The 144179-nt window shown below is 43.2% G+C and overlaps 3 protein-coding genes across 4 annotated transcripts; 2 read left to right on the top strand and 1 right to left on the bottom strand.

The window, feature by feature from the left end:
* Positions 1-17769: 17769 nt before the first annotated feature.
* Positions 17770-41900, bottom strand: emc2 (ER membrane protein complex subunit 2). Its single transcript, XM_069143373.1, has 11 exons — positions 41839-41900; positions 41253-41366; positions 37551-37615; positions 36500-36585; positions 34720-34777; positions 29445-29530; positions 29090-29149; positions 25702-25783; positions 25344-25454; positions 23392-23496; positions 17770-18353 (listed from the first exon to the last, which is right to left on the bottom strand). Exons 1-11 carry the CDS (start codon positions 41876-41878, stop codon positions 18267-18269), a joined length of 894 nt encoding a protein of 297 aa, XP_068999474.1. The 5' UTR covers positions 41879-41900; the 3' UTR covers positions 17770-18266.
* A 7952-nt stretch (positions 41901-49852) lies between these two features.
* Positions 49853-76940, top strand: eif3ea (eukaryotic translation initiation factor 3, subunit E, a). Its single transcript, XM_069143372.1, has 13 exons — positions 49853-49968; positions 51034-51151; positions 51410-51527; positions 54146-54188; positions 55215-55319; positions 60577-60702; positions 60959-61083; positions 63401-63527; positions 64249-64350; positions 68707-68816; positions 74194-74296; positions 74752-74886; positions 76775-76940. Exons 1-13 carry the CDS (start codon positions 49879-49881, stop codon positions 76808-76810), a joined length of 1338 nt encoding a protein of 445 aa, XP_068999473.1. The 5' UTR covers positions 49853-49878; the 3' UTR covers positions 76811-76940.
* Positions 76941-80639: 3699 nt separating this feature from the next.
* rspo2 (R-spondin 2) lies at positions 80640-140564 on the top strand. Of its 2 annotated transcripts, none has more exons than XM_069143371.1 (7): positions 80640-80716; positions 81674-81861; positions 82126-82441; positions 105882-106070; positions 115525-115668; positions 115934-116122; positions 139068-140564. In XM_069143371.1, the coding sequence occupies exons 3-7, from the start codon at positions 82342-82344 to the stop codon at positions 139181-139183; spliced, it is 738 nt and encodes a 245-aa protein (XP_068999472.1). In that variant the 5' UTR covers positions 80640-80716; positions 81674-81861; positions 82126-82341; the 3' UTR covers positions 139184-140564. The 2 variants fall into 2 exon arrangements, with proteins under 2 accessions (XP_068999472.1, XP_068999471.1); XM_069143370.1 differs by lacking the exon at positions 80640-80716 and adding an exon at positions 81383-81574.
* Positions 140565-144179: the final 3615 nt, after the last annotated feature.

The following is a 144179-nucleotide window of genomic DNA, read 5'->3' as shown; positions in this document are numbered from 1 at the left end:
TGGCTGAAATGAGCCACAGGGTGATGAGGACAGTCTGGCTCACCCTTACCTCAAAGAAACCCCTCACCCAGCAGGTGCCAGAAGCTCCCCAAACACAGATCACATGAAAGGGAGTGCAGCTGTTGAAAGTAAACAAATTAGCAGCTGGCTTTTTATGTTGCCCTTAGGTTTCTGTGATTTTATTAGACCTGGAAGTACATGCAACCACAGGTAAAAACTCTCCTGGATGCAGAAATATGTGGTATGTGTTTGAAGTGATAACCACCGGGCCTCTCCAAACCAGCACAGATTCTGTCCAGACCCACAACTTACACATATGAGGAGAAGGTCTATTGTAAAGCATATCAGAGAAACTCCTCCATGTCAATAACCTTTTCTCAATACAGACTACAAGAAGGTCAAACTTGCATTTTTTTTTTGGAGTTTAATTGCGAAAGGTTGTAGTTGGGTATCTGAACTCCTGAGAGTTCATGTACGCTTAGTTTCCTACTGGGACAACAGTATTCCTGCTACCCTGAAAGCTCGGCGTTGTTGCCATTGCATATTAAAATGGGCAAAGTGTCCAGGCCTGAAAAGTATCTTAAAGCGAAATACCACTGATGGTCACTAGGAGGCACCAGAAAAACTCGGGCTACAGTACAAAGCGTCAACTTCTCTCATCCCAAAATTAATTAGATAACAGGCCTCAAAGAGAGGTTTGTTTGGGGGCATGCCTCGTTTGAGTGACATGCCTGGGTTGCAGCCTGGGTTGCAGTCAGGTTTCCCGTTTAGGTGGTTGAGATCTTAGTCACATCCACCCCTTACTTCTACCCGGTTCATTCAAATAAGGTCACTTCTGGCTACAGAAAAACAAGATGGAGACCGCCTAAATGCCAGACTCGAGGTTTCAAAAGGGCACTTCACAAACCAATGGGTTCCACTTGTTGCTTTGATAAGCAGAGTGACAAGGCCAGAACCTATACACCGAATATCAGCCCTGGACATTAGACATTAGATTCCAATTAAAACACAAAAGTGCCACCAGTAAATTACACAAAATTTAAGCTACTTGTAAAGATGGTACGGTTCATGGATTTCTGTCCAGTCTTGTGCAACTTCTGTCTCTTAAAAGTTAGGGCAAATTTTCAAGAAATAATTTTTTGTTGATTAGTTTGATGAAATGATGACATTACGTTTTACATTTAAATGTGCAGGTGAAAAAAAAGGGAAAATTTCGAGTAGAGATTGGATTGGATAGGATTTTATTACATACAAGTAAATCTTTAAAGCAAAAACATTTTATTTAAAAAAAAATATTTTTTTTTTTTTTTTTGTTAGTAATGAATAGCCTCATTCCCAATTGACCACAGCAATGAGACAATAACAACTAGAAAATACTTGGATCCGACAAAAAAAATAATATATGAAAAAAATATTCTTGTCCTCTTTGTCGAGCCAAAATCAATGGTCAAGAGTTCACCAAGTCTGAGACACAAAACATTGATGAAATAAAGTTTCGACATTCAATAGCAGCCAAGCCACTTTCAGAGGAGGCTTCATTAGGTTGTCACAATGAGATCAGCAGGAAATGAAGGCGGACCTGCTCTGTTCTGGGCCGATACTATGTGGGGTTTATAAATATAATTCAGAAATGACACGGTGATACTCGCATATCCTGATGGATGATACACAGTACCTTCATTACAAATCTATCCTTCCCATTTCTCTCCTCCATGGAAAACAGTCGGAGAGAAATCAAAAAGAAGAGGATGAAATAACATTTGCATACTGTACGAAAGCAATTCCCTGGTTATGCTTGTCAGGAGACTGCTGGAGGAAGACAGATAGTGAGATTCAGTGTCCTCTGTGGTCTCCAAATGTGATGAATCCAAAATATCCAGATATTTTCCCAGACACCCTATCGCTTTCGTACTCCAGTCCAGCCAGCAGGCCATGTGTATTGGGCTTCACGCTTCCCAAGCCCCTTGCCTGCCTTCTACAGACCACGACTTCCTACCACAGGACCCCTGCCGCTCAGCAAGGCCCTCAGGCCAGACCACGAGTCTACCCAACACTAATGGCTCTGTTTAGTAACTCAGAGCCTTTTGCAGTTGAGCCAAGCACTCTCCAGCAGTCAAATTTGACTTGGAGACCCGGAGCACATTCTCACAGATTTCCCAACTCGAGGTCAAATCACACCAGCATGTCTCTCATTCACTAGCTAATTGTTATGTAGGACTTTCAGCATGCATTGTCCACTTAGGAAGCCTCCCTAATTAATTAAAGCCTAATTAGCTTTGGGGGACCCTCATCACACAGATGAATAGCAAAGTGTGCCTCAAAAGTTCCCTTTCGGTTCTCAGCGAGAAATGTCTGTAATCAGTTGATTGCACTACAAAAAGTTTATATTTTTACCCATGCTAGCAGCATGGTTCTAAGGATGGCAGTGTTGGCCTGTCAGTTGGTCACTTAGTCCACCACTTTGGCCTTTGGTTTCACTAAAATAGCCCAGCTACTATTGAATGAATTGCAATGAAATTTTGTCTGGTCACTCATCTGTTGATTTTTCCTCTACCGTTACCAGCAGGTCAAAGTCATTGCTTAGTCACTGAAATATCTCAACACACACAATACAAACCTTTTTTTCTCAATGCTTGGTGCAAGTTGACTTTGGTTTCACATGAAAGGTCTAAACAGCTGGGTGGATTGATTTTTGGTACAGAAATTCATGTTCCCCACAGGATCATATGTAAAAACTGCAGCTATTCTTGATCTTTGCTTCTGGATCCATCACCACCTCAAACTTTCATTTTGCCCAGTTCTTTGTCTTCAAATACCAGCAAAACTCATTACATTCCCAACATCGTTAGATGTTCTTTGGTTTAAACTAAGAAAGGGACCATGGTAAACATTACTCAGCATCAGTCAACTAGCATTGGCACCACTGTTTCTGAGTCTTATACGTAAATGACCAAGCAGCAACCCACCCATGGATTTGTTAACTGCCGTTTTGAAGCCTCAAGTCAGGCATTTTGGTTGTTGCCATCTTGGCCAATAGTGACCATATTTGGACAAGCTGAGGAGCAAGTGGTGGATCTGACTTAAAGTCCACTGACACTAGATCTACCCACTTATTCCCGTAACTTCATGGCACTCCAGGCATGTCAGTCAAACCAGGCACGCCTCCAAACATACCTCTCTTTGAGACCAGATATCTAAGTAATTATAGAATCATTTTCAGAAGGACAACAAGAACACTGAGCAGACGAGTGAATTTAGTGAATGACACCATAATGAGCTGTGAAAAAATGCATTGACTTTTTAACTATTAACGAGAGAAGTAGACACATTTTGAGTCAGAGTCTATGGTTTGCACTTTAAGGCACATTGACTTTACTTTTCAGACCCAGAGACTGTGTCCATTTTTTGTTATTTTTATATGCAGTTTATATTGTGACACAAAATATACAGCACAACTTCACCAATGTTTCTTTTGTTTCTTTTTGTCAACTGTTTGTCTGCCTCTTAAGTAACTAAGCATTTTATAGTCAACTAAACTGTTCACCTGCTGCTGTCTGTTTTTTTTTATTTCACTTGATGTCACCCTGAGAATCCTACCTAGTACCATCCAATAGCCAGTAAGACGAGGTTGCTCTTAAAAACTGGACCCAGCATCACACCACCACTCTCACCTCACTCTTTACCCAGCTCAGATGATTAATCATTGTCACTGAAAGGACAGCCTGTTCATAAAACCACCATTATCATGCTGTGTTCAGTACATGTGTGACACGACAGCCAAGCCTCACTAAAGAAAGCATGATGGAAGTAACTGGACGCAAGAGTGCATAAGATTAATGGCCGACTATGGTTTTGTCACGCGAACAGCGCTTGATCTTGCATTCTAGGAAGAAGGAGAAACAAACATTGTTCTCATATGGTCAAGAAATATTAAATGCTTTTCTGAGAATCTGTGAGTACAATATCCTCAGGTTGGCCGGGTGCTGACTCAAAGTGCTCGCAGAGACTGTCGAGAACAGTGGGAAAAAAACATGTTGGAGCCTCAGACAGCACTTCGGCACTTCCTGTATTGAGCCGTCAGATTTATTGAAGGGCCCTGACAGCCGTTGAATTGATTTCTCTTTGTGGTCAGGAAATTACTCGGCCTTGTCTCAGACCTGCTCACCAAACATGCCTATTCTGCCATGTGATAGCTTCAAACATACACAGTTCCACTTCACATGAAAGTGTTAATCTCAAACAGAGTTTCAGTGTGTAGGATTTGGAGGGATCTATTCACAGAAGTGGAATATAATATTCAAAATTATGTTTTTATTGCTATGTAATCACCTCAAACTAAGAATCGTTGTAATTTGGTTACCTCAGAATGAGCCCTTCAAAGGGAGTGGGTCCTATTCCACAGAGCCCGCCATGTTGCACCGCCATGTTTCCAAGGTTTCCAATGGACAAACCAAACACTAGCTTGAAAAGGGATTTTCTTTTTTTTTACGAGTTTCACAACCACCATAGATTCTCCTGCACACATGGAAGGTGAAGGTGAGGTGAGGGGTGTTTAGTTGGTTGCAATCTGTAACCTCACCACTAGATGCCAATACATCCTACACACTTCCTCTTTAAAGAGAGCTGAACTGAACACCTCTAGTCACATTTTGACAACAAACACACTTTGTCCATGCACCTTTTGATCCAGAATCAACATGTATTGATATATTGATTGATATGGCTGTTGTGTCTTGATTATAATTTCTGCACTTTCCCCATGCCTGTTGTGCAACTAGGCATCTCAAATGAAGAGCAGGAATCAATGAATGTTAAATCAAGAAACTTTATCTTTAAATTTATCTGAACGGGAGATCAAAAACTACACAGATGTTTCGAAATATAAGTTTTCCCATACTACTCTAAAAGAACAATTTATACAGCTAGTCTAAATGATGCCAATCCAGTATTTATTATTATGTTGAGTTTTTGTCAATAAGCAACATTGAATTTTAGTTTAGAATTAGTTTCAGTAATTATGCACAATCCTCAAGTATATATAAGTATAAAAGAATATGAAGATTAGGTCAGTAATGCCAGTTTGATGCTTTGATCAGTTAAGTATTACTCATTGACATTATTTCTCAGAAAATGCAGACGCAACTACTTCCATTACTAGTACAGTGCACTTTTTGCTGCTTCTAAAAATAACTCGACCAGCAGCTGGGGATTCAGCCACTGGCTTGTTGTCAGCTTAACCCTCTCCACTTCGGTATCCATATAAAGCTCTGGCTTCCCACTTGACTGGCTGATGATGAGTGACAGCATCCCTGATTCCCAGACACCAGAGCTGGCCAGCAAGGAGGGAGGAGGGTTCAGGTGGAGATGCCAGGGAGCTGGATCAGGGCATCTGTTCTGGATGATTTGACTGGACTGGGCAGCCACGAATAAATCATTGCTTCTCTACTTCTTGATGATGGACCATTTGCTTTTTAAATTTTTTTTACTATTAACAGACGAGGGACGTTCGATCCAACCTTAAAACGGTACTATTTAACCTCTGTAGCTATTATTCGAGCTGCAGGAGTGGCTGATGGTGACGATGACGTCAATAGTAGCAGAGAGGATGGGTAATGAGATGGAATGTATCACCAAAGAGAGTTATTTATTCAAATAAAATGTGCCAACCCTTGATCTGTCAGCTTGAATGATGGTGGTGTCTGTGGTTTAGTGTGTTGTATTGAGCCAGGCTCATTAATCTCCAGGGACAAGCTCTAGCCCTGAGGGACCAGCATGGGTGTCTTCACCCATTTATTCTATATGAGTTCAGTTCATCTGTGGGAGAAGGGGATCAAGCATACTCTTACTCATTCCTCTCTGCACCAATTAAGTTTAACCAATTTCCTCTTTTCTTCTGAATGAGTCAAACTCAGCTTTTCTAATGAGGATAAACCACAATCCAAGCTTATGCTATCATCGGGTCTAATTAGAATTCCGGAGTAGGAAAAGGCCTTTTTGTGATCCCTGGTTCAAGTATACCCATGAAGCATTCAGGTAGACTTGCAGACTCTACTCCTTTAAGAACTTGATAACACTCCAACAATGCATCAACAGAAAATAAGAACCATAAGAGTGTTGACGCACGAGGGCAAAACAGTAATGCTCTCAGTCAAGAAACTTAATAGTTTGGTTTTTTTTAATCCCACTCACTGAGACCTCTCAGAGGAAAAATAGCCCAATTTGGGCTGCAAGGAAACCGGACCGTTCTCGATCTTGGACTGAATCATAGCCTCCACAACAAAACAAATTTGCATCAATGATTATTTTCCAAGAGGTAGAGGGGGAGGTGGGGGTGAGGGTGGTGGTGGGGGGGTTCTTGCAGAAAGTTTCCAGAGGTATAAAGAGTGCAATTATTGACAAACAGTCACCACAAAGGTAACCTTACCCTTCTGAAGAGTATGCATCGTTCAGCATGTGATATGTATTACTTATCCAGATCTTTACAAGTGTTGCGCTGCTGCATGATACAGTGGCCTTAATGTGAGCGGGCAGTGGCAATTGAGATTATTGAGCTGGACTAAAGTGTCTCGGTAGCCCAAGAGAAGGTAAACTTTATTGGATCTTGCAGAATATGATAGCTTAAAGAAGAACTTGATCTCCTCTCTCTGTCCGCTGTGGTGTTGTTGATGCTCCTCTGGAAATGCTGATACATAGCTACAATATCTAGACTGGTGTCATTTAGGTAATTCTACCTAAAGCTGTGGCATTATGTTTGAAAAGACGGCTTTTCATCGTTTTACTGTGTTATTCGGTGATGGATGAAGATTTAATACTTAGAGTACCAGTACAACAGTTAAAAGCTATAATCAGCAAAATTGTTCTCAAAAGAAAAAAGCCCCTGTCACTTCTGTGTTCCACTTTACATGTTTAGATTGTTAATACAAAGGCATCAATTCATTAGCAGCATTTAAATGTTGTAGAAGGTCAAGGTGAAGGTAGTTCATCTAGTTGATATACAGTTAGATGGTTTAGTTCATGGGTCCCCAAAAAGGAGTCTTTAGAGAAATTGGAGGGTCGTAGGATGATTAATCGAATATGAAAAACAAAAATCTAAGTTGTACCACACAAATTAAATCTTGTGCACATAATTCTTCGGGCCTCACTTACTTGAATTAAACCATCTCACAAGTTTAGAGGGAAAATCAACTTTGGGAAGCCATCATCACAGCCACTAATTTGTATAACTTTACAAAACCGACTCAAACAGTTGATTGGTTGTGTCTGTGCGGCTGAGAGTTGTCTCAATATTACAATTCACGTCAGTGTCTTACCCCTGTCTGTGACCAGTTGTTTTCTTCAAGAGGTCATTAGAAAAAGCTATCAACCGTTCTGCTGTGAGACATTGCCACTTCTCTTCTGGCATAGCCTGACCTGAAGAGCCGAGGAGTGGGACGGGCTTCAAGGGTGGATATATACTTGCTTTTAAACCTCGGGAACATGTTGTCAACCATTCGTTAACCGTGCTGTTAATGTTATTGTTCACGTTCATGTTTATGTGGTATTTACCTAAATCACAGACTTTCACCATTTGTTTTTTTCCTAACTATAACAATGTGTTTTTTCCTGAGCCCTGACCAAGGTTGGTTCTTCCTTCTAACCACGTAGGTTTTCACTTGGTTAAGTTTTTCCAAAGCGTGTGTGCCCCCGTGACGAGGAAAAGATGTGACATTGATATCTCTCCTGTGGACGAGTGTATTTCACATGCTTTGCCGTGACATTGGAACAGGTGGTTTGTTTCTCTTGTTCCGCTAGTGCGAGAAATGGATAATAAGGAACTCCATAACATACCATAACGCAATATGCAACCATAGAAATTGTTCCGTAAATCAGACATGGAGCCTTTCTATCGTTTGGGCCTATAAGAAACTCTTCCCATTCAATCATCTGTCCAATGGTTTTGATTGGGTCCTTTTCCATAGCAACAGCGCCAGAGGATGATCGGCAAAGGAGCACTAACACCTGTCCACCATTCCAAAAACACAATTTCTCAGGATATTTAAAACCTGCTGTTATAACATATATCTATAGGTTGATTACATCATCTGTAAGAATTCCCTCCACTATCATTAAGATTATATAATGTGTAATCTTAAAACTATAGTAGATAAATGTAATAGAATGCAATGGACTATTAGTACAAAGTGGGATGAACAGGAAACACTCAAGTTTACATTGTGAATACATTGGTGGTATTTAGTGTAACATACTTCATAACATCATTAAAAGGCCATCTTACCTGTGGAAGCATTCTCAATCACAGACAGCTGAGAAGTATGTTTGTTTGTTGCCTCCTTGGCATATTCATCTATTCAATTATTCCTTCTCTCTGTTTTTGATACATAACAGATGAATAATTAAAATTGGATAAAGTGGATCGCTTCCAATATTGATTGTAATGCATTATGCTTGTTGCACAGAGCAATACAATCTGCAATGTCAAATGTGTTACAATTAAGTCCAACAAGAAGGAGTCTGGAAATCCTCCCTGCAGCACCTACATAGTGGGTTTTCATGTGAAAGATCCCACTTTGACCTAAGAGGAGTCGGCTATGTGGTGAAATTAGACCCTCTGGTTTGGCTCTGTCTGAAACCGGAGAAAAACCTGCAAATTTTAGCCAACACTAATACTGAGGGGGAGGTCACAGGGGCAACCGCAATGTAGCTGATCAGCTGTATCGCTTAATATAGGAAATGTAATGATTTATATGTGAGAATTTACACCTACTGTTTATTAGATTGAAGAAACATGAGGTTGGACGACTGCCTATGACTTTAATGTGATCACTGGAAACCAGACTTAACAAGTATTGTTAGTGGCTGCATGAATATCTGGATGCTTTCGTGTTACTGAAATAGAGAAATCCACAATTAAAGGTTTTTGCCATTCACAGTCCAGATGAACAAAGTGTCCATTAAAACGCTGCCATAGGTAATGGATTTGTAGCCTAAGCTCTTTATACTCTGGCAGGGATTGGAGCTATTCATTTGGTTGAGGACCCAGCTCATAAACCGAGTTCTTTTATTTTGTTTTTCTACCCTTCTGTTAGTCCGTTGGCTGTTCTTCAGTTTCAAGCTTTCTCTCCATGTCTCTGTTTCTTACTTAATGCTTCTCCGAGAACAAAGAATCCTCCACAAGCACAACTCTCCCCACAATTAGCAGGGCTGCAAGAAGCATTGAGATCCTTTACTTAAGTAAAAGTAATGATGCTACACTGTAAAAATACACGACTACGAGTACAATTCCATCATTCAAAACCTTCTTAACAAAAAGCATGTAAGTATTGTAAGAAAAATCTACTAAAGTATCAAAAGTATTCATTGTGTAGTAAAATGCTTCCATTATACAGTATATGATGTTTTTGGATTGATATTACTGCTGCATTAAAGTGTGTTTTACTGCCGTAGTTAACTTTAACAGCTTCATAAACTGCTGGTTAGTTTAATCTACAGCAGTCCATCATATTCACTTCGAGCATCAGATCTTTGTAACATCGCTGTCCTGTCACAACCACGTATCTCTAAAGAGTACATTTTTCAGCTCAAAAAAACAGGCCTGTTTTCTGTTTTGTGACATCTTCAAGAGGGTTCCATGAAGTTTAATTTCCTCAACCCATAAAGGAATATTTAGTTATTCCATTGATCAGAAACATTCAAATTCAAAATCACCAAATTTTAGAGATACGTGGTTTTCACTGGACAGGAAGCGTATGAAGAATTGTAATCTTAAAAGTGACGAAAGCTGTCAGGCAAAGTTCAATATTTGCTTCTAAAATGTAGTGAAGTATAAAGTTGCTAAATGGATAGACCATAGTAAAGTACAAGTAGCTTGAATTTCTACTGAAGTATAGTACTTCACTAAATGTACTTTGCCAATTAGTATTTATAAATAAAACCTTTTACGGAAGTATCAGAAGAAACTGGTTGGGTAAGAAGTGCCTGAATAAGAGATTCTGTCAAGTTTACACAAAACTACATAAAAGTCTGAGAAATGCTCCAATAGCTGCCAGTGAGCTGGAGAAGCATTTTGTCGCTGTGCCGCGGTCCGTCCTGTACGAAGTCCAAACGCTGCGGAGTGAAGAGTCTAGTGCTGTCTGGGAGATAGAGACTGAGTGGAACCCATCACTATTACCTTGGCTGTTTGTGGTCGTCCGCCTGCCATATCCCTCTCGCCACAAGCAGATGGTAGCTTCGCTAGTCTGCCAAGTTTACACTGACGAGGATGTGCGTGTGACACAAGTATCCACTGGCGTACGTGTGCGTGACCGCATGGGAAATTGTACGTGGCAATAACATGGTAGAGTTCATTCCCATCCATTGCGAAAAGCTGCTCCAATATCCCCCCTTATCTTCCACAAAAGAGAGAGCACTATGTTTTTGTGTCTATTACAGATCGTGTCACGGAGGAAGAGTGATTGGTCCTGACTGGATATATGTGCGAGGAGGATGTAATACCGTAACCCTACTGTGCGGAAAAATGAGACGGCAGGCGAACGGTGGGCCGCGAGTGATCAAAGCCACACCGCATGTCAGTGTGTCATACAGATGGAGGCCTGAATCTCCCACTGATGCCAGAATTTACCCATTACAAACAACAGCAGGCTGAGTCAGGCCCTTTCACTGCACATCCTGCTGTTTTTTTTTTTTTTTTTTTTTTTTAAAGCCCTCCATGTTTGCCAGTTATCAAAGTTGGGGAAATTAAAAGTGACCAGCCACCCCAGAGACAGTGGAGGACACAAATGGATGCCATGAGGATTAAAGCAGCAGCCAACTGGTAAATTAAACCATGCATAGACGCAGTTCTTATGAGCACGTATGGCTGTAATTCATAACAATATTGTTGGCGATTACGAACAACATGCCGTTGAAATTAGAGCAAAATGCTTTGGAATCAAGCTGAGGACCTCAGCCTGGCGCCTTACAGCACAACAGGAAGAGGAGGGTGGCTGGGAAACAGACTTATTTGCTTTCTGATGGAGAGTTAGATGAGAAGATCGATTCCACTTTTGTAGTCTAACTGAACAGATAAGCCGACCATTGTCTGAAAAGTTGTTTGCAATCTCCGCCCCGTCCACTGTCTGCGTGTTACCGTTTTCAAAATCCGTGTCACTACAGGAAACAACAGCTACATCCGCACTAGCAACCTACATGTTGAAAAGTTTTGACTAATATTTAGATCATGCAATTGCAGGCATTGGCCTCATGTCATGTCTGTTGCAACCCTTTCCTGTCACTAAATTCTGTTGTCATTTTATCACCTTTTCAGTGTTCCACTTCCTGTTTATTTTAATTACTCACTCTTCCTCTAGTTTCAGATGTCTTGACTTCCTGTCCATGTGTGCTCCCCACCTGTGTAACTACCTGCCCCACCCTGATTGTGTTCACCTGTGTTCAATTGCCTTACAGCCCTCGTGTATGAAGTCTGTGTTTAACCTCCCACTGGCACTTTGTTGTCGTGCCTGGTGCTTCTGGTTTTGCTGTTTATCTCCCAAGTGTTCCTAGTTACTTTGTAGAAGTCTTCCTGTTTTTTGTTTTTTTTTATTCTGCCTTGCCCCACCCTTGTACCTCAGTAAAAGACTTTGCTTTTACTCTTTGAGTCTGTGAGCTCTGCATCTGAGTCCTGTCAATTCTTGCCACCATGTTACAATGCCATGGTTTTGGTAGTATCCACTTGGTTGCTATAATGAAGGACCAGGTGAAAACCTAGCAGTCAAGGTGGATAGCTGCAGCACACGCCTGTTGAGATCTAGATGAACATAGCAGCTAGTCTAGTCTTTAAATAAAGACAACAAAATGGAGACAGCAGCAGCAGCTCTAAAGCTCATAATTAACGTATCTTGTTAGTCAAATTCACGTAAAATCTAAAATAAAGTCATCTTCACACTGTTGTTCTTTCTTTTCATATAAAAGATGTAGTTAAAAAATGTTGAGTAGCAGTGTCACAGCATTATAAATTAGACAGGCTCCCTCATCAAAATGTACTTCAAGTAAAAGTACTCATAATAAACAGAACGATAATCAGCCAGTGTTATTTTTATTAGTAACATTAGCATAGACTATATATAAAATGGGTATAACTTCCAGGTCTGAAAAGTGAAGCCGATGCCTTAAAGTGCAGCACCACACACGGCCACTAGGGGCTGGCTCCAAAAAAAACATCTGGATCCACAGACTCGCATTCAGCAACTCTCATGAACTTACAAAGTCAATCAATATGTCAATATGGTGTTATTTTCTGAGTTCACTCTGTCGTATTAGTTTTCTGGGGGTGCATCTGAAAATGATTCGATAATGAATTAGATTTAGGCCTTAAAGCGAGCTACGTTTGGGGGCGTGCCTGGTTTGATTGACAGGCCTGGCTACACTCAGGCTTCCACTGTACATGGGCACACGTAGTGTCCTCGGGTTCTCGGTCAGATCCACCACTCTCTCTTCCCCAGTTTTTCCAAATATGGTTACTTCTGGCTCAAAAAAAAAAAACAAGATGGCATCGCCAAAAACTGCTAAACTCAATGCTTCAAAACAGCAGTTTATATACCAATGGGTGATGTCATGGTTGGTTGCCGCTTGAGTGTTATATATTATTGGATTATCATTATGCCTTTATGTGCAAGCATACGTCCTTAACAAGAAGCTTATTTTAAAGGAATAATTCAAAAATTTGGGAAATACACTTATTTACTTTATTATCAAGCGATGATTGGATCGTATTTGTCAGTCCAACATGAAGCCATGGAGGGAACTACCTCAATTGGTTGTTTTTGATGCAACTCAGCATCAGCTCTGACGCTAATAAAAAGAACATGGGATGATTTCACTGGACACAGCCGGCGTAGCTGAAGTACAGGACCGGCGTGACTATACATTCCCCTGTTGACACCATATGTGGGTAATCAAACTTAAGGAAGTGCTCTAACACCATCAAAGCTGCAGTGAGGAGCAATATGTGTCCCATTGTTCCCAGTTGGAATGAGGTTTGGCACGTTGCCTTGGACCTTCTCTGACCCCATAGTAAACTAGTGTTTACCATTCCTGGATGGTATTATGTCAGTGTAGACGCAGATGACAGGTCTCACAAAGCCTATGGAATAAAAGAACATGTTATAGCTTGTTTGTATTCACAAACCCATGTAAAGCTCTGTCTGCACAACCCCGAGCCTCCCCTAATTCCACATTCTCCCAGTCCCTGCTGCATCCCTCTGAGGGTATAAAATATCCTTCTGTGGTTGCCATTAACATTCACCCAGGAAGCTCAATCAGTAGCCAATTCAGTTTTTTCCTCCTTTTTGTAATTAGGCCCCAGGCCTTGTGTGGGGTGAGCCTGTGCATTCTGGCTGAGAAGACGCTCTGAGAGGGGATTTGCGGTTTGGGAAGCCTGGCCTGGAAAGAACAACTGTCTGCCGGAGCCAGCGACTTGCCCCTCTCTGATTTGACACATGCCCTGCACTGTGACAGAGCCTGCAGACTGGATGCAGCCTCGACATGTGCACGGCCTAGCCCTCTGCCAGAGAGCCTGGAGCTGAGAAGCTGGAGCAACAAGCAGGGGACAAGAGAGGCCTGTGGAGGCCGCAGAATCTCCTCTGGAAAAAGATGGCAGCAGTCTGGAGCCTCCTGGTCAAGAGGCTTTTGCAGTACAAGCACCGCCTGAGGCCATTAGTTTTAAGTCCACGGGCAAAAGTTCTTCATATGGTTGAAATTACCACATCGCCTCACTCACGTGCGCACAAACTCAACTTGACACAAAGGCATGTCTGCACATTGTCTGCACAATCATAATCACACTTTCATAACCACACATTCTCTCCTACTCTCTCACTCACTCCCGTGCTTTTTTCAGGGATGTTCTCTTGCCGTGAGAGGAAATTATTTCCCAGCATCGGTGCCCTTGGAGAAAAAATGAAGTTTGCATTCATGCTGGTGCAACTGTGTGGAGAAAAAATAACACAGAATCAACAATAGGACATTGTGCAATACGCAGAAAATAAATATTACTTTGCCAGCTGACCTTACTGCTTCATATGCAATGCTTGCATTATAATATGTATAAATTCCCCCCTTTAACCATCCCACCTCTTTATCAGTATGTAGTGAAGCAATGCGTTGACTATGCTGCGTATGGATGAATGAATGAGATGCGATCAGCTCTTTGTGCTGTATCCAAAGCAAAAAAACCTAAAAGCCTGCTTTGATGAATCCATGTGTGCCAAACATATTTTCCACGAAATGAATTTCGTCACAAAAACAAGCGTTAATTTGACACGATAATCCGAGCAAATCCATGCAAATACCCCGCAGTTAATGATTGTGCATTCGTTGTGGTGTACATGTGTTAATATTCAAGGCTAATTGAAACGGATCAAAAGATTGGAAACGCTCAGAGTTTCCGATTATTGCGAATTTGTTAAGTGAGTCCCGGATGGTGCGTTGGATGGTGAGTGTGGTTATCTCCCTCTACATGTCAGGTGTTATTTAATGGATCCATCCTCACCGGTCCAACTCTGCTTCTCCCGCATCCCCGTTCTCAGAAAAAAGGGAGTGGGTCGGGCCGTCCCTGCTCGATGCCAAAACACTATTTCATCACCAGGCCTGGTTGTGTGACTGCACAGGGCAGGATTTAGCGCTGCATGCCTCATCCATCTTTAGCGCTCTCAGCCTCTCCCACTAAAACAGACAGAGATGGATGAGTTCGCCGGAGCCCTCTTTCCATTCACTCCCTCACCTTGGGGCCTGAGCATCACGGAGGAGTTTGCTCCACCCTCCGTCTCGCAGCCCCTCCGCTTTCTTGTTCCTTCACTGTTTGTCTGACTCTCACCTTCACTACATAAACACTATTATTGTGTCATTTCAAGATGGAGTGATAAAACAAAAACGATGTCTGATCACACAAGTGGTTTAGTTTCAGAAATAACCTCTGTTCATACTAACATGGCTGAAAACGTACATCATTTGACTGCACCGTCTTATGTTTGCACGGTCAATTGTCCAGGAGGTTCCCTGGTGGAGGGTTTGACTATGAGGTGCTAGTAAATAGTAGAAACAATAGCAGATTTGCCATCAATGTAGTTCTTGTTATGCAAAAGGGTGAGGTCATCAAATATACTTTTCTCATACATACGTTGATAAATGCTGTACTGATGTATTTCTTATGCAGTTCTAACTTAATTGCTATTTAACCAGATAATGTGTCTGTTGAATTTGCTAAATAGCATTAAACACAAAGTGCAGTCAAGGTTTTTGGGAATGTCATTAGTTTCCGTTCAACCAAAGTATGGGACAGTTTGGAATAACGTCTTTACCCAATTTCATCCGAGTGGTAAAGTCAAGCTGCAACACCAAAAAAGTCAACCTCATAATGGTATTATCACTCAAGAGATCACCAACATCATTTAGCTTTCAACGTCTGGGAACTGTGAAGGTATGTACAAAGGTTTATGCCAGTCCATTGAGTAAATGCTGAGACATTTCACTGCTGCTGGTGCTACAGAAAAGGCCAGGGATCATCAACATTTTATCCTCTGGGGACCATGAAAATCTTGGGGGGAAAAAAGATTCAGTGGAAACCCACCAAACACTTGTTACTTGTAACAAAAAAATACTAAAACGTTAACCTGGTTGTGGTAAAAAAGAAAATGTTGGGGCATCTTCTATAAACTGTCAATGTCTGAATCCGATTTAATAGCAATCCAGTCAAGAGTTAATGAACTATGTTGACCAAAGCGGTGGATCAACTAGTGTATCTGACCAACATTGCCATCTGCAGAGTCACGCAGTTAGTTTCATAGATTTGTATTTTAACCTTTCAGGACCAGTGCAACAACAAGCTTTTTGCGTCTTGCTCCAGCACTTGGTGCACATCACAAGTCTGTGACGAAAAAGTGAACATGTGTCCTTTCATTGTCTTAAAATAAAAAGATGAATCACATTACTGGAGAGGTATTTTAATTTGTCAGTCAGGGCGAGCCTTGGACGTTTGTAAATCACCGTCATCACCCCTGCCTTTGATGAATAGGCTGATCAGGCGCGGCTCTATCCCGGTGTAAGCTCATCATCCCGGGGCTCACCCTGTTCAGCTAACCTGGCCACTGCTGGGCCGCCAAGGACAAGCAAACCCTCTCCAGGGGCTAATCTCCCGGGGAATCCAGGATTACGGGTGGCACTAATAGTCAATCCCCGACACACACCGATCTGAACCAGCGACTTATTGGGGTTAGAAGGTTCTCTCCTCGCCTTCCTGTCTTTTGGTCTGGCGCTGATGTCCAGGTATGGACCGAATCATACGTTCCTGGGCTCTGTACTGTTGGGACAAAGGTTGAAAAGGCTGTCAGGATCGGGATGTGTTATAAACAGTGAGGTGAGAAGTGATGATAAGTTTTAGTCTGAGGGGCCAGGATGCTATTATTCTTGACTGTACGAAGGTATTTTTGGAAAGCATAGCTGGACGCAAGGAAGAGATTTATCAGATTCATGACTGATAAATGGTCCAGAACCTTTTTTTTTTCCCCTCCTCAGCAAATCAGAGTTGCAGACAGGCTAGAAATAACATTACATGCAGGTTAAGCTCAGTGCACGACAGCTGCAGCCGACTTCCAGGTGCATCCTGTCACTCACTGCTGCATAGAGTTCTTCTTCCAGACTACAGATGGCACTATTGCCTCAGTATGGCTGACACTGGATACCAATAAGTCATAATGATGATAATTACTCCCATCAAAGTGATTGACAACCTTTATTCCTCGCTTACAAGTTCATAAATGACCTTTGCGAGTGCAGCAATATGTACATGGGAGCTACAACAAAAAAAAAGGGTCACTCTGCTTCGAGTCGAACAGCTTCCACCCTGTAACTCTTCAAAAAGGGCTTTGTTTAGCCTCAGCCCTTCTCCTGTAAAAATAACTCGAGTCAGTTTATGCTCAAATGTCCCCTGGCTTTCATTGGTTCCGCCAGATTGGTGAGGCAAATCAAATGCAGACACATTCATGCACTGACCACGGCCAGAGAGTATTAAAACCTCGAGAAAATGGCTTTCCACACTCCCAGCTCTGGACTAGTGACCTCTCTCAATTTAAAAGCCGTCCAAAAAAGACCATAAACTCAACGCTCAAGTTTTCCGTCGGCCGAAGAGTGAAATTATGAGACAATTACCATGACTTAATAAACAAAAGAGATGGAAGTAACAGCTGACCCTGCACGGGTGAGCGGCAACTTAAGATGATCGTTTGGATCAGTTCAGATTCAACAATTACAGAACCAAGAGAACCGAGTATTCGGAGGAAACCGGGCCTTCCCCTCATACCACTAACATGTCCTCCCTGCCTGTCTGTCTGTCATGAAGGTTCCCAGATTCATGAGTAGAAAATTTGTTTTCTGTCCAACTTGCGGCGTGTAAACCGCTGGTGGTGTTTTCAGAGGCTCTCTAAACTGACATAAGTTGTTTTTTAGTGTGCTGAAGTTGGTTCAGCTGCTGTCCAGGGGTAAATGGAGTTCAGAATTTCCCAGCTGGGATCACCGGGACAAAAAAAAAAGGTCCCGTTTAATGTCCCTATCGTTGTTGCTTCATAATGACAAACGTCTTTCTTCTTTCTCCAGGACAGTTACTGCAGATTCAAGTCGGACAATAAGTAGAAATCCAAAACGCAACTTCCAAACTGTGCTGCTGCAAACACCCAAGAAGGAAACATGTACTCAACCCCGCAATTAATCCAACGTTTATAAAGACATTTTGACAGATTTGACCCAAAAAAAAAAATCTGAGTTTATTAGATGAGAAAGTTTCATTTACAGACAATATGGAAACAGACAGGACAAGATGTCAGTGCAGACAGGTGGGGTCTCCACCACGTCTTCATAAATAGCATTAACTGTACAGCTTGTTATCTTTCCTGGTCACATGGTCACAGCGTTGATGTGGGAGTTAGTGATATTAGCTCAAGCTGAACCTAATAAAACCCTGGGATGGTATCGTCTAGTGTGATGGTAATCACAGCTGGGTTAATAAACTGTAGAGATCGTTAGAAGTACGTATAGTTTGATGCTGATCCAGGTGGGAGGCAAAATCTTTGCATTTTCCATGTTAAACTCGGTCAATTACAGAACCAAACTTAAAAGGAATAAAAAATTTAAAAAAAAAACCTAAATCAAAGACCCAGCTCTGGTCACATTGAAAGGCTATTCGAGCTGCCACGTTGCTCCGAGCGCACAGGAGGGAAGAAGAAAGGTGTGGACGAGGGCGTCTAGGACATGGTGATCTGCATGGACTCCAGCATCTCCTCCACCGCCTTCATGGAGCATTTGTTCTCCTTGGTCCCGCGACCGGCAAGCTGCACGTCACGGAGGGAAGGTGAGAAGGCAGAAGGAAAAAGAGGAGAAGAGAGAACATCAGCTCGTTAGATCTCTCTGCCAACGAAAGTAACGGAGTCGCGCGCGCACACTTAAACTTAACCTCATCCACCCCGCAGCACGCTTCACCGACCGAGCAAAAACATCCGTGTTTGAAATCTGGAAGGCTGGGAGGACAAATAATCAGGGAGACAACAGCGGCCATTAGACCCAATTGGTAAATAGGTCATGCAAAGTAAAATAATACCTCTAATCAAGAGGGTTTTTCCTCAACTGCTGCGTAAGTGCCATTTTTCGTGTGCTCGGAGACAGGACGCCCACATTAGTCCACTTCCATGGCCTCTAGTACAGCAGTACATAACACCCCGCTCTAATTTCTGCCCCGTGTCCACGGGCTTTCACAGGAAGTGCAGCAAATTATAATCCTCAAAACAAGTGCGTGATTACTCGTGCGTCCGCGTACACGCTTTTTCTACCCAATCTGACTTCACGACAGACAGAGCGTCCCCTCGCACAGCACCACAGGGACAGATGGCTTCCTTTACATCAGGCATGGCACCAGGAACAACAAACATCTCAAAGGCTCGGTCCCATTAACCTCACCTGTCCCACAATTATACGCAAAAATACATCTTCATGAAATCTTGTCCTGCACGGTAAATGGTATCAAACAGGTGCAAGTTGCGATTTGAGACGACGTGGCCTGCATTTTCATCAGATGCTCATTTTCTATTGTGGGCACTGTATGTTATGACAACACTTTCACCAAACTCTGTCTGTACAGTGACATATTAGATCAAAAATAAAGTCTGCAGGCACGCAAACACCCCTGTGAGGCTGTACTTTCAGCTACATGCTCATAGCATGCTAACAGCATGCTAACACGTTGATCAGGGTTTTCCCTCCCACTATAACACGTAGCTGCAGCAACTAAGTGTTGTTGTTGTTTTTTCACAACACCGAAGCCACTGTAGCTTCACTACAAGCTTTGTTCACCAATGTTTGGTGATTATTATTTTCATGGATTATTATTAATGGTCCAAAATTATGCGAAAATGCGTGTTTGTTGGTGAAATAACTGCCCACCTCTGCTACAACAGAACCTAAGCCCCTGAAGAAACCAGGAACAACCCTGCTGATGTTCAGCAGCTGTATGTCTGTCGTGTCCACCTTTTTTAGTTTAGCGTCTTACCATGCGAATATTTACTTATTAGCGGCAAACACAAATGTGATGTCATCAAGTGGACAAACAGTCGCGTTGAAAAGACAAATTCAAACCCACTATTGATTTGAAAGCTGTTCAGACTTTTCAGATGGTTCGTGGGTTTATCCCGGAGACAGTCAGAAAGAGGCAGCACTGCGTATCAGTCAGCGTGCACAACTTTGAACAGTGTTTGTTGAATCACTGCGGATGTGTCATCGCCATCGACAACACAGACAAAGAACAAGCGGGCGGCAGCAGCACTGCGAGCTCCTTTCAATTAAATCATTATGAATACAGCATTACCTCCAGTCAAACACAGGAGGGGATCCTGTTTCAACCACATGGCACATCGTGCTGCCTCTGGACAACAGAGCGAACTCTGCATGTCCTCCAAGGTGAGAGAGAGAGACAGAGAGAGCACACACACACACTGTACCAACTTCAATATTTGAAAAAAGACACACACACACACACACACACACACACACACACACACACACACACACACACACACACACTTGGCTGCAGAGGTTGAAGTTAGGCTTGTTCCATTTCCAAAACTACCCACAGTCCATCTCCACTCTATTAGTGGAATAACACAGCAGCACAGACAATACAGCGTCCTGTATTCAACACAAAGCGCTGCTTTTTATTGCTGTGACACATTCCAGCTTTGGTCCTGCTCCGGCCTCCACAAACAGGAACTAACTGCAGCCTTAACCCATCCTGTATTTCCATGGCAAAACTTTTTTCCCTCTTCTTTTTCCAAACTCCAACTTCAAGAGGGCAGTTGGCTAAGGTGTACAATTGGCTATGTAATTTCCAAGGGTGACTCATTCTTCTAGATTTAGGTTGCGTGTGTGCGTGTGTGCGTGTGTGTGTGTGTGTGTGTGTGTGTGTGTGTGTGCGCGCGTGTGGTGGGGTCGCTATAATGATCAGTGCATTTCATTGCTTTGCTGCCTGATGCGCCATTACCCCGGGCCCGGCAGTCAATTATCTCCTCAGCCTGAGGTGAGACCACCACATTAACTCCTGCCCTGCTCTACAGCAGGAGGAGCAGACCAGACAGCTCCACATCTATTTCCAGCATCTGATAATAGAGTCATGACGCAGTGGGAGCCCGGGTCCGTGACAGTGGAGCTAATCAGAGAATTTGTTTAGAGAGTTGGGGCAGCAGGGCCGGCCGTGCAGCGCTGCTTTAAACACATCTCCAGGTTTTTCACACGTCAGCCGACCCAACCTTGGTAATTACATTTTTTTTTTTTTTTTTAATTAAACGGGCCCCCAGTCAGTCGTGACCTCTCGCTGACGTCTGCTCCCACTTGCGCTCACCTGTGCTTACACTGAGGTATGACAATCACCAGGTACCGGGGGCCTAATAAAAGTGGACGACTGACACGAGCAACGCTTTAAAGCGGCCATCAATCAGCCGGCACGAACCCAAAGCAGCCTGCAGCTGTCTGACGGAGGCCCTCGCCGCCGCTCCCCTTTTTTTTTTTTTTTAAAGATCTCAGAAGTCATTTAACTGGAGGTGGGAGAGAAGAAATAAAGTAGGCAACCTCACACCTTGTCATTTAACGTGTCTCACACAGAAACCCCCTCAAAGAAATATCTAAGGTGCATCTGTGCAGGTTGCCAAGCACTCGTACTGTACACACAGGTGAGCTGAAATCACAGTGCAAACTCAAACAAAGACACAAGTTTATAAAGCAGAGCCGGAGCAGAGGGGCGGGTGAAGCTCACATCGGGTTCCCTGGAGGACAAAGGTGTGACTGACTGAGGTGTCTCATTATCGTCATCACGGGGTCAAAGCCACATTTCGTCCAGCTTTTTCACGCTTGTAAGAGCAGCCAAGACTTAAGACTGATTTAACGACACAGCACCTTTCCTCTCAGCCACAAGTTTTCATTTAACTATTTAAAGCTATGATTTTTTTTTTTTTTTTTTTTTTTTAATTAGTAAATAAACTGTATAATCAGAAAAAGGTTGTTTCTTTTTGTTGGTTAAACAATCTTTTCTATAAAACTGATTATTAAAAATCAATTGGCAGAAACAGGAATATACAGATTTACAATGTTTGGTACCAACCAGCTATCTCTTCAATTCATTACAGCCACCATCACAAAACACAGCTGTGCCCCCTGTCTGTGGGTAAACTCTCTCCCACTCCCACTTGGCAATGAAGAAAATATCTAAGCAAGAAAAACATGTGCTTCATGACTGGTTCTGCTACTGTCTAACTCCTGTAACAACTTTCAGATGGACTCCCACAGCCATGTTATTTTTCTGCAGATATTTGGACACAGTTCTTTCCAAATCTGATTTTTTTTTTTTTTTTTTTAATTTCTTAATATTCTTTACACAGTCTCTCCCTTTTTTTGAGCCTCTGATTTATGATTTCAAGTTAGCGGTTTGTGATATTCATTTCGTGTCCTGCTGGGAACAAAGCCGCTCCCAGACCGTAAGGTGAGGTCAGCGGGCAGACTGATCAAAGTGATGAGTCGTGTGGACTCGACATCAATGGCGACATCTGACTAATTCTGTTGATCAAACCACCTCAACATTTTTCTACTTATCGAGAAGATCTGTATCTGCAAACATACGAGGTGCAAAACAAGCTGCACCTCTTCAGTGACGACAGTTTAACTCGAATCGACAGGAACGAGCTTCGAGCTCCTCCAAGACTCTTCCGCAGGATCTCGGGGCGTTTGCCGTAATGTTACTTGCATGCACACTTTTTTTTCCGGCCGAGCCGTCAAGACTCGACATGTGAAATGTGTCTTTGGAGGCGGCGGCGGCGGCGGGTGGGGGGGGGGGCGCCGTCTTTAGAGGCTCAGCGGGGAGCCCCTCTCCCTCAGCAGGACCCAAACACGCTTATTACAGGTTTAATTGTTGATGCCCGAGTACGCGACACATATGGCCCGTGTGGCACATGAGATTTATTTTCAATATGCGTTAACACTTGGGCTGCCATGACAACAGCATAAACCATTTTAGTGATGCCATCTGACTCGCTGCTCACTTTTTCCCCTCCGTGCTTCATGTGTGGATTTTAATGTGTGAACACACGTACATATCCATCCGTTACTTCCCTTGTTTGCCCGCTTTCTCGTTCTCTTTTTGACCGGTCAAAACATATTCTTCAAGTGTCCTCGAAACGTTTCCTCTCACAGACACAAACTGTTTCACAGGAAATGAGTTTAATTGAAGGGATCCAGAGGGATTGAATTGGTTGATTTAATATTAAATGTATAACTATTTAACAGACGATAATTGAAGAAATAAAGACTAAACTGTATAACTAGGCTGAGGAGTTAGCTGAGGAGCTCCAACAGTCTTTGGATCAGTCCATCCCTCTCTGAGAAGGACTGAACGAGACAACTCTCTGCTTTAGTTTAGCATGATTGTTGTCATCTGAGAATCAGCTTGTGGCTCTGCGAAGAAGCTCATCTGTGAAGCCCGTTTGTGGGATAAAGTCAGACGTTGTGGCCTTAAGTCAACACATTAACAGTAAATGTAGCCAGACACACTGAAAGACACTACGGTTGTTATTACAGCACCGCGAGTCGAAGGCTTCCTACAGGCCTGCTGTGCACTCATGGGGTCACATTCTATGCAAATGAGGGGGGATTTCAGGGTGTCTGGATATTGTGTGCAAATACCCACTGAGAGCTAAAACACAACAGAAGAGTCTGATTGGTGGTTTTCAGTGTCTGCTGGAGTGATGTGGGGAAAAGGAAGACAGAGACACCAATGAGAAAGAAAGATGGAGTCAAAGCTCCATCAAGTCTTATTACAGTCTATTTGCGACTCACCTTATAGGCTTTATTTATCTGAGTGGCAGCCCAAGCGGCATACTTCATGTTGTCCTTCTTCACCTTGGCACTAACTTTAGGACTGGCAGCGATGTGACTTGCAGACTAGAGGAAAAATAGAAAAAAACGGAGAGGAAGAAGCAGAGGAGAGAACAGGGGAAGGGGTGTTCTTATATCAAAACTTGGTGAAACAGCAATAAAAGCGTAATTGAGATGAATGTGCAACCACTCTTACCATCTCCCACTCCACTAGTCATTGTGGCAGAATGAAGAGAAAAAACAGACCTTGGCCTGATGACACAGGGGAAATCATTTATGGGGAGGAAAAAGTGAGTGTTTTAATGCTTCATACGTAAATTGTCACTTAACGGGGCCTAATTTCTCCAACACCATCGATTCCCGGCGATGAAAGGACCTTGTATGTTTAAAAAAAAAAGCAAAAAAAAAGAGCCCAATGCACAGCGAGAGGAGCGCCGTGTGAATCACCGGTCTCGGCCTGCCCCGACAGCTCCGCTCCGAACCACAAATCCCATGACTTTCCCATGTTCCTGCCATCATCTCCGCACAGCTAACCCCAGAAGGCTTACCCTGCTTGCACATCAAAGCCCTCCCTACCAGTGTGCTGAAACTTTAACTACACACCAATCAACCTGGCCCTGCTTTTTCTATAACATGGTTTGGCTTCTGTATTTTATTAGTAAGCATTTTCTATATTTCTTCTTTCTTTTTTTTTTAACTCAGGAGAAACCAATTTAGATGATGTCAACTTAGACAGGCTATCCCCGAATAACAGTGTGCACGGTTATGGAGGGGAATCCCCGTGCAAGTGTTGTCAGTGACTAACCCACAACCCCAACTGTGGTCAGTGCTACCAGGACTTCTGTCACACTGACTCAGATGCTGAGAGATGGTGAAAGTTTTCTGTCCTTTCGCTGAACTTCTTGCACCTGTCAGCATTTGGACCACCGAGACGCGCTGACGAACTGCAAAACACACTCCTCAGACGGATCTGGGGCTGATAAAGAAAAAAACTCCCACCTGTAGGATCCATTAAAGACCCGAGTGTCGGTGGACGACTTGTCAAAAAAAAAAAAAAACAGGCCTGCTCTGTATCGACATGAGCTTGAGAGTTAACAGGAGCGAGTGTGACTCTGACCCGCTCCTCCTGTACTCGCTGCTGGGAGCTTTCAGGTATGAGCTGTTTGGGCGACCTTGAAGGATCCCAGTGCAGGACGGAGGAAAACACTGGGTCTCTGTGTAAGACCTGCTTCCCCTCTCCACGTTTTATTCCGACCGCCGCTCCGTTTGTGTTTTTATGTCAGGTCTCCCTTACATATGATGCACTGGCGCTAGCAGACAACATCTTGTTTAAACAAATATGGAGATGAAGGAGCTTTTTTCGGCCGAGACTACAATCAAACCGGCACCTTGTTGGATAATTTGCCAGTGGCAAAATGCTTGCAGTGCATGTCCTGCTCTCCGTCTTGAGCTTCTCTCTTTTTTGAAATCCGGGACTACTTTATTTATGTAAGTCATAAACATTAAAAAAAAAAAAAAAAAAAAAAGTCTCACCAAAGGGTTATTATTACAAAAATAAAGAGCATCAGAGGGGCAAAGTTTTCCAATGCTGGAGTTCACCGTCTGAGTCAGCAGTGAGCTGACCTGTCTGAAGCCCCCCCCAAAAACACACACACACACACACACACACACACACACACACACACACACACACACACACACACACACACACACACACACACACACACACACACACACACACACACACACACACACACACCGTAGTCGTACTGGACACACTCTGTGGCCGGCCTCAACCTTGACAAACCACAGGGTTACAAAAGAGGTTCTACTGTTTTTTTTTTTTTTTTTTTCTTTCTCTCCTTCTCTTTCTATCTCACTCTCACTCTTTCTTCATGCAAAGCAGTACTCACCATGTACAGACCAAACAAAGCCCTCATGTTTCGGTTGTTCAGCCGCAGCGCCTGGGCAAAATACTTTCTGGACAGCTCCAGGTTTTCCAGCCCCCCCTGAGTGTACTTCACCTGTGTGAGGAGGCATTAAACACGGCCAATAAGCAGCGCTGAAGGGCAGCTCGGGCAACGACACCTGAATAAGCAACACATGACCGCCCCGTGTAAACACATCTTTTTTCATGGGGCTATATTCCCGGTGACGTTAAGTGTGTGTCGGTGTCTCTCGGTGTAAGAAAGAGGCGTCATTCACAGACAGCTTCCATTTATTCCAGTTTGCCCCCCCTGCTTGATGACGGACGTCCCGGCGGGTACCTACCTCAGCGTACTGCTCACAGTACAAGTGATTGTGAGGGTTGGTCATCATCAGCTCCTCCAGACAAAACGCAGCTTTTCCATAGCTGTGGACATGACAAGGAAAACAGTCAGCCGATTGATACAGCTGTGGATGTGTCATCCTGCAGCTTGCTCAACTGTGAAGCACAACATCCATGCCCAATAAATTCACAGGTATAAATCTGAATTGAAACTACACGGCACACGGGTCAGTTTACAAGTGACAGACTTATAACGTAGAGATGTGTAAGGATCCTTCAGATGACATAAGGTTTATTTACCTCCCAGATGGCTGGCAAAGGTAAACGCCTATCTCATGTGGTGATTCTCCTCCTTTGGGGACACTGAGAATCAATCTTGTCCGTCTGTGTGTTTTTTCTTCCTTTAATGTGTAGTTAACTACCTTCATGAGGTCAGCACTACAGTAAGAGCTGGCACACTGTGCCTATACTCAGATGAGATCACTTCTCAGCAGCAGACTGCTGAGCTGTTGACCTCACACTAATCTGCTGCCACTCCACTTCTAAAACACAGTTTTCCCCCCTCACAGGACCAGGCCAAGACGAGCCGAGATACAGTATATCACTGGACACCAAGCCGTAAAACGTCTGTGCACCAAACAAAATGCAAGCAAGCACACACAGACCGAGGCAGAGGCAGACCTACCGACACAAAACTGGAGCGATGCCATTTTTTTTTTTATTTGCTTCGCAACATTTTAAAAGTATCTGAACAAACCTTGTCAGTCAAAACAAGACCGGAAACACCCAACGGGCTTCTACACAAGCATAGATACATACATTTTCAATGCGTGGGAGAAAAAAAAGGGATTTTTATTTTTTTTTGCAGGACAGAAAATGGTCCAAATGTTGCCTGATACAATGTGAGGAACTTATCAGTCGACTAAAAGTCCACCATGGTAACTATCTGAAAGATTAACAGCATAGGAGGGAAACAAAGGTGGGGACACAGAAAGAAAGAAATAAACAGTGGGAAGGGGTTGAGTAGAAAGGGGGGGGGAGGAGGGGTTCAGAGAGCTTGAAAGGTTGGGGGGCGGGGGTGCTTACAATTACCACTTCCTTTCCATAAAGACTTTCAGATGTGCTCGTGCAGTGGCCACGGCCTGCATCAGAGCCAACCAGGGTCTTGTACCAGAGCCAGAACGTTACCTCTGCTGCTCTTCCTCAAAGCCGTCTAACCCTCCACCCCCAAACTGCTCCTGCTGCTCCTCTCCATGGCAGCTCCTAAGCTCCCTCTTCACCACAGCGCTCCAGCAAGGTTGTAGTCACCATCATGTGCGAGACTGCGAGAGTCATATTTGTTTCTCTTGGAGGTTAGTAAAACCATCAGCAGTGGCTTTCCCCCATTTTAATACCACATTTATGACTGTGTACGAGACAAAAATGAATTCAGACTGCGCAAAGTATGTTTGAAAAAATTATTGCTATTTATCCTGCAATTTTGAATGACCGGTCCAATTTTGTTGAACAGTCTCATAATTTGGGTCAGAGGGAGAGCCAGGAGTAGATTCCGACGGTGGCTCCGTGCGATACTTGCAAACAGACACAATATCTCCTGGTTAAACATCACTGGCATGCGGGTTGTTTTAACAGTGTCACCTCAGAGGCTATTAATTACATTCTTAATGCGGTAATGCTGATGCCTGCTACAGACCTAACAACGGAGAGGCAGACACACTTTGTTTATTTTTAGCTTCCAGGGTGTTGCGCAGTGAGGGGAGGAGAGTTTATTTCTCTTGCTCGCTTCTCCATCAACTTCTGTTTTCTCTGGCTGGAGGGGGTGCAGGGGAAGGGGGAGGGCGGGGGGGGGGGGTAAGAAAAGTGCCACCACCTTCTCCTGGGAATTTCACAGCAAGTGTTCTCTCTCTCTCTCTCTCTCTCTCTCTCTCTCTCTCTCTCTCTCTCTCTCAGCCCTCTCGCTCCATCCCTCTGGAAAAGACTGTGTGATAATGCTCGGCTGTCCGGAAGAGGAGGAGGAGGGGAAACAGGGAGTTTGTAACCCAAAATAAAGAAAACAAAGAAAAGAAATTGACACGCCTGTAGATAAGGGGCTGTGGGAGTGAATGGTGCGATATTAGAAGTGTTGGGATAAGCCGGGAGATAATCCGCTCACCCTTGGATTTCCTCTGGCTACTACAGCAATAAAGCCTCCCAGACAAAAGCACGAAATATCCAATAAGTAGCCTTCTCACCGTGCTACACATTCCTGCTGCCACGGCCTTCGTCCCGGAGCAACCGAGCAGCCACAGAGTCAAGCGTGCGCAAACACACACACACACACACACACACACACACACACACACACACACACGCACGCACGCACGCACGCACGCACGCACACACACACACACACACACACACACACACAAAAGTAGATACAAAAACTGCAGACTCTGCTTCACTAACTTCTGAGCCCCAGACAATTAAGGACGGATAAAAGGTGACACAAACAAAATTATTTTTTCCTCACGATGCTCTTGTCTGTCCGGCCATTCTCCGTGGCAACTGAGATATCAGCGGGAGGCCGGGGAGTCTTTCTGCTCTCATATGTAGGAGAGGGGGCTTAAGGCTGAAATCCTATTAAACTACTCTCATGTGACAAACATGGACAGGGCTCCATTCAGACCCCTGGCTGAGTTAGGCATCTCAACGCCTTCCATTGTAGCCATCCGACGGCACCTCTGGAGATCAAGCCATCAGTCTGATGTGAAGCCTCGTTAAACTGACAGAAACAACCCCAACATACGGCTGTCTTGCCAAGTCACGTTTTCTATCATAAGTATTGGTCTCAACAAATACACGTCAAATCTAAATGTAGGAATTTTGCTACACCGGATGTCCGTCCCTGCTCGTGAGACGATGACGAACGTGGTGATGCTGTTTGGAAATCAGTCAGCAAAATACCTCTTAGTTATGACAGAAATAGATTTTTTGATGCTGGCAATTTATAGCTTCAGATGGTATTTTTCATGAGTTATTTATGAGCTTAAATGGGTTGTAATTGCAAAGGTGGGTCACAGTATAGCCACAAAGAATGAAAGCTGTTCAAAGAACATAATGGGGTAAATGTGGCCCCGCTGTCACAGCGAGCAGCGAGCCTGTGTGGACGCATGGACACTAAAAAGTGACTCAACCTTTTTTCAAAAGAAAAGTTTGATAAACATCATTGTAATTCAACTTAGATACCCATATTTGCCAACTTTTGTTGATGGTAGTTAATAATTTCTTTGGCTAAATTCAAGATTGTTGTGCTTTATTGCACTTGGAAGTGAAAAGTAAATCATCCTAGATTCTGAAACATGGTTCCTGAAAACATTATCAAGGGTTCAAATCATACAAAAATGTATTTACTCATGTTCGTTGATGTAGAGCTCCGATAACTCGTGCCATGCTTCTTGGTCCCCAACAAACCTGTAAACAAAAAAAAATGACATTAAACCTTCTCCCTCAAACATATTAAATGTATTTGTGGTGCAGTAAAGTTAAAATTATAAGTTTGCCACTGCTCATTACAAAGACAATAATGAGAGTATTGCTGCTATCAAGGCGGGAGAAAGAGTTTGTTGGCATTTTTATGCTCAAGTTGTGCAAGCTGTATTGAAAGCAGATTCATTTTTAATTAAAATAAAAAGCCGGGGGGCAAGGAGGGAGGTGAAGGAGGGGGGGGGGGGGTTGACCCTCTCCCCCCTCTGTAAGAAACACTCACTGCTCCAGATACTCATTGAGCTCCCGGATGGCTTCGGCACCTTTCCCCTGGGCCTTCAGTATGGAGATCTTGCGCTTCCTCGCTGCCTGTAGAGCAGAGAGTAAACAGGATTAGTAACTCAGCTCCTCCAGTGTTTGTCTGAGGGGGTAAAGAGCAGGAAGAGTTGTGAGTTTAAGTGTCTTTTCAGGCCACCACAATCCTCCTTCAAGTTCCGCCATCACACTGAATAATTTTTTTTATGAGAGGAATCTGCACTCTGGTATCACAACAGATATAAAGACACTTAAAGCAATGAAGTTAATTTTGTCATTAGATAGATAGATAGATAGATAGATAGATAGATAGACAGACAGACAGACAGACAGACAGACAGACAGACAGACAGACAGACAGATAGTTAGTTACTTTATTAATCCCCAAGGGGAAATTCTTTCGCTACAGCAGCATTTATAGATACAGGAAAGAAATAAAATAACAGTAAAAAATATTAAATATAAAAATGCACAGTATATACAATAAAATAAAATAGAAAAATGAAATTAAAACGAACTAAACAATAGTGCAAAGCTTCTTTTTTATATATATATACACATATTTAAACAACAAAGAAAAACAGACAACAGACAACGGTGTTATTGTTGTGTGATGGATTTTGCCAGAGGTGAGTTATTGTACAGTCTAAATTACTGTGGGACTTAAATGAAAATAAGCGTATCGAGATGTAATTGGAGATAGTTAGCGGCCATGTCCAACAGGAGATGGACACACATTATGAGTCAATGTTTGGGAGTCGGAGCTCAGTGGCTGAGATAAAGTGGTGAGTCATCCCCTAACCAAGTGGGGAAAATGGCACACGTCTCCAAACCCCAACGCCCGTCTTCCTGCCGGCACGGCACGCATCGAGCGCTGCACCAGCCCCACTGACATCAGCTCAAAATTGCTTTCCGCTACTTTTTGATGTTGAACTGACCTTAAAGTGGATTAGATTCTCATCAATCTGAATTAGAAAGTATTACTCCTGCTGCTCGGACTTTTCCAAATGTTTGCCTCCCCCCCCCTCGCCCTCCTCTCACCTCCCACCTCCCTCCCTTCTCCTTCTTTTGATAGTGAGTGAAAACCTTAACAGGAGGCTGCTACTCCATTAGGAGTGCACTGCCCTGCCACAGCAGATTTTATTTATGGACTGGCACTTGATTGAGTGGGGCTTCCTCTCCAATACTCATAACCAAAGCCATTGAGGGCTTGTGCATGAGTCACGTCTAGAGGGCTGTAAATTTTGGGCCTCCTCTGACACCGCCATCACAAGAAATCCACTTATCCATCAAGCTGGGACAGAGACCTGCTGAGACAGGGCAGCCTCCACTGACAAACCGTATTTTAGCTCCCCAGAGAGGGAAAAAAAAAAAAAAAACATCTTCCTAAAACAAAGAAAGATTCCAACATCAGCAGCACACCTTATTCCCAAACACACTGAACAACAGCAGAAGTGCATATTTGTAAAATGAGGGTGGTCTAAAGGCAGCTTGAATGAAACTGATGTTATAATTAATCAAACAACAAGGAGCTACAACAGGTCAATCAGTTATTTCGGGTGGCACAGTGGTTAGCATTGTCGCCTCACAGCAAAAAGGTTCCGGGTTTGAATCCGGTCCTGGGCCTTTCTGTGCGGAGTTTGCATGTTCTCCCTGTGCTTGCGTGGGTTCTCTCCGGGTTCTCCGGCTTCCTCCCATCATCCAAAAACATGTACCTAAGGTCAGGTTACCTGGCGCCGCGCTAGTGGCAGCCTACTGCAGCAGCTCCCCCCTGAGAGCCCCCCTGCTGTAGGGAAGAAATTTCCCCTCGGGGATTAATAAAGTGAATAAAATTAAATAAAATTTAAAAAATTTCCTCTTTAATGTCTTATGACTCTAAAACAGAGATCACACCATTTCACGTCCAGTGCATTTCACCAGAACTTGATGCTATGTGAAATTCAGCAATTTAAACTCACTTCAGACTAAATGACAAGCATGTGAGATCTTTCCTCATCTGAAACCAAAAAGGGGAAAGCAGAAACAAAATTTAAAAAAATGGAACAAACACCGCAGTGAATTTAGATTTTTGCACTTGTGTGCTCCCACCATCACTTCTCTTCTCCTCCAACTTTTTTCCCCCCCAGATAAAGAACCACTTGGGGCTCAAAGGAACATATGGAAGTTGGTAGCCCAGAAGAGTCACAGAGCACTTTATTAAACGAGAAGCAATTCCAAACCACTCCTCTCTCTCCTTCTTTCTCCTGACTAATGATCCAGAAAAAACTGGCAGCGGGTCTGATCCCTCTGTTGTCGAGATTCTTTTTTAATTAGCGCTGTGAGGAGACCTTAGGAGTGAGGACTGGGTTATTTACAACACCCCTGGCCCTATGCTACGACCTACCGCAACCTTCCTTTATAATAAGAAATATCACAACAAGGGTGGCACACCGAGCACACTGAACTGATTTGAAGTCGGGACTCCGGAAAAAAGGAAGAGAAGGAGCTAAAGAGAAGTCTAGACAGATATTAATATTTCTCGAATGCTGTTGAAGGTTTGTTTATACAGTGTACAGCTGCATGGTTGATCTCTTACCAAAAATGATTTTATTTTTTAATCTGTAAGTCAATCTCCTTTCATTAGTTTTGAGAATATACTTCACATTAATGTGGTCAATAAATTCTGAATTGAGGCTTTAAATTTCAGATCACTTGTCTCACATATAATATACACACCCTTGTCCCGCAATGAATCTGTAATTGCATATGATTGTGGGTCAACCTCAGGAGTCATCAATGTGACCTCAATGGCTTACTTAAGAAATACTAGCTTTTTATATTGAACAATTAGGGTGAAATGAGAGCGTTGGAATTCAATATTAGCGTAATCATTGAGTCCACACAATGTCAAACAAATATTAAACTGGTACATGCTTGTATTCGAATGTTGTGGGCAACGAACCATTCGAAAAACTCACAAGACATAAAAAAAAAGGTGGAAAAATTGCATTTATGCACGCAGACAAGAATTTTGCCAGCTCATTGCTGTAGGTATTGGAACATAGCGAGCAATGGAAGGGCTAAGAGTTTGAAGCATTTTTTGGACAGCGCCACGGCAAAAAAACCTTGAGCAATTTTTGTTGATTCAACAATTTTGGTTAATGGGTACCACATCTATTCCACAGCCTGTAATTACAACAGCTCAGTTTCCAATCTCTGCTTCGCATGCTGGGATGCCTCGCAAGTCTTCCCTGTGGTCGCCAATTTTCCGCCATTTGTCAGGCCCATCCCCTGCCCGAATCTTAAGAGCATGTTGGACTACATGAAGGGAGGAGACTGCTCTCACGCCAAGACAGGTGACCGAGGTGATGTCATCATATCTTGGGCCCACCCTCCATCACTACACCCATTGAGGACTTGGGACTGTGGGAAAGAGGTTTAAGGTTAACATCCCAGGGACAGAGGACATATTTGTCTGTTTTGCTCCCTTCGCAGTCCAGCGTTTGACTGACAGCCTGTGCCTACGAGGGTGGCAGGAAACAGACCGTTCCCTTTCCGAGGATGTCCCAGCAATCTGCATTAGATCTGTGCCATGCCGGGGAGGTGCCATGGGATTTGCTGGAATTGCAACTCCCATTGTCAAAACAGAGGATGAATGCAAAGCAATTTGCACCAATTACAAAGTGTTACAAGAAAATAACATAGTTTGTAGCTTTAACAGGTGATTACAGATGTAAACTAAATCTTTTGAGTTGTCTTTATGAATACCTTACGTGACCTTCGTTGCGCACGATAAAAGCTAAACATAATGAGATTTGATAAAGGATTCAAAAAGTAATTTGTTGATTTTGGATTTGTTCAAATGCTATTGAACCCCAACCATAGGCACTTGCATTATGCAGCGTCACTATCAATGCAAATGAATACACTTAGTATCAAGAATAATTAAAACAAAACATTCTAATTTCACTTTAACCACTTCAGATTGTATGTAGTGCAGAAATGCTTGAACACTTCATGAACTTTTTTGTTGTGACTTACGTTCGATCACCATGTTGCTTTGCAAGATAACATATTCTGTGCCTCAAGCACTCTTTTAAATTGAAATATAACTAAATGGAGCTGCCAGTGAAAACAGTCATATCCACGGTTTTAAACGCTGACCTGCCAATCCGACGTGCAAACTTCCAACAGCAACAAAAGCGTAAAACAAACAGAGATCTTCTCGACAAAGTGAAGGTGGGAGCGAGAGGGAGCTCGGTGGGAGGCAGTAGCTGTGGCTTTCCACGGGGCAGGACGAAGACGAGGAGGCTCTGTCTCCGTGCCACACCGAGAGCAGGCGATGTGGGGTGCACCAGAGCGAATTCAGGATTATTAGTATTTTCAGTAAGGCTTCTATTTGTTTAAAACACATAGCTGACGATGTGAACGCTCCTCGCATGGCATCCAAAGTACAAATGTCTATGATGTGTCTCTTACGCATACTGCCAGCTGAGAGAAAATGTTTAACACATCTAAAGCAATCCATATGTCACCATGGCACAGGAAACGTGTTGAACATCTTTGGGGGAAGGCGGGGAGGGGTACAGCCAAAATAAATAGGGTCATGGTTTCTTTTGAAAACCCTTTAAAAGATTTATTTTCTTGCGTGGCCACATGTCCTCATGGAAACAATTAACAGCAGGTACATTATGTTTGGGGATGGAGATGTGGGATTGGCAGAACACCGCTTAGACGAGCTTCTGCAAGTCATTTCAAAGAGAGGACCAGAAAATTGAGACGATAGCGAGGGGAGAGCTTCGGAGAAACAAGGCTTATTTCAGACTTGTCTGCTTAGCTCGCAGCACACTGTGCACCTGAAGCCAGTAGCCTGCAAAGGAGACGGCGGCACAGCAACTTAGCCCTGTTCACTCAGGGTGGGGGTCCGAAAGGTCCTGTAAATCACCATCTTCAAAGACCGGCCCTTTATTTACGCTTTACTTCCACCAAACATGTCTGCCACTGACCATGGCCATGAATCACCCCCCCCAACCAACCAGCCTCCTCACCGAAACACTTCTCAGTTGTGTGGGTGATAGGCTGATCAGCGCTGCGGTCGAGGCCAGAAAGGCCAAGGGGAGTTTAACTTAGCTAACTCCCACCGCTAACACCAATGCGCCTCGACAGATTTAAAGCCCTCCAAAAAGCTGAGACCACAAAGTGAAGCAAAGTACAACGCTGAGCGGAGGGACTTTTCCCTTTCTTGCCTTGCGTCTCCGTCTTACCGTATTGGTGGGGTCGTCTTGGAGAATGGCATCGTAGTGCTTGTTGGCCTCGTCGTACCTTCAGAAGGAGAAAGAGAATACAAATTTGTTTGTTAACCAATCCCAGTCGGGCAGAATTAGGTGGTGGGGAAATCAAACAGCGTTTAAGCTAATCAAGTCTCTGTATACAGCGTGGCAGGTCTCTGTGATTACAGTCGGGCTGTATTGAAATCAGCGGTGATCTGAAGGAAGAAATAAACACTCGTTTAAGTTAAGTTGCTGGTCGCACAGCCGAGATTGTGAGAGGCTTATATCACTTCACAATGAGTCATGAAATCAATACAAACAGAGCCGCCTGTTTTGAAGATTGGATTTTCATTTGATTGTATTCAGTTGGATTTCACCTATAAACAAATGAAATTGCTGCTTTTACATCTGTCCAGATCTGCGGCTAAATTGCTGGTTCAGTTGTCTGTCTCTTGACCCATACATTATACCCCAGCACATCCACATGAATTTGATAAGCAACAATATCCAACACAGTGCGCCTCAAACTGTTGGACAGAGCCCACGCGATTCTGTTTAACGGAGAAATTTATGAGCTGTAAATATCAAATCATACTGGAAAGAAATCTAGCAACAGGAGGCATGTGCACTTCACTTGTCAGGTCTAATTATGCGCTGAAGGATGACTCCGAATCCTTTTTCTATTCGTGGCAATCTGCAACGCTGACGTCTCAGCAGCCAAAGGCACGGCTCTGTGATCAGAAACTGTCCCGCCCACCGGCTGCAACAGACAGAAGCAACTCTGGTTCCCATTAGCAATGAGCAGCCCCACTTCCAGCGCTGATGCTTCCCTCACATTCACTTTATTACTCAGCCACACTTTGGGAGATTTCAGATGGCACCAGGCAACCACTCACGAGCCACTTTGATTTGCTTTATTTATTTAGGAACAAAGTGTGTGTGTGTGTGTGTGTGTGTGTGTGTGTGTGTGTGTGTGTGTGTGTGTGTGTGTGTGTGTGTGTGGAGGGGAAGGGCCTTACTGTTTGAAGCTGTGTCATTCATGTGCAGCTCTGTCTGCTGCCAATTAGATCCCTGTGTGCCGTTTATTTAATCTGACAGTGCCGAAGCAATCACTCTCAATTATCACATAAACTCTGACATAACCGATAAACCAGCAACGGTGATCTGGACGGGGAATGTGAGCGAGGTAGTAAACAGATTGAATTCCCCTTACTTCAGCTCAGGGCAGACTGAAATACCCCTGTTTATCTTTCTTCCTCGAGCCCTCCATTGTGATTGTGGCGACATGTCAATATTTACAGGGCCAAGACATACTCGCAGCACAGAGACCGAAACAGGACAGTAAAGCATGAAAATAGGGAGGGGAAAGAGGGAAAAAAAAACTGAGAGAGAGGAGGAGTAACAAAATAAGGAAACAACAGTGGAACAGAAACCAGAGACGACTGAGGGACCCCCAGAATAACAGTGGGATCCAACCACTTCCTTCCCGGGAATCCCTAACTCAAGCTAAAGGGCCACAGGACTACCCCGCACTGAACCTTTCCTCTCTCCGCTCCCCTCTGCTCCAAAAGGAATGCTGGGTGATCCAACATAAACACACTGTACCCCACACACATACTGTACTTCACACACACCCAGACCATTGTACCACTTAGGATCTGCTAACACTTTCATTCCCCCGATCCTCCCAAAGTACCAAACAGAACTGTATGACTGACTGTGCTTTTTTTGTTTGTTTTGTGCCTCCTCTTCTCTCTCGGTGTCTAATGCTTACCTTTCCAAAGCTTCCAGCCTCATGCCCGTTAATCGCTTCACTCTGTGGCTATCTGGAAACTGCTTCCTCAGTTCCTGTAGACAGGTCTGTAAAAGGATGTGGGCAGGAGAGAGACCAATTATAGAACCTTTATGTTACACTCTTGTGCTCACACAAATAGCCATGGTTTTCTGATACCAATCACGTGTCTTGAAAATGTCAGGCTTGTTCCGTATTGCAGCTAAACAAACATAATTCACTGATAAAACAACAGACTGTCAAAAGATGTTAGAGAATCTGATGTTTCTCTGTTACTCATTTAAACAAGCACGTTTGCTACTATAAAAAGGAGAGTGAGGATTTGCGCTGCTACTTTTTTCTTCCTCCTCTACGCAGAGCAGGAATCGGTTTGATCACAGAGAAGTGAAAGACGTGAGGAATGGTTACAATAACATTCGGCATTATCCTGAATGAGATGGAAAAAAATCTGCAGTGTGACTGGGATTGCTATTCATCAGCTCAAGTATGGTCCTTGTGCTTTTTTTAAAAGTCTGGCAGCAGGGCTGAGAGGATAGCCAACAGACAGCTAATTCTAATGACTGAGTTCTGCCTTCTCGGTACTCAATGAGTCATTCATTTAGCCAGGGGGAGTCGTCACATCCATACTGATTGGAGAAGAACCATTTCAATTGCCGTGTCTTTTTCTGTCCCGTGAAGATTTGACCCTTTTCAGAGAAGTGAACATTTCTAAACGTAAACCCCGAAACATCACATGAAGCTTTACGATGGCAACTAAATCCTACGGGGGGAAAAAATGTTGAACTCCATAAATGATGGCCAAGTTCAGCTAACACTTGAAGCATGCTTCTCCACTCATTTGCTACACCCTCTAATTCCAACTCTCAGTAAATTGTTTTTCCAAAGTACAGACAGAGTAATACCACTTGGCCAAATAAAAATCAGATTTTCACATTTGGCAGCGCGGGTGCCGCAAAGCAGGAATGGCTGCGAGAGACTGAACGATTGCTTTTGAAGCTCTTTGGGTGTGTGAGGAAGCACGGTAAAAACTCACCAGAGCCAAGTCATCCCGACTGCAGTCCAGCGCTGCGATCATCACCTGCTCATAAATAATCCATACTGGGCAGAAGAGACAGACAAAGAAGACAGTGTTAACGCCCTTTCCATTCCACTGTGGTGTAACATGAAAAAAAATTATACATCGAAGTGTACACTTGACGCACAAACTGAGAGTCGGTCCCCAACAGCTGCCAGTGATGTTTTTTACTCACATAAACCAGCTTTCATGATGTGAATCAACGGCTTAAGAGTCCATTAAAAAAAAGAACTGTTCCGTTTCATTAACACATAATGCTACATTTACTATTTTCTTTATGACATACATCGAAGAAAACCTTCAAAAACATGCATTCATTTAAAACTTGGACAGCACCGCAATATTCATAATAACCATAATAATCACAAATGCAAAAACACTGACATATGCAACACCCTTGTGCAAGGCTTTAGTCATGCCCTTTATTTGCCAGCAGTTAGTTGGTAGTAAAACTAACTTAATTTCAGTACTCATGTTACACTTAAGGACATTAAATGTACCATTATGAAGGAAAAACGTTGTTATAATCACCTCTGGATTTAAGAATAAAGTTGGACGATGTGAAAATTACCCTCCACTCTCACTTCTAATTTGTTTTCCTCGTTATTAGATGTCTTCCGCACACTCTGTACTCACATGGATGAAAGATGGAAAAGATGATATTTTACAGTACCAGAAGAAAAAAGGAGAAGAGACACACTTCGGGTGGTTTGAAAAGAGGGGAGCTACTTTTTGAATAAGAACCTCTGCTAACATTGATAAACACACTGTTGATGCTTTGTGAAAATAAAGTAGCTGCACTAATATGTCTATAAATCCTCATTTGGCCTGAGTGGTGCGACTGTGTTAACAGTTACTATAGATCTCATACCAAAGCAGGTTTGGACAGCTTCATGTGGTTGGGTTAACAACATCATGTGTCTGTTCTGATTAACCACAAAAAAGGTAGGTATCAGTTTCAACAGAAACACGCTATTAAATGAATTTGATCAGTGGGTGACGTTAATGCATTCGCGATATATTTACATGAACATTCTAAATATTTACTTTTTCTTACTGCGACTAAAATTTATTAAAGAAGAATTATTTATGAATGATGTAACAGTGTCTCTTTAACAATTCTGTCTATTTCCTACTGCATGATGTTTAATGAGGTTTCTCTTGTACAAAGACCTTTTTAATACATAAATACTTTTAATATAGTCAAATGTGATTTTTTTTTTTTTTTTTTTCTTTTTCTTTTTTTTTTTTTTCTTTTAGATAAATGAAATCATTCTCCAGAAAGTCTGAAAATTTCAGCCCTGGTATATGTTGAGCACCACCAACAGTACAAGCACAACCATTCCTTTAACATGTTTCACTCTGTGGTCAGCTCTAAAACCATGAAATGTTTATTGAAATATTTTTTCTTTCAGTCAACTGAAACATTATAACATGCCGACTAATATAGTCTGGCAACAGAATCCAATTAATGGAATCAATACAGCATGTTAGACAGACAGATTTGACAAGCAAACTGGACATGTTCAGCCAAATGAACAACCCGTTAATTGAAAAGAATAATAAAACCCAGCTCCACCCAAAAACGGGCAGGTTATGCCAAAACAAACAAATGCCTGGAGTTTTTCGGGACTTTAATGATTCCAACTCTTGTTTTGATAATTGCCTCCTCATTTCACAGCCAATTTAAGAGCTGGTTTCAATAAAAGCATGGCATGTTGAGTGTTTATCCGCCGCTTTTGAGGACTGTATGAATCATAATGACTCGGGGAAAAGGGAGAGTTTTATGGAGCATTGCAGCAGGACAGTTTGGTTACAAAGGAAACCAAGACCTTTAATTTGTTTATTGTAGGTAAAACTCGTCATTGCGTCAAAAATAAATTCTGAAGAAATGAACAGTGTAATGGACACTAGTGGTGGGTGGTATGGCCCGAAAGTAATGCCATGATATTTCTGTAATAGTGACAATATAAGAAAATATTGACAAAATATTATTATTAATTTCAAAAACATGCAATTGCAACAAAATGGTGGAGCCTGACCAATATATTCGAGGGTCAATTGTACTGGCTGATATTGGCCTATCACAGATTTATCTGTATAGACATATATGTTGGCCAACATGAAAACTTTTTTTTACAGAAAATAATGAAGATAAAAATGTCTGTAGTAAATTAGAAATTGTTCTATTTTGTATTTCTTCATTTAGAGTTATTTTAATTCCAAATGAAGTTCACTGTTTCAGTGCACTGATGTCAACCCGAACAACAAACTGTAAAATATCCTGCCTCCATTACATTTCTTTGTCACAAGTGTTTGATGACCACATTTGAGGGATATTTGCAAAAAAAAATGTTTTTCTATACTCTATATAAAAAAAATATCAGCAATATGGAAATTTTTCTACTCCCTTAAATTGGTATCAACATCGGCCCAAAAAAATTCAGTGTCGTTCTGGCACAAAACAAAGTGTTTGATTTTGATATGTCTAAATGAACATATTACCGTGTTTTGTTGTACATCTGATTTGTAGTAACCAAACAACTTGCTACCTTTTTTTAGGAATAACTTAACTCTACCGTGGAGCCTCACTCAGCCATGTTTGTTGTTGCTGTGTTTAGTTACGTATGTAACGTACATCATACTGTTAAGCTGCACAACAGTATGACATCATTACCTCAACAAGACAAAAGATTAAATAAATTAAATCAAATAATTAGAATTACACCAATATTATCGTTTATGACATGATATGGCACACCCCTACTGTACAATGGTGCCATGCAACAGACTACGCCTACTATTACACCATTAAAGTTACTGTCTTGTGCTGTATTCCTGTTTACGGTATGTCAGGATTAAAGTAATTTTCTGCTTTCACTAATAATATACCTGATTATTATTCGTGAAGTTGTCTATCCAACAAACCAAAAGATATGAAAATCTTAATCTGTCTCCATTCATCCTTTGCCAAAGTAAGTTTTTATCCTTCAGCCTTTAATCACCTACGCATCTCTTTAATGTAAGCTATCCTGGATTCCTGGATTTGTCTTGTCAGCCACAACTACTGTGTCTATCTGTGTTTTCCACTTCGCAGGAAACTGAGCATCCTGTTCAGAAATGTATCCAAAGGAAAATATATACCACAGAAGAGAGGAGAGGAAAAAAACGTAGCTAGCAGAAAATCACCCACTTAGTTCAATCCTATCTCCCACAGCCGTACGGATGAACTCACAGTCAATACCATTTGCCTGGCTCTTTTTACTGAAGGATATTCAGCGGTTTTAGACTCTACAAAACAAGAAATTCACATTCAACGGTGTTTTTAAATTGTGAACAAAAGTTGCACGCATCTCAATAAAGTGATGCGAGAGCTGCCACAAGGGGAGTGTAAGAAAGTGTTCATTGTGTTATAATCAAAACAAAGATGTTTCCTCTGCTCCAGTGAGTTTACCATGAAGGCCATCATTTTCTCTTTTGTTATGTCACCGGTTTTAATGTTACAAAAACAAACTTAAATAAAAGACTCTCAATCTTTTATGAGAAAATAACAAAGCGTGTGGTGGTATTATGCCAACTCTTCAGTGTGTACTTGTGCTCGTAATTTCTCCGTCATGATGTGAAATGATATGATTATTTATTCAGTGTTGGCACACTTACTGTCATCTCCAAGTTTAGATCCGTGTTCACTGATGAGCTCTTCACCAACATCCACTATCTGTTCACTATTTCTGCAGTTATCTTCTCTCCATTTACGCAGCTTGTCTCTCATCTCTGCGGACAAAGATATTAAAACCACGAGGATGACTGTGATCAAAGATAATGAACAGCGTCACCGTAGTCGAGCCATTACTAACAGTACATGACCATGCTAACGTGCTAACAGACGTGTAGGTGGGTGGTGGTGGTGGTGGTGGTGGGGGGGGGGGGGCTGTCTTTAAACAGACAAACATCGCTGTCTATTGTTTAACCACCGCTGCTTCTACACGATCATCACCTGATTACCTGAACTGAACCTGGGAGCATTTAAACCGGGATTATCATCTGGACGCACAAAACCGATAGGTTAGCACACCGTGCTAACTTAGCGTTAGCCGACTACTTTCCACGCCGTGTCGTTGGGTCGGATCCTCGTTGCGGGACAGCGGCGGCTCTACGTGCACAAGGACGCGCCGGATGCCTTCAGAAAATATGAAAACATGCCTCAGTGATACTTGAGAAGAATCGATGTTATATTTCGTCCTACCTTCCCATCCTACATCGTACATTTCCGACACCGACGCCATCTTTTCTCCTATGACAACATACAGCATGCCTACGTCACGGGCTCGTCATCCGAAGGCGGTCCTGACGTTTATAAAATATTATTTGTATTGTCTTCTTTTGTTTAATGGATTGTTATTATTATTATTATTATTATTATTATTATTATTATTGTCATTATTTGTATTATTATTATTTATTTATTTATGTACATGTATTTAATTTCTGTTCTATAATGCTTTGAGATGTGACATGATTCACTTGACATCGAGAAACATAGTACATGTTTTTCCCATCATTTACATTCAGGTTGAGTTCAAACTGGTGATAATGACATGTTGTGGATGTCACGAATGTGATTATACTGTAAACCGACATGCATACAGAATGCACTGTTCAGCAGACAGTAACACCATGATGACTAGTAGGCTACAGCAGACATTCACAATCCAGATGATGTCGTTCTCATGCTCCATTTCCCTTTTTTATATAATTCCCCTTCTAAGTATTGGGTAGGACACTCGGCTGGAATCTATCAGCTTCTTCTGAAAATATGAAATGTGCTTTCCAAGCACATCTACCATTTTATCCTGATTTCCCTCAGGAGCCTCTGTAAATCTCATCCCCTCGCTGTGTATGCTTGCTTACACACTTCTCTCTTACCACATTACACACTTGTTGATGGACTCAGCAAAAACTTGCTTACAGAGACATTTCAGAGATCTGATGTCATATCCAGTGGTGCTCGCTGCACATAGCCGGCTGTTAGGCATACTTTGTCGATGCTCTGTTGTGAAAGGGCATCGAGGCGAGGCTTTTGTTTTTCCCCTGAAGGACACTGATATGGTCAAACAGCATCATCAGTAATGGGCAACTGCGAGCGCACAACAGAATGATGAAATGTCATCACCCCTGTCAAGGATACAAATAATAACACTGTGCACAGTTTAAGTTACGCTCAGCTCTGGCGATCTGTTCGCTTGTAATTTTCAAGTCTGCACATGGCAGTCAGTTGATATGTGGTTGGGTTTTTGCTGGAACATGAAATACCAAGGCTACCACATTAAAACAATCACACGCTGTCCTCAGGGGTAGAGGGCTTCCCCTGTCTGCCAAGGTGCCATTGAGGTCCAGGGCCCTAATAGTGACCTGCAATAAACACCATGCAGCGGGTGTGACTCCTGGGATTTCAGGACACGATGATAAAAGCGCTCTTTTAACAAACTGTCCATAACTTTGATATGCATCTGGATGTGGTGGTGAAAAAAAGCCTCTTGACATAAGGCGCCTGTTTAACTTGGAGCAGCTCTCTTGTACAGAAATGTCACAATATGGGAGATCAATTGCAGCCATTTGAAAACCCAAATTGTTCGACTTGACTGGTGCTTACGTAGGTTTCCATGCTCTGGAAGCTCCCACATATGGCGCATGGGACAAGCATATATATATTTTCCTTTTTAGTCTCTTTGTATGAAGAAGAAGAAAAAAAGAGAAATATTCCATGTAGAAACACTTCACAGACATTATATTTTGATTTCTGACAGAAGCAATCAGAGTTGGCAATCTCTAAAATGAACAGTTATGGACTAGAAATTGAGGTAACATTGAGGTGCTCTCTGTGGTTTTGAACTAGTTCCTGTTCCATCTAGATTTCTCTTTCGTTGGTGTCGTACAGTGAGTTGCGGAAAATGAAGACAGATGCAATTAGCAACAATGTTTGGACTCAGCCTTGTGGAGCCGGCGGCGCTGTGTTTACTTTGAAATCTGATTAGGTCTCCTGTCTGACCAAGTTGCTTTCACCTCACCGCGAATAACTCTGTACAGATGACTTCAGCACGCTGTGCCTCTGATGGACTCCCTCTATTGCACCTTTGACCTCACCCAAATCCTGACTTGAGAGGCCCCAAGCGGGAAATTATGGCACATCACAATTAGGCTTCCTCACTCCCTTGCTCTTCTCTCTCTTGGCTTCGGTGCCAAGAACAATACTCGGGCCCACGTCAGGGCAGCGCCACGCTGGTAATTGACGGTACTCGAACAGCATGAAGCTCAGGATGTATTGCTCCCCTGACACCAGCTGTATAGTAGCCTGATTGCTTATTGTGGATTGGAGCATCACCTCATGAAATGTGTGTTGCTGGATCGGGCTCAATAGCCGGTCATGCCTGCTCATTAAATTTGAGCAAGGATTTGACATTACATTGCGTGACATCAGCAGACTTGAGCAGAGACTGCAGGTGATCTGTCACATTCATCAGGACAAGTGATCTTCCATACGTTGATTTCCAAATGAACAGATTGCTCTGCTCCTCCTGGAAATTATAATAACAAATATATTTTATGAAAAAAAAAGTCATATTGGAAGACTTTATGTTGGAGTCTAAGCTTACATAACCCTTGTGCAGTCTTATTAAAGAGAAAGTTTCATCTCTATGAAAGGGTTTGGCAGTGACGTGACAATTTTGACACCTCAGAGCCAAACATTGAGCATTTTTTCTCATTCACATCCAAGAATCACATCATCATCATCTTCACTCTAAGTTGCGGCAGCTGGTTGAGTTTGTTCATTCCAGCAGCATTTTTTTGTATCGATCCAATTTGGAAATATAAAGCACTTCTACATCTTCTCAGGGGGTGTGAGTTGAGCTCTGACATCCATGAATGCCACAGCTATTGTTCACGGGTCTTACTGCATTCCTATTGTTTTAAAAGAGGGTTTATTCACTGCCCTCCACTCATACAATAGCATTTATTACAGAAATGTTAAATACACGAGAAGAAGAGTATTCAAATCCCATCCCCTGTTCAGTGGAAGTCTATAACTACACAAGATAATCTGGAGTTATCAGATTTCACTTTTCTTTTCTGGTAAGGCCGCAAATTTGGAGATAGCGCCATGTTCTCTGTAATGTCATGTTCTCAAAGAAAATTACAGAGTAAAAGTGAAGTTGTGCATAACGAGAGGATGGGAGCTCATCTTGTTGAGGACGGATTAGCGGGGTTAAGTATTGATCGACTCCCCTGCGAGCCTCCTGTGATATTGCTGAGTACAATTCCCTCCTTGTTTGTACAGTGGACATGTGTTGCACAGATGTTCTGCCATACCCGGTGCCACTGGGCACTCCCTGGGAGTTTGTATTGTGTTCTGGCCCATAGGCCCCGTCGATAACCTTCATTCTATCGCCATCGAGTGTGACAGTGCTGAAGTCAGCACTGGGCTCCCGATCAAGAGTGTGGGCCGCTGATTTATAACCTGACATGTGCTCGGAGTGAGGTGATGCATATCTAAAAAGTTTACAAAAGAATCATTGAAATTCATATGAGATGCTGGAATTCAGAGTCAGAGCAGGGATGCTTGGCTTTGCAACATCCAGCGCCGAGTCATTTGTCTTCAAATCTTATTGATTTATATTTTGACAGATATTAGAAGGAGGCCAGTGGTGGGTGTCTTTGGCAGTGTCATCTCCTCTCCCTCTCTTGGATTCATTTGTTGACCAAGAAAGCTTTCAGGGAACCGGAGAGCTGAGGTTTTTCATGGAATATTTGGCCCGTCACTCCAGCGCCCTTTAAGTTTATCCCATTAAGGCCGAGGAGTGTGTTCTGCAAGGCAAACACGTAGGATGATGGATCGCTGTTGTGCATGCTGAAATGTGTTGGTGTTCCCGACAGCATACCGCCGTTGAACCTGGATGTCATGTGTGGTCAAAGCCGTCACTGCCTGTGACTGCTTTGTCCTACGAAAACAACCACACATGCTTCGATTTACAAAGTCAGAAATGGTGGATGACTGTTTATATTTACTCCACTTTCATGGGCTTTGTTTAAAGTTTTGATAAGCCTTTAGCCCAAACCTTTTCATCCACTAGCCTGGATGAGCACTACGGGAGCTGCTGCGAGCGAACCATTAGTTACCCTTTTGGTTGAGTTGACTGTGAAGCACCTTGGCAGGGGGAGATTACAAAGTTGCAGAAACACTGCCAGGACATAGCTGCGTTGTAATACAGACCACCGTGAACTGTATCCACACAGAGTTTGAATCTGACAAACAACAATCAAAGTTAAGTAGGATTTTCTTTTTGAAAAAACCAAGCGCAATTAAATAACCTCAGCCTTAATGGAATAGCTCGACATTTTGGGAAACATGCTTGTTAGCTTCATAGCCAAGAGTGAGATGAAAAGATTGATACCGCTCTCATATCTGGATGTTCAAGGTACAGAGCCTGGCTCTGTCTGAAGGTAACAAAATCCGCCTTCCAGCACCTTTAAAGATTGATAACAAACACATTTTTATCTTGTTTGTTCAATTCATGCAAAACTGAAATGTAATAACTGTAAAGCTTTAATTTTAAAGGGGGTTATATGTGGGACTATTTCTTTGACGGGTGCGATGACTTCCAGGAAGTCACTGCAACTTTTTAATCTTGTGTAAAAACAATGATAGCTGGTTTGCTCTGTTTCCAGTCTTTATTCTGGACAGACATACAGTAAGATTGGCATTTTTCTTCTCATCTCACGCTTAGCAAGAACAATGTTCTCTAACATACTATTACTTTAAGCAGTTGGAACAGTTTGGTTCTCCATAACCATCGCTCTTTAGAGCTTGTCACCCCAGTTTCAGTACATTATCATATATTATCCTTTCGCTTCCTCCTGCAGTTTATTTATCCATATAGCTGTCACTATATATTATTAGAATCTATCCCCCAGTGAATTGTTCTATTGTTTGTCTCAATCGTCCCATGCCCACTTCTCCCAAATTTCTGCAAATCGTGGGTTTGGTTTGACTTCTCTCTGAGAGGATGGATGAGCAAGCTGGCACAGGACCCTTTAACAAATATGGCTTGGGCATATTACAGGCCCTAATGATGTTTGGTGGCTAGGATTGTTTGATTTGCGCATTTCAGTATATCTGAGACTTCTGCTAGCAAATGTAAAAGATGGTCAAGGCTGAGGGTTAGATGACAGCAATTAACTAAACACTGTGAAGGGGGAGAGTTTATTTTTCTTACATGTCCTGCCGAGAATATTCAAAGACTATTGTTGACTATGTTATCGGCACATGACATTAGTGTAGCTTTGGGAAAGAAATCTGAAACTAAATCAGAAGAAAGCAAAGATAATTCCCCTCCACATGTTTTACAAAATACTAACTCCCAAGGACCTATTTTCTTGTGAGAATTGGCTGGTTGAAACAAGAGAAACCAATGCAATTTGGCGTTCATATCAGTGTTTGAAACACTTCATTTCTTGTCATTTTGGATTTAGCTCGTGGCATTTAACTTATCTGAGAATGCCTATTGGCTTTGCCTACACCAGTGAAAGATATGCTCCCGCTGCTTCCTAATTCAATATTGTGTAATAACAAGTATTATTGCCTGCACATAAAATATAAGTATACAACTCACATTACACTGTGAATTGACAATATGTGCACATGTTTATGTTTCTTGAAGGAGCAGTTGCTGGGTTTTGATCATTTTTCAATAAATTAAGGTTGGAAGGACACATGGAGGTTTTTGTGCTTGGTAACGGTCTGTATGAAAGTGATTGGGGTCGTGAGAACCATAAGTCTCACTCTGTAAGAAAGATATTCTGAGGGTCGTTCATGTTTTCTTTTAACCCTCCTGTAGACTTAGAAAAAAAACAACCTCAATGGTTCAGAATAATATCTGCATATTAATATATTGTATATTTTATTGCAGGACTTAATTGGTACAACTTGTTCAATTGTAAACACCAGTTTAAACGTATTGTAACCTTTAAAATTTTGTTTTTGGAGGAATTTTTTTTTAAACAAAACAACAAAAGCCCCTTTCATGCTCCCTTATATAAGTAACACAATCCCTAACTTAATTTTTTTTTTTTGAGGAAAGCCAAATATATTCTGTAAGTATGGGTCTTTGAGGAAATAGTGCAAATATAAATCTTATGGCTTCTCACAAAAGTGAGTAGAAAGGATTCTATGTGTTAAACCTGCAGTGGCAAAAATATTGTATATCTCTTTTGCCACTGGGAGTATTCACAGAAACACTGTTGACACATGCCTTATAGCTTTAGCCCTCTGTGTCACTGTTGTTGCAGCTGGAAAATGTTGGATAAATTATTTTGAGCATCACAATCCCCCCCACAAAATGACTCGTTCCACCATCACAATTTGAACGGTCTGATAACATTTGAAAAGTGAATTCTTCTATTGCCATTCAAGTTAGCATACGGCTAAACTGGCTTGGCTGGTGGAAGTCACTGTTCTACCCATAGAGCATACTCACTGTCCATTAATACAGCACGGGGATGTCTCACCAGACATCAGCTTTATAAACTCTGTATGAAGTGAAATACAGAGAGATTTACCGTGATAGGCTTAGATCAGCGTTTGCGAGAGCTTGACAGTAAAAGTCACACACTAAAGTTCAAAACAAAACATAGTCAACAATTCAAATACTTGAAGAAATTACTGAGCAGAAATGCACCAGTGAAAGTATAGAAAATATACGAGAGGAGTTATATGTGCTGACATTAGTGAAAACTAAAGAAAACTGTAACACCGAAAGTATTTTATCACGAACTTATAAAGCCAACGTAGCAGCAGCCAAACTGGCAATATATATAAAATCTATGAATGATGTAATTGAAGCAAATTTCAAAATGACACTTGCCAAACAGACCAAATGATTGAGTGGATGACTCTTTTTACTGCGCAACCTTTCGAAGCAGTCGACACAAAAGAGGTTTCAGCAACAGTACAAGCTGTGTTTTTTCTTTTTTCATTTAAAGCGAGCTGCGACTGAGCGAGAGCCCGCGGGGTCAGAAGCACCCAGTAAAACAGCAGCTGGCCACGGTGAGTGGTGTCTGTTTATGACTCATTTCTACCTGTCGTCAGGCGGCGGGAGAAGTGAGGGTGGAAGAGAGAGAGAGAGCAGTGCTAACAAGGGAAGAATTGTGTGGGGATACAAGAAGCACCGTGTGGTTGTCGAGAAAACAAGGCGGTAGTGAGACCTATTAGAGATGGGCCATTTAGGAGCTGATATTGGCTGTTGTCGGCCGGGTATGGTCGACACATGGGCACCTTTATGAGGCAGCTGCTGAAATGAAGGAGGACAACGGAGGACGGTCCAGATGCACAGAGAGGACATTCTAAACTTTTGGAAAATCAAATGATCGGAAATAAGCCGCTTGTTTTCATTAAAGTTTCGCAGGCTTCTGAGTGGCAGTTAATCATGACTACATTTGCCCTCAAAGGGTTTTAGTCTCATAAAGAAGCCACGCACAAGCTTTCAGGAGAAATATTGGTGGTGTCTGGAGGAAAGCCGATGTTTTCACAATCAACAAAATGTTCACTTGGATCCGACTTTGCAAATGAAATGTTTCACTATATCAACACCGCAAGGAAATTATGGGAATTCTGAAAGGTTTACAAGTTACAGTCATGCATCCTTCTGAGAAAGCAGTGAAAAAGGAAAATAAATTAAAAAAAAACAGCCACACTTCCATACTTCCTACATGAGAATCAACTTTGAAAATGAAAGGGTAAAAATGCTCGCGAAACTTGAGTCCCTTTCTCCGCGACAGGGAGCTATAGATTAACCATTCCATCGAATGAATGCTGAAATGCAATTTAACCTACTGTACATACTAAATAAGACAATGCCACCCCCCATTTTCCAGTCCATTTGTATAAAAATGAAAAGATTTCACAAGTCTTTCAGGAATGAATGTTATCCCTACGTTATAGGAATAAGTTGCACCCTGTAAAAGCATGACTGGAAATTAAAGTGGTTTAAAAGGTGAATTTGCCACCAGGGAAAACAGTGAACAATGACACAACTGAACTGTATAAGCACGTCAGTCTAAGTGAAAAAATAATAAACTGAAAAAATTGTGCAAGGAGAGAAAAAAAAAAGGTTTCTATCTTTGTGCATCTCGATCCTGTTTTTTCATTGGGGCTCCTGAGCGTGTCTCTGATTGGTCCGTCTCTCTCCACACAGCTGCGTCATACTTCCTCTTCCTTTCCCCCGGAGCAAACATGGCGGACTACGACCTCACCACCAAAATTGCCCACTTTTTAGACCGTCATCTCGTTTTTCCTCTGCTGGAGTTCCTGTCTGTAAAAGAGGTACGAACTATACTTACACATAAACACCACGGTTCATTTTTTTGGTGCCATTTTTAACCAACAGTAAACGTGTTTCGAGGAGTTGTAAAAGCCACGCGCGCCGAGGAGCTGGCCACATTTTCTCTCGCGGTGGAGGGAAGCGTCACGTCACCGGAATGTAGGCGGAAATACAGAAACGTGCTTTCAAAATAAAAGCACCCCTGAGGAAAAAAACGTGGAAACTGTCGGGGAATACACAAAATAAACGGCTGCGGGACAACTTAATAGCGATTACGTGAATGTACGCCGCGAAATAAACACGCCGTGAAACGTATTTTGCATTGTGAGCTGCCGAAAGATTTCAATTGCTTCGTACATTTGAAAAGTCTGTATCGGAAGCTCTTTTAATTTGGAGCAGCTTCACGCTGCTTCCATCGGGCTCGCGCTTTTCGCACAGCCAAAGACGGTTTGTAGGAGCGCGCGTTTCCCAAACTCGCAGCGGCAGATTGCACACAAGTTGTCGGGCGGTGTTTCCGTCCCGATAACCTTTCTACAGATGAACGATGTTTCCGCCCAGCGGGGACACGCCGGGTGACGAAACACGCACAAACAGGCTATCTCGGGCAATGCTAACCCCTAGAAAGCTGGAGAAGTGGTTAACTTACCATAAAAACAACAACAACAACAACAACAACAACAACAAAGGTTATAATTAAGCGACAGTTTGGAGGGTTTACATTAACGGTCGGGAAACATCTGAACACAACTTCACGGCCATCAGACTACGTTTGCTTCGGCTAACCTCGAGGTTTGTTCAGGAAGCTAACATCAGCATCAGCTACTTTTTCTCTTGAAGGCTGAGACGAAACCACGAGGTGTTAAAACGGTGTTATCAGAAGTTAGGAGAAACACGGGCCACGTTCAGTTACCCAGCAAATACCTTGTGCCTTGAAAATAATTATGAAATTAGAAACATAATCCCATCAGCCTTTTGTAATTTAGTCAAAAAAAACCCTCCTGGTCGGATAATAACGTCCAACAACATCTCCTCCACCTCTGGTTTCTGTTATTTGCTGTGTTTTTCAGATCTACAATGAGAAGGAGCTGCTTCACGGAAAGTTGGATCTCCTCAGCGACACCAACATGGTGGACTTCGCCATGGACGTGTACAGAAGCCTCTACTCTGACAAGGACATCCCCCACAGTGAGTCTGGAGGTTTGGTGGGTGCACGCTGCTCATCCCTCCTTCTCCGGAGCTAACGCACACATAAACCGAGGGATTTATTAATACTGCTTGATAAGAACCGTAACGGGCTGCTGCACTACGCCACACACCCCATTCAGAATTGATTTAGCAGTAAACCTCGTTTTACAGCGTTTTCAGCACCGGGACGCTGACCCTGTACACGCTGCTTTATGGTGTTGCTGTGGTTAATCACTTTCTTTATCCTCCCTGTGTCAGCGCTGAGGGAGAAGAGGACAGAGGTTGTAGCCCAGCTGAAGCAGCTGCAGTCGGAGACGGAGCCCATTGTGAAAATGTTTGAGGACCCGGAGACAACAAGGCAGATGCAGTCCACCAGGTACGGCCTGTTATTTTCTAACCAAAACTGGTGTCTTTCCTCTTTATTTAATCGTTATCCCAAAACAGATTTTCTGCAAGACATGATTTGCTTTAGTGAGGTTGTCAAATGTATTGCTGGTCTTAGTGCCATGATTCTAGGATTAGTATAAACTGTTTTTTTGAAACAGTAGATGGCACATCAGCATTGCAATAGTTTTTTTTTTTTTTCCCCCGGAGTCAGTGGAACTGCGTTTTAAATGTAAAATGGATTTAGCCTTTTCAGGGGTTTTTGTTGAGCGAAGTCATCAAAGACAAAAGTTAGAAAAAGACAGATGCTTGATGTTGTGGTTAACTTTATTAAGACTGTTTTGTCATTACAGTGATTGAAATAGTTGGGTCATATTCAGTCTTTAAGATTCCTTTGTTTCTTGGCGTGAGTGAGGACAGTTAATCAAAAGCAGCTTTCATTTTTGTCCTCTTTCCGTTTGTGCTTCAGCAGCAGACATTTGTTTATTGAAGCCACAGATTTGTAGGAACTGTTAGGTGAGATTTGCAGCCTGATAATAGCTGGTCTATATTATTGTTAGTTTGCTGTCAGCATGGCGTAGAGTGGAAATCTTCTTTTTCAATGAGGAGTCACGTCTGTCTTAAATTATACGTGATTTTTTACTTCATACCAGTGGATTTGTAAAACAATAGGAAGCTCATCTGGGGCAAATGATGAATTGTCGCTCGAGCCAAAGGACATGCAACCATTTTTTTTTTCACCATTGTGGCCTAAATTCTACTTGGTGCAGTTGCTAGTTTTAACATTATGTCTGGATCAGAGGATCATCCAGGGCTGGAGATGAGACACGGGTTGTCATTTGACCTCTGGTGCCATCCCATTAGAGTTAATAGAGCGACACAGATCCACAAAACATTTTACAGAATAATGAAACCTCATCTTGTCTTAGAATATTTATTGAACAGACCTCTACGCTTTACCATGCTTTGTTTGGACAACTTCTGAAGCCAGAAACCAAGATCAGCTGTCACAGTAAATCACATTATTACCATATTTATTAACAATCTGTCATTATTAGATCCACTCTGTGCATTTTAAACACCGTTAAGATGACCTCTGATTTCTGTTCTCATTTGTTTTGACTTGTTAAAGTAATGAAAACCACTTTCGGGTTTTTGAATCAACATGCTGCTGATGGCTTCGAGACTTTTTTTTAGTGCTGTCTCTCATCTAAATCTCATAACAAGTGCAGAGCAAAATATTAGATGTTTTGTATTTCATGATGAAGACAATATGGGATAAGGGGTGTTCTACTTCAATTGGAAGTGGGTCAAATAGAAAAATCATGGGGTTGTGGGCCACACAGAATACTCTGTCAATTCATGTCTACAAATAACGCTTCCTGTATAATGTCAGTAGATGTATTGCTAATTGGAATAAACTAGTCATGCACATCCCTTTTCTCTCATCTTATGTTGTCATTATAATCAATTTCAGACAGCAGCCAGTACACCCGTTTATGAGTTTACCTGTTGCAGCTGGCAGAGTGACTAAATACTTGTCAGTCCATTCGCTCTTATACTAGAGATTAGAGATTAGAGTTTGTTGTCAGCTTAGTTAACGGGAGTTTCTCTGTGGCTCGCCGGCCCAGAGTGCAACGTAAAGCTTGACTGAACGAATGGCGTGGGCAAAGCGGGTGTAATGCTGCAGCCGTCAGTTATAGCGCTTGCTGTTGCTAACACAGGGTTTCCCTGATCCTACTTGTCTCAGCACTATCCTGTCGCCAAGGTTACCCACACAGATTGTCTATGACTCAAGATGCACAGTCCTACTTACTTACATCCTTATATGTCTATGGTTCACCCTGATTTTCAGGCCAGAGATAAATCAAATCAAATAGTAGCCTCTAGCTGAATAGGCCCGCTGTAGATAATATTCTGTGCAGAGAGGTACATGTGCAGCGGCTAGCGGCTCTGATACATTTTCAGGATCTGTGATCCTGCAGTGCACAGCGGGCCAACATTCCTCACTACAGGGAAGTCACCCAGGAGCTTATAGAAGCCATCCATCTTTAGCCTCCAAGCAGAGATAACCTGTCTTGAAGCAGTGAAGAATCTGGCCTCAGCCTAAATGAAATCCATTTAACACGCATCACATGCTTGCCAAGGAATCCACACTCATTCAATCCCATTGTAAAAGTGAACTGACCCTAGAAACACACATAGTTTGAATGTGGTGTCCACATAAATAGATTTTAGGTCACAGGCAAAGTTGTAAAACACATTTGGGATGCGAGGGTTTCGGAGAGCCAGTGCATTCCTTTATTTTGACAAACCCATAGAGACACAGAGGCTGTGCTGAGAAATCCGTATTGACTTTATTCACCAGACATCATTTGTTAGACATGGCTAGCACAGATTTACAGTAACCAAACCAAACCAAACATAATAAACAGCCCATCACACTGTTTTAAAAGTGAAATGGTCTTCATTTATGTGGCTTTTGATTTAGACCATAAGTGGAAAAATGTACCTGAACGGGGCTCTAAACACCAGGATGGCAGCCAAACGGCGACTCAAGTTAAATGGTCTCTAACTACAGGATCTGTCTTGTTTTTTTGTTTTTTTCAGGGATGGACGAATGCTCTTTGACTATTTGGCAGAAAAGCACAACGTAAGTTGGCCTTGTTTGCTGACATCTCACTTCTTCCCTGCATTTCCCATGGCTCTTGTGTGAACCCATGGTTGTTTTAGGGGCAAAGTGGGAGGGACTGGCCGAGCAGGGAAACGCAAAATTACTTCCCAAAACCCTTAACTCATTTTCGGGGTTTGTATGGTTTGCACAAATTCTGTGGACATTTACATTCTGTGGTGAATTGTTAAGAATAAACGGAGTAGCTCGGGACTCGTGGATAGAACCGCAAGAATGCCGGAGGTTCTATATTTACCGTGATATTTGGCTTCTTACCCTCCCCTCCATCGGTCCCCTCCCACTCCGGTATCCCGCTGACTTGCATGCTGTCCTCAGTGTACCTCCACACATGCCAGGCTCAGGGTCCCTCCGCCTGCGGTGGGAAAGGCTTGGGCGGCCCAAGGCGCCCGCTGCCTGTCACAGTTGTCCCGACTCTTAGTGAATGGCTTGACGTCAGCGCACAATGCTCCGAGATACTGGACATCAGGAAGGACAGTTAAACATAGGAAGACAAGTAGCCTCAAAATGACAGTCCTATGTTTACATATGCACTTCTAATTTAGTTCACACAACCACATCTTGACAGATTTGTTACAGACGTTATAGTCTCTTGCTGTTCTTGGCAAAATACCACTGATATGATATAGCAGTGTTTACATTCATTTGGCAGTGGTGTGCCACCAGAGCAAGGACGTGATTCTATTGCTACAAATAAATATTGAATTAAAATCAGACTTGCAATTTAGTTGACATCATCTGAAATTCATTTGCTGTAGCTCGGAAGTAATTTTTTTTTTTTTATTATTATGATTTAAACTACAGCCCCTTTACCCTAAAACCCCAATATATATGATGCATAACTGAAATTTCCTATGACTGCACAGAGTTACAGAGAAAGTACAGTGTTTGAATTGAAAATATTATACGTATTGTTTGACTTGGTCTGACAGCGATTCACATTTTCTCCGTTTGTGATATTGATACTCTCGTCCTGTCTTTCTCTTGAAGTTTCGTCAGGAGTACTTGGACACACTGTACAGATACGCCAAGTTCCAGTACGAGTGTGGAAACTACTCCGGTGCTGCAGAGTACCTCTACTTCTTCCGTGTCTTGGTAAGCTTTCAGTTTTTTGTCACACACATTCAACACAGTCGTAATCCAACATCAGCAGGGATGTTTGCTGATAAGTGTACCCCTCACCTCACTTAACAGTGTCAGTAGTGTTTTAGCATCCATATTATGTACTAACTTAAGGCATTCCTCTGACATATTAACATTGAACATCACATTATGTCTGCCAGATTGCTTTAATTCCTCAGAAGGCCAATGCTTGCATAGGAGAGGAAAAGAACACTTAGAAGTAATTGAATGTGAAAAGCTGACGTCATTGGCTCTTCAATTCCCTGCACGTCTTCTGTATTAGGAGGAGACTGCTGCTCTAGGACTTGAGTAGGATCTTTTACTGGGCCAAGTGATCAGCGGCGGACTGCATAATCTGTCTGTAGTCTTCTCGCGGGGCGGGCTTCAGTAGACAGCTTATTGATTTGAGTGCTGTGGCCAGAGAGTCCCTAGTCACGACTTCTGAGCTTATGTTCTTAGTTATGCAGGGCATCTCTTAGTTAGCATCAAGGGGGTTACATGTACGTTTTCAAGGTATTTCTGAAAGGGTGTGCGCTCATGATGGAGGGTCAAAATAAAATGGACATTATTAGTAGCCGTCTTCATCACACTGCTTCTTCCTGCCGCAGTGAGCTGGAGGACAAAGACAAACGTTTACGATAATTTCATTAAAAGAGGAGCGTGTAGGATTTACAGGCTCTATTGGCTGAAATGGAATATAATATTCATAATTACATTTATTATGACCTAAAACCAAGAATCTTGTCGTTTTCCTTACCTTAGAATGAACCCTTCATAGCTACATAGGGAGAAACTCCTCTGCCATGTTGTATTGCCACGTTTTCGTTCAGAAGGGACGAACCAAACACTGGCTCCAGAAATGAACTTTCACAAAAGTTGTTGTCACCGTAGATTCTCCTTCATGCTTGGAAGGAGAGGCAGCGACGATGGCTTGTTTGCAATCTGCAACCCCACAGCTAGATGCCACTACATTTTATACACTGCTCCTTTCAGTCATTTTCACACAAAATGTTTTGAAATCAGATCATGCCAAAATATGTCTCGCTGACAGAGATAATTACAGTTCAGAGGCAGTTCACTGGCAGAATTCGTGTTAGTGCACATGCACACTCCCTGTTTCCTCTATAAACAAAAGGACACGTTGCCTGTGTCCTCACACTTGTGGCATCTCTCTCTCTCTCTTTGCCCTCAGAAAGGAGTGAAAAATGAACAAGAGAGTGAATGGATTTGGTGCAACTTGAGTGCAACGCATGCCGTGGTCAAAAAGTTAGATTCACAGTAGAATTCTGCCACATTATATAGTGATGATGATGATGACGATGTGATGATGATGGTGATGAGTGTTCCGTCGACGACGCAGGTATTCAGAACTGCGAAAGTTTTCAAGCTTGTGTAATATTCAACGAGACGTCGCTGTAGATTTCAGCGGAGTGAGCAAGAGGAAACACAAAAGCAGGAACAACCGCAGCACCAAATATGTCCCTTCATGGGACTTTTTCAACTTAAAAAATTGCATTTGTAAAGTTACCAATGGAACCAGGAAGTAGGGAGACGAACAACTGGACATTATCCAGTATCACAATCATAGACTTCCATAATGTGAAGGTTCTGGATGGTTTGACCTGCATAGCGACGATGGGACTTGTATCCAAAGTGATTGGCGGTGGCGTCAGTTGTTTCCGACCCTGGAGCTGGTTTCAAGGTCACATCGAGGGCATTTCCAACCTTGTTGTCTTAGATTATTGCTCCATTTGGAATAAATCCAAATTTCCAAGCAGAAATTGAGGTCGACTGGGACTCCTTTGGTGTTATCTTGCATCAAGTGTTGGTACGTTCAACTCAACTGATTGTCCCACGACGACCAGTGGAACCAGCCTGCAGAGTCGGTGGTTTCCAAGTGTCACTCACTTGTCCTCTAGCTTTTGTTTGTCTTCGGTTCAGCATTCAGCTTTGCGGGAAAGGAAGGACTGCTGCCAAAGCCAGCCCTGAAAGAATGGGCAAGAATAAGATCAACATTTTGTCTATTCATTAGGGTGAAAAACACTAAGACCATCTTTTGTTCTCATTCTAATTGGCATCTGATACTGCACTGCGTCGCCTCTCGTCTTTCGGATGTCAGTGGCTCTGGCTAGTCATGCACATTCACTGTGCTGGAGTGTCCCCTCCTGAAAAAACTTGGCAGTGACTCTGAGCAATGATGAACCCTCTTAACCCAAAGCAGTCGGGTCCTTCATTTGATGGATATTTCACTGATCCGCTCAACTCTGCGGAAGGAAGAGATGCATCCGAGGCAAGACGACAAGTAATTCATCCAAGCTTTCCACGTCCACTGCCTCTTTAAAAAAAATGCATTCAAGAAAAGTCTTCAAAAGCTTGCAAGGGATATGTCCCACTGTTCCAGCAACAGTGTTTATGGCTTTGCAACTCAGTCTAAATAAACCAAAATTGCTCTAATTGAGGTATGTTGTTCAACATCCAGCATACTTTTTTTTTCTTTTCACCCCTCAAATTGTTAGACCCCTTATTTTAAGTCCCAGCCAGATCAGGCGCTGTAACTAGATATCTGTTGCTTACTCTTGACAATGCAAGAGGCTTTTTAGAAGGGGGGTGAAAGGTAGAAATGGATTTCATTAGTGGGAGTCTGTACCGCTCCCCCCTCCTCTCTCTCTTTTCAGTGTTTTTGTGGACCTCCCGTCCTCACAGGCCCCTTGTCTGTCTGTCCCACCTCTGTATGGGAGAGGTGAGGGTCCATAAAGTCATTTAACGTGGGAAAGCCAGTCAATTAAATGAAGGAAGCCAGCCTTGCAAAATCCATGCCTCAGGTCTTGTTACAGTGTGGCCTTGCCCGAAAAGAGCAACTTATTCATATCATCACTTAATGCAGGGATTGAATGTTAAGAATAAAGATTGAGTATCCCGACGGATCCCCAGCACAGTCAATTTATTGTTGCTGGTCAGTGAGCGAAAATGTGCCCATTTCACAAACCAATGGAAACTTAAGGTAACTGCTGGAAAAACCCAGGTATTGAAACTTTTCTAGCGTGGCCACTAGTGAAAGCCAGACTCTGTGTGTGTGTGTGTGTGTGTGTGTGTGTGTGTGTGTGTGTGTGTGTGTGTGTGTGTGTGTGTGTGTGTGTAGAAAGCTGCCATAATGACCTGGAGGTCAGCCAAACGTAGCAGGCTGGGACTTCCAAGAGAGAAAAAAATAGCAAACAAAACAAAACACTTCATCAGATGAAACGCTGACCTTTCTCCCGGCAGTGTAGCCAGCTTCTCCTCTCACAGTTACAATACCGATCTTTCTTGTGACTTCTGCACTTGAAAAAATCATTCATTATAGACCTGAGTTGTGCTCTGTGATCAAAGACTCTGCTGCTCTCACTGGATGGATGGACACACCGTGTTACTGTGTTCTGCTTTGGGGGAATACCACAGGAGATTTTCCAAATATTTCCCCCTTAGCTGCCATCATCTCATATTATAGCAGCTCATTGAAATGTTATCAGACTGTAGCTGCACTTTGCCAAGCAAAAAAAAAAAAGAAAAAACCTTTATATCCGAACAATCTTACCAATTTGTGGTGTTCCTGCGGAAACCTGTTCTTTTTTTTTTTTTTTTTTTAGTGTTTCCTCCACTTGTCCATCTGTCGTGTCTCAGTCTACTTCAGCGGCTGTCTGACGGCGTACGGGGGTGAGCGGTTAGCATCTAGGTTTCTCTGGACGCTCAGCAGACACCCACCCTGACTTCCTGCTTGACTCATGTCACTGCGTCTGGTGTTTGGTGTTATCGTGAACTACTGTGGCGCAGAGTTTCCCATGAGCCCTTGGGTGTAGTCCAGTGTCCACTCCACTGTGATTGCGCTGCCGAGGTTCAGAGGCATTCTCAACATGTGTTTCATTACCTGATTCTTTTTTTTGTTTGTTTTAGCTGGTTCTGGAAATCAGAAACAGTAGCCTGCAACATGTTTGAGAGTAATTATCCTCAAAAAGATGTGTCTCGTTAGCGTTAGTTCATATTGCAATGGATGGAAATTATTACAATTATCATTCTCATGTCTGAAGTGGGCTAAAATGTTAACACAGCAAATTCAACTAGAAACAGTGTACTTACATTTCACGTGCAAGTTCATGTCATGTTTTAAGTGGCTGACTACGATCACAGGGCATTACTGTCTTAACACTGAACCTGCAGTTACCACTAAATGTATTGAATACATCAAATTATTCCTCCAATAAATAAAACATGTATTTTGACAAATGCTAATCACACGGTACCAGATCCAACATGGTTTCTTCATGTTTGATATGTTACACCGACACTGTAAAGATGAAATGGAAAAAAGCAACAAAATCCTTTAGTTTGTTTTGCTGCGAGTGGCGGCGGAATGTTTTTATTTGTGTGTTTTGTATCGGTGGCAATCAACTGCATTTAACTACTTCCTGTGTCAGCTCTAGTAAATAATTTAAGTTCAGACAACTTCATGATATTTGGTAATATCAGTAACATGTTCTGTGCAGTGCGGCTCAGTGTCTCCAAACTGTGCTGCATCAGGTTTTACAATTCTTTTGTTACTTGTGTTGATCCATAATAACCAACTCTTTGGATTACTCCTAATTGCAAACAAGACAAAGCATTCAAAATGGTTCCCATGCATGACGCACACATAAAACATCATAAATCATCATCAATCATAAAAAGGTTCGTCCTTGGCTTTAGATTTGAGGACTTCCAGCATTACTCAGCCAAGTAAAGTTCACCGCATCCGAAATGTTTTCGTTCTAAAAAGTTGTTATTTTAAAATTGTTTTAGAATGAAAGTCTGGATTTAGTGGCCTCAAAAAACAGCAGTGACACATGCTCCAAATATCGCTTCACTTAATCTGATGTTTTACCTACAAATGCTGCAAATTTGCTTTAATAACAACTTAAACAGTTTCTCTTGTTTGTCAAGCTCCATTTCCTTCATGTGACATAACTCAATCTATTTATTTCATTATAAATGAGTGAAGTTTGTGCACCATGCGGCTGTTCCTCTGCAGCCAAGCAAACAGTGACCAGTCCTGCCTCACCGTGTATACATGCAGATATTACTGAACAGTCTGCCTACTGAAAAAAAAAAAAAAAAAAAAGACTTAATCAGTATCTATTTGGTTGGTTGAATAATGTGGAAAAACACTTGTTGAGTGATTCATCAGATTTGAATAAGTTTACAATGTCGTCTGTCCCCCAAGGTCCCATCAACAGACAGGAATGCCCTGAACTCGCTGTGGGGCAAGCTGGCCTCTGAGATCCTGATGCAAAACTGGGAGGCAGCCATGGAGGACCTCACCCGCCTGAGAGAGACTATCGATAACAACGTAAATGCCCCACTTCTCAGAATTTGATACCACATTTAGATTCCCTTACATGGACTCCCATATTGACATTTCACTTGCAGTACAGCTCTGCTGTGGCATTTTATTTCTTACCACATGCTCTCATCTGACAACTTAAAAACCTGCATTGGAGTCTGGCGAAATATATTTCTGCTTTGTGAACAGTATAATTGTATTAAAAATAACTTTTGAACCTTCTTTCCTTTCTGTGCTGCTGCTCGACTGGATTTCTGTCCAGTCTGTCAGCTCTCCTCTCCAGTCTCTCCAGCAAAGGACATGGCTCATCCACTGGTCTCTTTTTGTCTTCTTCAACCACCCGAAAGGCAGAGACAATATCATTGAGCTCTTCCTGTATCAGCCACAGTAAGTCCTCATTTATATTTAACCATTTTAATTTCACTCATTTGTTTACACTCAGGAAATAGAAAACTGTTGAGAGATGTGACTCCACGGTAATAAATACCAGGTAGTTGTAGTTCCCACTAAACAATGGCAACAGAGTAGTTCTGTAGCGTTGTTGAACTTCGCTCTCGGTCTACACTGAAAGTGGCGTGCTGTGGTTTAGGATTAATAATGCAAATTCCATCAAAAGCTGTCATGTTATGCTAACACAATATCTTGCAACTCTGGTTTGTGTCGCTGACAGCTTTTGAACCGAGTCGTGTTGTTATGTCGTGACCTTTTGTATCCGTTTCTGATGTGTCATCTGATCTGTGTCTGGTTTGGATTCATAAAGTTGTGCTGTATCAAAATAATTCTTGGGTCGTTATGGAGCACAAACTTGATTAAGAGAAAACTGTTTGCTTTAATAACACATTTTTGGGTGGTGGGCTTCTTCGTGAACCCTGCTGGTGTTTTTCAAAGTGGTTTCAGAAGTGTGTTTTCGTGTGGTCTGTTTACTCTCCAAGTCGAGAAGCGGGCCATGTGTATCGCAGATCGGAAACTTTATACACTGTGTTAAAATTTGCACACCACCTATTTTGATGTCTTAGCTCCCTCCCCGTGTTCTGATTGCAGGCTTTTATAATTGTGCAGATGATTGGGCTCCACAGACAGAATGACAGCCGACCACAACACAGCACACTCAAATGTCTGGTTCCCTGAATTTTACTCAGTTTTTAATTTTATTGTGGATGATTAAGGAGGCCAGCCCAATAATTACTCATGAAAAGCTCACCCAACCATCTGTTTGGACAAACTGGGGTAGTTTTGTGTGCTTTGCAGTTTCACAGTGTAGAAACCTCATGTTTTCCCCGCTGAGGCTTGGCTTGGCTCTGGTTTCCCATCTCTTGACCAGTACTTCCTTTGGCTGAAGTTGGTGACCAGTGGCTGGCCTTCAGCTCTACACTTGACCTCCCTTACCCCTGCAGTCAGCACATATAGGTCCAAAGCTTTGTTTGTGTACCGTGTATCGACTGCACAGACTTCAGGGAGGATAATGTGCGATAACGAAGTGTGTCACAGGTGCAAACTGGGCAAATCCTTCTGCAGGAGCACATGCTGATTGTCCAAATCACTCTTTCGGTTATTTGACAGGATTTTCTTCTCCGGACGAGCTGTGAAATCTTCTGTGTTCTCCCACAGCATCCCTTCAACGGAGGAAATTTGAACTCATACTTGATTTCTTGGCTGCGTGCCTCAGTAGCATCTTCAGCAAAGCAGTGCAGCGGTGCCTCAGTTTAATAATAAAATAAAATAAATAAATAAAAGCAAGGAAAAGATGAAGTCCCCTAAGTGGGGTAGGGTGAATGCCCCAAAAAGGATATGGTACAGTGACTCATGCAAGATTGCTTGTTATTGGAGCCCCCAGGAGAGTGAGTAGGTGTAAGTTAATCAGGAACACAGCATGGAGCGTTGCGGTCTTCACGGGAGTCAAGCAACTACAAAGGGAGGGAGGGAGCTCTGCTAAAACCAGGCCGACGATGGCTTTGCCAAGTAGCCCACTGCCGTTTTTAGACTCAACATCACAACTGCCACAGGTCCCCCTGTCCCTTTAATTGATTCAGCTAATTAAACTCTTGTCAGCGCTGTTTCTTTGAACACCATGTGTTCCTCTGGCCGAAGCTATGGGAGACCCAGAGGGGCCCACTCCACTTCCTCGTTTCAGATTTAATTTGGTCAGTGAGGGATTGAGCCGAGGGTGAAGTTCAAAGAGATATTTAGAAACCGATGAGGAGTTTTGGTGGTGCAGGTTGTGTCAGTTGATTATTATCTTGACTTTATGAGCGGACGTTGCATGTTTTTACAGAGCGCTCTCCAGAGTTGGTGTGGGATTAGAGTCCGCCTGGAACAGCGTTGTGTCTCTTGTGTTCAGCCCTGAGCTAGTTGACCTGTGGTTGAAGCATCAGTCCCTCATGGATTGAGTTTCAGCTACTGGGCAGGTCCCTGCTCACTGATCTATATCTTCTTGCCAGGGTTTCCTTTTCCTCCCCCCTCTCCCCTCTCTCCTCTCCCCTCTCATAGGACACTAATGAAAGAGTCGGCTTAAAGCTGGAACCCATGTGCAGCAATGAAGGTCCTGTTAGGACATTTATCTGTTGAGCTGCAAATGCTTTTTCTATCCTCCAAATGCCAGGAGCCCGATAAGCAGCCAAAATGTTATATTATGTGTCCTTGTAAAGATCATGTCTTTGCTTCCATTGGTCTGATAAGTGATTACATTTATCCTCCTTCATCCCAGATACCTCAACGCCATCCAGACTATGTGCCCCCACATCTTGCGTTACCTAACCACAGCGGTCATCACAAACAAGGATGTCCGTAAGCGTCGGCAGGTTCTGAAGGATTTGGTGAAGGTCATACAGCAGGTAAAAGACTTTTCTTTTTCAACCTGTGGTTTTTACAAAGGGCCCACAGTTATTAAGTCATTGCTTACTGACCATACGGGCTTTGAAGGATGAGTAACTGACCATGTAACCCATTAGCATTGCTAACACTTCCTTTTAGGCACAGGGGGTGGGTAGTAGAGTTTGGATCCAGCTGTAGAAGCTTTGAACCCATTACTTCTGATGAATAGCATTGAAATGAGCAACTGTAATGTAGCTGTGCCTTCTGCACCAATGACAGTAGCTACTTCAGTTGTGGTGGGTTGTTGGTAATCAGTAAAAGATGTGCTTGGTGTTCTCCTCTCTGTGGCCTCAGGTCAGGTTGGGAGTCACTATCTTAGCATGATTTAGAACTGTGTGGAGTTCAGGTCATATTTTCAGGTCATATCTTTCATTCGAGTTCTCCTTTATTTCGCTGTTGTGGCCAATGCAGCCATTATTGTCAGCAACTTGGGTGATTTATGTTTCTTTTTTATGGAAAAGTTTACATGCAATTAATGCAATTGGATAAAACCCCCCCCCCCCCAAAAAACACATTTTATAGTGATGTGTTAACCATGAAACACATTCAGTTTTGGTCCTTCTGTGTCTGCCTTATTTGCATCTTAACATTGATAAGCCTTGGTTGTATTAAAATAAATAATTGCAAGCTAGACATAACTCAAGATATATTTGGAATTTATGTTTGGCTTTATGTCCTCAGGAGTCTTACACCTACAAAGACCCAATCACAGAGTTTGTGGAGTGCCTGTACGTGAACTTTGACTTCGACAGCGCTCAGAAGAAACTCAGGGAGTGCGAGTCGGTGAGTAACCACCTCAGTCCTCTCAATAACACGCATTTCATCCTTTTGCTCTCAAACTATGAGAAGCAGTGGACTTCTTGTGCCTCTCCGTGACTGTACAGAGTTCTCCTTCTGACCTCTGATTGGTGGGTCAGACTCCCGAACTTTGACACAAAGCATCGTAGTAAACATGGTTAGTAGTCATGTCATCTCCGTCTGACCCCCTGCCCGTTCACACAGCGATTCTATTCGTCCTGCGTGGGTCCAGTGCAGACAGAACAGTGACAGTCTGTGTCTTGTTTCACACTGTCAGATATAGAAGTCTCCGTGGACGCTGCATGACTCGGGCGTCAGTCAGATTTTTACTATGACCTGTAATTGACCCATCAGGCTAGTAGTTAACAGTAAAAGCTTTATAAGCAAAAGTCTCCGCAGAGGCGTGCAGACACTCGTTTTAAGAGGGAGATAAGTCATACCACCGCTATTTAGAGCATTTATTTCAATTTTGGTTTGTAATGGTGAAATCTAACTGCAGTCCTCAATGTGAAAATAGAATATGAGCAGTACGCTGTAAAAGGCCTCTACAGAGCTGAACACACCGTGAGGAGTGAGATGTACTGTGATAAGTTAAATGAAATTAGACTTGCAGATTGGTGGAGGGGAAAAACAGGTCGAACAAGCTCAAATTTTGTTTAAGCATTTTGTTTATTTGTGATTCTGTCAGATTCTCCCCTTGTCAATGTCTGTGTTCAGTCTGTTTTAAAAAGCAGTGTTAGTAGTTCACGTTCTCTATAGTACTTCAGACAGATAATCTGCAGTACAAACAAACAGCATTTGGTCAAGAATGAAAACTGACCATAATAGTGACGACACGGCACTTGTTGGTTGTTGCATTCATAGAGTAGCTCTACCGTCCCACATACACGCTTGTGTATGGAATATGATTGATTTTGGTCTCAATATTTTAAACACCTCTCACTATAATTGTCATGAAGTCCCTCAGAAACAGAAAGGGACAAATAAAACCTTCATGAAGGAATTGACAACAGCGCTGTTGTGTCTGACTGTTTGAGCTCGTTGTGCCTAATAAAGTAGCAACTGGAGGAAAATGTATAAAGAAGCAACAGTGGTAAAAACACCTTAAAATTGACCACAGTCTACTTCAACACCACAGACTACAGCCGCAGTAATTACAGTTAAATCAGCATCGCTCTGACACTGTTAAAAATGTACATTTAAAGGTGCACTGTGCAGTTTACATTTGGTGTTCCACACCAAAATACATTGTGTTTCCTTGAGGTTTAATAAACACGAGTGCACTGCCTTCATAAAACTGGATTTTTCCTAAAAGTGTTTTTTTTGTTTATTTTTACATGGATGGTCACGAGCCGTTTTCTTTTTCTTCTCTGCCCTTGTGGTACCTTTGTTTCTCTGCAGTTTACCACCACCTGTAGATCAGTGGACTAGTGTGACACCCACTCATTAAATAGAAATGGATTTCTCAACTGCACTACTGAAGATCACCAGCGCTTTTTTTCTTTTGCGTTTTTAGTTTTTTTTTTTTTTTTATAGTACTATGTTGAACAAGAATTTGTGGCTCTTCTGAAACCATTTGACAGTATTAAAATTGTTTCGCGGAACATAATTTTTCATCATGAAGTCAACCTAATTTTATTTTGTGCACTGCGGAGTGTCATTGCGTTATTTTGTTGTAATTTTTTCTGATCTGAAATGCTGCCTCGGCTGTTTTTTGTGCAGAGTTTTGCATTTTAATTCCGCTATACAGGGGGTGGACACAGTAACATCACTGCCTGAACTATACAATAACGATAATTAATGACACAGTATGCCTTGCATTGAAAGCCAATAGCCAGGAGATACGTATTTACTCTAAACGGGATTCTGGACACATTCAGTGGTCAGTAATCAAATCTAAAGAGAGAGCAGGTGTCCCAGTGAGTGTGCCTTGTGTGTATTTTGCGTAACTTGATCTCCTCGTTCATTCTTTGCGTACACGCTGTAATTTGGCTTTCCCAGATGACATGATAATTTGGAGCTGCACAGGAATAAAAAGCTAAACTTGGGGTTATTTAGCCCCTTTTTCATCTTCTGCCTCTCGCCGATAAACCTTGAAAATGAAAAACATCTGGCCTGATCAAATTGCTCTTTCCCAGGAGTAAATGTTTATAACTCATGTCAGTGGTTTACTGAAGGTTCCATTTCTTTTTAGCCTATTTTTTTTTTTTTTAGCTAATACAAAGAGTCATCAGCGTCACAAATCACTCTTTAACAAATGAGGAAGCTATAACCATACTCATTGGCCAGATTTGTCTTTATTTGGTTATACCATCAAAGACTCTGTGCGTGGTCAGAGATAATTCCAGAGCAAGTTCCAGGAGAAAATGAGAATTTTTTTTCCTGTGCAAAAGGCCTCCAGAGGCCATCTCCAAATGATGACATGTACTATCAACAATATTAGAGCTGTATCCGATTTCAGCTCAGACGTGACACGCCCTCAATCACCGACCTTGTTAAACACTTGCATGCACTTTTTAGGAACTCTGTGGGTTGGTCTTGACCTCGCCTCACGGCGTTCTGTTTACAGAGACTCTGCTGTGGTTGAAACAGATGCCCAATCCCAACTACCTCTCGGGTCAGAGCCCAAGTTATTCCAGGTGCTTTTAACGCTAACCTTCCTCTCAGTCTTATCAGAACACGTCCAGTAGGCACAAAAGCCCTTTATTGACCTTGACTAGTGCACAAGCAGGTCTAGCGAGGTGGGTGGTTCCAAAAATGTTTAACAGCACCTTTAATGCATTACCTGTGATGGTCTGCAAACATTTTACCCAAAATGGTCTCGTTTGAAGTCATGCTATTTTCCCCCTGCACAAATTCACACGCGGGCTTTTAGAAAGCAGATTATTTCAGCGGTAGAAAGATGTTTCACAGACCGAGGAGTGATTGAGGTAAACGGATACCCCATTGGGATGGGCTCTCGTCTTGATGAGCATTTGTAATGCATCAATTTTGAGCCATTGAGAAGAGTGGCACCCATCTATTTACTGATTGCTGTAATAGCGAAGATATGGGTATTGTTTTCAGCTCTGCTGTCTTCAGTTCACTGTACCCGGTACAATGGTTCGAGCCAAGTACTTTGAAATTGGAAGTTTAGCTCGGTTTAAATTGTCCTGTTCAGTTCTTTTTTTGTTTCTTTCCCACTCCACCCAAATCTGGAATCACTGTCAGATGTTAGATGCTTGCATGTCAAAGAATGAAAAGTACAGGCCTACCTATAGTCAGGCCCTCACAATGTGCATAAAAGAGGCTCTTCAGGCCCCTTTCAGAATTTGTTTAAACTTTGTGGTCTGAATCCCAGATGACAACAATTAGGGCACTTAACTGTTCAAAGTTTATCAGCCTTAGATAAGCATTGTCATAGCTGAAATGTGTGTTGCCTGATAGCGCCATGTAGTTGGGATCTATTCAACCAGAACTCTGGGCAGATAGCAGCTTTCGGAGCTTAAGCAAACAAAGAGCTGCTCATTCATGAAGAACTTTTTGAAGATGGAGGTCTGTGATGTGAAATAGCGCTCGCTGGAGAGTTGGAATGCTGCAAGCAGTGAGAAACGCAATCATTTCACACAGTGGTACCTCTGGGGCCATAGCTGGGTCATGAACATCTACAGTAGATGAATTGGCCAGATGCAGCTGTGTCAAAGAGTGCAAGTGAGGCTGAATTTCTTAGTGTAACTAGTCACAGGTGATTCTGTATATGAAGACTTGCTCTCATCAATGAGTTTATTCTGACTGCTGGTGCTGCAGTCGGAGGATGACGGTAGCTGTGAAGTTTGGCGACACTGAAGCAGCGGACCAGATGACCCGTGAGACGGTGTGGTCATCTCTGTGGTTGGCTCAGCCCTTACTGTATTGTCTCATGTGGTGATGGTACGATTTCAAGATCTGTGGTTGGTTTGAAGAGCCTCACTTTGCCTCGGATGGCTGACTTACAGAGGGAGTTTCACTTTTAAAACCTTTTCCAATATCAACCTTTTGGTAACAAAAATGGAGCCAGTACGATCCTCCCTACCCTGATTACTCTTACGATAGTAAAAAATGGATTTGATTTCAGTGAATATGTTTTGTTTTTTTTCCCCCTTAATTAAATAAGACATGAAGTCCAAAAGGCAGACAGATTGAAACTTGCTCTCATAACTCTTTACTGATGTTCAGTCTGGTCCAAGCGATGACTTCTGAGCGTATCCAACGTTTCAACTTGCTTGAACCTTCGGATGTAACAGAAACTTTAATTTCGCCTATATCCTGAGAAATAATGTCTTCTGTACAATGCCCGTGGGTAACGTGCTCTCTGTCTCTCAGGTCCTTGTGAATGACTTCTTCCTGGTCGCTTGCCTGGAGGACTTCATCGAGAATGCGCGACTATTCATCTTTGAGACCTTCTGCAGGATTCATCAGTGCATCAGCATCAGGTTAGCAACAACACACACAGTTCAAACACAATTCAACAAACTTGCAAGCTGTGAACTTGTCATTGGTGCTGCTGCGTTTAGAGACACATGCGTATTGGACAGGAGAAATCCGTCAGACGTCCCTAAAGACCAACAGGAAGCTCTATTTGCTTTCCCTTGACTTTGTACGCAGTCAGCAAGCAGGAAGTAAGAACGTCGCCTTTGTGATGAGTGGAATTTTCCTCAAAGATAAGTGTTTATTGGCCCGTCCACACACAGCTACGCTGACCCCACGAATCTCGAAGATTAAGTATTATGAGCTTTAACTGCTTCCAGGTCTCCGCAGGTTGCTCTGCTTGCTAAACTTTTAAGACCACCTGTCCGAGGCCCGTTCACAGACAGTTTGCTTCCAGGAAGAGGTCAGGGTTAACACAGCGGTAGACGTTTCCAGCTGCTCTGAGCCATTTTCAGCTCTTTTTGTTCAGGTAAACGGAGGTCAGAGGTTTCTGTAGGTCGCAATTGACTGCAAATTTCAAATTCAGTTTAGTTACATTAAAATAATATTGACCTTGGATGTGTCCCCAAAACCCAAGAAATTTTGTAAATGCTAATTATAGTGAGCATTAGCGGAGAGGATTTTTTTTTTTGGTAGTAATTGTATGCAATTAAGAGATATTATAGGATTTGGCTGCCGCTTTACATCAATTTTAGAGAGTGACTAAGATAAAAAGAGAGGATTCTCCCTTCTCAGCCATTGATCCTCATCTTTCTAAGGGTATCTATCATCTCTGATGTTAGGCAGTACATCAATTCTTCTATTGTGATTCCTGTTCCTGACTAATATTGAGTACAAATTCTCCACTGCTCTCAGAAAGCAGTTTACTGCCCCTCGGGCATATTGTGGATGCAAAAAGATTTGAAGGAAAGTCTGCATTTCAAATTTGGTCCACGAACACATGATGCTCAGTGGAAAGAGGGAAAGAATTACTTCTGTTGACACGAAAATGATTGCATTGACTTCTATATAGAGCCGTGGAGGTCTGTAGTCAAGGTTGAACCGTGGAACATGATCAGGGCCTGTCGAAATCTCCAATTGCAGATTGTCTGGAATTGATTAGGAGTCCTGGTTCTTTTTGGCAGACTAACTGCAATTGGATCCATTTACTTGTTAAGGACCACAAAGGTTAGTGGTAACACTGAAAGAGGAAGTCGGAACGGTGATTTTTCTACTTTTCACCTTTTCTGTGTCCTCAGTTCTCTGTTTGTTGAGGTTTCCAAAGCAGGAACACAAATCAGGGATAGTTTGAGGGATTTCCGTGTTTATTTTTGGGGGTGTTATGACGATGGACAGAACATGTCTATTTTTGACAGACACCCAAACTCCAAGTCATTAGTTTCTCTACCCAGAAGCCCTCTGCACCCAAGCGTGGATTCAAATGAATTTGATGGCTGTTTTTAATGAGGACATTTTTACAGCTGTTGGCCACGATGGTTTCACAGATATTTAGCTTGCCTTTTGCCCACAACTTGGGACACAAAAGTAGACCAGAAGTTGGCGGAGTCCAGTTATTTTATGCAATAAAGGCTTATGTAAAAGGTACTGTAGGCAGTGAAAATGTGATTCAGCCTGCACTCGTAATTGCCTACACACACATCCTTTTGTCTAGACTTTTCAGTGTCCCGAGTGTGTGTTTCCAATTTAGCTTTGTTTTCCTTGTTTGATTTATAGGCTTTATTTCCGTAGTCCTTCATGAATGCTTCAGCGGCAAGACCCTGCTTTGACCCTCAAAAGCACACTTGTCCTTTGACATTTTGAGTAAATACTTGAGACGTAATCATTTGGGCAGTTGTTGTTTTTTCATCACCAGATTGTATTTGTACACAACATCTCCGTGGTAGTTGGAAGGAGTGTCTTGTGTATTTGGATGTAACACTGAAGATCTTTTCCACCTCACAATTGAGTCATTAAAAAGACCACACAATCATTTCGCTTTCCCCGAAAATTCAATTTTACCCCAAGCCTAAAGTGAGGTTGCTCCAAATGGCTTGGAGTCTCCCAAACGCTATCATATGTTAGTGTTTAACAATGCATTCATTTTAGGCCCGCCATGTTAAGAAGGGGGCTACTCTGCAGAAGAATCCCCCATCCTCCTCTCTCCCCTAACCGAGTTAGACCTCAGTGCCTGACCCCTCTCTTCAAGTGTGAGGTCGGTACTGAGACCTACAGGAGTCCCCTAGCCTGAAGTCGAAAGCTCAGGAGCCAGAGTGAGCAAGGGGTCGAAATGAAAGTGATCCCTCTCCCCCAAGGAACAGGATCGTGGTTGTGTAAAATAAAACCAGTCATGGAGGCTGTCTGCTTGGCTTTAGGGCCAGAGGATGTCAATAGCGTAGGTTGTTTAAGTCTGACCCTTCCCTGCTCCCGCTCACATCTCCCTCCTTTCCTTCTCTCCGAGGTCTAAGTAGGGTTAGCTGTTGAAGAACTCTCGGAGACAATAAGATAAAGTAACCCTGCTCTGATATACAAATGTGCTTCCTGGGAGGAAAACATTGCCAGACTTTATTTTATAAATTAGATTAGAGGAATTTGGCTGGTACAGGCCGAGGCCCTGGGCCTTTTGGGGCACTCTGCGTTCCTGTTATGCTGCACAGAGCACGTCGAGAGGGGTCAGGGGTGAACCCAAGTCCCCGGCGAGGAAACCAGATCATGTTTGTTTTGATCACCATATCTGACCTGGACTTGACTGACATGTGCCCCCAATTTACTGAATTGTCAAACAAAACACCCGCAGTACCCCTGAGCAGCAATCACCTAATCGCTGGGGTAAAATTGGAACCGATAACAAATTTCTTTCGAATTTGCCTTAGATTACTTGATTGTCAGATAAATAAAAGGAGGGTGTTCCTGAATGTCAGTAAGTATGACTGTACAGGTCGTACTGTGCAAAGATTTTAGGCGCTTTAGATGTTTCGATTCTTGCCCCGTGCGCAGTACCGTCAGTCAGGCGTCCGATTGGTCTCAAACAAGGACATACAGAGTCACAAAGAACGATCCGAAGGAGTCCGGAGCACATGGTGGGAACCCCCAGAGACCTCATCAGTCACCTTTTTGTTGAAATCGTCCCAAATCCAAATCTTGAATTCATTAAGCTATCAGTACGAGCTACAGCGACTTGTCAATGCATCATTTGCTTTACATTAGCAACATGTCAGCTTGCAGACTCACAGCCCCGATGTTAACAGTGCCACTCTGCCATCACCGACATGTGTTATCCATCACAACCTAAACTTGCGTCATTGGACAGCCAACACTTTTCCGAACTTGTTAGGTTCCCAATAATGATCCGTAGGAGCAATTTTGTTGTCATGCATCATTTTCCACAGGTTTGATGAGCTGAAGTGTAATCAGCTGCCCAGCAGAGCGAGTTTCAGTAGTTTTGTTGGTGTGAATGGCAGGTTCATCCATCTCGTCTGGGCTGCTTGATTCTACTCACAACTGGTGATTTTTGGTGTTTTATTTCTATCTCCTTTCCCACCTTCTCCATCACTTCACTGTGGTGAAAGTGTTGAGAGATGTGCAGTCACTTGGAACACAAGCACTAGTTTGCTCATTATTCTGAGGTAATGCTTTCTATTTGTTGTTTATGCTTTTCATGCCCCATCCAGACACTGACATCATCTCTCTCCCCTTCTTTATTGGTGGTTTTGCCACCATTTGACCAACATTCATGAGTTAGAAAGTGGTAGTCTTTTTTATTTTTTTTTGGAGCCTTGAGGCAAGACAGACATATCACAAATCAAAAATAAGATGACTTCCCTCTAAAAGAATGTTTTAAAAAGCCTCTGAGAGCGACAGTTGAAATCAGTAATGGTGGTGGGATCTGTTTGCAGAGCCGTAGCGTGAGAAGTCGTGTGGACTGAGCAGATTCTTGCTTATTCATTGACGGAGTCTCACAAAATATGATTAATGGACCAGGAAGTGATAATTGGTGGAGAAAATTGGTTTTATATTTGCCTCACAACCCCTATTATTTTGCGCAAACACACAAAATCTATATAGAATGACAAATTTGTACCTACAGTATATGTGCAGGTCAGGTTTTTCAGCCGTTGGAGGGGTGTAGCGAGGCGAGGTTGGGTTGCTGTAGTAATTCTGAGCAGTGCACAAAGCGGTTGAGGATATTTATTGGAGCCTTTATATGAAATGTGGTAGGCGTGGAGGGTGGTGGGGGTCAGACAGGAGGAAGGGGGCAGGAAACGTTGGGGGAAGGGGGTCTCGATGGAGGTATTGAGGGGGTCTAGTTATTTTGAAAGCCACAAGGGAAGCCAGCTGCAGTGGGGAAAGCTGTGGATCAAAGAGTGCCAGCCACCCTCGTACCTCCCCTCCTTTCTGCTGTGGCACATCTACGCCTCGCTGTAATCAAAGAGCACCCCGGTGTCCAGCCTGGCTTTTATTTTGGCGGACAGTCGCTGGTAGGAACCGTGCGTCATGACGAGCTTTAGCAGCCAGGTGTCGAGAGTGCGTGCGTCCTGGAAACAGGTACAAAACAAATGAAAGGATAAGTAACCACAGAGGCTCCCAACATGGGGCCGTCCCCGCACTTCTAATTGAGTTGTTTGTACAAGTCTGTAAATCAAGCTCCCATTAGCAGAGCACCATTAGAAGTGTTTTTCAGGTGTGCTTTATGTTGTACGCTTTTCGCCCGCAGCACAATATGTCGGCCATTTATTAACGTTGTCAAATGGAAATAGTAGCTAGTCATTTGGCACCTAATGTGCAACATCCATCATAATGTAGTGAAGTATTAACTAAGAGTTATTTGGTGCTGTTGTATATTTCATGCATGAATCAGCACAGACAGCAACTCCATTAAATTGAAGTCACTGTTTGCAAAGATTTTATCTTCTCTTGAGATTTATCACAAGAATGTCTACCAACCACAGGTTTTGGCAAAAGAAGTGCTACTCTCGCAATACGAATGGTAGTCATCTCAGGTGCATTTTGTTTATATTGAGAACTCTCCTCCTGAAGAAGTACAGGTTTTTGTTTTTCATAGTTCTTCTATACTGTGCTCTATACGCCGTGAGGTTCTACTTCAGCCGAACGGGGCGTCGAGCTAGATGTTAATGTTAGCATGCTGAACTACCTACAGTGGCACTGCTAGCGTGCTGCTTAGCTGATATTGCGTTTACCATGGTCTTGTCATACACTGCAACAGACGAGGATGATGGAAATGTCATTAGTTTTGCAGAAATTTGGTCTAAAAACAAAAGCATTGGTCAAATCAAGATTCTAACGGGATGACTCACACGTGTCGCCCACTGCGAATGTCTGTACAACATACGTGTTTGGGTTTTTACCAGACCAGGTTAGAGCTCCCCGTCTCTGTTTAATCAACAGCATGCTGGCAGACAAACTGAACATGACTCCCGAGGAAGCCGAGAGATGGATCGTCAACCTCATCCGCAACGCCAGGCTGGACGCCAAGATAGACTCCAAACTGGTGAGACCTTCAGTCTTCTTCCTCAATCAGTCCGCTCAGTACTTAAGTAATGAATCAACTCTGTTTTAAAACAGACCTTTCCAAATTAGGGGTCTCTTTTAGTTCCTCCTTTATGAAACTTCAGAAGGAGAAGGAGTCTAACTTATGTCCTGATTTTTTTTAATCGAAGACTTCGCCAGAAAGACATTTTAACCGCAATATCTGAGCCTTGTTAGGTTTCCTTTGTGAGGTTCCATGTTGAACCTGCATGTTTTGGCATACACATGACAACAGTTCTCTGTAATCAGCAAATCATAGCCCAGTCCTCCAGGATGACATAGAATTATCTAGATGTGCCTACAGTAGAAATGAATAGGATCTATGGTTGGTGTTTGTAGAATGGTCTGCGAGATCAAATGCGATTGGCTTACGGGCATCATTGTGAGGCCGTTGTCCATTTTTGTCCATATTTCCAGGGCCATGTGGTCATGGGGAACAACGCCATCTCGCCTTACCAGCAGGTGATTGAGAAGACCAAGAGCCTCTCGTTCCGCAGCCAAATGTTGGTCATGAACATTGAGAAAAAGCAGGCACACAGCGCCAGGAACGAGGTGAGCAAGCACATACTGTACATTCAGAATGCACACACACACACACACACACACACACACACACACACACACACACACACACACACACACACACACACACACACACACACACATACATACACACGCACACACACAAAAACCCACACACACACACACACACACACACACACACACACACACATACACACGCACGCACGCACACACACAAGCACGCACGCACCCGCACAAACACGCACACATCTGCACAAACACACGCACGCACACAGCCGCACAACCACGCACACACCTGCACAAACACACGCACGCACCCACAAACACACGCACGCACCCACACACACACATACAAACAAACACACCCGCACACAGAAATACGCGCGCGCACCCACACACACACACACACATACAAACAAACACACACACACACGCACGCACGCACGCACGCACGCACACACACAAACACGCACACACACACACAAACACACAAACATGCACACATCTGCACAAACACACAAACACACGCACGCACCCACGCACACACCCGCACAAACACACACACAAACACGCACACACCTGCACAAACACACGCACACACCTGCACAAACACACACATACAAACAAACACACCCGCACACAGAAACACGCGCACACACACACACACACACACACGCACACACACACACACACACACACACACACACATACATACACACACACAGACACACACCCACCCACACACAGACACACACACCCCTCCGCTGCCAGCTCGTCGCTGTAGGGCAGCCATAACTCCCTCAGCCGGTCAGATTGAAGATCAACGTGAACTCTGGGCAGTTCAAAGCGCCTCAAATGATCGGCTCAGGAGAACAAGGCCGAAGAATGTTGATGAACAACCATCAACAAAAGCTCTCTTTACACGAAATAAGCCAGTAAGAGCAAGTTTAACAGAGCTAATGCTTTCATCCTTCCATTGCTCTTCAAAGGCCTAATGACAAGGTAGATTCCAAACAACCGTAAAACGAAGGCCGAGCTCGGTGACTCAGCGCAGCAACGTAAATAAAGTGGACGCTCGCACTGCCTTTTGGTGAACATTACTCAAAGCCTGGAGTTCCCTGCACTTAGGACCTGCTGCAGATGTCTGGCTCAGGGTCCAGTCATCCCATTTAAGTCTGTTTTTTGATGTTGACCTTGTGTGTCGTTGTGGTATGCAGACTGTTCAAATACTGCAGCTACACAGAGTGTCATAATAACGCACACACTCCCAACTGGAGCGGTTGCTTCACTCGGATCCTTGAAGACTCTTCGTCCGTCAGAGCCGGTTGACGAGTCGGATCGTTCACCCGACAGCTGACGGCACCAAGGCCACCGAGTTACAACAGACATGTTAAATGTTCACTTTTTAACTGTGCGGCTCTCGAGTATCTTTTGATGTGCTCAATTACCCTCCTCCCTATTGTTTGAATATCTGCTGCAGGAGTGCTGCCATAACCTTGTCCTGTAAAAAAGCAGAGCCCCCCCCCCCCCCCCCCCCCCCCTCATTAAGGAGTTTTTGTAATTAGACAAAAGAGGCTGCAAACAACTCACAGAGCACCATAACATCCTGCTGTCCTCAAGGCTACAAATCACTTGCATATAGAGAACATTTACTGCCGGCCATCTGGGCTGCTGCTCCGGGTCCCTGTCAGCCCTCACAGCCACCCAGCGCTCACCAGCAGAACACACACATCACACACTCATGACAAGCGTTTAACTACTTGCACATGTATGTTACTTTTTCACATTTCCCACAATCAACAACAAAATGTTGTTTCGATCGGTTCCAGTGATCTGCAAATGGTCTGATTTGATGTTTTCTTGACACTTTCTTTTTGTTGTTGTTGTTTTATTGCAGACACCGAACTGGGCAGGTCAGGAAAATGGATTTTAACACAATGAAGATGGATCATCCGACACATTGTGTTACATCTCTTTTCCACACTTGTCTTTCAAGGAGCACAGTGCCGCTTTGCACTTGGTTCAAGTCATCCCCAATTCAATAAAAGTGACCAACAAAACCATTTGCACCCATGATTGCCTTATTTCTGGACATTACAAACGGCGGTTGCGGTTTGAGTGGTCAGACTTTTTTTGTGTCTCTACTACTTGATGAAGTTTTAATGTGCGCATTGAGTCACCGAGTGGGACAGTTAAGACTCCTGCGTGTGATGCGGCTCATGTGTGCGCAGTAATGATGAATGGCTGTTTAGTCTGTTGGTTTTATGGTGTTTTAGTGGTTCACTTCACCGTGGCAGGCAGCCTCGCTGAGTGGGACGTCAGCCGGAGGGGGCAAACAGAGGTGATGTACAGTTACCAGTGGTCACACTCTGCCAGTCATCCTGCCCATCTGAGGACATGAGGGAGCCATAAAGAACCATTAGCCAGACGGACACAATCTTTTTAATGTCCCGCCCCACCCCCGCTTTTCTCTGCTTTCGACCTTCCCATAACTCAGGGCCCTTGACTCCCTCCCTCCTCCTTTTATTGCAGTTGCTCACAAACAGGCTTTCATTCCTTCATATGCCTTTAATTTTCCTCTTCCATGTAATTTAACCACTAAACAAGGATTTAATGTGAAATACACCTGCTTTATTAGGTTGAATCAAAAGTCTGTTAAGTGTTGAATCACCTGTACGTGCGCTTCACCCACGGACCGACTCCCTGACAGAAGTCTGACATGAAGTTGTTTTGTCCAGAGACGGAACCGGACAGACCAATAATAGGTGCCTTCCTTCTCTTATTTTTTCCATAATGCGTCACAGACCAGTTCGGTTGATAAACAGAAGTTCACTGTGTACAATAGAGGGGAAATATGAAAACCTGCTTTTTCAGTGGTGTTTCAAAGTACACAGTATATCCCAATTTATTTATCCAGGATACCTTCTTTTTTTTTTTTTTTTTTTTAAATAGAACAAGTGACTGGAAGATATTGTGACACTGTGACCAGAGAACAAGGACAAAACTGTGGCCTTAAATGTCTTAAGAAGAGATGACGCAAGACCATACTGCTTCCACTCAGTAAGTGTTGTTTCACAAGCAGGTGGATTTATGCGTCTGGTTAGTACACAGTCGTTCAGCCATCCATTTTTGTTTGGTTTTTGAATTGTATACTGCTCTCCTTTGTTGGTGAACTGCCACTTTGAAGCTCTGACTTGAGCATTTTGGACCAGGAGTGACCATATTTGGACGAGCTGAGAAGGAGTGAGGGGTGGATCTGACTGACAACCCGAGGACATGAAGACCGCCCACCTGTACGGGAAACCTGACTTCACCACAGGCATATCAATCAAACCAAACAACACCAGACGTTTATTAGGTTTAAAGCCTAAAATCAAATTAATAATGGATTTATTTTAAGTCCGACCGCCTGAAAACTAATCGGAAGGAGTGAATTCAGCAAATGACGTCATAATGGCTTCTGTAGAAAATGTACTGACTATTTCATGAGAAGTTAAATGGGAGTATAGAGAAAGACGTTTTTGGAGCCACCCCCTAGTGGCTCTCAGTGGTATTACACTTTAAGCCATTTTTGCCTTGGCTTTACTTTTTTTAGACTCGAGAGTCTTCATCCATTTTTATACACAGTTAAGTCATTTTGGGCTGCCGACTGTAGGTGGTAACGGCAAAGAGTTCTTGCTAAATGCATGTTTATGTTCATGGGGTTGTTTGGAATAAAACAGTTCTTACATTTTTTTAAACGTCGACATTCAAGAAAAACTAAACTGCTTTGTCATAGTTACTAATCAAAAGCAAATTTTCTTCTTTGGTTTGATCAGAACCATTCAATAATGTAATTAAAATGCAGCTAAATTGTGATTAGTGCAGCAAAATCCATGACATCACACTTCGTCCAGCTGCACCCGGAGAAGAACACAGTTGAAAACAAATTCATCTCATGCAAAACAGTTCATGTAGGAGTTGTGGTTTATTTAAAACTGCGTATATCTCATCACCTCTGATAATCCTGATCCCCGACAGGCTGCCTGCTCTGAGAAGTTTTACTGGATTTGTTGATACATTTTAACGCAGTTTTCTATAAAGAAGCAAACAACTTCCTTTCAAACCTTCATATATAGATTATAGATGCCCCTTGATAAATTCTGATTTATTATTAGATTTATGGTTGAGGGTCAGAGTTCAATCTGATCTTGGATTTACTAGTTTAACAAAACAGTCTCACCTGAAGCTCTATGTTAGTGGCTGTTCTGAAACTTGTGATTGTTTCATCTTCATCAGCAGATGAACTGTAGATGTTCGCACTTTTCATTTCTCACTTAAAGCTGAAGAGCAGCTCCCGGTTGGACCTCGAGGGGAGATTGATGGTGACTATAAAATCCCGTTTGTACATGTGGACTGTAACATTACAGCTTTGTTTGTGAATGTCATGTTAGATTATTTCTGGATATTGGAAGTTTCCCTCTTTTCCATTTGGAGCCGCAAACTTGGAAAAGTTGCTAAATATGGCTCGAACTTTCTCAGTTCGCCTCACTCTCATCGTGGCCTTGACATTTAGGATATTTTGACTTTTAGATGACCACGGTGTAGTGGCTTTTTTTTTTTCTCCCCCCGTTTGTTTCCTTTTCCTTTTTTTAAACCGTGACAAAACCCACGACAAAGACCATCTAGCCTGGGATCTGTGATGAGCGGAGCGTAAGAGCAGCTCCCCTCATTGCTGTTATGGCAGTGAGGGCTCGGAGCCAGACCATCCGAATGCTGACGTCACCTCCACTCCTGTTCACTGCATCGAGCAGGAGGGAGAGGGATGGAGAGAGTAAAGTGATTGGTTTACCGGCCCACTTCTCCATGACACATCATGAAAATAAAAGTGCCAGAGGCTTAAATTATCACATTCACCTTAACCGTGCTCTCTCGCGTGTTGTTTTAGAGAGGAATCCAAACCAGTGGCACAGCCTGCGGCTAACAGCCCTCCTGACCACAGTGTCTCACTGCTCCCTGGATAAATAAATAAACAAAGGCAGGACAAAGGTCACTATAGGTTGTTCTTTTTTTTTTTTTCCGTCTTCTTTTTGTCCCCCCCCATATATTTTTTCAGTTCCGGTGATGAAATGGAAACTCCCACTTGTGTGTTCGAGTAGCTGAAGATGTGTGTTTTTACTGCCTCTGGCTTTTTTTTTTCTTTTTTTTTTTTTCTTAATTTAGTGATTCCTTTGTTGTTTAAAGTGTGAAACCAGCGTGTAAATGAGATTTTGTCATGCCAAGTTTGAAGGCTTGTGATCTCTTGTTGTTGCAAACCGTTTTTAAAGAAAAAAAAAAAAATCCTTTTTCACAGGAAGCTGCTCCATTTGTTAATGAAGACTTTTGTCATTATATATTGACTTCTGAAAAGCTCTGTATTCCCACTTGTAGAATCACTGACGAGAACTACAAGGCTCCCACATGAAAATAATTTCCTGGAATAAATAAAAGATTAAGTGCCACACCTAGTGGCTGAAGAGGGTAGAGCATTCACAGCTCGGATTCCAGGAGGTGACAAACCATCACCGGAAATGCCGCCCTCCGGGTGTCCAGTAGTTTGAATTTGGCCACATTTACACATCACGTTGAGTCTTTTACCTGCTTCCCTCTGTCATTGTAACTTCACTTCTGTCACGTCTCATCTCTGATCTGTAATTATCCCCTGCGCTCATCTGCAGAGTTGACGAGCAGCCAGCGTTTGAATGTCACAGAGGAGTGGATGGGTGCCAGCCCCCAACCCCCATTTACCCCACCCCATCCCAGGGCAAAACTGAAGGAGGCGCTGACCCGCTTCTGTGTCTCCCCTGATGAGGTCACACGGGTCAGTGTATGGAAAATACCCAGCAATTATTGAATGATTTATTCATGTACCACAATTACAGCCTCTCCAGCGATTATCATTAATTTCAGGGAGGGGCGGGGTCTGTGGGAGCTGGGCCAATAAAACAGGCGTGAGGAGATGGTTGACTCGGACCCCATGTCACTAGACGCATTATGCCGATAATTGCTATTTTAGGGGGCGAACCTGTAATTATTCAATAGGGCGTTCCTTAGTGGAAGAAAGCTGAACCCAGATAGTATAGTGTGAATGTGTAGTTATGTCTCGGTTCACGTTTGATCTCCAGTTGAGAGGGGTCACGGAACTTTTCATATTAAGACCTGCATAAAGAACGAAATGGTGGAATCGCTTTTGATATTGACAAATAATTCAAATTCTAATATTCAAAGACTAAACCTGTTTCTCAGATAAGCTGCAGTTCAATATCTCCTATATATATATATATATATATATATATATATAAATATAATTTAAAAAAAAAAAAGGTTACCAGAACTTTTTCCCCCCTTATATGTTCCCAGTCTTTTACGCTCACTAGGACCCAGAGGCAATCTCGTATCGGCCAGTGTGGTTGAGTGCGCGCTTGGGGGGAGAGAAGGTGGGGGGGATGGGGGGGAGGGGGGGGGGGACTACGTACGAAATGTCATCTTCAACATCTTAAATAAGAAGAAACACAAAACTCGAAGTCCCCACACGTGACAGCGACAGCGCGCTATATGAGGGAAAAGGCGGCAAGCATCAGGACCAGTTGGGAGTCAGTCCACCGCTCAACCTCAGCAGCGCACAAAACGCAGACTCACCCACCGGTCCTCGTTTTCCGCTTTAAAGCAAGCAACACATGTGAGTTTGTTTCTGCTCCGCTGCAGGACACGACCAGGACAAGCTTGAGTGAAGAAACGCAGGTAAACGGAATCTAAGCTTTTTTTTTTTTTTTCACAGAGAGGAGGAAAGGAAATCCCCCCCACCCCTTCACCGCTACCACCTTTTTCCTCCTCCTCGGACCTCTGTTCTCTTCTGGAGACACAAGTTTCTGTCAGAGAGGGATGCTGCATGTTCCCGAGCCGCACTTGCACTCAGAGGGAACCTAAACGTGGACCGGAGCGGAGTTACGCTGAATCTTTTGCAAGGTATCCAACACCACGTTATCTCACGGAGCGTTTTGGCGACTATTACGCACAGTTGCGCTTGTTTTTTTTGTTGGTTTTTTTTGGGGAAGGGGAGCGTTTGAACAGCACGCATTGCGTTTGCATCTGCGATTGTTCCAAGACATTAACACACTGAAGAACAATTTATTTATTGGTTCTCTATCATGTCCACGCATCATTGTTTAAGAAGGTGTTGATTTCGTTACACTGTTATCGCAGTAACCTCCTTTGTCATTCTCCCCGCAGCGCACCAAATCGGACACTTTTACTGACTGGAGGATCAGCGCGCTCCATAAAATGATCCCGGTCGGCGACGTGATACCATGTCGCATCTCGTCTGATGTTTGACACATTTGAGGATCGACTAAAGAAACTGGAGGAGGACATTACAAAGTCATAGAATTCACCCCAAACCCAGCTGGCACGTTTTTACTGGAGTCCGAGCAACAGCCCGCCGTCCAGATGCAGTTTCGACTCTTCTCATTTGCCCTGATCGTATTGAACTGTATGGAGTACAGCAACTGTCAGTCGCCGTCGCACCGCTGGAGGAGAAACAAAAGAGGTAACACGGGCACAGGGTTAGAGCAGCATCCAGGGAGTGACTTTAACAGATTCTTTAAGAGTTTGTGTGTGTCACGGGAGGCAACAGCAGCAGTCATAAAGAAGGTTACTCACATTCTGTGGAAGTCCGTCTCCCTCCTACTTCTGTGTATACATTAGAGTAGAGTGCGCACAAAGCAGACGGAGAAGTCACAAAAATAACATCAAATTTGGATCTTATTTAAAAACTCGCAGGTGAAAGTTGCCGATCCAAAACAGATTGGAGTAGAATTCAGGAACTTTCCAGAAATTCGCGGTGAGAGAAAAACGTGTTATCTAAGCCACAAATCACTTTTTCTGCATCTGATGTAATTTTTTAACCTCATAAAAGAAGATTTTCCACATTATGTAACGATTTGGGAACCGGTAACTTGTGCGTAAAATGTGCGCAAAATTGGCCGAGCGCGTGTCTGTCCAAAATTAGTTTTAAAACATGTTGCGTCCGTGAATTGGCTACTTGTATTTAAAGCATGCTGTCAGACGGGCTATTAACGCCACTTCCCGTAGTTATGGGCCCAACAAAAGAGCGCCCTATATATTATTTACATGTGAAACTGCTAAAAAAAAAAAAAAAAAAAAGCTGCTGGTGTGGGTCGGTCTATAGAGAGCGGCGGCTTATAGGAGGGGAGGGGGGTTATTTAATGAATAGATACGGAATCCCCATCCCCAGACTTATGAATTGCACATCTCCACTCCAGCCCCCTAAGCTGGTTTTAATTGATCTCATCACCACTTTGAACAGTTGGTAGGAAACCCGCATGACAATCGCTCAGCGGAGGCGCAGGAGTTGAGGAGGGGATCAGCCCCTTTGTAAATACTACTCTATACTCTGAATGAATGAGGAGACAGTCGGATTAGGAAAGTGTCCCCCGCAGAGCCCCCCTCAGACCCGTGACATAACAGATCGCCGAGATCCTCGGGAGCATGAGAGGAGATTTGGTCCGAATTGCACACGGGTTACGTACAGCGCTGACGGTCCCCGCATCGATTGGTAGTACTGTAGAAAAGCTCATTTAAAGTCAAGGGAGAGGGGGGTCTTGTAAATTGTAAGGCAATCACAGATTTAATCATATGCGCTGCGTGCCAGGGGGAACCTCCACACTCTGCAAGCCCTCCACTGCCCATCTGCAAATAATCAGGCAATCACTGCGGGGTACTGGCACACACAGGTTTTTCAGCTCCTCTGTGTGTTTCTTTCTTTGTGCACTATGTGATCTTAGATAGCACGGAGGAAATGGAATGTCATTTTCTTTGTATGATCATACCTTTTTTTCTTTTCCTTAAAGAGCTGCTTATATCTTGCATGGTATGCTGGATGGTCCAGCAGCAAATCCAGTCTGCATATTTGTCTTTAGGTGCCTCTTTATCTATATGGTGTGTGTGTTTGTTTGTTTGTTTGTATGTATGTGTGTGTGTGTGTGTGTGTGTGTGTGTGTGTGTGTGTGTGTGTGTGTGTGTGTGCGCGCGTGTGCGCGTGCGTGCGTGTGAGAGAGAGAGAGAGAGAGAGAGAGAGAGAGAGAGAGAGAGAGAAAGAGAGGGAAGAGGGGGTGGCGGTGGTGGGTTAACCAGTAGAAATGAGATCAAGAGGTTAACTTACACATTTGACCTCAAGAACAGCTTTAGGCTGGGTGTTATAAGCTACACATTGTTACAGCCAGCTCTCAGAGAGGATGTTACACTTGTCAAACTAATCCCATGCAAATATGTACAGGTTTTGCCTTTATAATACTGTTGAAAGTGTATGTGTGTGTTTGTGAGGGGAGGGGGGCGGGTTTCAGCACTTTGGGCCAAAAGTGCCATTCTAGCAAGTGGTGGCAGTCGGCCAAGTTTTTGGTATTTGCTTCCTTCCTTTATTTATCACGGTTATATTGAAAGAAGCATGTGTAAGAGATCATTGTCCAATAGGCCCAGAAATGCTTGAATATTTTTCTAGCCCTCAAGGTTCCTGTGACAGCTTTATATACAACCTGTCTGGCATGCACGGGGAGCTATCCAAACCGTTCAGGAGTGTTGAGACCCAGACACGTTCGAAACTCAATTTGGCCACACTGCGCCCCCCAGGCGTGACTGCTTTATGCGTAACGAAACACATCCTGCATAATTTAACAAATGCTGTTTTTCAGTTTTACATGCATGGAAAAAAAATGAAGTTCCGCCGATGATATACTGTGCACTTGCAGCCGCACAGACTGAGCGAGGTGTAAGGGATAGAGATGGCATCATAATTAGGATATGTCAAGGCGTAAAACAAGCGTCGCATACGGCTCCGGCACAGTTACGATTGGGATCTTTGTGTGGTTTCTGGGCTGATCTTGTCTTGCTCACACACTGCATGGCGTGACCCAACCTCCCATTTGGCTGTGGTAATTGTACATATACATTTTCTTTTTATGTAAAACAGATGACAAAACATATTAAATTTACACCTCCTTATACCCTATCCTGCCCACTAGAAACAGGAAAATGATGCCAATGAGGCCTGCTATGATATCATAGCGAGACACAAGGGTATTGCTTTTCATTTTTATTCTCTGGCTAATGATGCCACCTGCTGACTACATAAAATCAGGCTGGAGTACCAGTGCTGCCTGAAGGAACAGAGATACACAGTGGGGCCCTAAGCCGTTTAAACAGGTAATGAATAGGTAATAGCAGGCGAGAGTGGTGAAAAGTTGCCATGTGATACTGTTAACCCTTCAACGTCTACTCCGAAAATCCCAAATTTGAATTCCCAGCAGGCAGCAGCATGTTTCAGATCATATTCAGCTGTGTAATCTGTTCCTCCACTGAGATCCAAGATGTTTTTTGAAGGACAAAAGTCATTATGTGAAACCTGTGCAGTGTGGCAGGACGGAGTGAGGTCAGAGATGCACGACAATTTTTACTGCTGGTAAAAGTCAGAAACAAAAAGTGTGTGTGTGTGGTGTGTTTGTGCCAAAAATCCACATAATATAGTCGTTACCTGCGGTTAAATACGAACAGGACTGTGCAGAAACTTGACACCATCAGATATTTGGATCTTGTAAATTGACTTTTAGTTTTTTAATATAACAAAAAAAAAAGAAGATCATTTAAAAATATTTCATTAGCCATATCCATTTTTTGGCTGCATGAATTGTAAAAGTACAGCATCTTTAGATGCAGTTAAGCCATTCAAACATTTTCAGTCCTGGAAATCCGGCCTCTGTGTGCTGAAAGCTCACACAAAGTCCCAGGTTTGTGGGTGTAAGTGTTAATGTTGGAACCCGGTACCTCAGAGCAATATAATACGTTGATTAAGTGGCTAAAGGGGGACGAGAGGGAACGCTCCAAGAAGCTGCTTTTAAAACAGCCTTGCCACTCTCGCCTTTGGAAAAAGTGAAAAAGCCCTGCAGATGCCACGTCTGTTAACAAGGCCTTCCCACAAGATGCCACTCGAATCCAGGTGATGTTAGCCCTGCATCCCGACTCCTCTCTTCTCATTCCATAAGGGTGTTTATTTTATTCATGTCAGGCACCCGATTGGCCGCTTAAATGCTAAACGGCCATCTGATCTGATGTAGGAATAGCAGTCACCCCTCCCTGCTTCTCACCACCCTCGGAGCTTGTGCTGGTTGGAGAGGAGGGAGGGGGAGGTTTTTTTTTTTTTTTTTTTTTTTTAAGGGGGATGAGGAAGGCATATTTAAGCAGATCAGCTGGAAATGGCTGAATGTGAACAGCATCACCTGAGAGGGATTACAGCGAGCTGAGTCTTGACCTGAGCCCGAGCTCCAGCGTCAAGGAACAGAGCTCTGTCTTTTCTCTCCCAGGCCCCATCAGCCAAGCTTCGATACGTGTAAATCTGTGTGTGGATGTGTGCGCTCGAGTGTGTGTGTGTGTGTGTGTGTGTGAGAAAGAAAAAGAATACGGGGAGATACATGGACACCCTGCAGGTGCATGTTCCTCATGATCAAGACATCAAGTCCACAACAATGTCTCCACTCCCCTCACCCAACCCCCAACTTTTCAACCAATCATGTCTGTGATCTGTCTCGGGGATTATCATGGCCATTAAGCACAATGATTCACTTATGTAGCCGTATTGATAAATCACATTAGTCTGACCCGGCCTCCGAACTCTGTCGAAAGACTAGCTCCTTGTTTGACCTGCATGTCGATCCCGGCCTGTACTGCAGCTCCTCTGCTCCGAGTCGCAGCGGTATCAGGTGAAGCCGCTGAAAGGGTCCTCAGTGCGCTCGTGCCACGCTACACTGCCGAAAACCCCGGCAAGAAGGGAAAAAAAAAAATAACGTGCAGTGGCATGAACTTTCTTCTGGAGAGGAACACAGAGAGAGAGATTCTTTCGAGGTACCAAGTCTCAAAGTGGGATGATCTGTTTCACTTTTTCAGTGTTTTTACCTGAGAAAAAAAAAAAAGAAATCCACTGAGAGATTTAATCAATCTGAATGAATTTAATGACCTGAACAATCTTTTACCCAACGTTGTTATGTAGGGGGAGTGAGACAAAGAGGTGGGAGAGGTACTCATCTATCAACTCCCTGGGTGTTGCAGGATTATGTATGATATGTATCGCATCACAGTGAGAACACATTTATTGCGCGCAGACTTGGTCTTTCCTTTCTCTTTTATTCGATGAAAGGGTTGGGTGGGGGAATACACAAATGGATCTTCTCTTCCACCCTCAGTCGTTGTCATCAGAAGATCCCATAGCTGGCAAAGCTAAATGCCAAACAGATGTTTTTATTTCAGGCTTCGCTTTTACCACGCTGTAAAAGTTCATTTTTTCGGAAATGTGAAATAAAATGAACTTATTAAATCAAACCTTCTAATACGCTCCACATTTCCTCGTGCTGATCGGAAACTCTCAGAGCAGCAGACAAAAACTGCCGTGTCCCTCCAGAGTGTGAGGGCAATTTTGCAACCCTCACCTATGCCCACTCCCCCGCAGCAATTACACCTTAATACGTTTCCTTTATAAAGCTACTAAATATGACCAGCCAATTTGGTTGTTTATTGGGCCATAAAGATTCTAATGTTGGGGAATCATTTCCAAGTGCCACACATAAAACAACAACACAAAAGAAGCATTTTTTGAAAAAATGACTCATACGAGGGCTTCACAGGTAGGAGAGCTGCCCAGAGCCGGAGATGGAGCCCCTCAGGCTTAAACCCAAACGCACTTCCAGACTACTTACCTCTCACATTACTAATACACACCTCTAAAAGAACCCAGTGAAGAGCTGTTTAGAGGTAATGACCTGAAAACAATAGGCATCCATTGTGTTTTTTCCTCAATGAATCGAATCATGGGAATTGTTAAAATGAGCTATTTCCCCTTTGCTGAAATAGTTGGACATTTTAAGAAACAATACTCATTCCCTTTCTTGTCAAGTGCTAGACAATTTACATACAAATTACAATTAACACTTCAAATCATGAGGGCACTTGCAAAATGACATGGGAATAGAAAATAGAAACCATTCTTTGGTGTTTGCTGTTCGGTAAATATGAAGCCTGCGGCTCAGATCGGCATAAAGACAGAAAACGGCTCTGCTCGGCTCGGCTCCGTCCACAAAGCTCACCAACACGTATGTCATTTGTTTAACGTGTACAAAAAAAGTAAAAGCTGTTTTTTGTATGTTCCTAGGTTTGTTTCTTCTTTTTTTTTTTTGCTACGCTAACAGGCTGCTGGCTGTAGCTTCATCTTCATACTCAGCATACAGATATGAGAGTGGTGTCGAAGAGCAAATGAGCCAATTTAACCAAGTTATATTTTTATAACATAAATGGGTACATTTTTTTTCAATCGTAATGGCAATGATGTTTTTAAGCATTCGGTTTAGTCGATGATTTTATTTTACAGGCTGAGAATCGCATTTTCTTGCTCCCCTGAATGTGCAGACGATCCGCTCGGATTTGGCGGTCCAAGAGCCCTCGGAAAGATGCTCAATGTCTGGTGTTTCCAGAAAACGCCGCACTCTGCTCTTGTTGGCCATGTCGGTGTGTTCCTCTGTGTGCGTGTTGACTAGTACCTACTTTGCATCGATCGGCAAAGACTGGAAATCTGAAACTCGAGGAGGCCCCTTGACAAAATACACCAATGTGTGCAGAAACAAACACACACACACACACACACACACACACACACACACACACACACACACACACACACACACACACACACACACACTGACTCTCGTTTGGTGCTGTTAGCATCAGTGTTTGAATGGCTTTAACAAGAGGGAGGCATGGGGCTCTGATCGCTACCCACGTGCCCGCCCCTTAACACTCGACAGATGGACAAGACTCCTTTTTCCCCCCTCTCCCTGCCTTTATGGGACCTCTAATTATGCTTACACGCCACATCAAAATAAGGCTCAGCATGCAATGCCTTTGGTATGGAGAGGAAGTGAGCTGGTCAGATGCAATAAAGCGTTTCTGTGCGGAGCTCGCCTGTAATTTGGCGGCCCGAGTGTGGACATGGAGAGGTACAGGTAAAGGTGCCGCAGCCCCCGCTGCCGCCTTCTGACTGTGTCCATCTGTGGAGATGCTGCAAATCTGTTGCATCGATAAGCTCAGGTACATGTTGATAAAATGTGCCTTTCTCATTCTGTTACTGCAAGTGGTTTGTCCCAATGATCGTAAGGTGTTAAAGACAGCACGCTTTAGAATACATCCAAAAATATGACAGGATATTTCAGCTCCACCCTTCATGTGTCTTTGCCACGGACTGTAAGCAGCCTCTGTAATGGCTTTGTTATGGTTTTGGCTGAGGTTGGAGTCAATATTGGTATTTGGGCACCCTTAGATTAAATGAAGGCTTGTCTCTGGAATTAGGCTTGGACTAGTTGGGACAAGAGCTTTGAATGATACAGTGTGAAGGGCTTACACTATTTTTGAGGGGTTTTCTTTTCTTGGCCATGGAGCTGTGTTGGGGCTGGCCTCTGCTTCTATGTCCTCGCTCTCAGGGCCTTGTGGTGTGAGGAGGGAAAGGCCTCATGGCTGCCTGCGGAGTGCAGAAGCACCCGGTGTGTTTTTAATCAGGAACCAGGCTGGGAGTCATTACTGGGCCTTGATGCTTAGCTCATTGTCTCTCTGACTCCCTCTGTGGAGGGAGGGGAAGGCAGAGAGGCGAGGGAGGAGGAGGAGGAGGAGGAGGGGTGAGAGGGGAGATACAGTGAGGGCAACGTAGCGTGCATGTCAGATATAAAGAGGTCTTAGAGGGTCATCCCCTGTAGATTTATGTGGTCAGAATAGAAGGAGCAAAGAGGAGGAAAGTGATAGGAAGACAGGATGTATGATAGAGGAGTGATTAAATAATACATGCATCTGTCTGTTATCAGAGAAAAGCAATACGATTGTCCCCCTGCTCTACTTTTGGGAGTAGCTCAACAAGCTGTAAAGACAATATATTATTTCCTTATAAAGCGGATTCGCTAACAGTTGCTCATTAACACATCCAGGAGCTACAGAGCGGCATTACCAATCAGTTGGAGTTGTATTTCTGTACATGTAACAAATGTAAGTCCAATATTTTTGTCTGTTGTCTGGTCTCCACCAACCACCAGGGTAAATAGATGGCATTTTAGCTGCTAATGCTAATGCTCACTTGACTTGCTTGCCAACTAACAGTCACTAATGTTTTTTGGTACTGGGTAGGTAGCATTTAAAAGCTTCTGTCTTCGCCTCTGAATTAATGTTTGGTCAGCCACTCTGAAGGACAGACCAATCAGCGACCAGAGTGATGAAGTTGATGTCCAGCTTGGAAGAGTTTAGGCACATATCGTGGTCAATGTCAGTTGGTTAAAGGCTGCTCCAGTGGCTCCAAAATGAATCTGAGGTCTACGCCTCGTAGGATGCAATGACTGGAAATGATTCTCAATGGAGCATCGACAGACCCGTTACATTGTGCAGTGAATTTTGGTCTGCCAACTCCAGGCTAGCTAATTAGCCCCAGGGATACTAAAAAGCCCACTACAGCTGAGGAGAACTCATAGATGGTGTGTAAAAAATAAACATAGCCTTCGTGATGTCTCCCATAGGTTTCCTTAAGAGTGGTTTTGAAGCTCAAATCCCAGTGGCAGTTGCCATCTTGGCAGTATATGACTGAGCCTCGGAAGACCTAAACCGTTTTCTGTACTAGGCTGTAAACATGTTTATTTCTGCTGCAAAGTTGGGCATTTTAACATACGGGTCAGTGGGGATAAAATAAAATAATCCGAAAATAAAATAATCCTTTATTAGTCCCACAGTGGGGAAATTTACAATTGATTCTCTTTTAGAGCCAGCCTCAAGTGGCCATTCAAGGAAGTGCGGCTTTCAGCGCTTCCACTTCATATTAAGGTGATTCAGTTCGGGTTCAACACCAAACAACACCTTTTCACATTACACGTGGTCAAACGATCCAACGTTGTTCATCTAAAAAGTATTGATTCGTGCAATTTGAATTGCATTGCTGGACTAAAGGTCCACAAATCCAGCCACAGAAATGAGTTTTTTTTATACAGTATGCTGAGTACACTCAGACTGGATGGTCTCTGACAAGCAGCCTTTTTGTTTGGTTCCAGTTTGGTTACTTAAGTGAAATACATATGGGTTACAAATGAAAGGAAAAACCTGAATAAATGAGCAAAGGTTCAACAAATGCAGATGGTCCCATGTAGAGAAGTGGGGTCATTGATACTGTTTCCTGTGAAAATGATGCCATTCATTACTTTCAGTCACCAGAACCCAACTCACCACCCACAGTAGGAAAGATTTTGGTGCGATGGGTTTGACAGTGCTGTTGGCTATTACAATAATAATACTACACTGTATATGATGAAAGTCAAGTGTGGTGAACTGAACCACAGTTTTCTTCTTTAGCACGTTGGATAATAATTTCTATTCACCTGTCACTAAATGAGAGGCAATTTATCATCTTTTACCAAGAATTTTCTCCATCAAAGCAGGCCCAGCCCTCTTGACTTTTGCAGTGCACGTCGTGTTGTATTGTGGTTGTGGTCTTTTTAGTTGTTGTTTGTCTTGTTGTTGTTGTCGTCGTCTGAGCTGTGTGAAGCCAATGTATGTTTTTGTGCTTTTCTCTGGCTATCCCTCATGCACACTTTAGACATAAATACACAAACGCACGCGCACACGCACACACGCGCACACACACACACACACACACACACACACACACACACACACACACACACACACACACACACACTGTAAACAGAAAAAGGGTGAAAGTCTAATTGCGGGATAAACTTGATTTCAACGCAGCACATTTTTATGTTGCGCTTTGTCAAAGAACGCATCAATTATGGCAACTGCCTTTGACTTTTCTTTTTTCCATTAGGGTTTCTCACTAATCTTGTTTTAGCATCCAGACAATGAAATAAGACTGTGGTACAGACAAATGCTCGCCAGAAAACTATAAAGCTTTAAAAGAACAAGAAGTCCATTAACATTTCTCAGATTCCTGCGCTCTTTTTTCCCTTCTTGTTATGCACTTGTGTTACATCTTGGCTGACTTTTCCTTAACTGGATATTATTTTATTTGGACTGGGGCCAGGTCTCAGGAGCAGCGGCCTTAGCTGTGTAAACAGCTGTCACCAGCAGGAGCCATGACTAATGTGTATCTGTAGACAGGGGTCACATGTAGTTTATATGTTTACCAGCTAATGGCTTTCGGGATGGTACTGCCTTGGTGCGGTAATGAACACGAGTGAAGTGTAATGGACAGTATGGGGCTGGTTAGCATCAGCAACGAGTTCAAGCGTACATGCATATGCATATGAGCGGCTAGAGCGGTATATTCCTAAAAAGATCTTACTACCTTCAGGATTATTTTTGGAGGATATGAGGTTGCATGTGAGACATTTTTTTCTGACTGTTTAGACACGAGCAGACAACTCCTGCGGTTGAGTTATTGGCACATTCAGCACCTTGGAGGATTGTTGTAACAGCTGCCAACGCATGACAAGCCGATTTGCTGCTCATTTGTAGCAGTAAACAGTGTGGCGTGCAGGCACAAGACAGGTACAGCCCCCATGCATCGTACTCCGCTGCCTCCATGTAATGATACGCTTTGACGACCTCATGCCACCCAGAGATTTTGGATGCAAGTCTTCTGAAAAGTTCTTTGTGTTGCAACACCTAACGCCTCGCTGTCGTTTGTGAGAGGCAGCAGATTGAGTTTCCACGCTGATGAGGACATGCAGTACTTGTGTTGAAAGAGGATCAGCGTTGCACTGCAGTCGTTGCTCATTTCGATGTACGTATGCGCTCTATTTTTGCCTGCGGAATACACTCATCCTTCATACTTTAGGAAAGTGTATATTCCAAGTTCCTCTCAAAGGGAACTGTAGAAAAGAAACGTTTGCTCCGGAGGGCTGAGTGCGACCTTTTACAGCCAACACAAGCCGGTTCTGTTAAGAAGCGCGGGCAGTGCCAAGCCATTTGGGGGCAGTTTTGTGGTTGGTTTTGAGAACACGAGGCCAGATGTGACCCGGGCACCTGCTACCAGAGGAGGTGGCTGGAGACGTCTAAACAGACTGTATATCACAGGCCAGCGAAGATACCTCAGATGAACTTCTCTTGAAAGTCTGGTTTGCGTGTGTGTGTGTGTGTGTGTGTGTGTGTGTGTGTGTGTGCGCCTGACATGGTCACATTAAAAGACAACTTTGCAGCATATTGGCCGCTGGTAGCGGCAGAAAAAAAAAAATACTCGTATTATTCCAAGATTCAACCCTCTAACCAGCAAAATGATGAAATAATACTGTGGCCTCTTCTTCAGAATTCAGTTAGGCAATAAAACAAGCAAGGTGGTATTTTCCCATGAAGGACCTGATGTCAATATTCGATCCAGCCCAATTGTTTGGGGGGAAAAAATAAGTCTTTGATGTTTTGGAGTTTTTTTTCCGTGTCAGGCACCACGACTGAAAGTGAGACCAGGTTTTTGCCATCTGTTCCTCGTGGTGTGCTCCACTTTTGACCCTGGCGATCACCTCAGATCTCCCTGTTGGCCTCAGCGGGTGAGGAAGGGGTGCGAGGTTGTATCCTGTTAAAGGGTTAATGAGGTAGAACTTTACCACAGACGTTCACGTCGAGATGAAATGAGTCAGAGAAAGGAACTACTTAAAAAAAAATGGTATCAAATTCTTGTTTTCCTTTTTTGTTTATTGTTTTATCTTCATTTTAAATGCTGTATGCTTCTTTTCAAACCCGCTGTGTGAAATTGGAGTTTGTTTAGGGAGCACTCTTTAGCTACCTGCTATTGTGTTTATTCCAAACAAGTCCATATGTCAGAAGGATCGCAAGACACTGTACGCTGCAAACGGCAAATATCCAAAGCAAAGCTTTTAGTACCTGGCTGAGTCATGTGAGTTCTAGTGATTGGCAGCCAGTGGTTGAATGTAACGGGTAAAATACATTCAGTCAACCAGTTTTTAGCTGCTGACATTTTCCTCAAGTATTTCCATTTCCTGCTCCTTTCAACTTTCACTTCACTCAATTTCACTTGAAAGTTTACATTTTCATTCATTTAACAATTATATTTACTTTACACAATAATTACAAATTACAATAGGATTTATAGATGTACATTCAAGCACCCGCTGGTATAGAAATGTACTTAGACAGTTGGATCTGAATACTTCGTCCACTATTGTCAGCTGCATTACTGAGATCTACTACAATTTAAGGGGTTATAATTACTTTACTTTATTAATCTCTGTTGGAAAAGTTTTACCTTAGTGAGACCAGAAATTACGTTTTGCATTAAATATAGCATGAATAAATTACGATGCATGATCATCGGTCAGGTTACTCAGCTAATAAAGTCTTCATCAGTGGATGTAGTTGTTGGTGGATGGAGTTTGCTACTCAGAAGAAAACTACCTGCTAGTAAATTCTCCAAAGAAGAAAGTCAGTGGACTTTTACGTTTGTTTCAGATTTTTTTTTTTTTTTTACCAGTTGAACAATCCTTGCAGCTACTTTTACTTGAGTGAAAGATTTGGTTTCTTTTCCCAGAATTTTCAATTACTGACGAAACTTCAGCTCTTTTACTTTACAATCTGTTTTTGCGCAACACCTCAGTAGATGAAGAGTCCCGTCTCCCATCTGGATCCCCGGATATATTGCGCTTTCGGGCGAGTATAATGAATCCACGAGCAAGTCTACTTGGTTTTTTTTGGACTTTTTTAGAGCGGGACGTGGGGATGAGTTTAGTCAAGGTGATGACAAATGGGGAGGGGAGAGCGAACACGGATTGGGCGGGAGAGACTGAGCAGAGCTACATGGGGTGCAAATATGCCAAGCATGCCCGCCGACTTGACTGATCCTCTCCTGTGATGTCCTCGGTCCTCTCCCACGCCGAGGGAAAAAAACCCACGGCCATGTCTCGCTCAGCAGCGTGTTTGAGTGTGTGTGTGTGTGTGAGTGAGTGAATTACTAGACTCCCTGCATGTTGAGCTACAGGTGTGAAAATTAGGTGTGAGGTTTATGTGTGATAAATTACCAACATGTGGGCTAATCCGAGCCACTCCACCTTTTCCTCCACCCAGCTTTTTCCTCTTAGCCATTTCTTCCCTCTATTCTGAGGGAAAACACATTTCTCCCACAGCTTGTGTAAATTTGAGGGAGTGTAAATATTGAAATATTCAAATTCCAAATGGTTTCATTTATTTTGGAACTCGTTTCTGTCTTTGTGCTCCCAAACTATTCTAATTTAATGCTTTTTGTGTTATGATAAATGCTTAAGAATGCTTCATTTTGATGCCTTGTTTGTGCAGAAAACTTGTTTCTTCTTCTTCAGAAAGTAGAATGTATAAGATGCATGGCTTTCACGATAAGCTCAAACTGCGTGTTGCAGAAACCTATATCTTCTTTTGTTTATTTTCAGGCTCAAGCTCCATCCCTTGCGTGTACTTTCATTCTTTTTATTCCCATTGGAATCGTGCATTCCTCCAAATATTCCACTTTCTTTAAAAACCTACCGTATTTTGCAAACACCTCCTGGACAGTTGAACTAATCCTTTCCAAATGTGGCGTGCATCACACGCACTCTCACAGATAAAAACAGTTTTGCAGTTAAAGCCAATGCGTTTTTGGCACATATTTACAAAGAGAGCCATAATTTCTCCAGTCCGATCTTCAGAAATCCTACAAATGTCCACATTCCATCGTCTGACTTCTGTAGACAATAATATCAACGCTGGCAAAATCTGCAACGTCCAAGTGCTTGGTTGCTCAAGAACCCGACAGTTTCCTGCAGATGTTAGACCATACATTCATGGACCAGCACTGTCAGTACTGTACGAGTTCCTGAGATGCCTTTTTTCTCTTAAAGGGCAAATAAAGATGGAAGAGAAGAACTGGAAAGCAACATACACGACATGCTCTTCTCCGAGTGCCCATCCAGAGAGCGGTAAAGTCCATCCTCGTGAGTCATCGATCGACTCCCGTAGCGCTTCCACCCTTGAGCGACATGAAATCCTTTTGCACCTGTGCTGACCAACCGTGGTGTATAAAGCGAGTATCGCCACCGACAAATTGAATGGCAGATGCTGAGTGATGACCTGCGGAAGTTTCAGCAGGAAGTTTCAGGTTGATTTTTTCTTCTTAAACAATGAGAGAGAAGATATTTTGGTTTTAGTCTTGTAACTGTAGAGGCAGACCGGTGACGCTACACATTAAGTTTGGCATGTTTCATGCATTATGTTGTGACGAAGTACTGCAGTTTACACTACTGTTTATTGTAACCACTTTAAAGCTGTGCTATAAATACATAAAATACACCACCAAAAATAAAACTGACTCATAAATGTAGCATCCCTGACAGCTATTTTTTAACTTGTCAAAAGTCTTATAGGATGGGATTTTTCCTGCGCTGCAACAAAAGTTTAACCTGATTAGAGGTTTGCCTTGTTTCAGTGCATTGTTTAAACAATATTGACCCTCAGTGCGTACAGATATTCTGTTGTTTCCAAGGCTCGGCTGAACTGTAAAACATTTTATGGGACCGCAACCCACAGTGAAGAGGCGATGCTGTTACTTGACCACCACATCAAGGTCATTCCTCGTTTATTTTCCCCCTTCCTCTATGACCATGGAGCTTTCCATGGCAGTCACATGGCTTTTATGGGTCAAGGGTTTAAGTGTCCATCAGTGTGGCAGAGAGTGTTAAAACACTGCGGCACACACTGTGAGAGCAGGTTAGCTGGGTCACCTTTTATTTCAAATTTTTCCAAACAGGAATTACGAGGTCTCTTTCACATCAGGGAATCCAGATGTGGGGTTTGACCCGGGACTCGGGACTTAAATCATTATCCATCATAGAGATATTAATAAGGAAGTGAATTAACCTGGGATCTTCATATCGACTTGGATAGAGTGCAGGGGTGAGAGCCACGCCGAGTTCAGCTGGACAGATGGCCGAAAGCTGCAGAGTGTTTCCAGATTCACTGGGAAACACTGTCAACGTCTCTATTTGATGGGCTGCAGGGGCAGAGACAAGATTATCAAAGCTCAGTGTACTCACGACACTTTCTGTAGAGATGATGTATACAGTTTCTTTAGCTACGATGCTAGAATAGATTCAGTTTTTTTTTTTGGTAATCGGATGGCATAGACATTGATTTAATGTTGGCTAAGCGACTCAGCGACATCTTCAACCCAAACCATTGAAATTGTCCACTTATACTGTGATCATAAACCTTTTGAGAGTAAAAAAATATGACACATTCTTCCCCTTCCAGATGAAAAGTTGAAATCATAAGCAATAAAACGCACCATTTTTTTTAATTTCAGCACACTTTGCTCTATGTTACTTAATGGTCGCTGTGTTACACCACTTTCATACCAACGACCAGGGTCGCACCAGAGTTATTTGACCAATGTCCAACTCTTCTTTTGTCAGTTCAAACCACGGGTGAGTCCCTGGTCTTGGTAGTTCAGGGCTTGGGTCAGAACCAGGGAGAGATGCTTAACAAGGATCATAGCGATATTAATTATTTCCCAACACCAGATCTTGGTGTAATGTTTGTTGAGAGCTTTGAGTTTGTGTTAGATTTGCTTTTCTGGTCAACAGAGATCTCTCTAATTGTAATACACACCACAGTCCCTCACCGGCCGTGTTATCTGCCTCTTGATGAGTCCCCGCACTTCAAACTCAGATCTCTATGTTGATTCATTGGTTGTTCATTACCGATATATTGCACGTCTTTCAGCAACGGCAGCCTGCCTGTGGCACCTGCATCACAACTGTGCAACCAGTGAGATGATTTGCTATGTCCTGGTTGTTAGCAACCCGAGTGGTGAAATTCATATGGAAATCTACCCTTTTCAAAACGTGGGTCGCGAACTCAAGTCGGACTACACGGGCTGAATCTTTAGGACATAATGTGGGTATAACCCAGGTAGAATATTAGCTAATATTAGCAAATGTCCGGTTCATTTTGCTATCTAACAAACCTTATTGTAAGATTGTCTGACTTTTGTCCACCTGTGCTGTTTAAGTCGCTCAGCATTTTGGCCCAACAGTATTTTAGCATCTGGAATTAGCTCATAACTGTCACTTGTGGCTTCACTTCTGGCTTCGAAAGAGTAGCTTGATATTTTGAGAGACTTACACATTTTTGTGTTGGTATTTATTTGATAAGATTGGTACCACGCTCAAGTCTTTTTGGTAAACATATACCTGAGGCTCACCAATTAACATGTTATATTTAGTCTTATTGTGTTTAATCGATATAAACTTGGTAAAATAGATAGTTTACCATTTTATCATTGGGAATAAGCTTATGTCTCGGCTGGGAACAGTTGCCAAGTAACCGCTGGAGACGCCAGGATGTTAGCCCTCCCGTACATGTTTACCCAACCAATGTAAGAGGTCTCAATCTTCTTTTTTTTAACCCTCAGAAGGAAAACAAATGAGAGTGAAGTGACTGCATGAGCCCTTCCTTTAATTACATTTACTTTCTGTTCTTTGGTCATCCAGTGAGTCAGGTTTAGTTTTTCTCACCTGAATGGGACTGTGGCTCAACCTATTGAGTCACACCAAATCAAATTAGCTGGACTTTCTGTTTTTATGGTGCACTAAAAAGTGTTGCTTAAGTGTTGCCATTTTCCAGTTGCCTGTTTGAACCATGGCTGCCTGTTTTACCCATTCACCACTACATTAACCACCAGCCTTTCAAGTTGAGGGTTCAAATCTCCGTGCTGCCCGCCTCGCACGGTGGATCTGTCGCAGGAACACTTTGGCTGAGCTAATATGTCTGACAGCAAATGTGTTTGCTCAGTCTCATGCTGCAAAAATCATTATAAGCAGCAGGACTGTCCTAAATTATAAACATGTGCTTACAGTATGATCTGTAAAAGTAAACTGGGGGGGCACAGATCCTAAAACCTGACTATTTCCAGCTGGAAAAGAGTCAGAGACAAGTCCAACATATTTTCTGCTAAATTGGAACAGAAATGTGCCCTCAGCGCACAGGCCCGATGCCCCCTCCCACAACCCCTTCTGTTTCTTCTCTGCAATTTTTTGAGCAAAGTGCGACTTCCAGATCCATGACAAATAAAGTCACGGACCTGAAAAGCGGGCGGTTTGATGTCATTTTCCATGTTACCAGCTTTTAACGAGCTTGAACGATGTTGAGGCGTTACAACGGCGGGTGAACTCTGGGTGCGAGCGCTGACACTGTTACCACTACGGAGCGTAAGCCTGAATGGTTAAGTGGTTTGAAGGGATCCAGAAAGCGGCTGTTTTTGCTCCTTACGGTTCGATCCGAGGCTGCAGCGCTGCTCTGTCCCGTACATGCCCTCTTCTCTCTCCCAAGCTTTCTCTTTTTCCTCCTAAGTGGAGCAGCAGTAAGCTTATACCATCATTTAAGGGGAACAAGTGAGGTGGACAATAAACAATAATTGTCTCAGTGCCACGAGGAAAGCGTATAATTCTGCTGGTGAATGTGATGCTTTCCACATGAGAGCGCAAATCTTCTTGACCTGCAGCTGCTCCAAAAGCTGAGGTTTTCCATCGCTGCCTCTTTACCAGATGACATTTATGGATAATATAGACGTAGTGAAGGACTTTTTTGTTTTTGTTTTTGTCGTGTTACTTGATGATACCAAACTTTGTCAAATGTGCTTGTACTGTAAGTGTCTTTCCCAAACAATGGACAGTGTGCCTGCTGGATAGTTGCATTCACAGTCTGTATTATTAGATTTGCATACCAGGGGCCCTCGGAGAAATGGAGGAGAACTGTGAGAATAGAAACAGTTGTCTTTTAATATAAGCTCCTGTCTTCCATTTGCTGCGCTTGGAATTCACTGCTGCGTTATGATATTGACACAAGTCTGCTGTGTTTCCAGATCACCTCAGCAGTTAATCAGGGCACAGTCTGCTGTCCCAGGATCTTGTTTTAGTTTTAGTGTCGGGTTAAAATGACAGATGACAAGCTAAACTAAAGTCTAATCAAAATAACTACCCAACGAGTCCCTTTTGTAGACCTCTGTGCTCAATATCATCAACTACTAATGTGGGTAATTTGCTTTTTGTGGAGTGACAGATTGCGCCCTCGTTGGGGTCTCCGTGGGGGGAAAACAAGCAGTAATCCTTTTACCAGTTGTGGTAGGTTAGAAAGGTGATGATGGTGTTTGGTCATGGAGAAACAAATCTTGTGATTGAGGCGAGCAGCTCAGAAGTGAGAGAGAGAGGGATGATTCTTCATGCACGGCAGACCACAAAATATCTTACATCTGACAGTGACATACACAGAAAACAGTAGAAATAAGGGGATGGTACTAAAACCATGAGGATTTGTTGAAATGTTTATTTGAAATAAGGTATAGTCTGGTTATAGTCTGTTATTTTTGTCACTACACAATAACATTTGTCAAATTTAAAGGCCTGAAAACAGTTATAAAGAATCGGTTTTCAGCAGCGACGACTCCAAAGTGTTTTTATCGAAGTCGGCCTGTAAAAGACCCACATCACTGAAAGCCTACGTAAGAATGTCAAATTCAGGGCTCTAAAAGAAACATAAAAATTATGTGCAATTTGCCTTGTTAGGGTTTCGGGTTGCGGAGAGTTGGAATGGGTCAATGTGAATGATTTCATGGGTAACAGTAGGTGAGTGGAAGGCAGGAAGTTAGCGGCCGTGGGTGGAACCCCGTGTATATGCTAAGGGTTTTGGCAGCCCTGAGCGCAGGACTCATAAAAACGTACCTGAGACAGAGCTTGGGTTTTTGCTTGATCTCACTGCAGCCCTAATTGCTCACGAGCTGCATTCAGAGCGAACCTCCCTGCAAGTCAACGGCCGGAGAATGAAAGCTGCTGCGCTCCAAACGTGCCGTCATTACTCATGTTGTGACTGATTTCTTAGCATGAATGAAAGACCAAAACGTCACGTGAGCAGCATGGATATTTATCAGTAAATACCGAGTATAGACATCGTATAATGTTGATATCATAGCCTTGTACATGATTTTTTAAAATTTTATCAAATGAAATATTGCCGTTTCAAAGACAATACATTTTGTTGGATTTGTTTCAAAGCATTAGTTTGGCATTTTGGGATGTACATTTATTCACATGGGTGTAGTCTAGTGCCCATGGTCAAGTTGTGGCTTATTTTGAAGGTTTTGCAAACATTGTTTATACAGCGGCAAGTTTACATACAGTAGTCAATAATGTGTATTTCCATCACTTTAAATTAGTAATAAAAATCCTCCTTTTTTCCACAGTTGTGCTGGATTAAATGAAAGCGTAATTGTCTGATATTAGTCAATGCAAAAGGTTTCAAAATATAAGTCTTGTTTCTGTCTACGGAAATGCCAGAGGGCTTTTAATTTGAAACAGACACAGGAAGTGTTGAGTTTGTATTAACAGCATAATGAAGTAACTTTAATTGGGCAAATGGGAGTAGATCAAAAGAACTGCGAATATTTTAAACAAGTGCACTACGGCAGCACAACACCTATGTTTATTTGCGGTCTTGCAAAGATTGAGATGATGAGATTGATGCCAGTCTTGCTCCTGTGCTGTAGCTACAGCTACAGTTAGCTATATTCAGGGGCATGGGAGCACAGCTACCCTGGCATTGTCCAATGGCAACAACATTTGCCGACTAGCACCTCTAAAACTCACTAATCAACATATATATATTTTAGATTTAGATTTTCTACAGAAAACCAATATATTACAACAAAGACAAATATTTGTTTGTGAGGCAGACGAGCTGTTTCCCTTCTGTTTTTGTCTCTGTTGCTACGATAACTGGCTGCTGTTAATATTTACACAGACATAACAGTGGTCTCCAGCTTTACAAAACTATTCTTCAAAACACATGTAAATTACCCTTTGTAAATGCAAATGAACAAAAAGTATTTCCCTCCACTTGGTATAGTCTGAGTGCAGCTGTATGGCAGCGTATTGTTGATAGCTGGGGAAGAGGATATGTGAAGGGTCCTTCATGTGGTTCGTGTATGAGACAGCAGCTTTATACCAGCCCACTGCCTTGTAGACATGACACATTGAGGCACTTATTAAGTCTTTGTGTTAAAACGTCCTCGTGGAGGCTTCTACAGTGATGTTCGTAGGGAGTCTGGCTTTTGTAAGTACAATACTTTTGGCCCAGAGGGATCCTCACTTTACTGTCAGAAGTGGGAACTGCGGATTTGTTTTGTTTCACGTAATGTGCACTCTGTGGTTGAAACCGTAAACGACATCAGTTTATCATGTGCCGAGGAGTGGCTCTCCTAATGGTGTGCGCTCCTCTCTCGTCTCCAAATAAATGCAGTATATGTTAAACCTGGTCTCCACATTCTCACAATGACCACTTTCTCTGCGGCTTTTCTATACTGTATGTCTGGGTCACTTCGGTTTCAACGTGATTGACAGGAGAAACACTAGAAGAGTCGAGGCATGACATGATTTGTGGGGGGGGGGGGGGAGAAGCCTTGGAGGGTCATTGAACATGTGTTAAAACACACGGTTAGCGTTCGGATGGACTGGGCTTGAGTGGTCCAACTCAAGCCCAGTCCATGCTGTCTGAGAAAAGAAACAAAACGCAATGTGCAAAACAAAGACTACGTCCACGACTCACAACACATTCCCCAGCGTACCATTCCTGCCAAAGTCGGTTAAGTTGCGACGATATAGAGCGAGACTTGAACTCATTTCAGTTTGATTCAGTTCTTCTTCTACTGAAACAGAATCTGATTCATACAAATTAGTGTTTTCTTTAAGAATGGCTGAAACCTGCTGGCAGTCGACAGATTGATGTAAAGTGCGCGAGACATTATGCCGGTAGTGTGGGACGTGAGTTGGACAGCTCTGCTCCAGACGCTGTGAATTGTGGCCTCTTTCCTGGCATACCTGTGGCCTGAACCTCCAAACCTTTCCACAGACACACACACACAAGCTAATCTCCCAAGATCAGCACCAAAAGAGTTTCTCTCCACCGTGCACAGCTTTCCTTTCTCTTCTTTCCCCCCTGCTCGTACTGTAATTCCAGGATGTGGAACAGGCTGCATTCAAACGGTGTGCGGTTGTGTTATCCCCAGTCATCGTGTATTGTGAGATTAGCAACCAGCAAAACAAATGTTTGACAACAAAGAGCGACCCAGATCTTTGAGCCAGGCTCATGAAACCATTTCTGACTGTAATTTCCTTGATGATTGACCGGCCAATGATCTAAGATGACCACAAGCCCAGATAATATTTTTCTTTTGTTCTTGTTACGATAGTATTATTAGCACACTGTTAATAGTCACAGACTTGAGCCCACTCAAAAGAAATAAGCTTTCCAGCCTCACAGTTCTTGACTTTTGCCAAGTTGCCTTTCCCTTTCTGTCAGTGCTGTGTTCAAGTTTGGCGAAGACGGTGGGAGTAAATGTGACCAAGTTAATGTGAATGTCAGTTTGCTGTAAACACATCCAGATTATGTATTCTACAGAAATATATGGTGAAGTATTGAGGTTTGGTCTAATGCTGTAGTTTATTTGAACCGAATGGAAGGATTGACAGAATTAAATGTAAGATATATGTCAGACGTTCTGACCGTGGTGTTACCTGACGGGAAATAGAAGCTGTTTTAATACAGCTGCAACAAAAAAAAAATTTAAACGTGAAATTTACTACTTTTTATGTCTCTTATAATGTCAAAATTCAAATTATATAGATATAAGTATTAAAACATATGGCCAAAATATCTAGACTTAAATGTGTGCACATTTTAGAAGTTTTTGTGAGGTAGACAATTTAAAAACAATATTAGGTCAGAAAGAGCCTGTCCATTTACAGGCTTTTTAGATCCAAATTCAAATAGAAAGTCTGGCCGCACCTTATACGGGATTGTTTACAGTTGTGGCATCCAGATGGATATAGACTTCATGTCAATTTAAAAACTATTGGAGCAGCTATTAACCAATCGGCACTGACCATCATATGATGTATGTTGTGAGCCGAAACTCACCAAGCTCTAAAACAACAGAGACCCTCCCCCTATGAAAGCAGAGTGCAATGCCATGTCGATAAATGAGCATTCATTGTGGACTTTTTTTTTTTTTTTTTTTAATTATTTTTTAAAGTCTAGGCACATTCTTGCTCTGGCTTCAATCCCTCGATATTTGCTAGAGTTGCAACAACTGTCCAAAACTGTCAGTGGTGCCACCACCTTCAGGGTGACTGAGTAAACCTTAATGCGGACAAGGTTTCCAGACTATAATTACAGCAAAAACCGAAGCTGTGAGCAATGGGCAGGCGGAACCAGGGTAGAACATGTAGCCTGTTGCTTTAGGAACTAGTTAAGTGGCACCTGTGTCTGCCAGGTAGAACCTACTGACTCTGAGGATACTTTATTTGATTGAGAGACAGCCTGCATTGGAACAACTGAAATAAGAAATAATAATATCTTAGAAACTGCATTGACAGTTGAACATAAGGCACTATTTTCCATCTGAGAATTGGGGGAGTCACAACTAGTTATAACTTGGGGTTTTCAATCCTCCTTCATGTCATACTGAGCGAGTGCCGACTGGAGGTTAACCATCACCAATCTGTGTGATGAATAGACTTGGAGCGCAGATCCCGGCGCTGCTGTGATCGATGGGGTGTCGCTGTAAACCTCCTCCCTAAAGACCATCAGAGACACATTCTGATTAGCACTTAATCTTACTTCCATCGACTCCAGCTTCAGGAGAATGAGTGCAGTTTGGCAGAGCCGGCGTACCTCTCTGAAGACCGTTTCCCAGCGCTCCAACAAAAGAAAAAGAAAAAAAGAATAAAAAGATGAGTCCAAGGCAGCCACTAACATCCGCTGACTGATTTTCACATGATTATAAACTGATGTTTGCACTGGGCCCACTTAGCGCTCACTTCGTCTGGGTGAATCTGTTCAGAGAAATCTAATCGGCGGATCTACGGCCTGTAACGCAGCCATGTTCTGCTCTGTCTATCAGGCTTTGTCCAGCTTGCTGCACAGTGTTTTATTAAGCGTTGCGGTAGGTCGCCTAGTACCAGCACCACCGTTACCCGGTCCCTGCTTGTGATATTTAAGACTTGGCTAAGATCAACTGAAGTGTCTTTCGTTTGGATTTGCCCAAGGACATTTTCCTGTAAACGGGACGCTAAGGAGTTTACATAGAAAGTCACTTCTCAAGGAATGGACTGTATTTTTTACTGGCTCCTTTGTTTTGCACAGGCAACTCGAGCCGAAACCAGAGCCACAGCGGTTCTGGGGGCTTCCATCAGCCGCCTCAACACAATCGTTTAGGAGGCCAGCTCTGACCAGAATTAATGCAATATTCACATTCATAACCAATCAGCATTCGAATGTCGAGGGGGGAACCAGAGTTTAGATGAATGACAAATTGTTGAATTGGACATATCAGCAGGATATTCTTTAATTCATAGCAAATATGTCTATTATGGCTGTTTGGGTTTTCTTCTTGTACTTGGGTTGTATTCTACTGGTCAGGCCTCCCACAGTTGAGTCTCTTGCCTCTAGTTTACCCTGTCGTTGTCATTGGGTGAAGTCAGGGTCATCTGTAGATGAGTGATGATACAATGATGGAAAATAATTCTGCTTTTCTGTTACGAGTGCAGAATAAACCCCCACGGTGGACCCATCTTCCAATGCGGCTTTAGCAAAAGCTCACAGCAGCACTGAGCTCACATTGAAACAAGGCTACATTCGATGGTCATCCCATTGCTTGCTCACTGAAAGGTCACTAATAAAGTAATTAATTAAACTGATTGAATACTGAAAATAAAAAAACAGGGTTGCAACTCTCGCTGCCAGTAAGGTGCATGTGGAAAGAAGGATTCACCTTCTGCTTGACCATCCAATTGGCTTTTTGACTGAAGTACTTTCATGCATTGTCCATTTAATACCATCTCATGAATTGCCTTTTTTCTTCTGTCCTTGTCCTGCAGCTAGCTATGGAGCGTACCCCATCTGTAAAGGCTGCTCGGTGTGCTCCAGGGATAACGGCTGCGTAAACTGCCAGCCCAAACTCTTCCTGTTTCTGCGGAGGGAGAGGATGAGGCAGTACGGGGAGTGTCTTCACGACTGTCCGGCCGGATACTATGGCATGCGCAGCCCCGAACTCAACATGTGCTCCAGTAAGATCCTCTCTAGCTCAACTCACCCAGCCTCCCTCGCCCTCCACTTTTACGCCTCCAACTCCCCCACCGCACTATATTCTCCAGCCGCACACACACTCACCCTCGACTTTCCACTTTTCCCACAGCACTTGATTTATTGTCAATTATTCAAAGGAGACACACATACCTCACAATTTGAACGGCTCGTGTTCACACAGGTGGATGTAAGTAGCGAAGCCTCATCTTAACAATGTCTCCCTTGGGATTTAACAGTGAACTCCAGCTAGGATGAGCACTGTTTCTGATTTCTCTGTAACACTGCCTTTACACCTGCCTTACTAAACATCCTGTAGTCATGAGGACGTCTGAAAGGATGAAATCCAGGTGCAAATGCAACCAAGATGCACTGACCATTCAGCCAAACCAACCCCAGTGTCACATTAGGAGCAACACGTAAAAAAACAGGCCTTTCGGATATGACATTCAATATCTACTACAAAGATGATTATATATTAGAATCAGGGAAAGAGCTTGTTTTGTCGACTGTCTGCAGGGGCTTGTGAATTGGAACTTTCACTAGACAGTGTAATTTCTTGGCAGCTTAAGCTGTTTTTTGCCTTTGAACAGAAAGCCGGCCACAATTGAAGTGTCCAGATCCTCCACTTACAACTGCACATTGATTGAAGTTTGAGAAGGAAAAACAAAGCAGTGAGAGCTGCGTTTAACCCTTTAGATGAATGGTGTCTTCACGAGGAAGGAAAATATGATCAGATTCTAAACTTGGCTCACTTTCATTTACTGTTTCGGTGATAAAACCCTGTTTGATGTATTTTCTTGTGGACTGCGGTGTTTAGTTGAGGCAGACGACACCTTTGGTCTCACACACTGTGAAATGTTTTTCATAAAAAAACTCCAAACAATAACAGTAAAAAATCAAAACGTTCTCATGATTCTCGTTAAGAGAGTAACACTGCAATCCAATTAATGAAATGTCTCCTTCTCCTGCTGATGTAGCACCTTGCTCTCATAACCTTATTTTAACATGGAATATGCTATGAGAGACAAAGCGCCTTTATAGGTTTACATGGAGCCTGAGGTGTTGGCTGAGAGTTTCATATGAAAACAGAGAGGAACTTGAACCCATTTGGTTCCTCGAGCCAAACTACTGACAGACGCACTAAAATGAAGCCCCAGAGGAGCATGTCCGGACCTCCAGGCCCAAAAGTATAAACATGTAGCAACCGCAGGAAGTAGAAAGACCTTCATTCTGCTTACCCAATCACTGCCGACCCAGATGAAAATACATCCGCTTGGTCCATTTCGTACTGAAAATGAAATGCACGTTAAAGCTACACCAGCCAACTTTGTATGTTGCTACCCTATTTGGCCTATATAGAAAAATGTAACTCCAGTGCCCAGAAATCAATCAGTCAAACAGTCAGTCAGTTAGTCAGTCAATCAGTCAAAGATGCTTCATTTACATATAGTGCATTTTCAAGCCCCCCTCCCCCCCACCCACACACACAAAGTGAACAACTCAACAATTACTTGTTAAGTTACTGTAAATGAAATAAAAGTTCAACAAAAGCCCAAAATTCATTTATTAATGGACACACATCAACCCCAAACTTCAGAAAATGTTTCCAAACTATTATTTTCAAACATACCCTGCCTGAATCTGTTTACACTGGCGAGGAAGCAATTAAAAGCTCTGCTGCTGATCATGCTAACTGTCCTGGCTAAAGCAGGAATCTATTTTTCAGTACTTTATCAAATTATTATGAATTTCATTGTCGCAAAGACACCCTAAGTTTTTGTGATATTATTTTAGGGGCTATATTGCCCACCCTTACTGACCTGTCGGGTCCAGTACTGCCACTTGCCTTTTGACTCCTTGTAGCCATTTTAATATTCCACTTATTCCGACACGAAAATCAACAACTGAGGAATCCAAATCAGACTGTGCTAATTAACATTTACCTTATGTGGCATAAACAAAATTGATTTCTAAAATATTTAAATGATTAACAACTCATTTTTACATCATTGTAACATGATGTGTTGTTATAATAACTTTTGTCTGTAATAAATTGAAATGAAATGACAGTTTCTTTTGGAGTGTAATTGTTTGGGCTTTCAGCAGGACCCTTGAGAAGCACCAGGTGAAGGCACCACAGTTTGGGTATCATTGATCTAGCCTAATGAGATCACAGACGTTTGCAGAAAATTCAAGTCTACTGCAGTTTTGAACATTAAGAGTCTCTTGTAGCAAACTGCTGGTATTGATCTGATTCCCCCAAACAACACACTCGTTCTGCGTATGCTCATGTACACCCACACATGCAAGTTCATCAAATCTCGCCACATTAGAGGCAAAGTCCTACAGGCTCCACAGTCATTTCAACCGATTTTCGTAACTCAGAGAAAATTGGAAGAGAAAGACATCTTGTTCTCTGGTAAAAAGAGGAAAGGTTCTTTTTTTTTTTTTTTTTTTTTTACTTTAACCCTGCTATCCTAACCGCTGTATCCCCATGCTGGATGAAATCTGAATTTAACTGATCCTGATGTGTGGCAAGTTAATCTGAATCCCTCTCCATACAAAGTGCTCATAGAACAACATCTTGTATTGTCACGTAGCATCAGATCTCAGAGTGAGACCTACTTTGAAGTGATCGCTGCTTCAGTCATGGCTCTCTAATCCAGTTTCCTATTTGACCCTCATTCTCAACTGGGCTCTGCGTGTCATTTTCACTAAACAGTTCATGTCCAACCTTCGTAAAGGGAAATTTTAATCGGGTTGGAAGTTCATATTTGCGAGCCGATGGAGGCAACTGGTATGCAATGGCTCAAAGGCACAGAGGACAAATGATGGTGAGGGGTTCTCCACGGCTGTGGTCAGGGCTGCCGTGTGCTCTTGGTTTCCAGAGGGGCCTGGAACGTGGCATTATGTCTCTGTTATCATGAGCTTTTTAAACACAGCCTCTGAAATCACTTAGGGACCAGCTGCTTATTATTACACCAGAGTTTGTCTGTGTGATCTTATCTCATTCAAGAATTTTTTTTTTCTTTTTTGTGGACTGCCTGGGTAAAAGAAAACGTGAGCTACACAAGCAAGAGGCTTATACACTCACACTGAAACCTCACTTTCAGTTTTTCTGACACGGCTCTGGAGGATCCACAGGCATGTGAGATAGAGCACTATGGGTGGAGAGAAGGAATGAATACACTTTTTACTCTGTGAGCTGACAATATGATGCTATGTAAAGTGAGGAAAGCCATACAAACAACCATAGTTGGACTGATAAGGAGTCTAAGGCTGGTACCATAATGTTAAATGTTCCTGTATATTGTATATTGTTTATAGTGGTAGAAAAATGTTGCAATTCAGACTATAAGTTTGGGTTTCAGGTACAATTTATCTGCTATTATGAGTCAAGCCCCTGGTCATAACTCTAAAAATTCACGATTGTGACTGTTATTTGAGGAGTTTTCGAGTACAGGTTCAACATGGACAGCTTACTGTAGACATCTTAGTTCGGCTGACCTGCATGTCTTTTAACTGATTTCAAATGCAGTAGAGAATTGTTTAAATTAAGTGACAAGACTGCCCCTAATTTAATAATTGTTGCCCTGCTAAAATCCAACCTAACAGTAGTATTATGAAATCATTACCATTAATGCAGTTTGCAAATTCAGAAATAAATTGACATCCATTGATGACACATCAAGGGGAGCCACTTAATGTAGTATTTCTAACACTCTATAAAGGACCATCCCAGTATACACAAATTTGGCATCTTAATGTATATACCCATAGACTGTATATAAAACGACATGAGATCAGAGTCTGAAAAGTGAAGCCAATGTGTAAGTGCCTTAAACTACAATACCACTGAGGACCACTAGGGGCTGTCTCCAGAAAACCTCTGACTTCAATGGAGTCCCATTCAAAAATTTTCAACTGATAGCATGAAATACAAAGTCAACACATTTTTTCCAAATCATTACTGCGTCATCAGCAAAATTAACTGCTTGTGATAACAAAAACAAAACAATTAAGTAATCGGCCTCAGAGACATGTTTGGAGGCGTACCTGGTTTCATTGACATGCCTGGGGTGCAGTCAGGTTTCCGGTATATGGGAGGGCTTTGTGTCCTCAGGTTTTCAGTTCAATCCACCCGACGCTTCTCCCCAGCTCATCCAAATATGGTCACTTCTGGCTCCAAAAATCTGAATGATTGCGGCCGCAATGCCATATTTGAGGCTTTAAAACCACAATTCACGAACCAAGGAGTGAAGTCACGTTGCGTTGGCACTTGGCTTCACCGTACATACCCACTCATTTCTCAGGACGCCTCGAGAAACTGCCTCTAACGTAATGAATTTTAAATTTAAGGCTCACTTTCTTGGGGGGGTTTCCCTTTCACGGCAGAGAAAAGAACACCATAATTATAGCCAGAAACAATGGGAGCTATACTTTCCACAACATAACTTAACTGAAAGCCCATTTGCAGCTACACTTCAGCTGGATTCCAAAGAGGCCCGAGACATGGGAGCCACAGTGTTAACTACCATTTACAGAGATGGTAGCTGGTTCATTTGCAATGTCTTTTAGTTGAATAATATCTTTATGTATGACCATATATTATGTTGCTGGGCCTCTGCTTTGCTCGAACTCCTTTCAGCAGCTAATGGACGGGTTGATATGAGCCATAAACCATATGCAGTAACTCCAGTGTTATCCACAGGGGTTCTTATCAGCTGCCCAGAAGAGGCCCCCCACCAGTGTCTGTGGGTGTCAGCCCACTGCTCCGTAGGGAAGATTTGTTGCAACGGTCACACAGTGTGCTGCTTTATGTACGGTCAAATCTGCGTGAATGCTATGCAGTCATGCTCTCGCCACATTTCATAATACTTCGGTTTTAACATACATTCCCAAGCCAAAGCATTTTCTGTCATTCTGTATCACAAGCGAGCTCTCGGGCTGAAAGAATTATGAGCTGAAAGGCGACTATCAGAGCTGTCTTCTATAAGAGACAAAGTGTTGAGAGGGTCAGCATGAGAACAGGGCTGCGTTCAAGACTTCCTCCCTCAGGGTGTATTAAGGACCCCCCACTGCTACACATGCAAACACATATTCTAGCTGCCAACCCAGTTGCCTTACCCCACTGCAACGGCTTTATAGACCTCAGCTGTGTTTGCTGCCAACCAACAACCACTCTGATCGAGGCCTGATATTGCAAATATCCTGGAAGTGCGGTCTAAATGTTACAGCTCATTCAGTGCCAGCCTAATATGCCACAAGAGACTCCTCTGCCGGAGGTAATTTTTCTAAATTGTAATCATGATTGCGATGGCTTTATTTCTTGGACTTAGGAAACCTGTTACGAAATCCCATTGTTGCATTTCTTTGTCACATCTAATTAGGGCTTAAAGTGGAAACTGATTGGATGTATCCTCTCCAAGATCATTTAATTTTAAAGTACATCATGGGAATTTGTTGGTTTGGACGTGGATTGGAGCCAAGCATCATTAGGCCTCGACCAAATTGGTGCGAAGGGTGTGTAAAGGAACCAACATGGGTTTTGCAACCTTGAGTTGGCAGCACTGGCAGCTCTGTCCCCCTCAGCTCTCTCTCCGTCAAGCTCTCCCTTTCTCGCTCTAATTTTGAGCTTGTGGGTATTTCCATTGCACAGTCTAACCAACAAAAAGACCAGTTGCTTTTGGCCTTTGAGCTTTACCAAGGGACATTTAATCATCACAGCTTTGCTAACCGCACTTTCAGATTTGCCAGACAATACAATGGACCCACCAAACCAAGCCCTACTCCCAGGATGTTAAGGCCAGGCCCAGAGTTTAATTTGTTTTTTTTCTCAAAACACTGCTTAATTGTGCATACTATAGTGTGAGTGGAAGGGCTGTCTGTGCTTGACCACTGTCTGAGGCCTGATCTGTTTGTGTGTGCCTGCTGGAGCTGGCTGAACTGATACAAGGAGCCCAGCGCGGTGTATCACAGACTGTGTTTCCTGGAGTGAAGAAGCTCCAAGGACCGCTGACACATCTGTCATCCCTGATCTCTCTCTGGGAGATGCTGATTGACAGGAACACCACCTCCGCTTCACCAAGCTCCACACCAGTGTGCGGATGAGCACCCATGTGGAAAAAACAGCATGGAGAGAGTCGGGGAAGAACATGGCAGCTCTGGCCTTTGCCATGAACTCCTGCCATCCGCAGCCCCGCACGACATGGCTGGGTGGCAGCAAGCAAGCCAGAGCTTCGATGTCAGCCAAACCGGGAGCCTAGGGAGTAGGTCAGGGCTGTTCGACGTAGCTTGGAGGCAAAGAATGGAAAACTAGGGCTTGTTTTCCCTCTCACCCTGCCAGGCCCTTTTACGACATGGACACTCCTGCTGTGCAGCATTGAGTCTGGTTAGCTTTGTGGAGGAGGCTCCTGGTAGACTGAGGAGTGGTGTAACAACCCACCTCCACCTCCGATAATGTGCAAGGCCCCGAAACATTAAAGACTCATGAGTCTTCAAAAAAATGATTTAGCACCCTTTTCTATACACAGTGAGTATTCATGTCAATACATGGAGTGATTACACATGGCGCTGTCAGCCTGTGGAGGGAACAGCAGTTGACTGAAGCTGACATGAGGTTTTGAGTGTCCGTGATAAAATCAGCGGGTTCCTCATCCAGACCACAGCTGAGGGACCCGCTTCTGCCAAGCATGTGCTATTAGATCACAAGCGACACTTGGTGACTCATCTCTCGACTTCCAATCCACTTGACATGAGAACCGCATAAAATTCAAGTGCAGAATCAAACGGTGTAACAGCGATACGGGCAACGGTGGAACTGGTGCAGCAATGACGACTCTCGGCCACTTCACCGACAGCGTGTGCAGTTCTTCTCAGAGCTGAAGTATTGAGGCTTTTCCCCCTGTCTTCATGATATAACCCACAGCCAGAAGCAGGCTGGGAGATAATGATGATAATACGTTTAAGTCCCAGGAACACCGGGCCTTCAGTGGGATCTGATGACCTCATTATTTCTCATTAGTCTCTCTGAGGCACCTAGATGAAGACTTTAAAGGTGGTCCAGAGGTTAATCCTGCAGGGAGAATGAACTCGCTCCCCTGTATCTGTTTCTGGAGCTGCCGGACAAGCCGCCTAACTGCTGACTTGGCCAGTGGTCAGTGGAGGAGCTCCTCCCGTGTCCCAGATAGCCCACGTTGTCCTAGATAGCCTTTTGGCTGATAGCTGGACCGAGGGATGGATGTCTGTCATGGTGATCCCGTCCTACCCACCTCGCTCTCTAATGACCTCTGACCCTCCTGCATTCTAACTCCCATGGAGCTGCATTGATGTGTCATCCACCTCATCCATCTCGCGGAGTGACATTAATACTTATCTTCTATTTAGAAAACAAGATTTCCCGGCATTTGCGCCATTGCCCAACTACATGTGAAACTGAAACCAAGAGTGATGTTTTAATCAAAGCCTTGTCAAGTGCTACCGCCGCTGCAAGGATACTATATTGCGCACATCTGTGTTGGTCATATTTACTGTCAATAACCGAGGATTGCACAACAACCCCGGTGCTTGAGAGCACTGCCAGATGTTCTTGTTCCCCCTCTTGCTCTTTTATTTTATTTTTTATTTGGGAGCTAAAAGTCTCTCAGGTGATGACAGGCCTGGGAAGTGTGAAGGGTAGAAGACAGCTCTGTGCTTTCCAATTAGCCTTGTGATTTATTTGCTCGCTCCTTGCATCAGGCTTGTTTTTTTTTTTTTTTTATCAAACCCAAGCCTTTACTGATCTCGTTTTATCCAGACAGAAATGAACAAGAGGCCGTTACCTTAAAAAGGGACAGCAGAAGGCACTTGTAGACTTTAAACCAAAATCTCTACAGAGCTGAGTAACTCCAGAAATCCAAAATTGAGAATTGGAGCTAGACGATACGTCGATGATTGGATTGATAACACAGAAATGATGTGAGAACACAGGAAATGGGATCAGTGATTTATGACCGCTGTACCTACATTTTTCAGAATGTGGAGCTTTATTATGGAGTCGCTCTATCTCCAGCCATATCTTATTGGTATGTGTGTGTTTGTGCATATGTGTGTCCATGGTTTGTTTAGACTGGTCGGGAAAGCGTGAGACCAGAGTGAGTGGGCAGAGGCCATACTTTAGGGTTCAAAGTAAAGCGGGGAGGGACCCCCTCGTTTTGGAGGAATGTCGAGGAGGAGGCCTGATGGTTAGCTGGAGATGGTGTAATTAAGGGGTGTGATTGTGAGAACCTTCCCTTCCCCGGGCCCTGCAAGGGTCACAGATAAAAGAGCAGCCCTCAGCCTCCGTTGCTCTCATGTGGAAAATCACAGCGACGCAGTTGACGCGCCAAGAAAAGCGCACGCGCTAATGCATGGTTGCGTCGCCATGCGAGACGCAGTCAGAGGAGCAGATTACGCTTTACCTGGGAAGCCCCCTGCGAGTGGAGGGAGACAGTGGCTGCACATGATAGATTGTGGTTCCCTGACACTTGGAACTTATTGGGCAACAGGGCCACATAGAGTTTCTGAGGAGCGACATAAATTAGACAGCTCTGGGAGGCGCCTTCTAATCATGTGGGCCTGTGCGTCGCCCCGTTGGTGTGGTTGTTGTAATTTGGCCCTGCCTGACGTGCTATTTGCAGAGAACTTGATGACACATTGCCGTGCTTTTCTTTTGCAAGCGCGGCAAAGTGCTTGATGCGCAGCAGCAGGGTGTGGCGTGGGAGGATAAGTGCGTTGTTGTATTTGCTGACTAAAGCATTCAGCATTTATTTGGCAGGCCAGTACAAAATGTTGTTGACCGCCCCGCCCCAGTGTTTCCCTTACAAACCCACCTACCCCCTTTTCATATCGTAGCCAAAACCTAACAGACCCCCACAGCTGGCGAGCTGTGATCATGAGCCTGTCATTCACATTTTAACGAGAACCTGACCTCCCAATAATCTCAGTTATGGAAACAGACCCAGATTGGAGCAGCGTGAAGTGATAAGATAGCATATTAAGGACAGTATGCAGAGCTCTAATAGGATGTATTCTTCCTATTGCCGCACGCCATTAGTTGAAAACACGTGAGCTTGTGTGTTTGTGTCCAGATTGTAGGATGTCGGTTCAGAGTTTTGAAACAGGTCAACGTTTCTGTTATTGTGTTTTGACACTGTTGAATTGCTCTCTCCGAACATGAACAGGAAGATGAAAAATAAAAGACAAATCAATGTCAGGCAAAACAAGTTTTCTGAAATATACCTGAGCCCCAGAGAGGAATGATTCACAGCGCACCGTCGGCTTTGTTTTTTGGATTTTTTCTTTTGTGGGAGCGACCGTATAATCCCTTCCCCAAACCTCCTTAGCTCTCGATCAACTCCAGATGAGAGGGTTACTCAGACCTTGATGATTCTCCTCTCTCTCTGCTTCTTCCTCCAGGGTGCAGGATAGAGAACTGTGAGTCCTGCTTCAGTAAAGACTTCTGCACCAAATGCAAGACGGGTTTTTACCTCCACAAAGGGCGCTGCTTTGACAAGTGCCCCGAGGGCTTTGCCCCGCTGGAAGAAACCATGGAGTGTGGAGGTATGTGAAACAAACAAACAAACAAGCATGCAAACAAACAGTGTGTTAACCACTTTGTCTCATACACCTTTCCTTACCTGTAAACACTATTCCATAACTTCTCGGTTGGGTTGCTTTTGTTGGACCTCAAAAACAAGCAGTTCAACTGGGACCACACACACACACACACACAGAAGTTATAGCATCTCAGTAAAGCTCCTTTGACCTGCATTAAAGCTTGACCTGGGGTCTTACTGCACATCTCTGCTGCTGTGTGTCTCTGCAGAAGGCTGTGAGGTGGGTCAGTGGAGCGAGTGGGGAGCCTGCACCAGGAGAAACAAAACCTGTGGCTATAAGTGGGGTCTGGAGACCCGGACGCGGCACATTGTAAAGAAACCGCCCAAGGACACAATACCCTGTCCCACCATCGCCGAGTCCAGGATGTGCAAAATGGCCATGAGGCACTGCAGGAGAGGTAAGGATGTTATGCAGCTGTATGTTGAGGTGTGTGAGAAGGACCGTCTGTCAGTCAGTCCACGTTCACTTTAAAGTTTACACTACTTTAAAGAAAACAGCCCACGTATCCCAAAGGAGAACTCCCTCTTTCCCTCTCTCAGGGTTCCACCTGTCTCATGTAACCTTTGTACCTCAGCCTTGTTTTTTCACCGTCTGTGTTTTTTTGAGGTGCACAGTGGTGTTTCCTTGCATGAAATATCAGTATTTTTCCATGGCGGCCTTGTTCGAAGCCAGCTCTTTTTCTCAGCTATATTTCCCCACCACTCTCTCTCCCATCTCCCCTCGCTTCCTCAGTGGAATTCTTCAAAGTGCGAACTGCAGGTTTCCTCAATGGCCGTCTCTGTTTCCTTCCCCGTCAGCTTGAGAGATATTTGCGGTTCACGCAGCGTGTATGTCAGGCCATTAAATGAGAAGTCAAATCTGGAATTTCTCTGAGTGCGAATACAGCTAAAGGAAATATTTTTTTTTCGAAGAGTAAACCATTTCTCTCAGACGGTCCAAACACACCATTTGGGGTGATGGCCTCAGTTAGCAGTGCTTTTAAAATAAATGTCTTTTCCCTTAATGTACTTTTACGTCTCTCATAAACTTTGGATTAGGATAGGCCAAGTGTAAATATTTAATTCACCAAATAAGGAAGCAATTACAGTGGCAGATATCATTCAGTCTGTCAAAAAAAGAAAAACATTGTTTAACAAAAGGAAGAAAATATTCTAACCTCGAGGACTTTTCTCCATTTTTGGCCTGGACTGCTGAATTGGTGGGTCACTTAGTGGAGTGGTGAAAGAGTAAATAAACTTGAAATAAACCCTGATAGTTTCTCATATTTCAGCACTTCTAAGGCCCTCGCTGCTGTCTGGGTTGGAAACTGTGATTCCATGGCACACTGTTTGTTGGGGGAAATTCTACCCAACCCCCACAAACCTCTTCACGACTCCGCTGTGCCTGCTTGACCTTTTCCGAGGAACTTTATGACCTTCTTTAATTAAGATTTGGCATTGTTGCGCATGGTTACTGCCGTCAATTATCTCCACCATGAAGTCACTGATGGGAAGTTGTTGTTCATTACAAACTGAGTGAATAGCAGGAGCATTTTTCATCAGTCCTTTAGAAACCAACGGCAGACTCCCTGTGTCCGTCTTACTTAAAGCTACTGTTCCCTGGTGATGTGGTCATTGTAAACCTCTCAGTACAGTTCCTTATCCAGCAACTGAGTTACATCTCTGGTGGTTATAAACCGTGTGTAAACGTGTCACTGTGTGTGCATCTTAGGACTCTCCGGGCTCGTGAAGTTGCTGCGGTGGCCCGTTTAATAAAAGCAAATTTCAGACTTTGGGCACGTGTTGTTAATTCCCCACCACTAGTGAAAAAGTCCTACTTGGCAAAAGCCAGTGAAACGCAACACTCTGCAGTTCAAATAAATACGACGTAAAAATGTAAGCCGCCGAAGCCGAACGGGAGGAGAAACACTGCGCAGATCCGACACCGTCGCTGGGGAGCTCGACTGACTGACATTATAAAATAATCACTTCCCAAGAGTGATGATAAATCGGGATGGAGAAGGGAGGGAGAGGCCACCCTCTGAAACGCAGGTGATGAGGAAGTGGTGGGAGCCGGTGGAAGAAGATCAAGAGGTTCATGGAAGGTCTGCAGTACAGTCTACTATAAAGTACCTTGTAAATTTATAAAAAATTTCAAGGACTTTGCGAGCGATAGGTCTCGAGTGGTACTTAAAAATAACAGGTGTAGCAATGCAGTTCAATCAATTTTCTCTTTAAACTGAACCAAGAAAACCGCAACCTCAATGTATGGATCTTATATTAAGAGGAAAATATGAATACACAGTGTTTATCGTCACTGGGAACCAAAGACAGTCACAAAATGAACATTTTTATCTGCTCTTCTCACTGGACACCAAATACCGATGTTAAGGATAAGCATAGGATTATATAACCACAGACTGTAAAGATGCTGTGGATTAAATGGAGACGGGAAATAAGAGGAAGCTGAAAGTATCTATACACTATTTATGGCATGCTTATCTGATCACCCTGGCTTGCATTTCTACATATCTACGTATTTAAATTACACTAGACGTCATTGACAGATCCCTGTCTCCCAGCTCAGCCGTGGTACACAAGGACAACGCGAGCGACCTCCTTCTCCTCCCTCGGTGTCTGCAACGATGTAATCCCTCTGTGAAACATACACAAGCAGAGAAAGTAAAGCCCAGATAATGTCAAAAGGCGAGGCGTTTTCACAGCAAACATGACGAGTTGTGTAAACCGTGTCTGATGTGTTCCGTGCACGTTGCCGATCCGTGTAAACACCATATATCGTTCGCACTGCTGGGATTCATTTGCTGTTCTCCGCTGCTTGTTTGCCAGAGCAGCAGTGTCCTGATAACACACTCTGTCTCGAAAATGGCGGGGAAAAGATTTTGAAGGAGCGCATGTGCACGCAAAGTATGTGGTGGCACGCCGTCAAAAAGCGTCAATTCCATCCAACTGTCGAGCTAATTTTAAGCAAACTTTTGAAGTCTGGCACAAATAAATCAAGAGTCTGGTTTGTTTTCACGGGCTGGGTTGCATTGGTTGTTCAGGGAATATTCTCTTGGGAGTATTGCTGCACTCTAAACGACATGCATTGTATGTACTCAGTAAGACAGGTATACAAAAATGTATTTCATCACCTAAAGCCACATTGAACCGATATATACTTGCCTGTCTGCAAATTTAAGTGATGGGAAAACCGTATTTGTTTATCATTTCTATTGAGCTCTTGAAATCCAGCACAACATGTCCTTCCAATTTGGAGACAGAATTAGACGATCTCTAGAGGAACATGGACGTCTCGCCTTGCGGCTCCTTGGCTGGTTCGTGTGCCTGGCGTTTGCTTTGTACCCCTTAGACGGTGGAATGCTCCTCTATCTCGATCTCGATCTCGATCTCTATCTCTATCTCCTCTATCCTCTGCATCCCGGAGCAGTGCTCTGAACAGGCTACAAACAATAAAGAGACTTTATTAATAGCTGCTCAGGCACTGTCAGCAGTGATAGACTGTGTTCTCTCTGTGTTGTGAGCTGATGCCTCCCATCAGAGGATAGGTGGAGAGACTGATGACTGCAGTATTGGTGCCTTCATGGAATTCCCTTCAGAGATTTCCCAGCAGGCCCTGTCATCAGATTCACTGGTTTACAAACAGATGTGTGTGACAAGTTTCCTGAGTCCATCTGTGGGTTTACTTCACTTTCGCCCACCCACTCTACAGTAATCTTTGAACAACGGCTGCTTCTGCCATGTCAGTGACATTAGATGTTGTGTAAACAACTTAAAGTGTTAAAGCCTTCAAAACTCCCTCTCTCAATGTAATCCCTGATTTGGGAGTTAAGAGGGAGTAAAGTCCAACACAAACACACCGTTGCGACTCGGGCTAATATCCAACGGTTTCTACAAATCGGCTTTCAGATTCTCAGACAGCACAAAAGTCTTAATGGTAGCTAGCTGTGCAGGCAGAAGAAGACTTTTTTTCACGGGCTGTTTGTAGTGAAGGAGGCGGCCGAGCCCAACGTCAACCCAAACAAGAACAGAAGTTTTACAATATGAAGTTATGGAACAGTAAAAATTTATAGCTTAGCAAGTTTTGGACCTGATAACCGAAACACATTTAAGACCCGGCCGTCCCAGAACACTGCAGTTCAATTTACTCTCAAAATGTTTCTATGACCGCATGAGGACTCGCAGACACTCTGCTGACCTCATGGAAAGGAAAAGAGGGAAAGCAGAAAGAGAGGAAGAATAAGATATAATCATTATCTTTGGCCGTTGGATTATGTACCTGTACTTGGGAGCGATACAGACCTTTGTGGGAGTATTGATCTGCCGTGTGTGTAACCAGAGAAACTCTTTCTGCTGTAGGGCTCAGCCGAGGCCAAGCCCTTCATCCCATCAGTCATTCCAGTGCTCGGGTCCAGCCACCACTAATACCGTCTGTCATAACTTCCCTGTGCAGTTTGTGTTTATACTGTAACTGTGATAACTACTTCTCCTACTCATGCTGCTCGGTCCATTCCCGCTGCCATCAATTTGAACTTTGAAAGTTTTGTTACGCATTCTGTGGCAGGGGTGTTAGAAGAGGATAAACCCACCGAGACTCAGTCTACCACCTCATCACTCCTCTGCAGTGTGACATCTGAAGGCCTGCATGGTCTTTCTCTGTATTTGAGGTCATTGGACGTGACAGGAAGGCAGGGGCACGAGCACCTACAGTCTGGTGCACGGGACCAGAATAAACCCAGATCCGCCCCGGATCGACCAGACTCCGGGAGGATTTGGTTGACTGGTGAGATTTCTGCCAGGTTCTGTCTGAAGCCAGTCTGATTCCGCGGTGAAGCCACAGTGCCATGGACCTCCTAGTCCGCACCGTCTGCGAACCATCTGCTGTGAAGTTTCTGCTCCTTTAAAACGATGCACACAGCAACGGTGATTGCCTCAAATCTGCTCTGGAGGACGCTCAACCGCTTTCTCTGTAGCGCACACCACTTGCAACACCAAACAATCCGGTTTCTGGCAGTCCTCGCGTATGAGCGAGGCATTATGGCGAGTGCATGCAAGCGTACGAGTGTGTGACACACAATTTTGGTGTTTATACTCGTCGAGCCAAAGGGGTTTAAGCTCTGGGGAAAGATGCCACTCACTTCTGAGCATTTTAGTTACGCACTCAGCATGATCACATCTGAGTCTGGCCTGTGTTTGACTTGGAAACCCGACATCCAAACACATTTCTGGTTGTGTTTTTGTCAGATGTAGCCTTCTACCATCGGGCCAGCTTTTTGCTAAAGCAGGCACATGCTCTCAACTTGAGTATAATTGATGGAGCGTGTTCTTCTTGTCTCAGCAGAATAGTTCACGGTGCAGTTTGTCCAAGCCAAACAACAACCGGGCTCCGCTCGAGCCATCACTCTGAACTCTACCCAAAGCACTTGAGAACAGAGGTTTGCACTTCTGTCCCTTCATGTACTTATCTCATTATTCCAATTAATGTTCGCCGGGTGTGCTCTGCAGGAAGTCAGAACTTTTGGATGGGAGGGCTGGTGCACAGATGAAAAGTCCTGCTCTGATTTCTGCCGCGGTGGAATGGCAGGTGGTGATTAATGGCGATCTCTGGCCCAGGTAATATCACAGACAATCCGGATCAGTTCTTCCCGCCAGCGGGAGCGGAGTGAGGAGTGTTTTCCCAGGACAGAAGGAGAACACTAATTGGCAGCCACCCTGTCAATGATTATTTGTGCCCCTCACTGCAGCCTGTTGTGACTGGTGGAGCCACGGCTTAATCTTCATTTAATAAGGCCGCTCCATAGGGGCTGACACAGTCGCTGGTGAGGAGGCATCAGAAGCACTCTGCCTCCTTTTGGGCGGCATTGATGGTTTTGGCTCCTGACACGGGGCCCGGGGTCAGTAACTGAGTGGGACAACGCCCACCTGCCACCACCACCCGCCGCACAAACTTACAGCATTCATTAATCTACTCAGTTTCTGCCAAAATCTGGTTTTAAAGATTAAAAAAAAACTCAGTCGCAAACAAATATGATGACAGTTTCCATGTGCTGGACACATGACTGTAGAGCCGGGATGACTGAGGGTAGTATTTTGGAAGCGTTGCACCATACTGGAGTGAATACGAGTATGGGTGAAGAGGATAGACACATCAACCTGTCATTGCTTTGGCCAGGTCTTTAGCAGCAGTGCCAATGGCAGTTATGGCCACCGCTCTGTGGTCACACTCACAAATTAACACAACTTCTGCTTCTCCTATCCCATGTTTGAAAATCTCTGCTGTTTTCTCTGAACTCATGTTTCACATCTCCCTAAAACTGATTATCTCAGCTCTTGTCTGGACAGGCAATCAACGCTTGCTTTATGCTGATTTCTCCAACCATATGTGGGTTAATTTTTCTGCCTCTTGTGCAGTTTAGCGGTGTTAAATCTTCCATTGCAGGAAAAAGTCATTACCAGTAGTCTCTGAGAATTCTCTGCTCTGGGTACATTCCTGATTCGAAGGGGCGGGGGGGGGGATGCTCGAACCCAGGGGGAGGAGGAGGAGGAGGAGGAGGTGGTGCAAGGGTAAGGGTAAGGGGGTGTCTCTGATTAACTTCCCACTAAGTGCCCCTGCTCTCTGACCAAAATAAATATGGCTGCTGTCATTTTGTCAGCAACTGTCTTCAGAGAGCAATATTTGAAACACCCCACGATCCTGCTGGCTTTTATATGGAGAATCCATCGTCATACCACAGGCATGAGCCATAAACATGTGGAGGCCTTTCAAAGACCAGGGGGTGGTGGGATGGAAGAAGGGAGGTGGAAGAGGAGGGGTCAGCGGTGCTCGCTGGGGCTTCATACTCCACATTATTGTCATCTGGTCTTTTCCAAGCAGGAAGAAAGAGGAGGGGTGCGAGTCAAGGGATTTTTTTTTTCACACTCTTTGGCCCAGCTGAGTTGTGGTTTTGCTGAACTGCCTTTTGTAGACTCACGTACACACGTTAGATTCAGACATCCTCTTGTTTATTTGTCTCGCCTTCCTGCAAATTGGTGTTATTCCAATTAATACGAACTAGCTATTACGCAAATCTTCCTCGAATACGCCTGGCTGTTGAAGAAGATGTCTGTAGTTGTAGTCATCTGTGACCACAATCTGCATTTGATTGAAGTCATAACCCAAATCAATCATTGCTTGCACGCAGATTTCAGAGTGTGACTTTTTCACAGTCGAGGGACGCCGCGCTCCTAACGAGGCTTCCGAGGCTTCCGTTATCGTCCTCTGGCAGAGGAAATGAGGCATATGGGCCGACATCAACAGCCCCATCAAAAACAGACGTACACAAACAAACAAAGTGGTAGCAAACTGGAGGGGGAGGAAGGCGGCAGAGGAGGAAGGGGAGATAGTGTATAGAAGTGGAATGTTTTCATGCTCTCATGCCCCACAAATGGGAGCTATTTCCCCCCACTGTGCAGTATATTATGAACTGATATTGGCCGTGACACGGTCCGGGCCGTAAAGCAGACCTTTGGCGAACGCTCTCTTGATGGGCAGCCGGTGCCGGTACGCACTGCGATTTTTTACGGCAGTTGAGACACAGTCTGTATCTTTACAAGGATGGATGGCAACAGCTTGTGATGAGATCTTTAAAGTAGGATTTGACTCATAAATCAGGCTCTATTTGGCCTTTTATGACATATTTGACAACTACCAGCCAAAGATGTCCAATTGGGATAATGACGTAAGTTTGCCCCTGACCAATGGTGGTCCTTATTTTTTTTTTTTAATATCAGATAGCTGACAATAGGAAACAACAAAATGAGGGGATAAAGGTTTTTCCCAGAATAGTGTCAAGAATCTGTAAAACTGGGAATGAAGCCTGCTCACCCTGCTCACAAAATTTACTATTTAGAGTGAGTCATTACTGTCCAGATGCACCTTCAGGTGTAGGTAGGTGTAGTGCTATTTGTTGAAGATATTTGAATTGCTTAAGTCTAATAAAGTTCACAATATAGGCTAATCACACTATTTCCAAAGGTTGTTCTGAATTACTTATCTAAAGTGTGATTGTACAGTTTTATCACAACACGTTCCTGCAAATCTTTCGTAAAAAAACACCTTTTTAAGAAATAAAGGGTTTCCGAGGACTTTTAATTTGAAACAGATACAGGAAGTGTTAAGTTTGTATTAACGTGCATTATAGTAACTTCGAAAAGGGCAAACGTTAGCGAATCGAAACGACGCATTGAGGTATCTTTGGATTAATCAATACACCCTAAATGTTACTATGACAACGTTGATCATTCCATTTGTTATTATTGGCTATCTCTAGAGATAGACCTTCAAACACTTATAAAATATAAGTGAATTTCAACTGGATCAAGAAAACGGAACATTTTATTTCCTCTCTTGGAGGACTATCCTACGCCTATGATTTCAGGGGCTCTTCCAGTCTGACAGGTGTAAAATTGGAGGAAAACATTAAACGGTGTCTGTTATTTTAAGTCTTTTTCCTGAGAACATCAAGTATTCGTGTCTGGCTGACCCTGCTTCGAAGCAGGCCCCTCTCACTTCATATTTAGATAACCTGAGCTGGTCAGAGCGGGATCTGTCTGATCGCGCTGCATCCCTGCGCCTCTTCTCTCTGTCTGCCAGACCTCGAGTCCACCGCTGCTGCCAACTCTCCTGTGGGCCCGCGAACGCTTTCATCTCCACATCCACAACACACCAGACAGATGAGGATGCATTCACACACGCACAGACGTTCGCGCAGCCCAGAGTGTGAGAAACATGAAATAGACACCGACAAACAGTTAAACAGACCTCACAGGCAGAACAAGTCACCACATTATCTACTCTTTTCCTCGTCCCTGTTTCCATTCTCTTCCTGTCTCGCACTCGAATGACACGCTCTCGCTCGTGTATCACATATCACAGTGCTTGGCTGGGGGAACAATGTGCATGCCACAGAGGATGATGTGTTCGCGTGGCGCACATTGTTCGAGGCAGCGCTGCGTGCACTGCACTCCTCTCTCTCCAGTGGTCTGGCTGGAGGAGAAGAGAAGGAAGGCGAGGAGCCGAACGGGGGAGCCCGAAAACATCTGGTGCACAGTTGTTGCAGTGGCTCAGCCACCGGCAGCCCCTCTCCTCTTCCTCTCCTCTCCTCTTCCTCCTCCTCTCCTCTCCTCTCCTCTCCTCTCCTCTCCTCTCCTCTCCTCTCCACTCCACTACTCCTCTCCTCCTCTTTCCACCCGTCTTCCCCTCTATTTCTCCATCTCTGGCGGGCGTCTTTATAGAGACATCACAGCTTTTAATTACAGCTGCTGATTCAGAGAGAGGCGGTGGCTTCTGACCCACTCATGCCCATGAGCGTGGACCCCGTGTGTAGACACGCAGACACAACAAATAGGCAAGTATAGACCTGCTTGGCCGTCGGCTGCGTGTACGTCTCGGAGTCTATGTGTGTGTGAACTAACAGTAACAAATACAGTGGGGGGGGGGGGGGGGGGGGGGGGGCTAAAAGCACAGCCATTACAGTGGTAAGTAGAGGCCAGGGCCAACGTACCAGGGCTGTCGAGTGCTGCACTCTCATCAACACAAGAAAAAAGCAAAACACTAGGATGATGTCACCGGTTAACAATGTCAGCTTAAAGGAGCAAATACATTAATTCAATTCAATTCAACTTTATTTATATAACGCCAAATCACAACGTAGGTTATTTCATGGCACTTAACACATTAAAGTCCTGACAGCAAGACTTTACAATATTATAACATTAACACATGTTAGTGACCATAAACATGTCTTCTCACTGCATAAAACACAAGCGGCAGCTTCCGTACGCAACTTTGAGTTGGAAGAAAAGCAGGTGACAGGCAGAGTATTTAAGAACTTGAACTTGCATTCATTGATTTTAGGCCACTTGGGGAAAAGGAACCTCGCTGTTAGCACGGGACTGAAATATTATTGCCTCATTAAAGTTCAAGTGGGTACAGTGTCAGCAAACATTTACCTATTTGCACGAGCAGATATTGAGCAACTCCGCCGTGCACAACAGTTCCTCCACCACAATGACAACATATCTGTCCGCTTCACGATGTCCACCGGTTCTCAGGTCAGGTAGGGCGTTCAAATATTTTTCCCGGTGCAGAAAATATATAAAAGCAGAGAAGTACGCTGCTCTGAGTGTGATTGGTTATTTCTGCAAAATCCATTCCCTGTAGCTGATTGTGCTCAAATGTGTTGAGAAAAATTCAATACAAATGTAAATTGTGAAATAATCAATGTAATTGTGTTAATTTATAAGTGATACAATTTAAAATAACAGTAACTACAATGCTACATCTTCGCATTATCTAGGGTAGGTGACACCCTCCTAACTTGGGACACTCTTAATTAGCATTTGCTTCGACCTTTAAGAATTTCAAGATTCATGTTAAGATTTTGATTGTTCTGTCATGTGAGAAATCCCCCTCATAAGGCCTGTTCAGAGCCCAGAACATGACGGCTCTCCGAGGAAAATCTCAAGACGTGATTGAGTGATCGGTGTCATGAAACTCAACTCATCCCGGGTACCATATCAAATCCCTTCAAACATAAACGCTCCGTCCCGCTGGGTGGCGAGGTTCAGGACCGTGATCCCGGCAGGCCCTGAGACAGTTCTTTTGGATTAGCGGGAGCTTAAGTCTCCCTTTGATTTGATTCCTTTCTCCTTCCCTCTGCTGTATCTCCGACAGATGCTGCTGCCTTCTGGAGTACACAAACCTCTCCCTGGCGAGGTGAGACCCTGAAATGACCGTTGAAATTGCACTGTAATCATACACAGCTAAAAACAACAAGAAAATGTCTGCCATGTGCCTCAAAACCCTCTGCTTGTGTTCTCGTGAGTCGAAGGGAGGATTATTGACAAGAGTATATGAGTGGTGCCTGGATAGAGGAGCTGAGCGGGCGGTGACTCCTATTGCCCGTGTCTGTGATCAGATCTGTCAGAGCCACTCAGCTGTCTGTCTGCCTGCTGCTTGACAAGTGTTTGATGCAGCACAGGCCTTAGAGAGGATCAAGCCCTTCCTGAATTGGCTTTACCTCTCTGCCTGTGCAACAGGAGCTCCGCGTTCACATCAAACGCACGCGCCCCCTCCCCTTTCTTCCGCTGAACTATTTTTATCAAAAAATATGTGCAGTCTGTTGGATCATCAGAGGCGACTGGACAGCAGCACCCTTTGCGAGTTAGTAGAACAATCAAAGAAAACAGAAAGCGCCGGACAGGCTTGATTCCCCTCATCGCTGGCCATTGCACAGGGATTGCCGCATGATCCTGATGGCCCCCGTCTCTGTTTTAGTGTCTAAGCCCGTCTGACTTAGCTTGGCTCCCTGCTTGTTAGGGTCGGTCCTGTTTTGGGACAGTTGTGCTCCATGTCCAAACATGCGAGGGATTTCCTCCCGGAGTTTCGCGGTAGAGAGAAGGGGGGATAAAAGGACTTGTGCAGAAATGAGATATAAAGAGGGAATCATGCAGGACAATTTCCTCCTACATCCTCCCCCATTCCCTCACAGACCCACAGAGACCAGGAAGGACGCAGACCAGGAGGAATTAGAGAGTGAAGAGTGTGTGTGTGAGCACGTGAAGTCACGCTCGAAAACACTCACGTACGAACAAAATGGAGAGGTCGAGTTCCGTTGTTGTACGATTGCCTGTGTGTAAAGTTTACCCGAGAGATGTGGCAGATTTACCGTCTTTGGAATTTCTGAAAGAATTGGTTCATGGTATCAGAGAGAGGTACCCAAAAGAAGGCTTTTCATTGGCAGGTTTTAGCAGCTGTAGCTGGCTTGCTAATTGAGCTAATGTTATCTTAACTCAGCAGAAGATGACAAGGAAACAAGGGAAGGATGTCGTTCTTGTGTTGCCATGTACAGTTGCGAATGCCGGTGTTATAAGGACGATAAGGAAAAATGTAAGATCACATGTTCATGAAAGCAGTTTTTCATTATATCAAAGCAAAAGAAGTTTTTGGAAAGCGACCTCAGATATCGAGTCTGGTTGGGGTTGCTCCTTCTTGAGAGAGCAGAACAGAGCTGCTGATGTTATACCATCGCATCCAGGAACACATCTTTTGTTTACACATTGGACGGATACTTCTAGTGTGTACTAGTCATGAACTGGACTATTTTTAAAACATTGTTTTAAGGCAATCACCTATCCTGTGTTTGGAAATAGTGCTTTAGAAATGTACGGTAGCCAGGTGACACTGCTATTGTTTGCATATTATGTTTAAGCCAGGCAGCAACACACCCAATGGCTGGTGAACTGCTGTTTTGAATCCTCCAATGGGGCATTTTGGCTGTCACCATCTTGTTTTTTTGAGAGGCGTAATTGACCATATTTGGATGAACTGGGGTGGATCTGGCTCAGAACCACGGCCAGCTATACCGGCAACATGAGTGCAACCAGGCACACCCCTAAACATACCTCTCCTTGTGGCCTAATATCTAATTAATGAAGGAATTAATTTCAGGATAACCACCAGAACATTGATCGGAAGAAGTAAATGAAACCTGAAACCGAGTTATTGACTTTGTATTTCATGAGAGAAGTTGATGGTTTTTGAATTGAAGTCTATTGGAGCCGGAGGATTTTAGAGCCAGCCCCTAGTGGCCCTCAGTGGCATTGAACTTTAAGGCACTTCTGCATTGCCGTCACTTTTCAGAACCGGAGCCCACATCCATTTTTATACACAGTCTATGGTTTGAGCAGAGACGCACTACTTGTGTCGGTGTGTGTAGACCAGCACTGCATAGAAACCCACACCCAGGCTTCCTTCTCCCACCTTAGAGCCCCATAAGGGTCCACAAAGCCTCCTACTCTTAGCACACCTTATTGCTTGCCCCCTCTTGGCTGTGGTAACAACCATCTCTTTTCCATTCCATAAAGTGGACTGGGATGATGTTATGCAGAGGGATTCATGGTCAAGGCTTAGAGGCTCATGGGAGGTGGCTGAGCCAGGTAAATCCCCAGGCCTGGGCTCTCCATTGGGGGTTGACCCCCACCCACCCTATCACTGGAGGCCCAGACAAACATTATACTCAACAGATCCTGGAGATGCAGATTCCCCTCCTCAGACAAATAATAAATGTTCCAAATATTTGTTTATAGCTGTTGGAAGAGTTCACCTCCATAGAGGGCTGTCCTTCTCCTGCCTTGATCCATTGTCCATTGTGAGGGTGCTTTTAAAATTGCACAGTTAATCCCGGTGAGGTGCTGGTTTATGCAGAGAGAGGAAGATTGGTGAGGTCCTCTGGAGTGAGCGTGTTGCATTCTATTAGTCAGTTGATGCCAAGCCTGATTTGCTGTAAAAAGAGAAAGGTAGAGTGTGTAAAAGTACAGGACTGAACTGCCAAGTCTACTTTTTATTAGCTTTTACCCCTTAACGGCACAGCAAAGATAATGAACTATATGGAGCTACTGCGGCAAGTGGCAGTGAGTCAGGGTGCCGACATGTAAATGTAAATGACAGTTATATCACACGAGCTAAAGCGAAGCTTGTTATCAAGGATTGAATAGAACAAATAAATCCACGCTGGATCTGGTGTCTGTTGAAAATGATTAATTTCATCAGCTCAGTGCAATACACTTATTGGAAACTACGATGGATGACTATCATAACTCTGTAGGACATTTCCTGCTTTATATCACAGCATGTGGGAATTATAAGATGGATCAAAGGCTTTATAGAGATCTCATCTTGATACAGAAGACATGGAAATTAAAGTGCTATGGCTCTGTCTATCTTTGAGTAAAGACAAACAGAGTTCACATCTGTAGTAACTTACCAGCTCGGATGATGAATTTGCTACTGTGTACCCCAGCAGGTTTCCTGATCGTTGGATCCGTGGTCACACGTCAAACCGCTCCCTCATACGCTGCAGCTATCTTCAGCACACCCCACCTCGCCCCCGTGAACACAACAAATACAAAAACAAACAGAGCCAGGCCAGCAGCGAGCCTCCGGGCGCATCAGCCCGGGGCCTCCCTTTGATAAGTGCTGAGCTTTATATTTTTCTCATCAGAAATGAGCACAACATTAAGCCATTCATTAAAGTTAACTAAAGCTAATTATCCTTCATTTACCCAAGTGCCCGTGGGGCAGGAGAGCCCCCATATACTTAGGCCCAGATGTGTCGATGAGTCAGTCTGGAGATAGGAGACCGCAGAAGGGGGCTGCTCACTTCTCCGAGTCCTGCGGTTTTAAGGCGCATCAGACTCAGCGGGCCGGTCGTGATGCCTGTTCACTGCCTCGCTGCTGACGTTACCCTCATGACACCACGGGTCTTGTAAAGCCGCTGCAATACAGCGAGGCTCCATTTACTGGAAAAAGAATAAAAAATAAATAAAAAAGTCGATAATGATCAGTTATACGCCTTAATTCAAAACTGAAAAATGAAGAGCGAGTATCATACCTCACTAACTGGCACATTTTCCGAGTCTTGCAGAGTTGAGTCATAAGCAGCAGGCCTCCATTCAGATTACCTCTCATAGCCGCAGGGGGCGACAGGGTGCGGACAGACTTCTGCTTTCAAGCTAAAGTACAACTCTTTACATTTTGGCAGCTGCAAGTGGAAGTGGGAAAACCGTAACAGTTGGCAGGATGTCATAGACCAGAAACCATATTACGTCATGTGATTGAACTCCTCAGCCCTAATTTCTTCTTTTCTGTGTCTCGAACCCCCACCAGACGATTAGAAATAATGACTGAACCACTTTACCACTGGGGATGAGGAAATCTAGCCTCTGTTTCTCTGTCAAGTCGTCTTCAGAAGAGGTATCTGTTCAGTGCCGTTTAGGGGAGAGAGTTATATTTTGAAGTGCAAGAAAGGTGCATGACAACTTACTGCACTTTTCTTTCCTATGCCTGTTTTTGTTTTGGGCCAATAGCAAAGTAAGAAAATAGCATCAAGTTTGTTCACAGAGGTTTTTAAAAAAAAAAAAAAAAAAAAAAAAATCTTTATTTAGCATCTATAGATGGCTAGTTAGCATTGAAAGCTATCAACCGCACCTTAAAATACAGATTCTGAATGCAAACTTCTAGCAATTTCAGCAATTTGAGACACCAGTGCTAGGCAGTAACGCATATATTAGTAACACATTATGGTAATGTAATTACTGTTTTTCATATGTAGTGTCATGGAATCAAATGCCTGTAAGGGAGGTGCAAAAAAAAAACAAAGAAATGCGTCCCTGGTATTTTTCAAAGTTGTCCCTCATGCCACCATTCAGATGCCCATATTCGTAGGTTTTGTCGAGTTGGAGGCTGTTTCATGTGGAAGATATGCATCGAGTGCATATTAACACTTTCATCATTTCTTGTTCACTATTGCATTTAATAGCAATATTGAACAAGGAATTGTTGGCTATATTATGTCAGGTTAGTTAATTACATGTTTAATTACATGTAGGTTTACAACTGATGCTAAAAACGAAAATTCTTAACCTTTTCCAATTTATCCAAGTCTCAGTGTTTTATGGCATGAGGTTGAATTAGGTGTTTATACCTCACACAGCGGTTACCACCACAGTCAGCAAAAACTCTAGTCCTGCTATTAAGCTTCATATTGTTACTACAGAGCTCTTCATCTAAAAGGAACAAAATACCCTAAACTTAGAGGTTATTTACTTAAACTTAAATGAGTATAAATATAGAAAAAAAAGCACTTTTGGATTCAAAACTTTATTATAGAGGCTAAATAGTACACATAGATACTCTACATACATTTAACAATTTCTGTAATTATCCAATCAAGAAAGGTTTTAGGGGCTTGTACCTTGGCCTGTCACAATAATGACATATTTCCCCAATCACATTTGTTTTGTGATATTTAGTAGATATTTGAAATATTATATATAAATGTTACATACCACCCTTAGCTTCGGTTTATAGTGTAATGTTGGCATGCCAGCAGATAGTTCATCCAAATACCTAGAAATAATACCCCAAGTTATCTTTTTGGAAATCTGACCCGAGGAATCTTTTGACTTTTTTTGTTTTCGAAGAAGAATTCTTAACTTTCCAATATTTCTGAAACACTGCCGAAGCTTTTCAGCGAAGGTGCAGCAGAAGGAATATCTTCACTCGTGAGTTTTTTGGAAGTTGGTCTAATTTCACATCTGTCGTGGAAGGTTTCTTTGTGATAATCCACCTCTGAGAGCTCGAGCCAGAGGTGGTAACCCAAACAGCACAAAGGAGCAGTTACCATATTGTGCAAAGCAACGGAGCATGACTTTGAACTCTGAGTAGACCGATGGAGAAAAACTTGAACGCTCAGGGTCATCATCGGCTCCGCTGGCAGGTTGCGGCTGCTTCTCGCTGGTGGGATCGACCTTCTCCGGAGGGGGAAAAAAACACGCTGTCTGCATTGACCATCGGGCGTATTAATCACCGTGTCAGTCATGCATGTTTTGCCGGGACTTCTCCGCTTAGAGACGTTAATCTCCAAGTTGGGTTTTCTCTTTAACTTACTGTCAGCGAAACGAGGCATCAAAGAGCCGAGCAGTGAGCTAACCTGCTCTTTTAAATCTCCGCGCAGATCCTCCACCGGGTCATAGATGAGAAAATAATGAGCCACCTAATCCCAACATTAGCTTTTTAAATTGGAATGCGTATGTTTTAAATCATTCTCGCCCCAGCAGCGCGGTGATAGTAAGCAGAGCATGGGAGAAAAGGGAAGGACAGAGTGAAGGAGTTGAATGAAAGAGTGTGATCCACGGTAACCCTGTTTGGGCTAAGTGACGCTGTGCAGAGAGCCTCTTGTCAGTTGGTTTGCGAGATGAGTTTCTTGTAAACGATTGTTCTCTCTTTCAAAAGGCTGATTTCTTTCTTTTTCCTACATCTGACATCTGTCTATGCCACAATAGTTTCCTCCTAAATGCTGCAGATTTTTGTCCATCCAGGTCTGAAATTGTTACACATTTTCCCCCCCATATTTTCATCTTCTTTCGCCCCAAATGTCAAATCGCCCTTCTATACCATTTCCCCAGACAACAGCACAAAGCGCCATTAAAAGTTTGGCTTACCTCTGGGCTTCGCCTTAATGAACTATGGGTCACTTGAGGTCATGTTGCTGTGTCCCACCTATAAATCAACTGCAAACTAAGTTCAGCAGCAATACAGGGCAGTGTCAGCGTCCGTAACCTTTTTCCCAGACAGAGGAGTTGTCGGTGTGTGAGTAAAGAGAGCGCTGGCTGGCTTCAGATCCTTTCCCCTTCACAGCATTATAAATGTATGTGTGAGGAGGCCCTTAATGGCTGCTAATCCAATTTCTGCCACTGAAATCAAATCTCACTGGCGCCAGTAGTTCTCTCCTTCCCTCACAAATAATGGCCTCCGCTTTGGCCTGTTTATGAAAAAGACGAGCCGCCAAAAATTCCGGCTTTACCTTCCTTAAGTCCACTCGAATCTTCCTCAAAATTGTTTGGATTTTTTTTTTTTTTCTTCTTCATTCTTCTTCTGCCCCCCCCCCCACCCCCCTCCCCGCCGTCCCTCCTCCGTGTCCCACGAAAGTTATTAATTGACTGTCTGTGTCGAGTGGAGGGATGGGGTAACAGGAGAGCAGGGGCCGAGTTTTCAGCAGCAGAGGATCCCATTTACCGTACGTCTTAATGCCTTCTCTAGGTCAGCCATCGATTTTTCTCAAACCGCAAAGCAATGGAGATAAGATTAGGCCTGCGATTCCAGCACTGCCGCCGGAGCCGTGAGTGGATGAAATCACTTGGCCTTGGCCCGCTCAGTGCATTGCTCTTTTTTTTTTTTTTTTTTTAGTAGGTCGTGGCCTCTGTGATTACAGGGTAATGGAGAGATACCCCGCACGGTAGCCTGAGGGCCAACGAAGGCAAGATACTCTTTCCTGTCTTATGTGCACTAATTTCAGAAACTCTGTACGATGACAAAAAATAAATACAAGCCTGATTTCAAAAGGAATTCGACACGGTTGCAGGTTTTCTCTCATGTAAATGTCTACATATTCCTGACTTTGGTCCCCCTTTTCCAAAACAAAGATATTAACTTTGACACAGATGAGGGAAGCTTTGGCTTTGGCTTCCTTCCCCCTGGATATGGATTTGACTGATTATCTTTCAGTGCATCACTTGGACAAGTAGTCATATTGCCATTCCGCAGAGGAGATATTATTCTGGAGTACGAGCTTAATAATATGATACATCTAATAGCGCTTAACTCTGAGCTGGATCTTTACCATGCAGTCGTCTCGCTGAGGGCCTCAAATAGCAATGCGGGGACGCGGAGACGGGAAAGAGGGAAGAAAAAGGAAAAAAGCAGCGGATCCCGACTGGCTTTGAGAGGTTATTGAGGAGCGTCCACCACAGTGCGTGCAGAGGAGTTTAATATTTCTTTGCTCACTGGTTTGGCAGCTGAAAAGATTGGAAATGACACTAAGTGTTTCTCAAGCTCATGCAGGTGATATAGAAGCTCACAAACACTGACTCACAGGCTTAAAGGGCATCTATATCATCTACACACAGACACACACACACACACACACACACACACACACACACACACACACACACACACACACAGACACACACACACACACACACACACACACACACACACACACAACCATGAATGTATAAAAGAAATCCACAAAGGTCATTTGTGACAGCGGTAAACAACCATCCCACCACAGGCTCTGCTTCTGATTCCCAAATACAAAACATTTTGATTTGCTTTTAAGATTTCTTTGTTTGTTTGATTTCCTTTTCATTTCAAACGTCAAGCTGGCAGACTGAAGATTGTATCTACGAAGGAAAACCAAACATTGGTGAACTTGTGGTTTGCTGTAGTGATAGTAAATGCAGCCAGAACAGAAAGAAAAGCACAAAGAGGGACTCTAATTTCCTCATAAGGGCTGTGCTCTTTAGATGTGATCTGTATTTGTGCCAGTTACGGTGCAAAAACAAAGACAAAAAATGATTTGAAACCTCCTGTGTCTTCCAAGACCAAATTATATTTACATGCTGTAAGATTTATGCATTTGTTCTTGGTTTTGAAAGCAATTGAGGAAAATTAAACTGTTTCCTCTGTGAACCCTGGTAATCATCTTAAGTGATTACATCACTCGTAAATATGAGCTGATGAAAGCTCAGTGTCAAAAAGTGCATAGTGCCCCAAGGAAAGGCTAAATGGGTAGATATGATAAACCATCTCACCAGGACTGTATCAGGCACAGGGGGAAGGGGCTTATGTGGGGATTGGTTGCCCTCTAGCTGTCAGCGTTGAGATTGAGTTATGAAATATGGTCCTAAACTGCAGTTGAGGTGAGTTTATGAAGTGGTCGTCAGTTAGTTTGAGCTGAGGCTTGTGTTGATGATGCTGATGTGGAGGGATAGGATTGGAAGAAATCAGTTTCTGCAGGGAAACTGGAGGCTCATAAAAGTCAGTACTCGTCCATAAACAAAAGAAATCTTCCAGGATGGGAAAGAGTCTGCACAGCGAGAGTAAATATGTCACTACAGTAAAGCATTTGTTGATTATATGGCCGCAGTTTAAAAGACTGGAAAGCAGGCATTAGCTTGTGGAGTGTTTTTGGTTTCTGCTCTAAAGACCCACATGACTTTTTCGTTGGATGATGATTTTACTCGTCCTCTGTCTCGACAGCTCTCATCAACATGCTGCAGCTATGGGCCAATGAAGGAGCAGGAAAAAGTCTTTTGAGACAAGGCAGCCCTCCAAATTAAAAGAACTGTAACAATGGAGGCACTGAATAACGGAGTTTTGATGTTTTCATGCTGACTGGAAAACTGATTACTCAAAAGAATAGTTTCTGCTGAGCCTATATGACCGAAATATACAGACATTTAAGTGCCTGAAAAATGCCACATTAAGCAACAAACTTTTCTTGTCAGTTCTTACTAATTTATAAAATAAACTTAAATATCTTAAATATGCATACTCTAATATACATACTTTATTTGGAACAATGTATCTATGAAGGTGTCTGTCCATCCGTCTACTTGTATTATTCATGTTATAATTAATATCATCAGTTAATTTGAATTTAATACATTGACATATTTGTCTTAATTAAGCTTAACCACATTGAAAAAACAGCTAATAATGATCCAAGAATGAAAGCTCTAATGTCAGCTGTGAGAACTGCTAAGCTTGTTTTACTGTATTGTTTAGTGAATAAAGTTAATCAAAATAGATATTTTTAATTTACTGACAGCAGCTAGCGGTCGTAGCTTTATCCAAGACCGTCTCACTAGTAAGCTTTCACTTGAAATAGCTCCAGGTTGTTGCGTCTCTTCGTGTCAGTTGAGACCAGTAAGTGTCTGGACTCCAGAGATGCAGTTATTACAGTTTGACTTTGTTTTTGGTTCAGTTTTGTCCTTACTGCAAATCACAAGCTTTGTTTTCAATGAAATCCTACATTATGCATTGGTATTTATATATTTAACCAGTAAAACAAAAAAAGTAAAGATGTCTGATTCAGATATGAACTAAATTCTGAGCAAATGTTGTGATTGTAGTTTGTGCAGTTTTCCTTTGTAGAGCAACAGAGCAGCAGGGGTTTATCCCGGTTCACCTTTTTCTTTGTGTTACAGTAAAATAAAGGAAGGAAGAGAAGCCTGGAAAAGAGGAGGAAGGAAGTAATATGATTGGCCCAAGTTTAGTCACAAAGCTTTAACAAGTTGCCTTCTCACTTTAAAAGGACTAATCCGAGAACCTATGAAATGTGTGTATATTTTGTCGAAGCTCAGTCTGTGCAGCTGCTGGACCTCTTTCTGCAGTGTGTTGTGTGTAGTGGATCACAGATCTCCTGCCCAGTCCTGAACCAGCCAGGAAAACTAGTTTTTAACTTTAACTCTCACATATTTATTTGTGTTTCAAGCAATTGCTGTAAATGCGTGCCTTTTCAGTTTAAATGCAGCCTTGCGTCCAAGGAATGGCCCATGAGGGCTTTGCCCGTTACAGTGGGAGTTTAATGCTACACCATGTACTTTACTGCCGTCAAACGTAATTCATCTTGAATTGATTGCACTGAAAGCCGTGTTTATCAGGCACCTAGCAACACTGTTTTGAATGAAAATTACCTCTTTAAAGAGCAATTAGGAAAATGAACCTATAGGCCAAATGCCTTTGAGCTCCAGATTTACTTTAACAAACATTATTGTACAGGAAGTCACGCACAAAATCTAATGTGGCATCAGCGAAGCAAGTGTACAAAGTCAAATATATTTCAATTGAAGGGCATGAGAGCGTGATGGAAGAGATGTGAGAAGTTGTTTTCAAAGGGTGATTTCAACTCAGAGCTGTGTGCGAGAAACTTTATGGCCGCAGCTCAGATTGGCAGTCCAACTCAAAATAACAAGATTAGATTAATTGCAGGAAATAGCTCCGAGATGGTTTGATGTTTGCATGCATCTGTATTATTCATTGTGAGACCCTATTAGTAGAGCAATATCTTGCTTTCTCATGCGTGTCAGCTTAAACGAGTGAATATTTTCAAACGTACCTCACAGTGCAGCCCTGAGAATGGGAAATAGGTCTTTTGTAAGGGTGGTTAAAGGGCCACCGCAACGCCAGCGCATATGAGAAGGCAATTAGAGATAATGCCACATTTTACACACCGTTACCTTTTTGTTTTTTTTTATTTTTTTTTTTGTGAGAGAAAAAGCTCGAACAAGTGCAGAAATAAAGACACAGAATAAGGCTGCGTTGGAGACTTGTTTTTCTGCATGGCCTTCCTGCACTTCCCCCCTCAGCGAACCGTAGCGTGGCTTGTTTCTTGCTGTTCTAGATCAGGGTCCAGATAGTGTCTCATCATCCAAAGCCTTACTCCACTTTTCCCCCCATTACATTTTCTTTTCCCTTAAATTCCCTCACACTCGCTCCCCCCTCGCACACATCCATCTCACACACACACCTCGTTATCTTATTTGTGGCCTTGGCAGCCAGATTGTTGCCTTGTGGTTCGGTAGCCAAAGTTTTCTCTGTCACAGGGAGCCGAGGGTGCGCAGCCTCCACCACACAAGCTTCCACGAGAGCAGGAAGTCAGCTCCCAGCATGCTTTGCCCACCCCAGTGAAACCTGGGATGGATTAACCTTGGGCTGGGGGACCTTTCCAACTTGGAAAGAGTGTTATGCAACTTCCCATACTTATCTCCCCTCTCCATCGCAGTGACAGTGAAAAGTGTTGGGCTTAACAGACATTTGTTTAAACTAAGGTTCAGTCCTGAAGGTTGGAGCAAGTTAAGACCTGAAATGTGATGTTCCCTCATGTAAAGTTCACTTTTTACATAATGAAGACTTGCATAAGATGTTAGTCATCAGTGTCTCTCTGAAATCCTCATGAGCCGTCAATAATCAAAGCACACTTTGATAATTTAAAGAAGCCAGTAGTTACATGCTAAATTCTCACCTTAATCAAGTTTGCCTAACTCTTGGACAGTTTAAGAAAAGACATGCTCGCGTCTACATCCTGACTTCTCCAGCCCAAAATAAGCAGCTCCAGTGTTTCCATACTGATGCTGTACAATAAAATCAGGAGAAGTGGAGCTCACAGGTCATCAATCTGAAAAGCAATCCTTAATATTACAAGTATAACTGCAGTTATTATAGTCATAAGTATACTTGTAGAGAATGAATTGTTTGATCACAAGCAGGACCACAATCAGCCTGTTTGGGACCATGGGGTTAAAACGTGAGCTGTGGGCCCCCATTCGGCCCCCGAACACATACATTTCCTCAAACCCAATTTGCCACATAGCCCCAGAATCTGGAAAAATCCAGAGATACAAACTATATTAGTAATAAGAGCAGGGGCTCAACAAGGTTTGAGTGCATTTTGGTTTTAGTTGTGCATGCTACAAAAACTGATTTACAATGAACAAAGTTTCTACAAAGTAACTAACGTTTAGATGACCTTGAAGGTTTGGAGCTCCAGTACACTCATGTATATATTGTATTGGTGTGTAAGCTGTTTTACAAATCACAACGCAGTAAAGATGCTTGGGGTGATTTATACATTGTTCTTTTTGTTTTGTCTTTTTTACTTATCCAAGTAAATTCTACTGTTTCAGTGCACTTTTTTCATTATGGGCAAAAAAAAAAGTTAAATACCCTGCCTCTATTGCACATCTTTCTCACAGGTGCTTCATAATTCCATTTCAGCATTTCATATGTTGTTATCATAATTTTTGTACCTCCTAATATTGATATCGGCCCCATAAATCCAGCATCAGTCGGGCTCTGACGTTGACAAGAGGCAGTCCGACAACATGACAGTCGTTTGAGAATTTGACAAGGGTGGCGACAATTGAAAGAGTTAACCATTTCTTTCTTTTTACACCCAGGTGGTTCAGGGAAGCACCGATCCAAAGAACCAAAGAAGAAGAACAAGCAGAGGCTGCGGTTTCGGGCCCAGAACCAGCACAGCGACCACTTGGCCTCTGCGCGCTCCAGCCAGTGAGGACTGAAAACTACCCATTGAACAAAGAACCAACGCGAAGCTGCTAGCCGCTGCTGCACCCATATTCTGACTGACGACTTTCACGAGACCCCACCACCTCCCCATCTGCCTCCCGGCCCCTCCCCCACCTCCGCCCCGCCCACCGGGACACAGCCATGGCTCGCAAATTCCGTCACTCCCAAAAATATATGCCGCGCGACGTCGGCACCGACACGCCAAACACATGCGTCATTGCCTCCCACTGCTTCAACCCCCTGCTGCAGTGACCAGCCAGGTGACTCTACTCCCCCCCCCCCCCACCCCCAGCCCCTCCCCTTGCCCTGCCTCGTGGACCTTTACAGTTGACATTACTGAACTCATTTCCCGTCATTAACAATGTCATTAACCGTCCATGGTGATGGAGGACGGATGGGCAAGCAGAGGTACCGTGGAGGCGGGAGAGCCGGATCGAGGGTGGTGGTTAGGTGAGGTGGTGAGGGAGTTGGCAAGCTATACTGCTCGGGGAAGGATGAAAAATATGCTGGAGGACGAAGACGCAAAGGAGGTTCGGCTGAAGCAAAAGGATGCTGATGGACAAGAAAATGGCATCTTGAACTGAGAGAGACTGTTTTTTTGTTCCTATATTTATGTCAAAGCTACCCTCACCTTCCCTCTGAATGGAGACGGAGTGTTCCCATGTGTGGCCTTTATGTTATGTACATTTTTGAGAGTAATATTAAAGAAATTACCATGCATAGTTGCAAAGTATTTTATTCTCAGCACAAACTGTTTACGTTCAAACCGCTTTATGCTCTAACTGTATAGTGTGGATAAAAAAAAAAGAAGAAATTTAGTTGTTCGACTAGCATGGCAGACTCGTGTACATAGTTGATCTAATTATGAAAGCTTATTACTGTATTTTCAGTATTGACTCGTTCACCGTTCTAAATGTTTTAGAGATTAAAAAAAAAGGTTGTAATACAAGCTACAGATTCAAATGATTAAAAACAAATAATAAACATAGCCACCACATAGCTATTTCATTTATATGGTATATATTTGATTTATTTATTAATTCTGTTTTGTACTTTTTTTTTGTTCAGTGAGAATTTTTTGCCTCATACTGTTACTCTTATATGCTGAAATATTCTTTGAGTTCCTTATAACAGTGCATATCTTTAACACGTGGAAAAGGGTTTTTGTCTGTCACGCAAGTGTTGTATTACATTCATTTGACCTCATCTACTGATTTCGATGTTTTAAGGAAGAAAAAAAAAAAAAGACTAATGAAACTATGCTTTGACATATTCTAGGTTTATTAATTAGGATCCAGCAAATGTATGGTCATAGGACTGCATATGTGTACATTGTGTTTTATTAAAATACATTTCATGTGACTGTATGATGAAGCCTTTTGATTATTGTCTGTGGCTACAACATATGTGGCTGAACTCTGAAGCTGTCGTTTCCTGGTCTCACTTCAGAGCACAATTATGTGATTTGAAAAACATTTGTGAAATCCATCACGTCGTGCTGCATGACACAAGTGCTACTCCCGGCCAAAGGATAGGATACGCTCGGTTGGGCCTTAACAGCATGACTGCCCTGTTAAGGGTTTGTAATTCACTATGACGTGTCCTCGTGATCGCTACAAAACCAGCCCGTGTCGTTGGTGGCTCAACCGTCTCCACCATCACACCGTAATGCCCCAACAACTTGTGTTTGGCTGCAGCGCTCGTCTTTCATCGCGCAACACACAATCGATCACCTCCTTATGTGATGCACATCACACTTATTCACTCTTCGGATCTTCAAAACATCAAATAAATGTAAAAGTTTTCTCTGTGCTAAATCTATCTGGAACATGGGCACGGAGGACATGTTTTAGGGGAGGTCATGGCTAATTTAGTCCAAGAGCCACACTGTATAATCACTGTCTCAAATCTGCCAGATAGTTTATGGATGCACAGTAGCAGATGAATCGCACGGAGTCGCATATATATATCATCCCGGGAGAAACAGACCACGGTCTTCCTTCTCTGGTTTACCCCCTCCCCGAAATCACACGTGATATTTCCATAGGGAGGCTGTCGCTGTTGAAGTACCCCCCTCTTCGTGTCCCTCCTGAGGCCCAACACACAGCACTTTAAGGAGCCTGAACATCTTTCACAGGTGTTCGAAGTGGCGCGGCATATTTTATGGAGGAGGCGATTCGTTTTCACAGCTTAACACTTCCACCGAGGGACATGAGGCCTGTGGAGCCACAAGGCAGACGAAACAGTAAAAGGTTATCAGACAAGTCACCAAGCTACGCCAGCCAGTAGCCCACATGTATATGTTAATATTCCATGTACTTTATAGAAGTAGCTAAAGTAGTTTAGCTGGCAACACATTATGGCGGTATGAAGAAAAAAAAAAGATCAAACACATCTGCCTAATCTCAACAACAGTGTTGGGAAGGTCAGTTTTAAATGTAAAATGTTACACATTCCTAGTTCTCTTGTAATAATAATAATTAATAAGTAATGTAACTCCTTCAAATACTTCATCGAAGTAATGTAACTTATTACATTTCATTACTTTCCTTTAAACTTGGCAATAGAGCTGAACAGTCTTAAAAGATCAATTTAAACCTCCCTTCAGAATTCAACACATTACAGTCAACCTTTTATTAAAAGATCTTTGATATAACTTGAATTAAAATGGGAACATTTTGATTTTAAAGCACAGCTACCAAAACAAATCACAAATGTGTAGTTCACAACTGACTGCAATGAAAAAAAGAAATTCCGTTAACCTCAAACCAAGTCGACATTCAGAGGTGGTGCAAATTCAAACTGGAGAACAAATTAAAACCAAGGCTCAAAATTTGAGTGCATACGGCCAAATAAGTAGAATCTGTTTAAATGTGCAGAAAAGGTGCAGAGATGTGAAGCAGCAGAATGAATATTACATTCAGTAAGATTTGTAATGACAAGAATATATTTTGAAACTCTTTGTAATCACCAACATTTTGAATAATAACTATAATTAAATTACAAGTTTTTTTTACATGTAACTAGTTCCTGGTTGATGGTTAAATTTGCGTTAGCTTGCTGATTCAAATTGCATCAGCTTGCTGGCTGAAATGCGACAAAAGTTTGCGCAGTGTTGCTGCTGCAAATGGAAGATAAAATCCCCAAATAACTTGTTTTGTTTTGTTCGTTTGTTTTTATCCACTTAGAAGCAACGGATATCTAAAAAAAAATGTAAGATATATTTTAGGGGTGTTTGTCAGAGCAAGAGAGACAGGAAACATGAGAAGAGAAGAGGGAACTGACATGCAGCAAATGATCAACCAGCCATCAGTCAAACCAGGGACCAATGTGCTTCACATCACATCACCCTTAAGTTTTAAACAGCATCGGCATTGCTATCACCTTTTTAGTTTTAATGTTAGTTGGGAAAAATAGGGAAATTATTTAATATTGAGATCAAATATAAAAGGGGCTAATTAAAAAAAATGAATAGATAAGTGAAATAAATTGACTCTGAAAAAACGTTTCTTTTTTTTGATGAACGAATAAGTACTAAAGACTAAAAAAAACGTGTTGGACCCCGATATTAATTTACATTGGTGTCATAAAACTGCACATTCTTTTCAAATGATCTTTAACATGGCACAAGTGAGGTCAATAAACGACCAGTCCAACCCACCAGCGAATGAAGCGAAGCAACAATGACTCTCGCAGCGGATGAAATAAGGCATAGATGTAGCACGTTGTTTTTAAAGACATCTGCTGCTGGTTACAAGTTAATGAACGATTCACAGATGTCATCCCCTGGGCCAGACTATCACTGCTCCAGACTGGGGGATTAAACCTAGAGGCTTACGGAGAGGAACTGCACTGAAGTGGATTCATTAAGCTCAAGACCACCACTAAAGCGCACATTGCAGCGTCTACAATGGAAAAAAAGAACGGAGTACAAAGAATCGCATCGCACGTTTAGGAAGAACGGGCCTCTTTATTTCCCCTCACCTCGCCCTTCCACATCGGTCCGCTTGTTGTGTTTTTCCTGCGACTGTGAGAAACAGGACACTGATGGTATTCTCAGTGTTGTTAAGAGGGTTAACAGTCATCCACACATCAGAGGGAATGGTCCTCCCTGTGTAAACCACTTCTGTAAACTGTGTGTACGCCTGCCTCTGTGTGTGTGTGTGTGTTTTAATGTTTGTGCTGAATGCGGTGAGGTGGCTAAGGCTGAAGCTCCCTTTTAATCTGACAGAGAGCGTTTTCATTAGTTCTGTTGGGTCCTATTATTAAAGCCTGCTTCAAAGACATAACAAGTGAAACCACTGACAGGAAATGACCCAGTGGGCTTGAAGCTGTATAGATCAGTGATCGCAATCTGTGCTTCTAAAGCAGGTTGGTATATGGCGCTTAAGTGCATCTATTGTACACCCTGTGTGTACCTCACGAGACAGTAAGAGGATAAGAGGACCTCTGCTCTCCATTCACACACTGGAGCCGACTGCGAGTGCAGTCGAGGCATGTGTGACACATTCGTTCCAATGGCAGACGGCAGAAGTGGAAGTTATGACATCGGTGGGGCAAATAAGATTGCCCGGCATAATAAATATTGCAATAATTTGCTGTTTTTAATAACTGTATAATGAGCCATCGCTTGCCCTTTGAGTTGAGGGAAATCTGGAATCATTAATCTTCATGTGGGTTAGCCATGGTGTTTGGCACGGACAGAAACAGCAACGACGAGGAACATAGTGGTGTCAAAGGACATGCGTGTCTTAATATTTTGAACAAGTTTGCCATATGATAGACATTATGGTGTGTACAAGCCCGCTAAATGGGTGACTTTTATTACTAAACTCGCTCCTAATTGCAACAATGCAATCCAAAGTCAACTCCCGATGCAGGGTTTGGCTTCGTTTGGAGTTGCTAGGTAACAAGTTAATCCCTAAAATAAATACGTCCTTCAATAAAAGCTAATTGTCTGTGACAGTCATTTGCTTTGCTGC

Source organism: Embiotoca jacksoni, unplaced genomic scaffold (genome assembly GCF_022577435.1).
Source record: "Embiotoca jacksoni isolate LCO1_2020_lvr unplaced genomic scaffold, fEmbJac1.0.p SCAF_11, whole genome shotgun sequence".
Taxonomy (NCBI): Eukaryota; Metazoa; Chordata; class Actinopteri; family Embiotocidae; genus Embiotoca; species Embiotoca jacksoni.
Note: the sequence above shows the minus strand (reverse complement) of the source record. Positions and strands in the feature narration are given on the sequence as shown.

Excerpts from the sequence above, each read along its gene's own strand:
- emc2 (XM_069143373.1), bottom strand. The coding sequence starts at position 41,878 with ATGGCGTCGGTGTCGGAAATGTACGATGTAGGATGGGAAG. Across the intron at positions 29,150-29,444 it reads CTCAATGAGTATCTGGAGCA|GTTTGTTGGGGACCAAGAAG; the intron begins GTGAGTGTTTCT and ends TTTTGTTTACAG. Across the intron at positions 18,354-23,391 it reads AGATAAATAAAGCCTATAAG|CTTGCCGGTCGCGGGACCAA; the intron begins GTGAGTCGCAAA and ends CGTGACGTGCAG.
- eif3ea (XM_069143372.1), top strand. The coding sequence starts at position 49,879 with ATGGCGGACTACGACCTCACCACCAAAATTGCCCACTTTTTAGACCGT. Across the intron at positions 63,528-64,248 it reads TGGTGAAGGTCATACAGCAG|GAGTCTTACACCTACAAAGA; the intron begins GTAAAAGACTTT and ends TTATGTCCTCAG. Across the intron at positions 74,297-74,751 it reads CCAAGATAGACTCCAAACTG|GGCCATGTGGTCATGGGGAA; the intron begins GTGAGACCTTCA and ends CCATATTTCCAG.
- rspo2 (XM_069143371.1), top strand. The coding sequence starts at position 82,342 with ATGCAGTTTCGACTCTTCTCATTTGCCCTGATCGTATTGAACTGTATG. Across the intron at positions 82,442-105,881 it reads CTGGAGGAGAAACAAAAGAG|CTAGCTATGGAGCGTACCCC; the intron begins GTAACACGGGCA and ends CTTGTCCTGCAG. Across the intron at positions 116,123-139,067 it reads CATGAGGCACTGCAGGAGAG|GTGGTTCAGGGAAGCACCGA; the intron begins GTAAGGATGTTA and ends TTTTACACCCAG.